Source organism: Ambystoma mexicanum, chromosome 3q, assembly GCF_040938575.1.
Source record: "Ambystoma mexicanum isolate Mex_15411 chromosome 3q, UKY_AmexF1_1, whole genome shotgun sequence".
Classification (NCBI taxonomy): Eukaryota; Metazoa; Chordata; class Amphibia; order Caudata; family Ambystomatidae; genus Ambystoma; species Ambystoma mexicanum.
The window spans coordinates 20222102-20366280 of record NC_090926.1 but is presented as its reverse complement, the minus strand read 5'-3'; the positions used below and the strand labels follow the sequence as shown (position 1 = coordinate 20366280).

The following is a 144179-nucleotide window of genomic DNA, read 5'->3' as shown; positions in this document are numbered from 1 at the left end:
CCAAAGTGACAGAATCCGAGCCGGAAATGTGAGTAATTCTCAAATTACTTCCTGGATTCTGTCAATGCAAGGCTTTCCTGTGGAGGTCAGATATGGCCAAAACAAGAAGAGTCCCCTCGCGCAAGGTCTGGCTGAAGTGCATGATTGTGTCAGAGAAAACTGTCTCGAGGACGAAAGTCTAAAAATCAAGGACAACATGGAAGCATACCTTAATTCCCCACACAAAGTCTTTGAAGAAGACAAGTGTGAGGGAATGCCCACTGTCTATGTGGATGGATGCTCGTACCATGTTGACAACAACGGGGAGAAAGAACTGGTGGCTGGCGTAGGGAATGCATGGGTGGAGTTTCCAGAACCCTCCGCTGGATACAAAATTGGTCCCCGAAGTAGTCAGGTGGCAGAGTTGATGGCTGTGCATAAGGCCATCCTCACTGCTGTCCAACATCAACTCCACGAACTGGTCATAATCACAGATTCGGATTATGTACGGAACGGGTTCGTGGAGCACCTGGGTAATTGGAAAACCAGAGGCATGTTATGTGCTAATAACAAACCCCTGAAACATGGGAAGCTAATCCAAAATATTGATGATCTGGTCACATCGAATGGGATGACCATCTACTGGAAAAGATCAAGGGTCATTCCAAAGTAGAGGGACCAGACAAAACTGGAAATGACTTAGCTGATCAGCTGGCCAAAACCGGGGCCATCCAAGGGGATCTAACAGAAATAGAGTCCCTGTTGGGGGAAATCCAGGTCACTGCTATCACTAGGTCCCAGACAAATGCTCACAATGATCTTTCAACTGCACAATGGAGTAAGGAGACCCCTGATGCTGATTTGATTACAGCTCAGAAGGGGGACCCAATAATTGGTAAGTTCTACCAACACATTGAGGACCCTGAGAACTTTCCCCTGACGGATACCGATTACATTGGGAAAGAGGACCTAAGAGTGTTGATGAAATGTCCAAAAATGTTCCGAATCCAAGAAGGTTTGTTGGTAAGGAAATCCCAAGCTGGCCATGATCATTGGGTGGTTCCTACCTCATTCCGAAGCCTGATGTTAAGTCACGTCCATGATGCGGCCACCACCTGTCATAGGGGGTTTCATACAACACTTGAAATCTTAAGAGAGGTTGCATACTGGCCACACATGGGGCAGGACCTCGACCAATACTTGAAGGGGTGTCTTGTGTGTGCACATTTTCAGCCATCATCCCTCACACACCGTGCGCCTCTCCAAAAAAGGGGGATGACACTGCCATGGTCAGATTTGCAAATCGACTTTGTAGGCCCTGTAATCCGCTCATCTAGAGGAAACAAGTACATGTTGACCGTTACATGCTTGTTTACCAAGTGGGTGGAATGTCTTCCAGCCCCAAACTGCAAGGCAGAAACAGCAGCTGCCCTGATGATTAACCACATCTTTTCCCGTTTTGGTCTACCTCAAAGGATTGAGTCAGACAGGGGTAGTCACTTCACCAGTGAAGTAATGACAAAGATGTGGGAGATACTGGGGGTCAAAAGGAAGCTCCATATTGCTTACAGGCCAACTTCTTCTGGAGCAGTGGAGAGATACAACCGAACCATTGTGAGCATCTTAAAAAAGTTTGTGGCAGATTCTGGGCCAAGTTGGGATATCCGATTACCTCTGGTCCTAATGGCCATCAGATCTACCCCCTTCATCTGCAACTAAAATGTCACCATTTGAGTTGATGACCGGACGCAAGATGGTGCTTCCCCAGCATTTGCTCTTCAGGACCCAAGAGCAGACACTGATAAATGCCTCCACAACTCATGAGTATGTGAGAATTTAAGGAAACACCTCCAACATGCTTTTGCCTATGCTCAGCGGAAACTAGAAAGATCAGCTGAAAGTATGAAAACGCACTATGATTTGAAAACCACCAGGAACGAATATGATGTGGGAGACCGGGTCTATCTATACAATTTCCAAAGGAACCAGGCCAAACAGCGAAAATGTTTGCCTACATGGAAGGGACCCTTTGAAATTATAGACAAGATCTCCCCTGTTGCCTACAAAATCCGCATCCCCAAAGGTAATTTGGCAGAAGGGGAAGATAAGTGGGTACATATAAATCAGCTAAAGTGTTGCCATCCCAGGCACACTCTGCAGCAACTGGAGGAGTCCTCTGCGATTACAGAGGGGACCGCTCCAGATTAATTCAGTTCCCATCCTAAAACATCCCACATATAGTCTCTAAAATATTATGATTGGAAAAAAAAATGTTTCATGTTATATATCGTTTTAAAACAAGATTGAAAAATGTAACCGGATGTATAAAATGTATGTGTTCGCCACACCATTAATAGTGGTGGAGAAATGTCTATGAATAGGTATTGCCGCTTTTGCTTTATCATCCTAGGAGAGATGAAACCATGGAGACTGACCACGGAAGGCGACCTGGGGACCGGGAGCGAAGATCCGAGGGGCCCGGGGTACCGCCCAATCCTCCCATCAGGACCAGCAAGGAGAACTGATTGATCGACTGGAGGGAGGAAAAGATGCTGAACTGTGCCATCTACGGAATTGGAAGAAGATGAGGCGAACATCCCAGATCTTGCGAGTTCCATCAGTGAAAGATCAGAATGGCCATTACAAGAGGGGGGCTTGTGGGATGTTTTTACCCATGCAGCCAAGCCCTACCATAAAACTGTGCAGTACTGGCATGGAAAACATCATGATGGCCATAACTCCCCAGAGAATGCACTGGGAAAACATGAAGAATAGGCTGCCACCCATTTTTGCCTATGTTGTGAGCACAGGAGGGGACTTCCTAAAACCACCATTGGGCTACACACACAGTAGCCTGAAACCATTGGGAATGGCAATGCTGATTGCCAAAAGCAACCCAGAACTGTGGGGAATTCATTTTCTTAATGTCAAAAATGGATGCAGTACTGGTGCTCACCAATATCAGAAAGCCGGCGTTTAAAACCACCAGACTTTTGTGTAAAACTGCCGAAACCAGGCCAAGGAAAGACTTGCTAAGAGGTAGAGACAATGTAAAACTATATTCTGAAATGACTTGAAGGAAGTAATTATTTAATGTATATATAAAAAAATAGCTGCATGTAAGTTGGATTTGAATGTAGAAAACTGGGAACTAAAGTGACATTTAGCTGAATTCTGCCTGACAACTACCCCCGACAGGAGAAACTCTTCCCAGGCCTGGCTGCATCCTGCTGCCCCCACCAAAAGAGGATCACACCTCTCTGATTGAATTAAGGGAGGGGTACCTGCAGACTGCAGGAGGTTGAACAAAGCCCTGTCCTGGGCTCAGGCAAATGTTATATTGGGGGGGGTCGTAAAATAGCTTCCTCTTGGGAGAAACTGGGAGGGGCAGTGCCTGTGAGAGCCAGCTGAGCTTGGGGGAAGTAGATAAACCAGTTATTCCACCATGTGATGTGGGAAGCCACACCCCTTTTTGACCAGGGCATAATTTTAAAAAGATAGATAACTCATAGTGCGGACTGGTCAAAATTATATAAATAATATAATTATTCTTGTGATTTTTCTGTGCACGTTCTAAGAGGTGTTAGGACCCTGTGGTGTATTCTGGGGGGGTTGCTAGCGGAAAATAGGGTCTTACTCCAAATGTCTGCATGTTAAAAATCTGACACTTCATCAATTAATGTCCATACTCCTTGCGCACATTTGTGTAATTTTTGGTAAATGTCCGATATTGGTAAACCGACCAAAAAGCGCAAAATGTTGTCATTTCTGAATCCCAGTTCGCAGGAACATGGGGCTTGAACAGAGACCTGTCTTAATTCATCTGTAATATGTACATGTAATGTCAACCACTTGTGTATCTGGGAAATATGTATTTGAATCAAATATAGATGTGTGGCCAAATTGACCAGGAGAGGATCCTCTGACCCATAAACAGACCTCATCATGATGACAATCCATTTCCTTCCCCCAATCATGGGAGAGGGGAGAATTGGGCCAATGACAAGTAGAGAGGGACAGGCTCAGTTATGCCACGCACACACCCACTTTCTAAACACATAAAAGCAGACAGTGCAGGACAGGTAGGGACATTCACTTTCCACTTTCTTGCGGGACGCCTTGCCGGGAGACTTCAGACTTCACATCCAGAGATTCAGACTTCAAATCCATCAATCTCCAGAACCTGTAGCAGAAGTTAACTCCATAATTTGTAGCAGAGAGGCCTGAATCCACAAGCTGAATCCTCTTCAGCAGGCCTCAAAACCAACCGAACTATTCAACAGCCGGGCGAGCTGTTTGAATTTTTGCCAATAACTTTTGCAAGAACCTGTAGCAGTATCCAGAAAGCAGTGCTGTATTCGGAACCAGAGAGAACCACAAACCAGACCATTGTGAGCAGAACCGGTGCTTGACAGACCCAGAGAGCAGAGCTGACCCAGATAGCCGGGACTTCAGAAACACCCGCCGGAAGTCCCGTCCAACCCGACCAGACCTTGGCGGCTTATTTCAAAAATATAGTGTGAGTACTCACTGTGCCAAAACCAATCTCTTAGTTTAAAATAATCTAATCCAAACTATTTTAGCCTATTAGAACTTCCTCCTAGAATCGTGTCATTCTGTCATCTTTAAAACTGAAAACTGTCATCTGTCATTCTGAGCTTTAAAATTTCAAATCCGAAAAACTACCTTGACTAAATCGGCCGTATCTCCGGAACCGTTTGTGCTAGGAGCGAAATTTATCTTAAAGGTAAGATTCTAGGCTTTCCAACGAACCTAGAACCGACTTGCTACTCCTTACAGGGCCTCCGTAATTACGCTCGACGCACGCCATTAAATTTGCCGCGATTTGACATTTTGCACAATTTCAGCCACGTGTAAAAATCAGCAGCTCCTTGCTTTCCTTTGCTAAAATTCGTTTTAACCTGCTAGTTACTCATAGAGCATTGCTGAAGTGAGCCTGAGCTAATATAAACTAGATATCACCCACCCTGAACCACTAGAGGGAATTAAAAGCATTTTTAGCACATTTCTCACTTCATTGTCATCACATTCAAAGCATTTTGGGCCTGTGTTTCAAACTTCTACCTGTTTTCCTCTAAGCTTGCTGGGCGGTTGGGGGGGGGGGGGCTGAATTTCGTATTGTATTTGATTGCATTCCTGAGAACTGTGTGCTCTCCTTTCCAACTCCTTATATTGCATAAAGGGGGGGGAGTGAATTGTCAAGGAAAAGTGATTACATTGTCTTTTGTTGAAGCCATATCCAGTTATTTTCTGTACTGCGTTTCATTCATCATTGCATTGTCCTTGAAGCCATAAGGGCATTCTCTACCACCTTATTTTTCTTTTCCTCTTCATAAGTAACCAAGAACTGTGCTACTGTAGGGTTACCTATTGCTGATTACTGCTCATATTCACAAGTGTGCTATCCATTATCAATTTATTTATAGAAGTGTGATATATATATTGTTTAATTTTTCAAATAAACCTTTTAAATTTGCAAAACAAATCTACTTCTTGGCTCAGTGGGATCAGGGGCATTATAAGAGAGGGGTATTATACAAGGGTTCATCATCCAGATGATAACTTGCCATAAAAATATATAAATAAGGGCTTCCCTTGGGCATCCCAGACAAGGCACTGACTTAGTGGGATTGCTTGATTGGAGTCACTTACAGCTTGCTCCTCGAATACCATCCATTATACAACGGTTCATTCTCTCAACCATTCCGTTCCCTTGTGGATAATACAATGCAGTCTTCTTGTGCCGAATTCCACATTTGAAAAGATATTCTTGGAACAACTTACCCGTGAATTGTGGACCATTGTCTGTGAGAAGGGTCCTTGGCAATCCCTCCCTCTCAAAAACACTCTCTAAAAACTCCACAATGGATTGACTTGTAACATCCCTCAATATTTTAAACTCTGCCCACCTTGAAAACATATCTATTAAGACAATAATAAACCTTTCTCGTCCTCTACCCATATCGACAGGGCCCAGAATATCAATGGCAAGATCTTGCCACACACCTTCCGGTACCAACAGCTTTCTTACTGGTTGGACCACAGCCGAAAGATTTTTTCCTGATTTAATGCACACTACACACTCACCAACGACTCTCTCAATTTCTCAATCGCAACATGGCCACCAATAATCAGCCTTTATAACATCCTTAGTCTTGGATACACCCACGTGACCGCAATGGGAAATTTCCACCAGCCTTTTTCTCAAACTCCCAGGAACAACCAACTTGTCCCACCGATATAATACGCCATCCCTCACCGACAATTCCAATCTTACTTCCCACAATGATCTCTCCTCTCCCGACAACAATCTCTTTTCCGGCCAACCTTCTCTGACGAAACCCATGATGCGTCTCCACATATCATCAGACTGCAGAGCTTCAATCCACTCTTCTCTCTGTATCACCCTTTCAGTGGTCACACATACCATATTACCAACATCACCACATTTTTCACTCTCTACATCATCACTACTATCCACCCTTAACCTCGAAGCATAATCGGCTTGTACATTGCTTTTCACAGGGACAACTTCCATATTGAATTTAAGGCATTGTAACCTGGTTACCCAGCATGAAACTCTTCTTGAGACTTTATCCAGGCCTTTACTTTCAAAGATTGCCTTTAATGGTTTATGGTCATTTCTCAAAGTGAATTCCTGACCGCACACAACATTTTTCCATTTTTCAATTCCCCAATGGCACGCTAGAGCCTCCTTTTCTATAACTGAGTAATTCAACTCAGCCCCTTTCAACATGCGTGAAGCATGTAAAACTACATCTTCCATACCATCCGCTCCTGCTTGAGACATAACCACACCAATCCCCATTTCGCTAGCATCCACCGATAAAATAGTCTTCTTCTTGGTGTCGTACATAGCCAATGGTTTCGCCATATCAATTTTCAATTTTATTTCTTCAAACTCCTTTTGACAAGTTCTATCCCAGTCAAACTCAACACCTTTCTTTAGCAGAGCTCTCAAGTTTATTACCCTATCCGCAAAATGTTCTACAAAGCGATGGTAAAATTCTATGGTACCTAAGAATGACCTCAATTCTGCCTTGTTTTTCGGAACTTGCATTCTTCTTATCCCATCAACCAAATCCTTCCTGGGTCTAAGACCTCCCTCAGATATTTCATGGCCCAAGTACTCCACCGTACGAGTTCAAAAGACACTTCTGACCACGTAACGTAATTCCACGCTCTTTGAATATCTTTAGAACCACCTCCACTTTTTCCCTCAATGCCTCTTCAGTTTTCCCACACACTAACATATCGTCCTGGAAGCACCAGACATCTTTCACTCCCTTTAGTAATTTGTGCATCATTTTTTGAAATACTGATGAAGCAGATATTAGCCCAAACGGCATGCGTCGGAATTGATAAACTCCTTTATACGTAATGAATCCAGTAAGTTTCCGCGACTCAGTATCTAAATCTATTTGATGGTATGCACTTGCTATGTCTAGCTTTGCAAAAAACTTAGCATTACCAATTCGACTCAGTAATTCACCCATATTGGGTAGTGGATGTTGATCAGCTATGACACACTTATTCAATTCTCTTAAATCTATACACACTCTTAATTCACCACTTGGCTTCCTTACCACCACAACCGGGGAAATCCACTCTACGGCCTTGGTTGGTTCAATGATACCCGCCTTTTCCAGTTTCATTAGTTCGTCCTTCACAGCATCACGCATCATCATAGGTAATGGTCTCAGTTTCGCACACACTGGCTTACTCCCATCTCTAAGCGTAATTTTGTGCACTATACCCTTCAGACAACCTACTCCATTACTGAAGACTTTGGGATATTTCGTTATCAAATCACTGTTAACATCCCCCACTCTACTAGGCCCTCTGACATTTCCAATGTTAAGGACTTGTTCTTCCCTATTGGGGTCCAGTTTGATGCCCAGACCTCTTTGTTCTCTCCACCCGAGTAATTTATTTTTAAGTGTTTTTATTGGCATTTATAGGTATACCAGAAACAGTTGCACAAAAGATGCGCGTCATATCAGCTGTAGCAGGTCTTATTTGCCAAGTAAACTGCAAAGAACAGAAAAAGAACACGCAGCAAAAAAAGAGAAAAAAAAAAAAACAAACAAACAGAAAAACAGTGGTAACTACTTTGACTGCCCTTCCTTCTGCCTTGCAGTTCTTCATTCTTCCTACTTCAAGCCCAGAGCCCAACACCTTCACTCTCCATTGCCTTCACATGGGGGGTGGCTCGAGGGAGTGACCGGGCCCGCCGTCCTGGTCAGTGCATCAAGCTTACAGTCTGTGCCAGAAGAGTCAACTCAGGAGGGTTTGTAACTTGTGGAGAAGATCATATCTCTCATGAGGGACTTCCAAGACTCCAGTGTGGTGCTCACTTCTTCTCTGCCCCAATTGTTCCCTTCCTCCCAGGCTCTTGTTTCAGCGGCGGACCATCTCTCCAGTTCCCTGATCCATGGTTCAAACCTGGGGCCAGCTGGCGACTTCCAGGCCATAGCGATCGTTCGCTTCACTAGTATACACGCCATGTCCATGAGTTTCACTAAGTGCCTGACTTTGCTCAGTCTCGGGTGAGTGCCCAACAGGCACTCTTTGGGTGTCCATTCGTATATTTCCATTCCCGCTTTCCTGCAGGTCTGCTCAGCTGTGTGCCAGAGTTTCTGTGATTTGGGGCAGGCCCAAAACATATGGATCATGTCAGCATGTTCTGAGGGGCACCATGGGCAAGTCGGGAGGACTTTATCATTAAAGGCGGCTATCCTGTGCGGGGTCATGTAAGTCCTGTAAAGGACATTCAGCTGAAGCAGCCTAAACCTGGCGTTCCGTGACACCTCCTTCGGATACAGCAGGGCTCTTGCCCATTCACCATCCGTGATTTCAGTCCCCAGATCAGTCTCCCACTTCTCTTTCAGGCGCGCACTTCTCGGGTTAGGCCTGTCGTTTATTCGTGTGTAGAGCCTCGATGTCGGTTTCCAGCCGTCGCCAAGGTTGTACATTTCCTGCACAAGAGGGTGTGTTCCTGGCTCCTCAGGCCAAGTGTTCCAATTTATCTTAGCTACGTGCTTCACCCTTTGGTACCATAGGAATTGTCCTGTGGCAAGCCCATCCTTCAATTGTAACGAATCAAAGTCTTTGAACAGCCCCTCGTCGAACATGTCTCCCCATGTATAGAGCCACAGTTTTCTCAGCTCCTCATCGTTGGTAAGTCAGTGGGGATTTTGCATACGTCTGCAAGCATGGGGATATCCGGTGCATATAAGTGTTGCAGTCCAAGCAGTGATCTGACCTTGTTCCAGATTTGTCTCCCCAGCTTTACAATCATGGGTGGGTCAGGGGGCCCTATTCGAGTGCTCCATAATACCTCTTTTGGGTGCATAGGTGTGATTAGATGTCGGAGGAGTCCTGTCTCAGCAGTCGGTTCATCCAGTAGCCACTTAGCGACATGCGATAGTTGTGCTGCTAAATAGTACCTCTGGAACTCAGGCAGTTGAATGCCACCCTCGGCATATGGGAGCGTAAGGGTGTTCAATGTAAGTTTGTGTCTGGCCCGGCTCCAAAGGAAGTCTCTGATTAGGGATTCCAATTTCCTGAAGACGGACGGGGGTATGTAGTATGTTATGTTGGTAAAGTAATAGAGGAATCTCGGTAGTATAATCATTTTGGAGATTGCAGCTCTGCCCATCACTGAGAGCGGTAACTTCGACCAGAATTTGATAGACCTGCGCACTCCGCGCATTGCTGCCTCCGTGTTACACTCATGAGTGGTGGCTGGGGTGTGCATGATGGTGAGACCAAGATAGCGGAAGGCTTCCGGCTGCCATTGGATCCCGATCTCGGGTAGTTCCTCTGCACCCTTCCCTTTAAGCCCAGCCAGGGGGGAAGGAGCAAGATTTTTGTCTGCTGAATTTTATCCCTGAATATTTCGCAAAATTATCAAGGATGTCTAGCGCAGTTGGTGCATTCAGTTGGGGGTCTCGCAGGTATAAAAGGACGTCATCTGTGTACAAGGAAATTATGTTATCTACCCCATTAATGTTGATGCCAGCGTCAAAGAGCTGCCTCCTGAAATAGATTGCCACTGGTTCCAGGCCAAGGATATACAGCATTGGCGACAGTGGGCACCCCTGTCTGGTTCCCCTTTGGATAGCCCAAGCCCCCGACACCATGCCTCCCGTCTTCACTCTCGCCACTGGGTTGTTGTAGAGCACTCTAACCCATCGGATGAAATGCTCACCAAGTCCAAACTCCCTCAGGGTCTCAATCAGCCATTCCCAAAATATTGAATCAAAAGCTTTTATGGCATCGAGCGAGAGTACTGCCAGGTCGTCGTTGCACTCAGCTGTTTGAGCCATTATGTGTTGGAGCCTTCTCAGGTTGGCCGTTGTGTTGCGTCCTGGGACAAAACCATTCTGGTCCTCGTGTATCAGGGATCCTATCACCCTAGAGAGCCTCTTAGCTAATATCGTTGTCAATATTTTACTATCATAGTTTAACATCGCTAGGGGGCGATATGAGTCACACTCGTCGGCTGGTTTGCCTGGTTTGAGTATTGGTACTATGAGGGTCTCTCTCATACTAATTGGTAGCGTCCCGGTCTCATATGCCTCCGCGTATACTCCGTGCAGCATGGGAGCAAGGACCTCCTCATAGGCCTTGTAAAATTCTGGAGTTAGGCCATCTGTCCCAGGGGTCTTGCTCGTGGAAAGGGATCTGATCGCCTCTGAAATGTCCTCAATAGTGATGGCCTCTCCCAGCATATTTCGTTGTTCCTGGCTCAGTTTAGGCAGTTCAACTTCGGCCAGGGTGTCTGATTCAGGGATTCGGTCTCTGTAGGAATATAGTTCGGCATAAAAGTCTGAGAAGACATTGTTTATTGCTTGCTGTGACCTGTGAGTTATACCATCTTTATCCTTGATCTCTTTGGGGGCCTGCCTCGGGTGCTCCCTCCTGCATAGCCAGGCAAGTATCCTGCCTGGTTTATCTGCCTCCTTGTGTGCCTTAAGGGTTCGCGCAGAGAAGTCGAATTTGGACAGCCTCTCCCATGCAATTCTGCACTCTTCTCTGATCTCCTTCAGTCTGGTTTCCTTCTCGTTGGTAGGGTGGAGATTGTTCTCTAGGTGTCTGATCTCCTCCTCCTTTGACTCAAGCTCCTTTCTCAGTTGTCTCCTGATCCCTCCTGCTTCAGCTATTATCTCGCCCCTAGTTACCACCTTCATGGCATCCCATAGTGTGCTCCATTTCTCAACTGATCCCTTGTTGATATTTATGTATTCTTCCAGCTTTTCACCCAGGGCATCCTTGAATGCGGGGTCTGTTAAAGTGTCTGTCGGCATGCGCCACATCGGAATAGGTGGTCTAGGGCCCCTAAGGCAGAGCTGTATTAGCAGCGGGGAGTGATCCGATATTGACCTGCCAAGGTAGCACGCAGATTCGACTTGCGAAGTTAGCCCACTGTCGATGAAAAAAAGATCTATCCTGGTATGCAGGTTGTGGGGGGCCGAGTAAAATGAGTAGGACCTATCGGTGGGGTGTAAATCTCTCCAGACGTCCACTAAGTGCAAGTCCTCGATCGCGCTGCAGAGTGCTCGGGGGGCAGGGGTGTTGAGGATACGTGGCGCAGTGGATCTGTCCATTTCTTCATTCAGCACGCAGTTGAAATCTCCCCCCCATAAGATGATGTCCTCCCTGTGGTATGTGCTTATGGCACATAGCTTCTTGAGATGAGAAGGGATACCGTGTTGGGGGAAGTATGAGTTCACTATGCACAGCCGAGAGTTCTCCAGCATGCCCCACATGATCACATATCTAGCTTCTTTATCCGCTTCCACACCCATCAGGTGAAATGGTGTACCCGGGCTCACCCATGTGTATAGACCACATGCGTACTTCGAGTAGGATGCACAGCCGCCCTGCCCCCCCCAGTAATCTACCAGTTTGTCCGTAGTGTCAGTTGAGAGGTGGGTTTCCTGCAGGAGGGCGATTGATACTTTCTTCCTCTTCAGGTACGAATGTATACGGTTTCTTCGTGGGTAGGATCCCATCCCCCTAACATTCCATGTGATTATCCTGGGTCGTGCGGCCATTTTATGAGATTGCTTTTAGTCGTGGTGGACTCCACGTCGTATCTGTGATTCGGCAATTCATTGTCTGGCGTCACATCGCACTCTGCTTGCTCAGGTTGGTAAGCTCCGAGGTCTGGTCCTGGGTCCTCTTCAATTTGGCTAATGGTCATCAGAAGTAGGGCAGTCTCAACCGTAACATGAAAACAGTAACTATAACTAGTGCACCCAGCCTCTGCCATAAGGGTGCAGTGCTCGGGCGCTGCCTTTCCCCATCTGGGTTTCTGGCGCAAGTTGGTGCATGTTGGCAACAGGCCTGCACTTGTCTTTGGTGGGTTCGTGGTTTGTGTGCATGTGGAGGAGGCAGCGCGGGCCCAGTAGTCATTTCGCTTTCTCTTGTAGTAGTGTTGCTTCAGTGGTGGTAGTGTATCCCCTCGTTCTAGTGCTCCAGACAAGGGTCAAGGGGGCCCATGCCGAGGCGTCCGTCTACCGCTCATTACTTTCTTCGCCGTGGCTCTCAAGGGAGGGTTCCCCGGGGACCTCAGCTAAGTTGTTGTGTTCCATCCACATGTTGGCCGCGGCCGGCGACTCCAGGAATATTGCTCGTCCCTTATAGATCACCTTTAATCTGGAAGGATACAGGAGCATATACTTTAAGTTCAATTTTCTCAGTCGGGCCTTGATTGGGACAAAAGAGTTCCTTGCTCTCTGTACCGACTGTGTGTAATCGGGGTAGATGGTAATTTTAGAGTTACCCCGTTCTATTACACCTCCCTCTCTTGAAAATTTCAGGATGACTTCCCTGTCTCGGAAGTTGAGGACCTTCGCTATGATGGGACGTGGGTAGGAGCCCGGAGGGGGGTCTCTTCTGGAGCGACCTGTGGGCCCTCTCTATGGCGAAGCCCTGTGAGAGCTTCTCCGCTCCTATTTCCTGCTGTATTAAGGATTCTACATAGGTTGTCGGGTCTGTGGTCTCTGTCCCTTCCGGAATGCCTAGTATTCTGATGTTGTTGCGCCTTGCGCGTCCTTCCGCCTCCTCCGACCTCGCCTTCAGGTAACACACCTTTCTCCTAAGGTCTGCCACCTCAGCCTTGAGGTCCGCTGTATCGTCCGACATATCCTTCTGGGAGGATTCTATGATGGTAACACGTTCCGTCAGATTGTGGGCATCCTGTTTTAGGAGCTGGATGTCAGCTTTGACCTCGCCTATTTTTGTGTCTATGAAAGTTCTTAGGGCTGCAATCGCCTCCAGCACCTGGTTGTCCTTGGTGTTTTCCTCTTGGCTAGCCTGTGTCGCTGCGCCTCTCAGCGCAGAGGGGGAGGCATGGCGAGGCTTCGATGTCACAAAGGGGTCCATCGTGGCGTTTTTAGCTTTACTCCTTGAGGTGGCCATTGCAGGGTCTCCAGGCCTCGTCAAGCGGTGCAGGCGTCCAGTGCGCCCCCTCGAACCAGGGAGCGGCGCGACCCTCTCCAGATTCTCGCTGTCCCCCTTGCAGGGGTTCAGCGCAGCAACTCTCCTCGGTGGCCCGGCCCTGGTGCTGGGTAGGTGGGCTCCCACCGCACCGTTGTCGCATATGGTGTCTGTCCCGGTCGCCACTGCAGGCCAGCCCACTGGGCGCAGTGCAGAGGGCAGGATCTACCTGCAAGGTTGTGGGGTTGATGTGCCACTGTGGGTGCACAATGGTGTTGTCGAATGCAGGTCATCTAGCCCTGCGCCCAGGGGGGCGGCGTATCCGGTTGCGCACTGCTAAGTGCGCCCAGCGAGTCGGCCCCACCGGGCTCTGTTCATCTCACGGGGCTCCAGCACGCTCCCCAGGGCAGGCTCCCTCGCCGCAGTCTGTGTTGTGCGCCTGGTGCGGGGAACATGCGGCACTCGCCTCCGTATCGCGTGGTTCCCCCAGCTCCTCACCTCACTGATCCTGGGTGCGGGGGCACAGCCTTCAATGAATGCCACGGGGGAGGCGCCGCGTCTGGTCGCGGCAGGCAGATTCCTCCTCAGGGAAGCCCCGATCCGCGGCAGCAGGGCCGAATGCCTCGGCCGTGCACCGATAGTGCACCGTCTCTCTCCCCAGCTGCAGGGGGAGCCCAGCCACAGTCGGTCGGCTCAACCGGAGTGTAGTTCGGGGGATCAATCGGGGCCGCCCCCCAGCTTCTCAAAACGGCTCTGATGGTCCGTTGGCTCCGATGGTCAGGCCGCACGCCCAGGCGTCGCTGGCCAGTGGCAGGTGCATGTGCCCAGCCTGCCACGGGCGTCGCTGCCCAGCAGGTCTTGTGCGCGGTCGGGGACCACTAGCGTGCTGCGGCCGCCATTTTGTGTGCGCTGTCCGGAGCAGAGGGGGAGCCGGCCCGGAGCGACGCACCAGGCTCCCTCACTCCGATTTTTTTCGGAATAGGCTGCAAGGCAAAAGGTCTTCGCCCCAGCTGCGGCTGGAGCAACGCGTGGAGGTGTAGTAGGGTTTGGAGCGCCAGTTCAGGATCGGACTACTGCGGCTCTGGCGGAGCTCGTGGATTCAGCGTCCTCACTCCATGGCTGCTTGGCCACGCCCCCCCTCTCCACCCGAGTAAAGTTACCCCCTTCCTTGTAAGATATATTTTGCCAAATGTCGTTCTCCCTTTGAAACTGAAATGAGCCATGCAGCACCCCAATAGCTCTATTTTCCCCGCCATTGTAGTCCCCAGGGTTTTTATCAGATGGTGTTAAATCTTCCATCCAACCATGTACTATGTTTTCATAAGTACCCCTTGACATCAGAGTAATCTTTGAACACAAGTCTGCTAACATTCTTACTTCTTGCCCATTCACCTTAACCCACGCCGCAGGATGTTCACACTTGTCATTCTCAGAACATTTCACCATATTAACAGTGACCACCTCACTCTCGGACTCTTCACCCTCTCCCGATGATACAACCTCACATTCCTCAACAAACATGGTTCCTTTAGCCCCAGCTATACGATAATTTTTACAGCAGTTTTCAAAATGCCCCCACATCTTGCATATACAGCAATTTGTTCGGCTGCCAGGACATATCGGTGAAGTTGATAAGTGACGCGCACTCCCACACCTAAAACATAAACGTTCCTCTCTCCTTGGACCTCTATAAGTAACCTCCTTCTGAGTATTTTTATTACTCAGTTACGCTTGCCCAGCCCCACTCTTGCTCTCATCTGAGTCATTCCCTCTTACAAGTTTATTTCTCGATTTCCTTTTCCCCTTAGTACCCCCCTTCTTAGGATCACTAATCTTTAAAACTTCCATAGGCTGAACAGGTTGTGTCTCTTTCGTACCCAATTTCCCCACGCACTTCAATGTGTGTTCTATCCTCTTAGCATTAGTTATAACTTAATCTAAATCAGGATCGTCCTTCAACCACACTTCCTCTCGAATTTTATCATTGGAACAATGTAACATGAACTGATCCCTTATATGTTCATCTAATGACCCACCAAATTTGCAATTCAATGACAAGTGTCTCAAAGCTGTAATGTATTCTTCTACTGACTCGCTGTCATGTTGGAATCTCATTCCGAAATGATAACGTTCCAACACCGTGCTGATCTTTGCCTCAAAATAGTTGTCTAATTTAAGCAAAGCATAGTCAAAGTCATTACCCCATCTTCCATGTCCAATTCTGCAATGTCAGGCAGTGTTTCATAAATTCTTTGCCCTTCATACCCCAAAAAGTGCATTAACATGGTTACTTTCCTTTCCGTAGACATACCATTGCCACGGGTCGCCTTAACATAATGCAAAAATCCCCTTTTCCATGGGCTCCACTTGATCCTAGGAGGGCCCGGGGTAGGCATGAACATTTGTGGCCCAGGGACACCAGACACAGCCATGTTAGGAGTAACTGTATCGGTATCTTCTATAGCAGTAGTGCTCTTCTTCACTCACGTGACCAAGGTTTTGTTAAATTTACCAATAAACAGCAAACCCTGCCACGTTGTTTCTCACCTGGACCAATAATAGTGTATGTTCGACCTTTTTCTTCAGCAGGTAGCACGTCGCCGTCTTCCCAAAAGGGCCCTGGGCGGTTGACGAATCTCGTTGCTGCTTCCTGGGGTCAAGGTGTTAGTTCCAACCAACGGAGATTGAAGGGAAAAGAAATTAAGATGCGGTCAAGTGACCAGGTACGCATTCGCCGTCTGTATATCAAATTCTGGGTCACATGAGCCGGCGTTACGACTACAGGAAGAAGGAATTCGGTGAAGCCACCCACTCTTCGCAGCACAACGAGATGGTAGACTAGATCCTGTACACGCTTCGTTGAGATCCGTATCACATCACGCACCGGTCTGCACTCGCCATGTTGCTCACACAGCACAACGCAACAGCCGTGTCCCGATACTTCTTCGACAAATTACCACTGGTTGTGTCGCAACCGGACAACACTCGGGTTTGGCAGCTGCCAACCTCTGTACTTGAAGGTACCAGGCAGCGTGTGCGAAGCTGGAGACGACGTACGACGAGCAAACGGTGATCCACTCTTCAAGGACCGCCGCAATCCAATCGTTGGGTAATCTACAAGGACTGCAGAGTAGGTCCGCCACGATTCACCGGGCTGGGGGTCTCCAAAAAAATAAACTCCTTCACCATCAAGGCTTGCCTGGGTTGTTCTCTGACTTCTTCAGCATCCCACCTTCGTCGCTAATGTAGTGAGGCAAGACACACCAGGTGAGGATAAAAGCAGATTTATTGGGACACGTATCAGACATATAGTTGAGACCCCCAACCAGGACAGCATCAGATCTTCAACTGCCGAAATACAATACATAACAAATCCTAAGTTCCATAGCAGTGCATTGTGACCTCTACCATGCACAGCCCAATGACTCCACATAAAGAATGCTCATCATCCCCATGGCAACACTTGGCATTCCCCTAGCACAGTAAACCCATATATAGAACAGGGATTCTGGCATTTATACACCGGGTTGGTTGTGGGAGCCTTCTTAGACCAGCATGTAGCTATGGGTGAAGAATTCGAATTAAGGCTCTGATTTAGGGGAGTGTACATGTACTTTGATGTTGACAGTGAAGTTAGGAACAGTGGCTGCATGGGTACCCTCTGGTTTGCACGCGATTTCTCTTTCTCTTCGCCCTGCGTCCTTATTGCAGAATGGTTGCACCAGCAAAGAACATTTGTTCCATATTAGCACCAGCACAAAACTGCCCAAGCTCAAAAAACATTGACTGTATTTTTGCTTCATGATAATGTGTGATCTAGTGAAAGAAGAAAGACCTAGGCAAACTTGCCTGTGGTGTGGGCCGAACACCCTTAAGTCCCAATTGGGTTTCAAAGAAAGTATGATGTTTTGTGGATTCACATAGTTATTTGAGCTTGGTGATTTATTTAAAGTAACTGAACAAAAGGGGGGGGAGAGGGGGGAGAAAAAAAAAAACACACTGATATTTACCATTAAGCATTACATTATTAAGCTTCTTGTTATTAGGCTATGTCTGAGCACTGCCCAACTTCCTGTGTGTTCTTCCATAATAAATGCACCTTAAATGTCAACTGCGATGTTAGCCAGTCATTGCTGTAGTGTCTGATATTAATAGTGCTCCAGCTAGGCAGATGCCGTGTGGGTTTTTACTTAAATTACTTAAAACAGGTTCAAAACCCCGTATTTAATTCCATGGTAAACCCGTGAGTACTAAAATGCTATTGTGTTAAAATTCAGAAAAGTGGCTGACCTTAGCCAGTAGATAAATGGCGTATTCAAACTTAAAGAGTTTGCCTTTCCACAAGCGGCTCAACCGCTAAGCGTGAATTCACAAGTTAACCTGTTGCGAAAAATGACATTAATTAAAGCGTGTTGTCAGCCCGCTTGCATTTGCCACCGTAATCATTACATCTATGAAAAGCGTCTGAGTGATGATCTATCATGAGACTCCTACCTTGTATGGAATGCTTTAGCACAGGATACGTGTCTCGCTGAGTCACAATTCTGTGTCAAACAACTTTGCTAAGTAGACGTGCAGTCATGCTCAAAGTGAGGCTGCGGTTACCACGGTAATGCCTCATGCAAGATGGTGGCCTGTCCGTGTGTTTTCCACCATCTTGGTTGGGGCGAATGTAAAGTGAAAGCATGGATATCGATGTTACTTGTTCACCAGCTAATGCAGCTATGTGTAGTATGACTGTGCTTGGTACAGAATGATTGTGTATACTTCAGTCGTTCACTTATTTGACAGTGTATGATTCTAGAAACGGTCTTCCCTAAAAATATACTTCAAGTGAAAACAAAGAGAGGGTTCACCGTGACAGTCAAAACAAGGACAATAAAAAAATGCATTACATAACTAAATGCAAAATCATAACAATCGTAAACAATAAATCTCAAATAAAAAAATAATAATACACTACTTTGACTTGGTCATTTGAGCAATGCTATGCAATGTGGCAAAACCTGCATAGGCAATGCACTGTTAGAATAAGAATAAAGATAGTAATAGTGATCAAAAACTGGAATAACAACCGTAGGATATCTTTCAACACAGTCATAATGCGCAACATGCGCTGGTGAGGTCAAACAAACCCCTTTTTTTTTAAATTGTGTATTGAACCAGTAAACTCATAAAAAAACAGTACATAGAGAACCGTTAGTTACTTTGATCAACTCATAGGGAACAGTTCATATAAAGCAATTCAAATCGAACTCTTCGTTCATTCCCCTGGGTGATAAGCTATCCAGCCGATCTATCCAGTACGCCTCTCTTTGTTGGCGTCTCTTTCGTGGGTCTATGCCTGGTAGTTGGTTACTCAGTACTTCCAAAACTTGGAACCTTAACTGAGCCGCTGTATGCTGTTTTTGATTGAAGTGTGTGATCTAGTGCCAATAGGAAACTATATGAACCATGTTCCGATACAAACATGCATTCAAACCATGTTTTTTGCCATAATGCGAACGACAAACAAAATTACATGTGAAAAGTATGTATAATACAGACCCGGGACTGTACTGGTTTGTTTGATGCCCCCAGACCTACTGGTTTGCAAGATCGGACGTCCAGATACCAGTTGTCTCATGAGGGTGTGATCATGTGCGGGATAGGGAGGTACAATAATCGGCTTAGGATCAGGGCATACTTACGCCTTGCTCCCTCTCCCCTCTTGCCCAGTCCTGGCGCATAGCCATTGGATAGCCCTATGGTGTATGAATGATTGTACGTGCAGACATCTGTTGGGTCATATGCCTGGTAGTTTTGTAAGAAACACAAGATTCCCCAGGTGGCCACACCTGTAAATATTGCTCCCAACAAGGCTGTGATGTGTGCAGCAGGGTGGAATGGACCACTGGCATACCTGGGTGGAAAGTTTAAATTGCTGTTATGGTTTAGGGAAGCCTGTGTGAATATCTGTTGGGTGTAGGGGTAGGGAAGGGATTTCTCGGGACACTACACATTTTTCCAATGTGTTAAAAGAAATGTGCATGTGGCTGCATAGGAGGGCTTTGGGGATGCTGCCTAAACGGTTTTGTTGCATTTTCGTGGTCATTCAGCTAAATGTAATCCAGGAACTCAAATGATCTCTGTTCAATGGGTAGCAATGCTGAACTAAGGTCGACGTGTCTTATGAAATCCAGTTAGGCTTTTGGGAAATGTTTGAACATTCTATGGTGCTGTTAGACTACTTTCTGTATTTGTATCCATAGACTGGTCAGCTGGTTACACGATATGTTCCAGTTGGCTTCCAAGATTGGGGTCATCTACCCATACTCCCAGGATATGGTCTGGTGGTTAGGCATGTAAGAACAAGCATTAGAAGCCAGATGGTTAGTACCTTTTAGTTATGAAGTGGGCGAAGTGCCGATTGCCCTGTTTTTGAAGGTTACCAAACATGGTAATAGCATCTTTATGAGTATATGTTGCGCATCTTGCTTGGGGTCCAACACTGCTAAATGGAATCTTATTTTAAAGGTTTAGAAAACATATTTTATTTACTTGCATGCATGTAGTAAGGCATTGTCCTGCCCCAAAGTAATATGGAGCATCATGTGCTTACGTGGTAAGGGCGTGTATGCTCCTCCTTATTTTCAATAAGGAATCTTTGTAGGCTATGCCCACTCCTGCATTTAGAGGATTACAAAACATGAATATATAAAAAATAAAATAGGTAACACCTCTAAACTCATTACAAAAACACAACCAAAAGCAACGATGGGGGAGGTGGGAGGAGTGACTTTCAAATCGCCTACGAAATTTAACAAGGGAAGGCAAATGTCACAGGCGAATCAGGGGGTACTGCAGAAATCTAAAAATAACCTGCAGAAACACTGATCCGGGATCAGGCATTTCTTGGCCTATGAAAATAAAGCAGAAGATATTTGTCTGGAATAACCCACAATCTTTCATTTAGATGTGAAGCAGGAGGATTGGTGTCAAACATAAGCCTTAAAGGCCAATCATCCCATTTTAAATTGAATTCTGGCTTCCAGTGGGAACTAGTGCAGGGTAGAGGGAACCAGTGAAATATGCTTTCGTTTTCTTGCACCCATTACCTGCAGCAAGGAAAGCAGCATTTAAAAATGCCCATCAAGATGGCAGTGCCCTCATCAATGTGGGACAGTGCATGTATGGCAGAACGAAAAAGGGCTGATGAAAATGGGGGGCAACTACCTGAGGGCAGTTCTTTCATACTGGGCTTTTTAAGGGGCAAATGACTAGGAAAGCAGGCTCATTTGTCCAACAGAAAACCAAGAGAAGGGGCAATAAACACAAGTGCAGGGGCCATGCAATCCTTGGCTAATAGTCCAATTTCGTCCAGGCAATCTTGACCATCTGCAGCAAACCCTAGTTTCTCTGAAGGTTACATTTCAAACTGGAAGCCTGCAATCCATGACAAAATAACCAAGCGTTACCTCCTCAGCAGGGAAACATCCTCTGATTGCACCCTCTGATATGTTATGTTATGTTATTGTGATTTGTACCGTGGCCAGGCACCCAGGCGGATCTGAAAGGAGGGGTTTTGGGATGGGTTAGTTAGTGGGATTGAGAGAGAGGGGGGGGGCGGGGCGGGGGAAGCACAAGAGAGTTTTGATGTGCTGTGGATAGCTTCCGTTCGGGAAAAAACTGTCACTTTGCTGGTTTGTTTTTAGTTGATCGACGTGTGGGTTTTGGTGTGTGGTTTTATATGGGTGGTTTATTTTCATCTTGGTTGTTGTGGAGAGTCAGTAGAGTGCTTGTAGATTTCAGTTTTTTTGTTTTGTGGCAGAGGTCTGTGTCTTGTTTCTTCAGTTTAGGAGGGTGGGTATGCAGAGTGTTAGAGAGTTTTTACTGTGGTTAGTCGACAGTCATACGAGTTTTTTTCTTATGGGTTGGGTTTATCCATTAGGTTAATATTATTCTATGGTGTTTGTGGTCGGGTGTTTTATTTCTCTGGGCGATACCATTTTGGAGTTTGTAATTGTGTTGCGTTAGCAGTTTTCGTTCGCTGGTGTTCCCTCGAAAGCTTGGTGAGTTAAAGAGCCATGTTTTTAACAGTTTCCTGAATTTTAGGTGATCTTCTGTAATTTGTATTGCCTTTGGGGGAAGAGTTCCAAAGTCTCACCATTATGTAGGGGAATGCTTATCACCTGAATTTGTGCTTTGCTTATTTTTTCAGTTCAAGGTTAATGTCTTTGCTGGACCTTAGTGTTTGTGTTGGTTTGTAGATGGAGGTTTCCCTGTATGAATTCCGCTCCTTGGTGCTCTGTGTGTTATGTAGATGTTTTTTGAAGATTCGTTTTTTGACTGGTAGCCAATGTTGTGCTCTTAGAGCTGGTGTGATGTGCCTTCTCTTAGTGTGAGGAATAGTCTTGCAGCCGCATTCATTGTCTCAAAGGGTATTATGGCATTCCGAGATAGATGCTGTTGGCATAGTGTATTTCTGACATTACTAGAGAGAGGACAGCGACTGTTCTGTGTGGGAAGGTGAAGACGGAGGTTCGGGGGTATCCTCTTGATTTTGTTTAAGTGGAAGAACCATTTCTTAACTACTGTGTTGACTTGTGGTTCTAGTGTAAGCTCATTGTACATTAGTATTCTGAGTTTTTTTAGTACTTTGGATGGTTCTGGTGGCTTCCCCAGTTCTGTACACCATGTAATGTGGTGGGTCATTGGGTACGATCAGGATTTCTGTTTTGTCCGGATTGAATATAAGGCTGTTGGTGGTCATCCATTGGTTTATTTCAGTGAGACAGTTGTTAAGGGCAACTGGGTATCATCAGCATACTGTCAAATGGGCATGCTGCACTTAACCTCCCAACCTCACCACGGCAGTGAACAATATCGACCTGTAGATTCTGCCACATTGCACAGGGATGGGGATTGTAGTGGAATCCACCTAAACAGATCAAACTCTGACAGAGGTAAGCTGTAAACCACACTACTACCACTACACAGAAGGGCATTTGTATAGATAGTATAGCAATGAGCGTCAGAAGGTCCACTGTATTGAAGGCCACCGAGACCCAGAATTGAGACTAAACAGGCCACCCCCCCCCCTCCAATCAGCAGTCATGCGGATACTATCCACCAAATGGAGAGTAGCAGTCGTGGTACTATGTCATGTGCAGAATCCACACCGATTAGAGCACAAAAGACCAGATTGTTCAATACTGGACAACTGCCTTTTTCATTACTTTCCATTTAAAGAGCCCATGCTTCCTTGGACTCTGGCGCGACCCCTCCCAACTTCCCCTCATACTCAGAATTTTCAATACTTAATCCGCTTACTGTTCCTACGCAAAAACTCAGGATGGTCACCTGGCTGAAAACGTGCAAATGAACATCTACCAAATACACATGCCAGCATCTCCTCTCACTCCAGACCACCTTGTGACAAGACAATGGAACACTAACCTGAACTGCGCCAATCCGCTCTTTGCCAGCATCTCAGCGTAATATCTGCATACACTGCAGAAAGTATACAGTTCTGCCAAACTTGCTTCTACAAAAGCAAATATTGCAGGCCTCTGGTCCCCATCAAATGCCATAGCCTCCAAAGAAATGGCCAGAACACTACTCTTTCTGCCCTACCTTTAGGATCTGCCTTGTAGTACTACACAGACAATAGCACCCAAAAACGTTTGCTTCGTTCTACTTGCTCTTCAGGCACATATACATAATGGAGACTGGGTTGCTGCAGTACTCATGCCAGACATCCTGCCTCTAATTTCCCTCAAAGAGGCTGTCCCAACCAGCCTACTCCCAAATCCAAGGTCGCAATAACTGCTTCCTTTACTCAAATTGTATACTCATGAATCCATCCATGCCACTCCAGAAAGGTTTAAAATTCATGCCCTACTATCGTACACGTTTCATATGCAATTAATTCGATGCTGCCCCGGTGTTGGGTGAGGGTGGCATGAAGCTTGCCCCTCCGTTTCCTTACTGCAGGACAAAACTTGCCCTAATGTGTTACCTGCCGTGTTAACTTCAGTGAGAGGGTGAGAGAAAGAGAAAAAGAGGGAGTCTGGGTGTGCGTGCGTGTAGTTTGCTTGCTGGCGCACTAGAGGAACGAAGCTTCCTTTGCTGCTGCACCGGTTCTGAACGTGGTGGAGTGCGTGGATGTTAGAGCTCACCTTTCCCACTGTTCGAGAAGCCCTCTGTAAAGGTGTGCTTTGAAGATCGCCCCTTATAGACATTTGTGTGGAGAACTTTCTCTGCTTGTACACTTGTGTTTTTTGCTGCTTTGAAATTGCCCTTGTCGCATTTGTTCGGTTTGTGTGACGACGCTTTCTCTGCCATTTCAACGTTTAGCTTTCAGGCCCTGTTGCGATGGAACCCGCCAGCAGCTCTAGCTCACACCGTTGCTGACAGGCCCCATTATTTCAGTTTATTCTCAAGCACATGCTGTTGTTTCCAATCTGCGTTCTGGGATCTGAGCCAACTCACAAAATGTTCGTGACAAATCGGAAGCAGCGCTTCCCGCCGAAAAACAAGATTTCAACGCATATTCAAGCCAAGCTCACAGCTGAGGCCAACCTGGGCTATGCTGCTTTGCCCAGCTCCCCCTCCGAGGCCTAAACATGTTTTTCCCTAGGGTTACAGGTTAGCGATCAGAGTCGTAATAAGCACAGGAGGGACAGGTAGTTTACTGCACAGGAGAATTCTTCGAATTCACCGCATTTTTTAAAAATCGAATTTCGCCACAAATATGTGAAGGGGGGGTGTGAGGGTAATAATTAAGGTGGGGACTGCAGGGGTCTGCACCCGCATATATTTGCGATGAAAATGATCACACACAAAACAACCGTTCTAATAGAATTCGATTCATTCTTCTTGATCAAATCACATAGAACCGACCCAGGCTCATCGGGCCTTGAAAACGCAACTTTTTCCCTGCCAATAAGAATCCACTTACCTGCAACAAGTGCAAAAGGGGAGGTTGTGGATGGGAGCATCCTTGGAGCTACACACATGTCCATTGATCCACTCACTATGTATCTTATGCTGCAGTCCTAGTTGTACTGAGATGTAAGCGGAGGCCAGCAGGAGCAGCTCTAGCCTGGACAGAAGATAGCACATGCATACATTCCTTGCCGTGGACTTGGGAAAGCCAGCTCTTGGAAAGTTGGAATCCCGGTAGTGCCAAATGAGATGGATTACAAGGAGTACAAATAACAGCTATCAGGTTAGCGATTAGAAGTGGGAGGACCAGCTATGAACACAGTTACATGAAAACTTTAGTGTGCTGCCTGGAGTGAAAAAAAAAGAATATACTTACAGCAACATGGCAATGCGTTTAAAACAGCTGTTACTGGTTGCAGACTATTTGGACAAACTACAACTCAGTTTTTGTGTAATTGTGTCTGTCAAAGGCGGCATAAGCACAATTCTGAAGGCAACAGCACCCAGGCATTCTGGTAGCGAGTGGCTTGTGCTAATAGCATCATCCAGAGTGTTTTCCTTTCCTAGGACCACGGCAGGCCAGTCCATTGTCTCCCATGCTCCTTCGGCCAACACCAGTTTTGCCAAGAACTGTCTGAACCCCGAGTAGAGCAGGCCAGAAGCGGTGGTACTTCTACAGAATGGCCATAGCGTGATCCAGAATACCCACCCGTTTCTATGTGCAAGAAGACTGAAGAGCAGTGTCGACTGCACATGGCCTACGATGTTGGCTCCCGATCCCCAATGAGCAAGCAAAGCACATCATTTTCGTGTATTTTAATACCAAAAAAGGACAACGGATTTTAAAAAGACACAACAACAGCCTCCAGTGGAAAAAGCACTTTCGATCAACAATAAAATGAAGAGCGTTGTGTCGGTTTCCTTAATAAGCAATGGTTCTTGCTCTTTGTAGGAGTTTTGCCTCTAGGTGGACAAAACATCGAGGAGGTCCTGGCAATGGATCATATGTGGGTGATGATGTGCAGAGGGAAAGGATGGGCTGAAAACAATGGTACGGAAGGAATGGGTAGTAAAAGAAAGGGGACAAGGAAATCAGGTAATGCACGTATGGTTAAGGATTTTGGGAGCAGTGAGGCCCAAGAGGACTCAAAGAGAGATGGAATGTATGTGGAAAAGGAATGAGGGACAGGAAAGGGACTACACAGTTGGTCTAGAATCGTAGGAAAACGGTGTAAGAGCGTCAATAAATGGATGGGATAAGATGGGTGAGTAATATCAGAGTGCGACGGATGTCAGAAAAAAGGAGGGGGGGGGAGGCAAAATAAAAAATACTGAACGACCAAATCGAGGAGAGAAAATGGAAGCAAGGAAAACAGTGTTGGGTGAGTGGAGAGATGCAGAGAAATTGTGCAAGGGAGAAAAGATAAGAAATACAGATAAATGAAGGAGTGAGGGAAGAGGAAAAAAAGTAACGGATGAAAAAGTATGCCAAAGAGAGGTGGGATGCAGAGGGAGGAGAGTTGGAAACAGGCAGGGAGAGAAACCCAGAATATATTGAACATGAGGAAAGCAGCTGTGAGTCATTCAATTCCACGGGGAAGGTGCAAAAAAAAAAAAAACAAACAAAAAAAATAAAAAAAAATAAAAGCCAGATATGTAGAGAACGTATCTGTGCTAACAGAGACCAAGCGGTATGCCATCTGCTTCTCAAGTTATGGTCCTTTCCCAGTATTGGTGCCTTTTCCTCCCCCACTTCCAAATAAACATAATTTTCACCTTGTGTGGCAAGAATTCATGGCACCCACTTCTAGCTAGCGGCAAGTTCTGAATGAGTATTACGGTGCCATTTAAGCTGGTGCTTTATCCTGGGTGTACAATAAGGTCTTCAACAAGGATGTACGGACAGTGGGCATCCATCAGGGGGGCATGTTTGGTCTCCGTGGTATATTATGGTCGGTAAAAGATGGGGCGGGGAATGCGTTCTTTGGTGAACACCTAAAGCGGGGAAGAGGGACTAGGAGGACCTCCCCCACCCCCAATTTGGCATTTCCAGCTCGTGCAGAAAGAGCCCCAGCCCAATCTCCTCCTGCGGGGAGTCCCAGAGCAACTCAGCTTGCCTCTTCTCCACGGCCAGTAGGAAAGACAGTTCAACACAAGGAGAAAGATCTAAAATGTCTCCTTAAAATGGGGACAGAACACCAGTAAAGAAGAGTCAAGAACATCCAACAAGAGGAATGTCACTCTACTGCTGCAGTGGTGCCACTGGGAAGAAAATCCTGGAGGCCCAAACTCAAGAACATTTCCAGACGCAGACAGCCAAGCTTCCCCCGAAAAACATGTATAGGAGGTTCTTCATCTCATGGGTGATCTCAAAGCCGAAGCCCTCCCCGATCACCACGTGCCAGGAGGACCCAAACTTCTTATCCATTGTCTCCTTGATCATCTTGGCTGCACTCTGAAGGTGAAGAAAAGAAACAGTGGGGTGAAAGGGTGCTCATACCAACTACATATCAAGCATGCATGGCCATGTTACTGGGTTACAGAATCCAGGGGAAGAGAAATACACACTAGATGGCACAGTGGAGACCACATGCAAGTCAGAAGAAAGTTCCACAAAAAGTCAAGCTAAAACAGAACACGGAACAAACGTCTACATTCGTTCGCAGAGAATGTGACAAATACCATATACCACACTGTTATTGGGCAGGTGAGTTGGGTAGTTGTTAAAGTTGTATTGTTACAAGGTTCCCTTAAACTACACTGCAGGCACTATATAAATAAACAATACCATACCAATATCATGTCTGAATAATAAATACATTGATATAACCTGACCCTATAGGGAGGACTTATTACAGGGGGAGGGTGGTTTGGCACACAGGGTTGTACCCTCAAGGTGTAAACAGTCATGTTGAATAGCTCAAAAGAAAATGATTAGAATTTGCCAAATTTCACCACACCCACAGCTTATGGTTTTAAGTACTTACAAACCAATCGATAAGGTGTGGGAATCGAATTTGCTGGGAGCTATTTAGCACCAGCTTGTAACCTGGCAGAGCCTTGTTGGCTTGATGTCAAACGCTACCAGGGACTACATTTGACTCCCCAGGCGCCAAGCAAACATACCTATGCAGCATTAAATCTGCTTGTTTGGGGAAATGTATTAAGGCGAATTAGGACACATCGATTAAACATTTAATAGCAAAATGGATTTCATTTTTAAAAAGTTTATTGGCATTTCTCTCAATTTTTACCATCACAAAATTCCCCCCACAGACTCCCTCCCTCAAAACCCCTCTCCTTCCAGGAATCGTGAAAGCTGATCTAAGGAACTCCGATAAACGAGCCACAGAGATTACAATTACATACATTATGTCATAATAAATGGGCCTTTGTGGGCACAATGGTCATCTGAAATCGTTCCGTAAGAATGTCCGGACTGGTGCCCAGTCTTGCGTGAACTTCGAGAATAAGCAACCATTCAAAAGCTGCGAAGTCCCAAACTTTCGCAATCCAAGTCTGTTCCGTCGGGGCCTCTTTAAGCTTCTAGTTTTTTGCCAGAGCCACCAGTAATAAATCATATAAGCTTTGTACTGCGGCTTCAGTTGTGGCCCCTGCCCGGGAATCCAAAGCCCCAATAAACATTCCTCGATTCCTTAAGCGAGCTTGAATATCTCTAATATACTTGCGATTATCGATGCTCACTATGGTTTGATCACTGGACAAATCCACGAAATATGGGCCCAATCCCCCCTCTCTCTATACAGCCCCTCCAACAAATAGAAGATACGCTAGGGAACATCTTCTGCAAGAATTTGATTGTACCATTACCATATTTCCTGCAGCTGTATGGCCCTGGTTAGTTTCTGTAGGTTTCCTCAGAGCAAATCCCAGCAATCCTGTTGCATCTCACAGCCTATTGTTCCCTCCCATCCCTCCCCCATGTATGACCACTGAATCTGCGGGGAATTGTCCGTGAAAAGTTTATACAGCGATGAGATTCTTGCCCCCAGACGGGGAATTTATGTATTTCTTGAAGGAGGCGAGTGGTCAGGAAGGCGCAGATCTATTCTGTGGGTTGGCTATACAATGTCTCTGCTGATAATATCTTAACCTTTCATATTGTTCCACCCCAAATTCTAAGGACTATACTTCCTTTCCATGCATTAAGTCTCTCAACTTTAAACACTTCGCCCCTCTCCATTGTTGGAAATCCTCCCCTTCTTTCCCGATCCAAACCGTGGATCCCCAAAGAGTAGCATGAATGGAGCGGGAAGCAAAGATTCCTTCCTGGTCCATCAATTTGTCTCAAGACTCCTTTAACAGCACAGTGATCTGACATGCGTGCAAGCTTCTAGGTCTATTGGCTTTGAAAAGCCACAGTACCGCAGATAGTGGTGCCACCACAGCCGCAGCCCTATCCATTTTGGCCCAGACTTCGCCAAATTCCCAGAGAACCATTCCCTTATGACCCTCATTTGCCAGGCTTCAAAGCACTACAAAATTCGGAAGCGTTAAACACTTCCACCTCCTCTCTTGCACCTAGGAGCAAAATGTTTGTAAGGCAACTCGCAATCTCTTCTTTTTCCAGATTAAAGTTATTACTGATTTAATCAATGCTGTAAATAAGGTCTTCTTGGAAGCCCCTCGAAAAGGTAAAGGATCCTGGGTAGGGATACCATTTTTATGGTGGCTATCCAACCCAGCCAAGAAATGTCAGGGGTTGGGGGATGGGGGAAGAGCACTTATAGGGGTCAATATTAGTTGTTTTTAGTAAAGTTGATAGTTTTCTTCATATATCGAATCTAGAGTCTGTCATCACCCCGAGGTAAGGGTTTAACAATCCCAGACACATCTCAATGGGGGGCAACTATGCGCATTCTCCAACAGGTCTCCTATTGAAAGGTTGAGAATTTGTTTGCCCCGCCATTCCCCCAAATGCCTCCTTCTTGTGAATACAGCTTTTAGAGAGCGAACTGGATCTGTCAGAGTGAGTAGCATGCCATCTGCAAATGCCATAATTTTATGCTCCTCCCCTCCGAAAGTAACTCATTTGATCTGTGCCATTCCCCTTGCAAGGAAGGGTTCCAAATAAAGAGCAACAAATATTGGGACAAACAACATCCTGTTTAGTTCCTTTTTTGATAATCGATCTGCTGGGATAATTGGCCATTGATTTATAGCTAGCTAGCTGTGTATCGGGAGTACAATAATTAGCTTGAACCAAACGTACTGCCCATTTATTCTAGTGTACGGATTAGGCACGACCATTCAACTCTGTCACTCGCCTTCGAGGGATAATTGAAGGGGTTTTTACCTGAGATATTTCTCCACTAGGTGGGAAACATTTTGGCATGGTCAAATACTTAATGAAAGCAGGTTGATTGGAGTCGGGTAAGGTTGGGAGAACCGATTCTAACCTATTCACCAATATTTTTGTATAGATTTTCACATCAATATTTATCAATGCTATAGGGTCATAAAGGTCCGATTTTTATTTGCTTTAGGGAACAATACGACCTTTGCTTGAGCCATAGACAATGGAACTCTGCTCAGCGTCTTGCAGGTGTTGTATAGTGTAGTTAACTTCGGAGCCAACACATTCCAAAACGTCATATAGAATAGTGTTGGGAAGCCATCCGGTCCTTTAGTCAGAGGAGGTTTCTTTATTACTCGGTTTACCTCCTCTGCAGTGATGTCAATTTCCAAATGTTCTTTCTCCATATTCGTAACTGAACACAAGAATGGGTTTCATTTAATGTACCAAAATGTATAGTTTGTATTTTACGTGGAAGTTAGATATGTGCTATGCCATGTACTAGCTCATTGTTGCCCACTTGCCTTTCCTGCTTACTGGGTGATGAATACCCAGGGGACGGTTGCATGTGGTTCCATCCATCAAGGTTTGCTCAAATCTTTATTTCGTTTTATTTTTTTTCAGGCCCTCCCCTATGAATGGATGAACGGGTTGGGCAGGGAAAGAAGCAAGTCTAATGGAATTTCAGAGCTACGACAGTCTTTCCAGAAACCCTGCCATAAATCCTTGACCAGAAAGTCCTAACGACAAGAAGACTGCGATGAACAATGGTTTTAACACAGGACTGGATGAAGCAAAAGAAGAATTCCTAACCTTGGAATCAACATTCAATCCCCAACAAGATAGTTGAACCGGTTCTATGTCATTTCATCAACAGTTCCTATTTCGATGGGTTTTTTAATTAATATTTTTTACTGAAAAAACTCAATTGATTCCCCCCCAGTCCCACATTGTTATATGCACTTTCTGACCTCCCTATATTTTCCGATGAGTTGTTTCTGCAAAAAAATATTCTTTAAAAACCCATTGAAAAATATCGATGAACGGACATTGAACCGTTGAGCCAACTCAATTGCACAGAAATTGTTGTTTGTTTGTGAGAGAGGCACAGTGTTTCCATTCACGCAGATTCCCCAAGACGAATGCAAAAAACAGAAGCACCAATGTGGCACGTCCTGTAGCACGATCGTGTCTCTAGAACACAACCAGAGAAACCCTGCAGATGATTCGGATGGTACAAGAGCCCCCGCCCCGCCCCCTCTTACAAATACAATGCACAGTCAAGTGTATGTAACAATGGGACCTGGCCAGCAAAGTTTAAACACAAAAAACAAAAAAGAGGAGTTAGTTAAGTGGGGGTGGGGGGGGATGAGGGGGGGGGGAAATTGGTGGGGGTACGGCAGAGTGGGCATACTGTTGTATTTTCACCCTTTAGGTTTAAGAGGAGTGGAATTTGTCTTTTTAAATTGCCAAGCAAAGGAATACGAATAAAGCAATTACATTTCACCTGCAAGGCGCTGAGCACACGAGTTTGGTTCAAAAACATAAAGCTGTGCCTTTTATATAATCAAAGTAGCGATTGTGATACAATAGCTATAGGGCAAGTCTCTGATCTATCCCCTAACCCTAGAAAGCGGCTCACCAGCGCTGTCTAGGGCTAGCAACCTCACTAGGGAATAGAGAGCATGGCTGGAGGGCAAGTAATGTCAAAGTTAAAGTTAAACAGAAGTTAACTCTAAAGAGGAAAAGGGAACTGAATCGCTTACCTGATCGTTTTTGTGTGATAAAATATTGGGGTGTATTGTCAAGTCCGATAGCCTTGATAGTCCCTTAGGTGTGTTTTTTTGTAATAGTACAATGCCATGCTTTCAGATGAGTAATTCACCTCCCTCAACGAGTTGCTACACTTTGTGGTGGAACTACATATAAAGTGGCGATTACGGCAGAGGAAATGCTGACTTACACATTTATATCACAGCCTACTCCAGCCTGAGAGAAGCGCAAACACATCTGGCTAAACGTTCCTTGATCTTAAAGCAGGAGGGCATTTAAAATGTCTTATATAAAAGTGGGGACAGGACTAAAAGGAGCTAAAACTGCATCTGCAGGAAGACAAAGACAAGAGTGAAACGAGCTTAAGTGGTCTGAAGAAAAACCTCAATCTGACACATCCCATCAATCCCTGCATACATGGAAATCTGCAGAGGCATAGAAAAGACTCTACCTCATTATTGGTGGCAAACTTCTCACAAGCCGTGACGCACAGCTCCATGGTCTCCACTCGCATCTCTTCTGGCATATCTGTGTGCTTGAATGGGAGAGGCAGAAGGTTAAGAGTACAGGGGGAAAGGAATGTCCCGACAGAAACATTCCCAACACAGACTCGAGTAACACAGCCTTCCACATCTCCCCCGCTATGTTAAAGTGGGGGCAGAGGAAAGGCGAAGAGCACAGGATTAGCCACCCGACGTGCCCAATCACCCAACCCAACAACCCCCCCCCCAAAACATTTGTACAGACACGACAACCAAACCAACCATTTCAGCTTCCACATACACGCAACACTACTGAAAACAATTTCAATGAGCTCTCACGTGCACAAGTCCAGCACATGCTGAATCAATTTAAGCCAAACATGCACATCACCCGGGAATTCAAAACACCGTCAAACATCAAAATGCAACGTCGTTGCATCCAGTGCGAGTTCAAATCGCCAACTGTCATTCAAATGATAGTAACCCCACCAGCTATGGGCGTAGGAACTGGGAGGCGGAGGGGCTAGGCAGACATATTCCACTCCACATTCCTGACAGAAGGGAGGGCATTAACATGTGCTCTCGCCACCCCAATATATATAGATATATATATATATATATATATATATATATATATATATATATGATACATTACTCACCGTAATCGTATTTCTGATGCTTGTATCTGCTTAGATTCACATGCTGTGCATAGGCCGACATCTAGTGGAAGCTGCGGAGTATTACAGTTTGTTTTTCGAAACTCGAAAATGGGCGTCGACACAGGGCGTGCCAGTAATACTATCCCTAGTGTGACGTCCACTGTACCCATGATCCCTCACCCCTCTAGGACCCTCAGATTGTATTTTTTCTGACATGAGGTAGCATGAGGAGTAGCGCGAGTACAGATAATCCAAGCAGATATACAGAAAGGTAAGACTACAAGCCATCATGCGCCTTCTCTCAGAGGGGAGGAAGGGTGGGTCGCATGTGAATCTAAGCAGATACAAGCATCAGAAATACGATTATGGTGAGTAATGTATCCCTTCTGAGGCTTGTGGAATCTGCTTAGATCACATGCTGTGCATAGATTAGCGAGCAGTACCTGAAGAAGGAGGTGGGATGTGAGAAGGGTCATGAGCAAATAAGTGTCTTAGAACCGCTTGTCCCACTTGTGTATCTGCCTTGGAATGGGTGTCAATGCAGTAATGCTGAGTAAAAGGTTGAATAGAGCTCCAAGTAGCTGCTTTGCAAATGGTGTCAAGGGGTACATTTGCAATGAAAGCCAGAGTGGCCCCAATGCCTCTAGTAGAGGGGGCCCTTGGCGTGAAAGGCAGAGTTCTTTCAGAAAGTGAGTAACACAGCTGGATACAGTTAATAATCCACTTCGAGATGGCACCTTTAGAGACGCGATCCCCCTCTCTGCCTGTAGCTACGGAGACAAACAGTTGATCTGTTTTTCTTAGCGGTCTGGTTTTATTTACATAGTAGAGGACCGCCCTACGCATATCTAGGGTGTGTAGTTTCACCTCAGCCCAGCTTTGCGGGTCCTGGAAGAAAGCCGGAAGCTCGATGGACTGGTTTACATGGAATTTAGATATAAATTTAGGTGAGAACCTAGGGTGTGTGCGTAAAACCAGTTTGTCTTTATGGACATAAAGACAGGATCCTGCACTGACAGAGCCTGAATTTCACTGACCCTTCTTATAGAAGTAATAGCTACTAAGAAGGCCGTTTTAGAAGTCAGGTGTTTGAGACTGCTTTTATGCATGGGTCCGAAAGGGGGGCCCATGAGCTTGGCTAGCACCACATTAAGGTCCCACCCTGGTGGTGGGTTTGAAATAGGAGGGTGAAGTCTCTTTACTCCTTCCATGAAGGCTTTAACTACTGGTACTTTCCACCACGAAACCTTGTTATGGGAAGTGGTGTAAGCCGACAGGGCTGCCAGGTGTACTTTCAGTGAGTTAAAAAACAATCCTGCATCCAGCAGGTGGAGCATGCATGTAACAATAGTGGAAGGAGTGCAATCAACGGGGTTGATTGAACTACTCTGGCACCAGATAACGAACCTCTTCAACAGTGCCTTGTATTTGGTTTCCTAGATTCCTTTAGGATGTCCATACACCTCTGTGGCAAATTGAGATGTCCAAACTCTATGACTTCAGGAGCCATGCTGCCAGGTTCATTGAGTTGGGTTGCTGGTGCACTGTTTGACATTGGTGCTGGGACAATAGGTTGTACCAGGCTGGAAGTTTGATGGGTTCGCACACCGCCATCCTGCGTAGGTGTGGGAACCACGGTTGTCTTGCCCACATGGGAGCAACTAGGACGAGCGTCATGGACTCTCTGTTCATCTTGTTCACCACTTTCCTGATGAGAGGAGTTGGTGGTAAAGCGTACGCAAACATCCCTGACCAGTTCATCCACAGGGCGTTCCCCTGGGAGTCTGGTTGGGGGAACCTGGATGCAAATCCTGGGCATTGTCTGTTTTCGCTTGTGGCGAATAAGTCTATAGTGGGGAAACCCCACTGAGAGAAGATATCTTCTACGACCTCTCTGTGTAGAACCCATTCGTGTTCCTCTAGGAGGGAGTCTCTGCTCAGAGCATCCGCTAGGGAATTGAGCTCCCCTGGAACATGTTGTGATGACAGATAGCTGTTCCGTCTGAGTGCCCATATCCAGATTTTCTGGGCAAGCTTGGACAGATTTGGCGAGCGAGTCCCTCCTTGCTTGTTCAGGTAGAACATGGCTGTTGTGCTGTCCGTCTGGATTTGCACTGACAGGTTTAGTAGGTGGGGCTTGAACGCCTGAAGCGCTCTGAATACTGCCAGAAGCTCTAGCAGGTTGATGTGGTTCTTGGCCACTGAGTGAGACCAGAGACCCTGAGCTGTGTGGTGGAGATGGTGAGCTCCCCAGCCCGTCAGACATGCATCTGTAGTGACTAAAGCCTGTACTTCGGGATCGTAAAAGGCATTCCCTTGTGCGAGATTCTCTCTTGTCCACCAGTGAAGGCTTTGTACCAGTGTTGGCGAAACGACCACTAGATCGTCCCACTGACCACTTGCCTGAGACCACTGTTTCGCCAACCATTCCTGCATGGGACGCATGCGCAGGCGCGCGTGGGGGACCAGGTAAATACATGACGCCATCATGCCCAGTAAACGCATTGCTTTGCGTACCGTTATTTGTTGACCGGACTGATGATGCGGAATTTGCAGTAGTATATTCCAAATTCTTTCTTCTGAAGGAAAGGTCAACCCCTCTTGGGTATCTAGGATTGCTCCTAGGAACTGTTTTGAGGTGGTTGGCACCAGGCTTGACTTTTTCTCGTTGATTGAGAAGCCTAACTCGTGGAGGAGGTCGATAGTCCTTTGAATGTTTGTCCTGCAAATTCCTGGGGTTTTCCCCGTTATGAGCCAGTCGTCCAGATAAGGGTACACTGGGATTGCCTCCCTGCGTAGGTGTGCAGCCGCCACCGCCAGTACCCTGGTGCTGAAGCTATCTCGAAGGGCAGTACCTTGAATTGGTAGTGTCGACTGTCCACCTTGAATCGCAAATACTTTGTGCGGTGGGAACATGGAAATATGAAAATAAGCATCTTTCATATCCAAGGTTGCCATGTAATCTCCTTTTTTAGGAGGGGGATTACCTCTTGTAGCGTGGTCATACAAAATTTTTGGAGCTTGACATACTTGTTGGCAGGCCGTAAGTCCAATACTGGGCGCATTGTCAAATCTTTCTTTGGCACAAGGAAGTAAGTTGAATAAATACCCTTGTTTACCTGGTGTCCCGGGACGAGTTCTATCGTGTCCTTTTCTAGCAGAATGGCGATCTCCTCGAGGAGAATCTTCTGATGTTCTAAAGAGTGTACTCTTTGTCGAGGAGGATGGTTCCGGGGACGCTGCAGTAGCTCTATACAATATCCTGTGGATACTGTTGACAGCACCCATCTGTCTGATGTGATCCCTTCCCAAGCCTGGGTGAAGTTGGCAATGCGTCCCCCTACTGGGGTTGCGTGAGAAGGGACCCTGAACTGAGCGTCACTGCTTTGGTGGAGGCGTGCCGTCTCCCTTGCTGGGGCTGCCTCTGCCTTTACCACGACCTCTCCTATTACCTCTGCCGTAACCCTGGGTAGGCTGTTGGTTGTTGTTCCACTGTGTACCCTGCCCCTGGGAATAGTTAGATCCTCTCTGGGAATTTTGGCCGCGTGGGCGACGAAAATTACTATTCCCTCTCTGGTTAGGGGGTTTATTGGTTAACTGGCCAAGGGACTTGAGTGTTTCGTATTCGTCCTTGGCATTTTTCAGTGCGTCTTCGACCGCCTTACCAAACAGATCGGTTTCCACCAGTTTGTCCAACAATGATGCCTGGGGTTCTGCCTTAAAACCAGACTGCCGTAACCACGCATGTCTTTTGCTAACAGTGCTCTCCGCTATCAATCCGACTGCGTTGACCGCGGCGTCGAAGGTTGCTTTCAAAATGCAACCAGACACGGCAATACCCTCTGCGGAAATCCGAGCTAACTGGCCCTTTAAAGGTTCAGGAGCAGAGGCTATGAGTGCCGCGACTTCTTCCCACTGATGGCAGTTGTAGCTGGCCAACAGGGTGGTGGAGTTAGCAATCCTTGCTTGATAGGCGGACGTTGAGGCTACTTTCCTGCCAAAACCGTATAGTTTTATGCTCTCCCACTAACTCTTCTGCGAAGTCCCTTTCCTCCTGGACACCGTGGGTGTCAATGTGGAGATGTTCTGCTGCGCGAGCGAGAACCTCATTTAGGAGGGGTTGGTTAGCGACCGGGGAGTCGGTAACCGGGGCTTTGTTCTCTACCGGGGAATCTACTCTGTATGTTTCCGGATCCTCTTCTTCTTCCTGGTCCTCATCATCCCCATAGTAGCCCGTCCCGGTTTGCTCTTCTATCATACCAAATTCTTGGTCCTCACCAAAGGAAGCTTCTCCTCGATACCGTGAGTATGGTCTTGTGTAAGGTTGTACCTCGAAGGGTTCTGACCTCATCGGAGTTTCAAACCGGGGCTTTTTACTCGGGGGGGATAGGATCAGTAGAGCCTGAGGGTGTGGCCCCTTGTGGATCATACGAGAGGAAATGTTCTGGATTTTTATCAGAAAAATCAGCCAAAGACGACATTCTTGACATGACCCTATCTATGTTTTCACTGGACCATTTCTTGGAACTGGGAATGACTCTCAGCAAGTCTATGGGATTTATCTTGAGTAGCTTTGCTGGTTGTAGACCTATCAGCAGAACTGGTTTTGTCTGTCTGTTTAGGGGGAGTGGAGTGTTTCACAGGTGTGGAAGAATGCACAGGTAGTTTCTTCTGCTGTTTCCCCCCCCCCTCCCCGTGCGTGGAAAAATGTTTTCCCTGTCCTTTAGTGGCTCCGGAGTTTTTCGACGCCTGGCGTCGAGGATGGTGTCCCTGTCCTTCGAGCGTGGGGCCTCGCTGGCTTTAACTGCGGGCTCTGACTCCTGGAGCGCGGCCTGGGGGTGGAAGTCGTCTTCGTCTCCCGACGATTGAACTTCTGTTAGCTTAGGGAGCGAGGCACTCTTGGCAAGAGTGGATGATTGCCTGGAGTCATGCGGCGATCTTGATCGAGAGCGCCCAGAGGACACCGAATCGGACCGTTCCGTTTGTGCCTCTTTCCGAGAACTCGACGTCGTTGAGTCTCGGTTGGACTTAGTGTGTGTAGTATGTGAAGCGCTTGTGTCGCCGGGGGTCTTCCCCATAGCCGCCCTGCCGGACGACCTTCCGAGGTCGGGACCTGCGCTCGGCTGTCTTTCGACGCCGTAATGCCCTCGCCGTCCGAAAGTACGGCGTCGCTGAAGGCGCCCTCCGCTGCCATGGCCGCCTGCCTGGCGTGGTGGGCCCAACGCTTTGTCGAACAGTCCTTAAGTGTCTTAGGTTTAAACCTACTACACGCTCTGCAGTTTGCTTCGGGGTGGTCCCTCGGCAAGCAGAGATTGCACGTGGCGTGCCTGTCGACCCCAGGGTATTTGTGATTGCACTTGGGGCAGAATTGAAAAGGGGTACCCTCCATACACACCTTGAGGCAGCGGGCTGTTAAGTGTAGGAAATGTATAAGGTGTACCTATATACCAAGAGTGTAGAGTATGTACCACCCCCCACTCTCCCTACTTGCAGGGCCGAGGCCAGCGGCCTTCCGAGGCCCAAATCCGTCGTGCAGCAGCCGACGGCTGATTTCTTCTCCAGCGGGCGTAGAGTGTCGAAGTTCGACGTTGGGGTGGGGAAGGATGACAATAGATTATAATTTTAAATTTTTAGCAAAAGTATGGCTAAGGCCAGGGGACTCCGCAAAATGCTTCCAACCAGTATGGCAAAAAAAAACAATCTGAGGATCCTAGACGCGTGAGGGATCTTGGGTACAGTGGACGTCACACTAGGGATAGTATTACTGGCATGCCCTGTGTCGACGCCCATTTTCGAGTTTCGAAAAACAAACTAATACTCCGCAGCTTCCACTAGATGTCGGCCTATGCACAGCATGTGATCTAAGCAGATTCCACAAGCCTCAGAAATAAATATATATATGTGCCTTGCATGCCGATTGCACAGGGAATAGACTAAATAGTTCATTTTTAAGTGAGTCTGCGTCACAAATTAAGTTAACGCTTTTTCCTCAGTCTGCAAAATGGGCAATCACCTGGCATCTGCATCCAACTATCCGAGTGAAGGACAAATGGCGGGGGGGGGGGCAAACACCGGAGCAGTTGAGGTATGAGAGCCTTCTTTGTAGTGAATTAACGTGTCTAAGTTGTATATGATAAGAAATGGTTCGAAACCTTTAGTGTACATTGCAGTGTTCAGCCAGATATATATATATGGTACCTCAGCTGTACATTTTTCGGCTAGCATCAAATATTTCCTTTAGGCACTTGACCTTTTAATGGGATGATCCTTTGGCATGTTCCTTTCAGGAGAACCTGCACTTTGCATGATTTTGTATGGTCCCCACCTTAAGTACAGATCTTTACTTGGAATGATTATTCATGTAGTATAAAACAAGCTACACCTGAAAATCTTTCTAACTTTTTAAGGAAAAAGAAAATGTTGAAATCACTTACCACAAAAGACTTTGGCCCATATTCTTGTAAATTCAAGTGGGATGACCCTTTTTCTACGTGTGCCATCCATTGTAAGAAATGCACAAGTCACCGTTCTCACTAGGTACCTGCACATTTCTTGGGGACTGTGCATCAGTGCTTAAGGGAAAGTTATAAAGTGTAAAAAATAAAATGGAAAGTATTCACTGTTCGGGGGCTGGACATGCAAGTGTGACAGCGTCTTTCACACCGTTGCCATCCCACAAAGAAGTGTGTGGTAAACTATGACTCCTCCTTCATAAGACCAAGACCAGAAGGTAAGTAGTTTACATGTAGGTTTATTCTCTTAGATATAAAGTAGAGAAAGCACAGGGACATCCATCCAGCCCAGCACATTAGGTCCAACTGACACCAGTAGAACACTGCACTCCAAATATCCATCAACACTCCACCTAGAGTCCCAGTGACACCACCACCATCACAACAGTCATAGCCATAATCAGGCACAGCACAGTTTATGACATATCTCCCGCTCTTCAACAACACAACACTAGACCCATGGTAGAGACCCATCACAAGTGCAATATTACCAGAAAGTTTACAGCTCAAAAACTATTTTATACATCCCCTGAGCCAAATCGCTACACCCAAACACCTAACCAAGAACTTAAATTGAAAACACAAAAACTAACTCAAACCACAGGCTCTCCCCAGAACCTGAACCCACTCAGCTACAAACCCGCTGAATGAACCACAACAATGGAAGAACCAACAATCATTCCTTCACCGTGGAGACCCCTTGCATCGCAACCAAAACTAACCCACTCACCATCTAATCCCCACACAGACATGTGGCCACCATGTCTATGTCCAACACCACAAACTCCAACCAACTTTGATCTTACCACTAAACTCACAACACACACTGTCCCCATGACTTACTCAAACAGCACCTCACTACCCTTAAAAACCCAGACAGCACCTCTCTGCCCGCTAGACAGCACCTCACTGCCCCCTTAAAATGACCCAGACAGCACCTCACTGCCCCCTAGACAGCACCTCACTGCCCCCTAGACAGCACCTCACTTCCCGCTAGACAGCACCTCACTGCCCCCATAAAGTGACCCAGACAGCACCTCACTTCCCGCTAGACAGCACCTCACTGCCCCCCTAAAATGACCCAGACAGCACCTCACTGCGCACTAAACAGCACCTCACTGCCCCCTAAAATACTGGCATCATCCACACATAACCAGGGGACATGCCCCTCCGAACACGACAAACAAATACACCGCTGGACAACATGTAAAACACCACAGTAAGCGATAACCAGATCAAGAACATGGCACTAAAGTCCCTGCGCCAAATCCCAACATGTCCTGGAAATGCAAAACAACAAAAATGCATGGCAAGTAATTGTAAATGCAAAATGGATGCAAGTGACATGGTGCTAAAGTCCCTGCGCCATACCCCCACCCACATGTCCACTTCAACCAACCTGCAGAGAAAACATTGTGTAAAACAAACATTCAATTTGCCCATGAACCCCAACCCACGAGTCCAATCATGTCCTAAACAGCAGGCCACCACATAAACACAACAGCAGTATATCAATTGACAGGCCTTAAACTGCTAACATTAACCCAAGACCATACCCATTTATTTACTAACCCTGGAGGCCACAAAGTAAATACAACAGCATAAACAGCGACATAGGCCTCCCCGAAACACCTACCGGGCTCAGTCCTCAAACCTGGAAACCTTCATGTGCATAAAGGTAACCCACAAATCAGGATCCAGCTCCATCACGCTAACCACCACACCGCGGCACTTGTTTGCACAAGTCATGCCGAAATGTCCATCCCTTGATGCGCATGAAACTCGAGGCATGCTCAACTCACACATTGGGACCAACTTCCCTCTTAGCCATGACGATTCCACCTTGCATCACCGACGACGTTCCATTTAGCCATGGGAACTGCCTCCCTGTCCGTACCGTTATCCAATTGTGATCCTGCGCACATTCGGCGCCGTCACTGCGTCCCTTCAAAGCACAGCGTTCCAGCCTCATCGGTTGGAACACTGGCTCAGCTTCTACCCGTTTGACACAATCCCACGTAGGAACCCTGCAGCAAGCCACGTGATCCGAACGCCGGCTATGTGTGAACGTTCGTGCAGCCGACATCATCATTAAGAACATTTCTACGATCCCGGCAACATCCCCAGAGCCGCACTGTGTAACCTCCTCGATGACTGGCTCTAGGTGTAGTGTGGACACGGCCGCATTCATCCTTACACCGGACCTCCGACGACAGCCTCCACCTTCCGATGCCTCCTGTCACACCCGCTCGGAAGGCAGGTACACCCCTCCGGAGCACCGGACCTAAGCTGCACTTCGGGCCAATTCGGAGTTGAGCCACTCAGTTGTGCAGCACTCACCATGCCCGCTCCAACTCACAGTGGGAACCTCTGCTCCGAGCAGAGCCAACGGACATCAAATACAAAGCTGCACAACAACATCTTCTGTGCCCCAAGAGGGCGCACTGGGGCCACCTTAGCCCCAGGCCGACTTCACGTCCATGCTGCAAAGACCAGTATGCTGATTCTCATAAATGGCACGCCGACCTCCTCAGCCCAGCACCACCTGGAATCCAACCTTCAGGATCCCTGACCTGGACCCTGCCCTGGACTTGCGCTGCTATGCCCGGCTAGCAGCTTCTTCCTGCAAGATGGATGTGACCCTGGAAGGCAGCTCTGCCTCAGAACTCACAAGGCCCCCGTTGTTAGGCTTTAGCACTGCCTCGGTCACCACTTGCAGTGGAGTCCAGAATCCCCGACCTGGATCCTGGCCTGGACCTTCACTGCACCGCCCGGCCTGCAGCTATTCCTGCTTGATGGATGTCACCCTGGAAGGCAGCACTTCTCTCCAGCTGCCCCTTCCCAGCAGCACAGGAACCATCCTCGTCGCCAGTGTGGTAAACTATGACTTCTCCTTCATAAGACCAAGACCAGAAGGTAAGTAGTTTACATGTAGGTTTATTCTCTTAGATATAAAGTAGAGAAAGCACTGGGACATCCATCTAGCCCAGCACATTAGGTCCAACTGACACCAGTAGAACCCTGCACTCCAAACATCCATCAAAACTCCACTTAGAGTCCCAGTGACATCACCACAACAACACTCAACCTGGAATGTCAGTGACAACATCACCACCATAACAACACTCATAGCCATAATCATGCCCAGCGCAGATTGACATATGTCCCTCTCTTCAACCAACACAGCACTCATAGCCATAATCAGGCACAGCACAGCTTATGACATAGTGCAAGACGTTTGATATAGGATATGTCATTTATAACGCGCTGTACATAAGTGTTTCTAGGCTCAACAAGACAAGGGAGGGAAGACAGAGGGAACGACAAGACAAACGATCTTACTAGGCCATGTGTCATTCAGACCATGCAAGTGCAACGACGTAAAGTGGGGAAGGGGCAAGTGCGAGGGAGAGGAGAGAAATCAGGGCAGCGTTGCTCTGAGTAAGTGCAGCCGGGGCAGAGCGCAAGGAGGCAGGGGGTACTGGGTAACAGTACATCCCCCCTAAGTGCGCAGTAGGCCCGGAGGCAGTGCAGGGGAGACCGGTCATGGAGGAACCTGGCACACAGTAGACCCTAAAGGTAGCCAAGCAACCAGTCGGCGCAGGAGACACGCAAGTCAGCAGGGGGATGGGGACGTGGAGGGATAAAACAGAGTAAAGGAAGGTCTGAAATGCATCTGGAACTTCAGGTGGTCCGGCTCAAGTTTGAGAGGGGCAGGGAGGCCATTCCAGAGGGAGTCACCTGCAGAGTGGAGTGGGGGAAAGAGAGAAGAGAGAAATCAACCCCCCCCACTCTCTGCCTCGAGAAGCGTCTGACCCTCAGAGAGTTTGAAGTAGCTGAGCAAAGGGCTCGAGAAGGAAGGTATTTAGAAGAGAAAGTTGGATGTAGTGTGGGCCCTATCCCCAAAAAGCCTCGTGGACAATACAGAGAGTCTTGAATTTGATCCTTGCAGCCACCGGGAGCCATTGGAGAGATATTAGGGCTGGAGAGACACGGTCCCTGGGCTTGAGGCCAAGGATAAGTCCCACAGTCTTGTTCTGGATTAGTTGCAGAGGGCGGAGAGTAGAGGAAGGCAGATTGAGAAAAAGGATGTTGCAGTAGTCAACCAGAAAACCAGGGATCTGGAGACAGTGAGCTTCTGGGGGAAGTGAGAAAAGGAAGAATACCTCCGAGGAGGTGCAGCTGGTAGTGGGCCTTCTTGAAATGTGCAAAGGGGATATGATGTGCACTTTCAAATGCCCTTTCTGAATAGAGCACATCTTCCTTGGGACAAGTAATGAGATGCACTAGGTTTGATAATCTGGGCCATTATGTATCTAAACTGCGGATAATTTTGCAAGCCGTGTATCAGTGGGGGGGGGAAGGTGTAGAGACAGGTGTTACAGAGTAATGCTGGTCTTTGTACTTTTTGTCCTGCTTCAGGACATTTTTCTTTGTTGTTTTGAGGGTCAGTAGGGGCAATAGTCGAAATCTTTCAGCCATCACATCTTTTGTTTTGCTATTGTGAATCCCCTCCACCCCCCACCCGAGTAGGACGGGTATGCCCAGACATGGGTAACGTGCCTGTTGGGCCTAGAGACCCAAGCTACTACTCACTGATGTCGTCCAACAAGGCTGAAACATGTCTGGGGATGCTTGTGGTCTCGTGCAGAAGGGATGTGACCTAGCAGTTCGGGCTGGACTACCTCTTGGTGGGGGGGTGGTACCAAGCCTGATTTGCATATGTCTTTCCCCTTTTGTAATGGCTTGGCAGGCAAAGAACGATGGTCTGGAGGGTTGCCGAGAGCAATGTCAGAGGTTAAGATTTATTCTAAACCTTCCAGCCATCACCTCTTTTGTTTTGCTAAGGGCAATGAACAGACCAGCTGCATCAAGCATCCATTCTTGCTCGGCCCCAATGAAAATATTTGTATGCAAGCTTTAAGCCAATTAATTCCTATGGAAGTTGCCCACGTTTTACACCTCGTAAAAGCAGGGAGATTCCATTAGACTCCATTGTAAACACCGCCCACAATCAGTTAATTGCAGGCGACATTACACATTTTGCAGCAGAGAGATGAAAAGAAAGGCAGTAATTCGAGATTTTGTCGGTTTCAATAACTAATGTATTCAAAACTCGTTTTTTCAGATTCTTTTAGTAGGGGTTTCATAATATACACTATCATTTCAAAAGTGCCCACTATGCTTGGCCTATGGCTGTGACCTGGATTTACTGAAGCCACCCATAGTGTCCTTTGGCCTGATAGCCAATGGAACGCCATTTGGCCATGCCACCGACCTCCCCAAGCCACCCAGATTTGACACTGGACTTCAGCACATGCTTCAGGCCCTCCTCCCACCAGATGCCTGCCCACAGCCATGTGTCCTCCTAAGCCACCTGGAACAGCCACTGGACATAGCCTGTGGGCAAGGGCATGGCCTAGTGCGCTTCACCGCTCTGCAGCCTGTGCCCCTCCCCACTCCCCGTGCACCTCTCGCTCCCCTCCTTGGAGGGCTTTCTGCCAAGCACTTGCTATGGCTAAGCCAATCATAATGGCCACTTGGCAAGGCTAGTGACCATAACCAGTGGTCACATTTGTCCCTGGCTCCCCAGAAAGTACCCGTAGTGGCCACTGGCCATGGATGGCAGTTATAGCCATTTCCCACTGTGCCTGTGCTTTGGGTCCCTTTAAGCCACCCAAAATGCATTTAAATTGTTAACAGATTTTGCATTTGTTGAACAAACTTAAAAGTGCGACTGTTGGCAAAACTGGCATTCTCTTTATTTTAAATCTCTATTAGATTTTCAGCAATTCATAACAACGTCACATAGATCCAATAAAATATTGCAATAAGCATAACCAAAGTTTCCGAACATCTCACATAGTATACTTCATTAACATAACCACTCTATGTGAAACATAAAATAATAAAGCATATTATTATTACTCAATAACCCACACTAAACATCACAAAAGACAACATGAACAAATAAGAAAAAAAAAAACGAAAAAAAATAAATAAAAAAAAGGGGGGGTGGGAGTAAACTTACATTTTTTCACCTCTATCTTACCCACCTCTCACAGTCTCACTCCTATATCAATCAACGATCCCCATAACCTTAAGTCGTCTTTCTCTGTACCCTTATTCTTCATTGAGACCTCATCATACTTTGATAGAACCTGTAATTCCACCAACCAATCTTCAATATTAGGTTTCTTCCTCATCTTCCAAATACTAAGGATTAGCTTAATCGCTACCATCACGGCCCTGTCAATCCAGAAATTGTGTTTTCTAGTGTTCACGCATCTATCCTTATGTAAAAGCAAGATTATGTTTGCCGCAGATCTTTGCAAACTGATTCCAAAAATTAAATACATTCTATCAACTACATCCTTCCAAAAGACTTGTACTCTCGGACAGTCCCATAATAGATGTATAAGAGTACCTCTATCAGTACCACAACTCCAGCATATCTCGTCTAATCTCAGTTTCAATTTTAGCATCTTAACTAGTATCCAGTATGTTCTTCCAATAATTTTCTGTCCGATTAGACGCAAGTTCATATCTTTCCCTAAATTCATACTCACCCTTAGTATATCTCTCCAATCATTTTCGGAAAGAACCATATAATTGACATCATTCGACAAAGCCTCCTTCAACCCATTCCAAGCTATAAGATCTCCAATTTCCATGGACATGAAACACATTTTTAAGAAACACATTATTACAATATACACATTTTTGAGCACTTAAAGAATGTGTCACTCAGACCTGTAGATTCTTTGGGTTTTGAGTGGATTGCTTCAGTAGTAATGTCCACAGGCTGTGCATTGTCCCCTTCCTCTAGTCTGAATCTTACTGTCTCCTATGCACCTGCCATCAGCTATAGTATGCCGAGGCCCCACTGTATCAACGACAAAGAACCCCCAGACCTCAGACAAACCATGCCCAGGTAGAGTTTTTGTAGACGGCCCAGTGTTTTAAGCTCCCATTTTGATTTGAATGTCTACTGGAATTGCACGAGATATGTTGACACTTCATGCAGTACATATTTTTTCAGGCTAGACTTCTTTGGAATGGTACATTGGAAAGAATCACAGCTTTAAAAATAAAAGCCCACCAACATTTCGTTTTTTATGCTTGCAGATTAGCTAATGTTTTGCAACTGTCATGAATCTTGAGATGCTTTACTTGAAGAAAGCTGTGCTTACGTAAATTGCCTAGCAAACCCAAGTGTGACAGTGGAATAGTTATTATTCTTTTCAACACGCTAGGACTACTGGTCTTTCATACACAAAAAGGGCTACTGTGGAGAATGCACTTCTGGAAACGGAAGGAGTGCTGCAAAAACACACCATCCCTATACAAAACACTGTTCACATTTAAAATCCTTGCAGTAAACATTACAGGGTTACAAGTGGAGGAATGGACACCAAAACTGGCCAAAGATACATTTAGGGATGAAAGACTATTGAAAGAAAAAAAAAAACCTGAAAAGCTAAATTGTCAGAATGGTCTAGAAAGTACCTTGGCATGTAATGAGGAAGACTGGATAAGGGGGCGAGCGGGAGGGTAGGGAGTGTCTTAGAAGTCTCAAAGAGGAGTGCGAGGAAAGTAATCGCTTAAGACAGAACATTTCAATTCTCTAGGAGCATCTTACTTTGCAGTGAGAAGGTGAGGGACCAAAGCAAGGGGATTTTGCTCATGTGGGTGTCAGGCAGACATTGAGAAATAAGAAAAGCCAGGGAGAACTTTTAACAAATGTCCACCAAAGCCAAAACATTCTTGCTAGGGTCATGAGGGAGGCAGCAACATCCGACACTACATACCATCAGCATTTCTGCTCAGTCTCGCATTTGTATCCACAAGCAAAAAGGAATACATACAGTTACGTGGTCCAGTACAACCAACCAAGAGAAAGTATAAACAGGGGTGCCAAACAATCTTTTTCTGAGGCCTCCCCCTCTATACACCAACTTTGGGCATTTATGCATTTACTAGACTGCACCAGGCACAAGATTCCCACCAATCACAACGATTTAACATGTTGTCAAGTGTGCACTATGTCCAGCACAGCATCCGCAGCTGGGGCCAAATCAAAGGTGTGGGTAGACCTACCCTGAGTAAGTTGTGCGTGTCCCAGGATTCAAAATATTCCCAAGCATAATATAGATGTGCTTCCAGAGAGGTCTTCAAAAGAGAGCCGGCAATGCTGGAGGGATCCAATCTCATTGTAACAGTGGAATGCTATGGGCAACAATCTCCCCCACCCACCCCATGGGATAAGATACCACATGCAAAGCCAACACCAATGTCAGCAGAGACGACAGAGGCAGTACACTAAAGTACACTAAAGACTAAGCGCGTTTGTGCACTATGTCCAGAGACGGATGCAAGCATGTTGGCAGACATGATGATCAGGGGTTATCTTTGTGACAAAGTACAAGTAGGATTGGGAAGAATATGGCCTTCAGATGTACATTCGATAGGACATCATGAAAAGCAGCTGTACAATGTACGGGTGTAGTGATACACAAAATTGCAACCTTGCCAATCAGGGCTTTAGATGACAGCATTAGCCGCTGAAAGCCAATAGTGTATTCAAAGTATGTGCTAAAAATGCTGACAGTAGTCTGTTGTAGCACTTCCATTATGCAGTAGTGAGCTACAAGGAATATGCAGGCCTAGTATGAGTTATAGGTCACATTATGCATTGTTGTTAGACAGGCAGGGAGAGGGCCCTAGCTCTGTAGCTAATAGACATTTTTGGAGTGTTTGGAACATTATGGCACCTATATAGCGCTTAGATAGTCAGTCTTAAGCGCTATGAACACTAAGCTATGAGTGCATGCCTTTTAGAGCTTGCAGATGGGGTTAATACATCCCTGCTTCCCTTAGAATATTCTGCCTCACTAACGGTAGCCCTGCATGGCCCCAAGCTAATCTCCTTTTCTCTGGGAAGGCACTGATAAGACATTCATTCCTGAGCTTTCGCGCAGATGGGCTCCAGGGAGCCAGGGAGGGGCTCAGAAGAAGCACAGTGGAAATTAACAGAGTTGGGTTTTTTCCATGAGCCAGCCTATATTTTGCACAGGGAAAGTTCTGGAACTGTGCGTCATGGACGGGCAGCACGAGATTATAAAATATGCATGCTCACATGACTCAGGTGGGAGATCGTCCTGTGGACTTGGTTCGAGCAAGATCAAGTGCCCGGAATTGGAGCTCTGACGGCACCCAGCAGCGCTGTCCTCTGAGCGGGGCTTGTTACAGCTAGCTTATGAGGGCCAGGGTCTCCCAGTGCTGGTTGAAGGGGCGTAAGACTGTGTTTCTCTATGTTTCTATATTTTGCATTTCTCTAAGTTTTGTGCTTTGTAATCTTCTCTAACTTGAATCCCAAAATGTATATTCACTCACTGTTTAGAAAAAATACTAAAACTTATTGAAGGTGTCATTTGTCACTAGCATGAGTTCACTGCTCAGCACAATAGAACCTGTATTTTGGGCTGAATTGGGTATTTTTTGCTCTCAAAGGGCTGGCCCCGAGGAAGATTTTGCCCATATCAAGACAACGGGGTTAGTGGCTTTATCACACATTGAGAGAATGATGAAAGCGTTGTTCAAAATGGACAACAACTTACCTGGTTTCATGGAACGTAGGACACTCTTTTTAGTGATGTGCTCTGAAAGCTAATGTGCACCAAGCTGAAACGTTGACTCCTGGCACGCCATACATCTCTAATAGTTGGTTTCAGCCACTATGACCCAATTTGCACAACATTGTTATCATGTTAGAACATTGTTCTAGTACCTGCAGACATGCGCCCATCTCCAATTGATCAAGAGAACATTATCGAGGAAATTGAATCACTTAAAATCCAGCTTCAAGGCTGTGGGTCAAGCAGGAAGAAGGGGTTGTCTGACTAACTTAACAATTAAATCAGCTACGGCATAGTCGACAACCTCTTTGAATACTGCTTTTACAAGAGATTGCCAGAGGTCATATCTCCCAGATCCCATGAAGGAAAGTGATCCAACACTAGAGCAAACAAAGAAAATGAAAGCCCAATTGCTCTATTGGCAAAACATTCTCATACAATTGAGGGAATGGGCAACAGGTAATGCATTGCCAATTTCCCAATGTGACTTTGCCCTTGCCTTTCTTTCCATCAAGATGTGGTGGGGCACAAGTACCCTTCTCAAGCTGAGGAAGTAGGCTCACCAGCTTGGGGACGAGGGGCGACTCCCTGAAACCCCCTCCCCCAATGTTCCACAAATGTTACCACTGTAACCCCTCTATTACCCAAAGCTTTCCAGTACATTTTATGGCCAGTGTTCTCTTATTTCAGAAATCACACACCCACAATGCATCTGGGAGCAACTGAGAAAACCAAGGGAAACAGAATCAAGATCAGCCAGGAAGCGTACTTGGAATTTCCCTGCCAACAGAAATGAGACATCAAACGCCCAACATCCCCAGATGGACCCCAGGAGAATGTGGGCCAGCAGAAAAGGAAGCAAGAGTTAGGAGGGACACAGAGATCCTCAACAAACTGAATAAGCAACAACCCCCGCCCCCCCACCCAACAACTGAGGGACGCCACAAAGAATAAGCAGCCTGAGCCACAAGCTGCTACCACACCAGATGCGGTTTCCAAAATGGTGCTGGAAAAGGGTTAGATGATTTCTTTTAAAGGCTCTCACCTGGGGGCAAGCCAGGCACAGACTGGAAACAGTGCTGCTGCCAATGGGAGGGGGAAAGGAGCCCGGTGGGGGGAGAGGGCGGCGAAGGACTACATCATTAAAGAGAGAGCTAGAGTGTGGGCTGCAGTGTTGAGTGCAGGAGGTGGTGTGCAAGTGGAGCAAACGATGTGTGTGCTTGTCTGTGTCACATTGGAGAAGAATTAGAGCAGGGACAACGGAGATAGCTCCCAGAGGGAGATCGAGAGAGGATGAGTTTTGTCTCTAGGCTACCACATGACCAGCCGACAGGACCCAAGACAGCGGGGGTTACTGATCCATAGCTACCATCCTGGGGTTGAAGGGCACCTGGGTTAGGGGAAGTAACAGCCCGTACGAGACAAGTGGCAATAGTACATCCCTTAGTGAGCCAACTGCCTTTTACAGAATGGTGGCATTCCAAGAACAGATCCACCTGTCCTAATACTTTACTTATAGGAGCTGAACATCAGCACTCAAGTTGCTTGGAGAAATGAAAACCTGTGAACCCTAGAATCATCATCTGTGACATTATGCATAATACAATAAGCAACCATAGTCAACTAAAGGTAGAGACCAGATTTATTTCCATCCAGCACTAGAGAAATTGACAGGAGAAATAAATGTAGCACTAGAGCACAGACTCCGAGTTTACACAAGGAGGCTTCAAGAGTATGACACGTTTAGTCAGCTAAATTAACAATGCACTTCCTAATGGACCATCCTCCAACCTTGGAGTGCATCGCATTACAGCATCATTCGAGGCTTGTAAAATTACGTGACTGGCCACCACCTGTAGCAGATCTTTTGAAATTACCCAATTTGATAGAAATCGAACGGTACATTTGATCGATTTCGGCCAGTACAATTCAATAAAAATACCAAACATGTGAAGCGGAGGTATGCGGGGGTGTGTCCCGCTCCCCATGTTTGGTATTTTTGGCCATGGGGGTTGCCCCCCCGCTTCCTCGACATTGGAGATGAGGGGCATGGGGAATATTTTTTTAAAATGTAACAAAAAAAATGCACTGTCCGGTCCAACCCACGTTAGAGGGACAGATCTAATGCCACAAGGGTGCAGGTGAAGTGGCGGCGAGCAAGCAGGTAAGTGGGGGTGGTGTAAGGCACATTTGGGTGTGCAAAGCAATTTGTGCCGAAATGGACTACAGTCAATTCAGTCGCACATTATTACACTTCGGTCAAACAACCCAAATCTGACCTTTTACTACACATAAGACCGGACCAGGCATCTACTGCCCACTTGATCCTCGTTACTGTTTTCAGCCATCTAAACATGATTTCATGCGAAGAGGGCATGTTGCTGGGTGTAATTGTGCCTCGGATAGAGTCTAACTTCATGCTCACATGGCCTTCGGGGATATTGTGCATGCCAACCAAACCACACATCACATCACCAGACCAAACATTCCCACAGTTGAGGTGCAAGTGTCTAATGTAGACAAAATAATGGGTGATCAAGAACGTTTCATGGATTTGTTCGGTATGAAGGAACCACTGACTCCTACTCGAGAGCAGAGCATATCAAGGCAAAGTACCTCAAAGGGGGTGGGATGTTGGCTAAGAAAAATATAGTGACGAAGGAACCAGACCCTAGGACCTTTGAGCTATATATGGAGCTCAGACCTAACAAATATAAACTTTAATCTGAATCTGTCTAACATCTTAAGAATGTTGAATGTGATGCCAGTTCTAAATAGAAGATATTAGGCCTTTCAGTTTTCCTTATGAGACAAGGGCAGATGTGGCAGAGATACAACTAAAATCCTCATTTGTACATCTATATTGGGGGAAAGAGGAACTTCTAGATCTTGGATGTATGGTATATTAAGGGAGAAAAGAAATTAAAGAGCTGCCTAAGAATATTGATCAAGGACAACATTCACAGAGACAGGTGGGGTTGTCCCACATGAGGTAAAATTACCAGGACAACCGGGCCATTCGCTTCAGTAAAAAAGTAGGAATCTCTATGCGTAAGGAGCAGGTAAAATGGGCCCTGCTGTAGATTCCATTAAAAGTGACTTTGCCAAGGCATTGTTTGGGTAAGGGGAGCTCTGACATGAGAATCACTCGGTAGTAGTGTGGAATACCAGAGGCTTCAATAGCTTTATGAAGTATGAAAACCAGAATAAGTACTTCTCAGTACTTCAATAGCTTTATGAAGTATGAAAACCAGAATAAGATATTTTCACACCAATTGGCCCATGAATCTATAAAGGGCTGTCCCTAAAATGGCCTCCTTAGCGCATTTAGAAATACCAAAATCCAGTCCATAGAGATTGTTTCTAATAATGTGCCTGGTATTTTAGTCACCACTGTGAAATATAAATCCCGAGTCAAACGGATGATAATGATTATTAATCTTTAGTGGAATGAAAAAGCTACTAATTGTGAAGAATTTGTTACTCATATTGAGGCGTGGCCTGGCTAGTTGGAGATTGAAAGGGGAAATGCATGCGACAATAGCGGGTAATCTCAACCTAACAATTTTTATGTAAACTGAGGATGAAAGAAGTCGTAAGCATAGGTGTAAGAGGAGATGGATGGACTTGTTGAAGACTGGGACCTCTTCATCACCCACTGTAATGTGGAAGGTGACTTGATAAAGAGACCAACATGGAAAAAACGACTCCAGTCTTTCCATATTGATTACATTATATTATCTCGCCCAATGTTTGCTAGATGTAGTCGATTTGAGATCTTATCAATAGGTTTGGGTCTATTTGACCCAATCACATTTGATAGAATTTATTTTACCTTTTTTCTGTCTAAAATGCAGGGACGGGTCAAAAAAATGCAATAAAATATTTTTGGTCACATGTTTTTAGGTCAATTATGCCAATACCCATCAATACACCTTAGTGACAATATTCTTGTGACATCATTCAACTATTTAGCAAACACCTGGGTGTCAGAAATCTTGTGGCGAGTAGTGGGAGAAATAAGATCAAAAGGTTTAATAGGAAGGGAGAATCGTATTAGAAAACTGGAGGCCTATTTAAAATCAGGGCCCAATAGATGATATCATGACAAAATGTACTAGCAGGGGTTTTTGTGACTTCATTTCGGAAAGAGACAAGCCAAACCAATGGTGGACATAGAACTACCACTCATGTCCAGTCATTTAACTTGCTGGTTTATGAGCCTAAGAAAGTGTATAAAGAAGAGCTCAAACTGCTACGACAGAGGTCATTAGATAAGATAACCTATGCCATAGGAAACAAAAGGAAGCATTGAGAGGGTATAAAACTGGTTGAGAAATCATAAAGCTCTAAAATTTCAACAAGGCAGTGAAAGAATGTTGAAAGAACTACGCCCGACCAATACTAAGAACTTTTGGACCTGGTAAACAATCAAGGAAACTGTCCAAATTCAACATCAGAGTATTGAATAGGTGAATCAGAGTGGTGGACATCTTTATGTGGGATGGGGTGGGTGGCCAAGAAAGATAGGACCTCTTACATCACAACCTTGTGGGACGTAGAATTTGAGTAGGATGACATTAGACATCTCATTATAAAATAGTCTATCAAATGCGGCCGGTCCTAATGGTCTCACCAATTCAATCCGGAATTGTGCTCCAGGATGCCAACCTTTCTTTTCCGTAACATCTTGAAATCAAGAACTATGTCTAAGTTCATGGAAATAATCCATAATCATTCCAATATTTAAGAAGGGAAATCGGTCTGATCCTTTGACAGATTGGGCTTCTGGACTGCAATAATAACATCTTTGCAGTCGTTAATCTTGAAAACTGAAGACTCGATCAAGGAAAACATCTTGCCAAGACATCAGTATGGTTTCAGAAAGGCAATGTCTACGACTCTAAATGGTTTGATCCTCTAGGATCAAAGGATGGCTCTAGGCATAAGGTGAAAGGAATCCCAAATCAGGTCTGTGTCTAATAGCCTTTTCGAAAGCTTCCGACCTTGTAAGCCGCAAAATTGAAAACATGAGGACTACCACCTTCCTTATTGCCCATCCTAAATACATACATGATGATACAACAGTACGGTTGAGCCTGAATGCAGGTGGGTCCATGTCAGATTTTTCCCCAGCGTTGAAAGGACTGTCAGGTTTGCATGTTTGCACCAGGTTTATATAATCTGTACCTGGCAGAATTGAATGATTTGGAAAAGGCTACTTTGATCAACCCCAAAATTGGGGGACTGGGAATTAGTTGGCTCTCCTACGCTGAGACACTTTAGGATGGCTCACGCACAGGTCTCCAGAGGTTGCTAACAACGCTTAGTATATACGCACTAAAGAACAATTTGATCATAAACCAGGAAAAAGAAATCCCACACTGCCACTTTTAGTAACGCAAAGAATGAAGACAGTAGAAATAAAGTGGGCCTTTGACGGTATTAGGATTGATACTAGGAAGGAAGTGCTGTACCTGGGATTTAATATCAACTGATTTTCCAGCAAACTGTATAACACTCTGAATTTGAAAAAAAAAACAAAAAGACCATCTGTCCTTCCATATGAGACAAATCGTGGGAAAGCTTAGTAAATTCTCTATCAAACAGTTGATACATTTCTATGTGGGGAAAGTAATCCCAAAGATTGGGATAGATTGGAGGGGAAGCTTTCGAAGAGTCATGGAATGCCCTCTTCTCTTCCCATGGGATCGCTGTGTTTGAATTGGGTCTACTGGCTTTGAGCTACTGGTTCAATTGGCGAGTACTATCAATTATTGCAAAAATTGTGTCTCCCTTGCCAAATACTTTGCTTGAAAATCTACAGGACTGTCTGAATCTTAAGGTCTCTCCATTTATGAATGTAATGTCAGCACATACTGATGATCTCTTGTACCAAATGAACAAAGATCGCAAATCCCCACTCTACAAGAAAAGTCATTGAAGCAGTGGGTCTGGATTGCCACTATGGACAAAACACGACTATATAAAATACATTCAACCTTCCAGTTTATCGATAAACTGCCAGGAAATCTGCCCAAAAGACCTATGTTGTTATTCCTGCCCTGTAACAAGACAAGCGTTCTTGAGATTCCGTTTGAATGATTTGCCAACTGGTGAATTTCGATATGCTCGATATGTGACACAAGAGGGAACAAATAATATTTGTACACATTGTAATGTTGCAGAAAGGTCAGAAACCCTTCTACATCTTCTGGTAGAATGCTCTGGTCTGGCTGATATTAGAACACAACACTTTGGTCACTTTTTCTGTAATGGCAGTGATCTTGTACTTTCAGAGGCTATGTGGAAACAACTGTCTGTTGGATCTGCGTTATTTTTAACTTATGCTGTGATTCAAATGGTCAAGGAGCTAAACTTATATAGCTATCGTGACTATTTTGATCAGCTATGGAACTATATGATTGAATCCCGGTATGTGTGTGTATTGAGGACATTGTTATTCTATTTCTCTTTTCTGCTCTTTTATAAATGTATTGATGTTTATCTTTTTTTAAAATGGTTTTAATTCGTAAAAGTCTGTGTATAAGATCACATTTCTTTTATCAAATTTCACAATAAAAATAAACAGTTACTGTGCCATCCTCTAGTAATGGCTGTGATTCTGCTCTGTCCATGGCACATGTACACCTGTGGCTCATCTGAAACAAAATACTGTTGGTTTGGCTAAAGGGGTGGTTTGCCGGACTCCAACCATCTATGGTAGTTTAATGCATTTTGCAACTGTATTTGATCATGTAAATGCCAAATACCATGGAACAAGCTTGTATTGTGGAGAACGGAATCCCAATTAATTTCTTTCTCAAATACTAGTGCTAGAGTGAGGGAAGCCAATTGGTTAAGATCAAGAATAACGCCACCTTAAACCAGCGTTACATCTTGGCCCCCCCTCTTAGCGAGTCTTTATATGGCTGCTCGCCCAAGTGTATTAGAGCATCAGAGCTATTCTGTCCAAGTTAGGATCTAGTCACATTCGTATTTTGGCCTACCAAGATGCTAGCCACACATTTAGAGCACATTTTGGAGGTGGTGCAGGAATACTGTTTCACAATCTGAATGACACCTGGCCTAGCAGGAGCGTTGTCTGTCCTCCCTTTGTTCCCCCTCCCTTGCCTCGACGTGCTTTGAAACACTTGTGTATAGGCGTGTTATAAATGCCATATCATGTATGGGTAATTAGTTGGGGTACTTTTTTCTTTTTTTTTTAAAGAACAGATCATGCATTTCAGAAAAGGGAAGTAGCGAGTTTGACAAGTGGGGACAAACGAGCTAAACATTATAAAAACGGGGTTAATCAGTGGCTGAATTTGATGATGGGTTTATCTAGATCTCACTTCGGCAATGCAAAAATATGACAAATGTAGGATCCACTAGGGGGAGTTCACACTAGCATGGGGATACCTAGAATCCTACTTGGGTGAACATTGTGAGACCAAGTGGGCTTGTTAACCTATATTCTGATATTCTGTGGGAAGACAATTATGTAAGCCATGTTTGGGGCAAAGGCAAAGTACAGCAATTCAAATTATTCTAATGAGCTGGGAATACAATTTGAGCTTCCCCAGGCAGAATTGAATTACGTTAATGTCTGTACTAAGGTTGCATTTGCGATGGAGTGGCCAATTTTGGACCTTATACATAGTGCACTGTGGGAAATCCACAACTTCACGTTTGACTCGTAGACAAAGTCCCAATTGGAAATACTACCCTGGGATTTCGAGTGAAGGGAGTCTCATTCTAAAACACAACCGAGCGAACACTGAAAGCAAGAGGATTTAATTGGATATTATAGGATTGCAAGTCTAAAGTACTTGCTAAGGCGTATGTTAATAATGTTGCACGACATACAACCGTACCTTATTGATATGTGACTTGATATTTGTATAGTGCTCACTGTTATGTCATTGAGGCGCTGTGGGACGGAAGGTCCTGCGGAAGACTAATCTATGTAAGCATGAAACAAAAAGTAGCATTACATTGTATATGAACTGTAATTAGGAGTTAGGTGAATATTCAATTACTAGCAGAGGGGCCAAGTTTAAAGAAATAAAAGCCATGCCAAGCAGTGTGTTCAGGCGCTGAGAGAACAGCTTCAGTGACAGCTAGACCAAATGTTTTCATGGGGCCCAGCTGTAGGGGCACAAAAGTGTTTGTTCCTTGCACTTAAGTCCTGTTAAAAACAAATATTACAAGGTTCTTGCTTTAACATGGGTATTATGTGATGTAATTTAAGTGGTCTTGAATAAGCGCCTAGTGGCTGCTACCATTGGTGGCCTCACTGCGCTTGGCTCTAAGGAAAAGAAGGGGGGAGCGGGGTGGGATTCAGTAGTGGGAAAGGCAGATGCAAAGCCTGTGGTGTTGATGGGCGCAGGTCGGGAATAGCTGGTTGCTGGAGGCCAATCAGCTTTCTATACCTACTAAACCATAAGACGAAAAATCACAGCATTTTGTTTTTACCAATGTAATGCATAGACGTCATGGTGGCCTGAGCCAGTCTTATTTGGACGAACCAAGGCTGTACATTATACCACTTACATGTACTGCGAAACCCAGTTATTAGATGGCACATGGTAGCTCAAGAGCCTTTAATGTTTTAATGGGTGTGCTCTTTTGGTGTTATGGGTAAGATAAGTAAGGTACTTTCAGACTTACGAAGCAAACATCTGTCCCAAGTGGTTGCACTAAATGTGGGAAATTGATGAGTAGCGCTTAAGGGATGGTGTGAAGGTAAAGCAACAGTAATGGACTATGCCATTCTGCAGCGTAGACTTCACCGATTTTATCAAATCTTATAATTATTTCAATGCAATGCCTACGGCATCAAGCAAAATGCTCACACTACCTCGGCCAAATCCACCATATATATATATATATATATATATATATATAAGATTATAATTTGCGTATTGCTAATGATCGTCAGATACCAGTGAACTTTTTAAAATCTTAAAGGAGTTACAAAATCCAGCTCCTCCAGAGGAGAAGTTGAACAAAGATAAATCCTAGTGTGTTTCCATCCAAGAAACCATGATCAAAAAAAGTTCAAAACATCACTGAGAATATTAAGGATAGACTTAAGGGGTTGCAGATTTACCAACTAATGATGGCCGAGAGAGAGGCATATGACATGCAGTACACCTTCTGCTGCACTATCTGGCAGGATGCCAGATCCCTTTGTGTTTAGGCCAGTGACAGAAGCTGAGGTTTTAAATATTGTCGCTCAAACCTACCACAGGCAAGGATGATAATTGCCCACCAATTTTGGATAAAGCGTGTGCTCAACCTTAATCCCCATTATCACCAAGTTTGTTAATACATCGTTTACAGAAAGATTTGTGCCGGACATTAAACAAGCGTCGAATACAACTCCTTTAAACAAGGCCACCTTTGATCCTGCAGTCGCAACAAATTATAGACCATTACAAATGTGCCGTTTTTGTTGAAACTCCTGGATCGAGTTGCGTATCTCCAAGTTCAGTTACATCTTAATCAAAACATTCTTGGCAAACGTCAATCAGGTTTTAGGCAGGTACATTGTACCAAAACCACCAGGTTGGATCTGAAAGCCAACAGTTTGCAGTTGATGGACAAAGGTGGTATTGTCCTCCCGAGGTTGCTGCATCTATCAGCATACATCTGCATCTATCGATCATACAATCCTGGTCAACAGACGGTCTCATTCTGCCAATCTTTCACCCTCCGTGGCCAAGTGTGTGAAATCCTTTTAGTCTGATCAGTTGGCTAGAGTTTAGGGTGGCAAAAGCCGCTGACGCCGGAAAAGTGCCTAGCGGGGTGCCAGGGGCTTGTGCTTTTCACCAACCCTTTATAACATTATTAGAAAACCCTGGTTTGAATTATCGGATGCAAAGGGCGTTACCTACACTAATTATGCTGATGACAATCAGTGCCATCTCCCCATTTCTGGTTATTATAAAGGACATAGACGTCATCAATGAGGTGTACTCCATCATATAACACTGGACGGCTCACAATGGTTTGGCACAATGACTCCAAGATGGAGTTAGTGCTAGCAGGTACTGCCACAAGTCAACAAACTAGGTCCTTAGTATAAAAACATATTGCACAATGTACTATTGCTACTCTAGACAAAGTTAAACCTGTAGGTGTCTATGTAGACCCTCAAATGTCCATATCAACAACATGGTCACAGCCTCAGCTTACTATGTTGAGTAAGTGAGAAAAATTAGACCCTTTCTCTCCAAGGACAGCTTTGCTATCATAGCAAGGGCCATCACTGGAACGAAAATTGATTATTGCGCCAGTCTGCTGTATAGGATTAGTAAGGGCAACGTTGCTAAATTGCAGCCAATACAAAAATAACACTGTGCGAGTTGTTGAAATATTGTGAAGAGATCAAGTCTCTCAGGCTAGGGGTATACTTCATTGGCTGCCTGTAGAAGCTCAGATAATTTTCTGGCTCATTCATAAATGCCTGGTTGGTGTTAGCCCTAGCTTATCTGAAAGAATTTCCTGTTTACCTGCTTGGAGAACCTTGAGGTCTAATTCTGCTAATCTCTTAGTCGTGCAGAGAATGAATTTGGTCTCTGTAAACTTGAAAACCATCTGCTCATGATAAACATAATTAGACATGTGAATCTGATTTTAAAAAAAAAAAAACCTAGCTGTTGCTGGAATGTTAACATAAATAAAATGTACTTTCTAATCAAACAATGCAATAATTGTTACAAACAAGTCACAGCATACTGTAGTGATCCTAAATGAATCAAAACACAGACAAATTCACTTAAAACTCACTGCACTTAACCTTTCTCCAAACAGTGACCTTTCTCCAAAGACAAAACAGCAGCAAACATGAACCCACATACCATGAATTATTCACAAACACTTAAAGTACAAAGCACCAAAAAGCTAACATCTTTAGGAAAGCCCTTTGAACTACACCTCGAGCTGCACTTCAGAGTCAGCCCGTACACCATAAGAACTTTGTTCTGTGTGTACTAAATTATCAATCTGTGTTATACCCAAGCAAGCTGATGCTTGCTTCTTCAACACAATGTAAATGGAGTTACAGAACTTCAAAAGCGGAAACTATCTTAAAAAGCGGTTGACAGCTCGCATTCCGGCTGACAAAACTGGCCACCCACTAAATAGACACAGCCTTCTTCAGGGCAAAATAAATGTTTTCTTGGAGATTGTAATGATACACCTATTAGGAAACAAACATGTTCAGCCTAAAAAAAGACCATATACAAAACAAAGTGCATGTTACCAAGAAAAGGGAAAAGAAACAAAGGCAATAAATTAAGAAAACGCATATCATCTTAAGAAGCATTATCATTTTTGAAGAATTTATTACAATCAAGACCGTAAGTGATGCATCAGTTGTCCCCTCAAATGGCAGAGCCCGTTAACAAAACAGGGCTCTTAATACATGGTCATAAAAACCACAAAGTTATCTACAACTTATATTATTTATGTTATACCCGAAGGGTGATCAAAACTAAACTCAAATCAACGCATCCATCATATGAAACGTGTGAGGAAGATCAATTTGGTTCGCCAACAGACACGGAACTGCAGAACCAGAAAAAACAATGTATCCATTTTATGTGGACATGCGAATACTGCAGAGCTGTCTGAATGTGTGCGTTCAGTATACCCCTGTGTCGCAGCACACATGGAAAAGCTGACAGCACTATCATCCAGCGTTCAAGGCCAGATTCAAACAGGAAGCCATTTTCACAATGCAGTAGATGGTCACATGACTGAAATAGACGTCTCAGAAATAAAGTCTGAAGAGCGAATACATAAGCAGCCATGTCTGCAGTGTATGCTGCATGCTATTGTTGAGTGCAATTCACCCATGTTTGTAAAACCTTGCAACGTGAACGCTTCAGGATGGATTAAGACCGCCGTAATGTCGCTTCAGGAAATTAGAGACACTGAGTGGATTTCATCATTGAGCCCCGAAACATGAGTTTTCAACCGAAACATCCAGAACTGTTTCCATCCCTACAGATAAGGGGTGTATTTTGCCACTTGCACTGCCCCAAATATAAACATAGGGGGTCAAAATACAACAACAAAAAGAAGAAAATAGGAAACAGGACACTTAGAACCTTGTGCCCATGCTTTCAGCCCCACAGCTCCATAGATACATTTGAACCAGTAATGCACAGAGTGCTACAGGAGGAAACTACTATTGCAACATCCTGACTAGAAAGAGTAAACCGGTATCTTTTAGTGGGCATAAATAAATATTACAAAAACATTTCAGTTTTCCAGCTAAAACATACTTGCCTATAAAATACTCGCAATGGGAATTGGACTACATTTTTATTCCTTAAAAAAAAAAAAATCATTTTACTTTCAAAAATAGGGAGTAAAATACTCCCACTACCAAATCGTATCTGGAGCACTGACTCTTCCAGTCTCAGTAAACAATCACAATTCGGATCAGGTTTAAAACCGATTCAACACCATCCATCGGATATCCCAAGCAGTGTGGTCGTTCTCAATGAAGTCAATCTTCATTTGGCAAGGTTCCACCCAGGAACTTGACTTATTCATGGCATGGGTTAATAGCCGCAATGTGAATTCAAAATTCACTCATGCTTTTGATGCACATGAGATTCCCTTTTTTTGGACATTAACATGAAAACACCACCAGCAAAGGATCTATACTAGCGTACACAGAAAGTCCTCGCACTCCATTCCTTAATACTGAACAACAGCCAGCATCCTTCAGCCCCTTTGGACAATCAGCCCTATGGGTAGTTCATAAGAATCAGAAGGAACTGCACATACAAAGACGATTATTAAACCGAGGCGAATGCATGGATTTCCCGACTTTCATAAAGAGGATAGGCACGTAAACCTTTGAAGAGATCAGCAAAAACGTGCATATTTCTCAGATAGGGAAACGCTACTAGCAGGTAACCCCAGATTGAAGGAAGCAGACAGACTGGTCTGTGTGACTACCTTTTCCAGTAAACCACTGCAAGTAAAAAACATGTTTTAAAGTGTAAAAAAACATTGGAGTCTAGTCACGAGTATGGGGTACACAGTATTTATTTAAAATGTATAAAGCGCAAACTAAGGCCTAAAGGCGTCTAGATGCTGGGGGAGGCAGTAAATCAAGAAAGAGAGCTACACATGAGAAAATAAATTGGCAGATCAGAACAAATACATTTCAGCGCCCTACGAAAATGAAAATAGTCCTCGATGGCTTGTAGCGAGGGGGAAGGGAGTTCCGTAATCTGGGGGCCAGAACAGTTTTAAAAGCAGTAGTGATGCACAGTGCAACTGTCTGATAGGACAGTATTGTTCGATCTTCTTCAGGTATTGTAGACCGGTATTATGCACAGCCCGGTGAGTGACACAAAGCGTCTTAAACTCTATCCTTGCCGCCACCGGGAGCTGGTGGAGATGCTGCAGGAGCTCTTTAGACGGAGTCATCCAGGAAGCCAATAATGCCAATCTGGCTGCTGAGTTCAGAAGAACCTGCATCCGCTGAATTTAATACCTGGTTGACCCAGGTAAATACCATTGCAATAGTCAAGTGACCCCATTATGGTGGAAGTAACCACCATACTACGGCATGAAGGGGGAGAATTCTCCTCAAAATGTTAAGCTTACCAAATCCTGCACTGCAAATTGCCAAGATCTGTGCTTCTCTGAAGCCATTAGGGAGTAGCTGTACCCCCAGGATTTTCACAGATGCACAGGTAACTGGACAGGAACCCAGAGAGTCAGGCCAGTATTCGGTGTTCCTCAGATTATCACCACTTTGTGGGCCGCACACCAAAATCTCTGTTTTGTTGCCGTTTGATTTTAACCAATTCGCTGCCATCCATTTACTGATTCTAACCAGACAGTCCCAAGGTTTTCCAGGAGGCTCAGTCTGAAGGGAGTGCAGCCGAAACACTAACTGTGCGTCATCAGCATAGGTTAAAATAAATAATATATATAAAAATATCTGCACTCAGTAAGAAGGCGGACATGCTGAATAAAAAGGAGAGGCGCACCGGGAGGTGGGAGGTTGGGAGTGGGGGGTAGAGGGGAGGCTTGGCAGGAGGCCGGGTCGGGGGAAGAGGGCCATCAGACCCAGAGTGGGTGCAAGGCAGCCCTGAAAAGAAATAGTCTGAGACTGCCCCTCAAGGAATGACTCGAACCAAGCAAACAGTGAACTGCCACTCCTGCTTGCTCCAGCCGGGTTAGCAGAGTATAGTGGTCCACTGTATTGAAAGCCGCAGAGTGATCAAGGAGAATAAGAACTCTGACTCTCTGTGCTCCTGGAGAAGAGCTAGATCATCCAGTAATGATATAACAGATTTGGTGCCCATAGTGGGACAAAAACCGGACTGAAATGGGTGAAGACAGTAGTTGTCTTCCAGAAATCTCGAAAACTAAGGGGTAATCACTGCCTCCATCAGTTTCATTATAGCAATAAGAAGGGAGATTAGGGAGTAATTAGCCGCCTTCTGGGGGTCTAGATTAACTTTTTTAAAAAGGGGAGCACCAAAAGTTGCTTCAGTGAAGCAGGGATAATCCCTGTGGCGAAAGAGTACCGAAGGGCGCTTGTGAAGTTAAAAAAAATAAAAATCGCCCTTTGCGGGAGAGCTTTTAAAATCTGGAGCGGAACTGAATTATGAGGTGAAGCCAATTTAAGGCCACCCAAAGCTCTCAGTACGACTTCATAATCCACAGGGTCAAGGCAAAATTTGCTTAACTGAGGGCGGGAGGGGGCAGAAGCCACGCCAGCCAGCCTGACCAGAGGCTGACTGCCCTCATCTGCAGATTGCCCAGTCATGATATCCTGGCGAATATCGCCAATTTTCTCTAAGAAAAAAGTGCCAATTGCATTACAGTGTAACTGAGTATTGGGCAATTTAGCCTCCGTCCTAGAGGAAGAAAAGACAATTCCATAGAAGAACAGGATGCGTCAGTTATCCAATTAGCATAATATTTAGTCTTAAGATAGCAGGACACTGCTTACTTATAAGAGACACAGCATTCCTCAGCAAAGTTAATACGTCACTATCTTTCCATACGACGGCAAACCTGTTTGTTACCACAGCTCTGAAGTAAACCAGGCAGACATAGGCTTAGATCTCTCAAATCAGGTTTTCAAGGGGGCCTGGTCATCGGTCTCTTTTAAAAGCACCTTCAGGAGAGAGGGACATGGATCACCACCCTCTCCTCCACATTCATCATTAGCTTCCTGTAACCGGTCAGTAAAAACAGATATGTCAACCTTATGCCAGGACCTATGGGACTGTAGGCCATGAGAAACTTTCAGACGACAGGATGAAGTTCTGACAGTAAATGGGACCAGAAAGTGGTCAGACCAAATGATCGGAACAGGAGTAAAGCTAACCACCAATGCGTCTTCAGGAGGGAGAAGAGGGAGCGAGAAGAAAAAAAATAAAAAGAAAAAAAAGAAAAAGAAAAGAAAATTAATCAGGGAGATTGCCGCTTTTGTGAGTGGGAAGATAGTTTCGGAGCCCTAAGGATAGATCTGATAGGCTAGTAATCATGTTACTGGCAACCCGATCAGTGGCGATAGTTAGGATGGAGATTAAAATCCCCTAATACAATTAGGTTGGAGTAAGTTAGACCTAGGTTAGCCACCAACTGTTCACAATTCACTGCAAACTCCACTCGGGCATGTGCAGGAGGCCTATTAACCAGTAAAAAGTGAATGGTCATTTTAGCACGGACCTTCACTCTAAGAACAATTCACAGGGCAGCGAGTGATCAAACATTACATGCTGGCACTGAAATGCGGAAAGCTAGATTAAGGCCAGGCCACCACCCCTACCTAGGGTAGGGGAGAAGTTTATCTAGGCACAAGACAGCATAGGCATCCGAGAGAAGTTGACACAAGTCAGGATCAGAGTACCACGTTTCTGTAGTACAGAGGAAGTCGGGAGGAGAGTCCACCCAAAAGGCAGTGAAGATCAAAGCGATGGGTGCCAGCTGATCTACATTGACCAACACACACCTAAGGGGACTCGGACCACACGACCACACACACAACCACACACACACACACACATCCCCCCCCCCCTTAAAATCTTGTGCAGGCTCATAATGTTTATGACATCCACCCGTCTCAGAAAACATAGTTCCCTCTGGAGCAAGATCAATCATTTCTTCACTTGTTTATCGAAGGATGGAGGGTGAGGGGGCTCACAGCCCTTCCAGCACCCAGGCGGGACTGCCTTTAGCGGGTCCACTCCAGGCTGCTGTATATGTACAGCCCTGGAGGTGGGAAAACGCAAGCAAAGAAAGAGAACTCCCAGCCCCCAGCTAAAGCCAGACGTGGAGTAGTACGGCAGGGCAGTAAGCCACACTGGCAGCCTAGAATATACAGCAAACAACTTAAAAGTAAATCCAAATGCCATTATTTGCCCTTAAACATGGCAGGAATATCCAAGACCATGTTGTCCAGTCTACGTTGCCATCCAGGAAAACTAGATCCAATACCATATCTACACATTGGAATTTACCATTAGATCCCATGGTAGGGCACTTTCCATGTGGGTCCTGCAGTGCATGTCCATTTTGCGTTACTAGCACTGTGGTAACACACAAAAGCCACTGAAATATAAAAACACACACCAACTGTAACACTGCATTGGTGGTGTATATGTATATGATACTATGTGTAAAATAACAGGTAGGTATGCCCCTATAGACAACCTCAAATACCAGGGCTAATCATCATACTAATTACACAAAGATGTATACATTCTTTTTATCCAAAGCCTAACTGGTTGGGCAATTCCCCCACACCAGAGGTGCATATGTGTGTAAATCAATACATACAAACAAACAAAATTGGTCCCAAATTAACAAAGACAGTATGTGAACGACATGTGCTTCTCCCTTATGTCATCACAAAGAAACCAACATACAACAAAGACCAACCACCAATACAAATCTGGTTCTTATTGTGTCCAGACTCACAGTGATAGATGCTTAAACGACCGGGTCATATAAACAGTTGTAAGTCCACTACATACATAAAAAAGGAAAATCTTATATTCATAGACTACTAGAAGACACAATAAACAATGGTTGTCTTCAATGCTGAGCTCCACCAGAGTCCTACAAATTAAGAACCCAGTGAGAGTTTCAACCTTGTCCCTTATGGGGACTGGTTTGCATCAGGACTAGAAATAAGACTTCAGTTTGGCCCACTCCTAGTGGCCCTAGAACAAAAATATGCAATAAAAATCTGTGCTAGGAAATGAATTAATATATTGGCATCAATCTAAACAATTCAAGGGATAATCACTGTTCCAAGGCTGTTCAAGAAGAATCGTGCCTTGTTAATGCTAGGATGTACCTGAAAATAAACCATGTAATAAGATAAGTATTGTGCGTTATAAAAACAGAAAATGACTTTAAGATGGCCGCTGTCACTCAGTAGACGTGCCGACGGCACTCCTAGCCCCCGAAGTGTGCAAACAGTGAATCCACCACCCGCCAGCGAGTCCACAACGGAGCAGAGAAGTGGCAAGACAGCATCATTACTAATGAGGAATTAGTAGCAGCAGGAAGTGTGAGAGTGCTGCAGAATCCACGGAAAGAAGCAGAGAGTGGAGAGCAACGTAGCAAGCGAAGGACGACGTGAACAGCACCCCAAAACGGGTACCTCAGCCGAGTGAAGAGCAACCGGTAGGGAGAAGGAGTGCGGAGCGGGCTATATGGTCCGACACCAAGCAGAACGGATCTGGAAGGGACCCGCAACCTGGATTCAGGAGCAGCAATGGCAGATAGGTTCCGGCAGCAGAGCGAGGCAGAAGGCGGAGTTCCTAGCGGTGCCTGTGAGCCAATAACAGCGGGAGCCGACGCGGACCTCGGCAAAGGAGCAAGGCGGCAGAATCTGTCCCAAGGAGCGCGGAGGGACCGAGCGGGACACCGGAGATCTCAGGAGTGCCGAGCAACATCAAAGCGGTCAGTCGGACAGCTTCCCCCCCGCAACGCCCTCCTCGGAAGACCAAGAGGCACAGAGCGGAGAAGAGCTCCCCGACCCTGCCTCTGCAGCATCACAGTCCCCCACGCACCCCCTTGTTGGAAACACACAAAGCAGAGCGGGGGAAGGGCCTGGTAACATCCACCATCCCCCGGCATTAGGGGAAACAGGCATGGCGACGGGGAGACAGTGCAGAACATAGCTAACGCAAAGGAGAAAAGTGACAGACGCCAGTGAATGCGTACAGAGCAAGGCAGGAAGTAAAAGCTCTTCTAAGCTTCAAAAGGAGGCGCAATAAGTAAGGGCTCTGCAAAGGAATCCCAACAAACCGGGGCACATGCTCCCCAGGGAACAATCCAATACAGGCAGAGACTATTATACCTAGCGAAGCACAACAGGAGGAGGAGGAGGAGGAAACTGCAGGCATACCCAGGCGGGGAGGGGGAGAAAGCACAGCAGAAGGCAAACCCAGGAACATCCAAATCAAGAGAAGATCACCGAACTGGAAAGAGTGGAGGGGGGGGGGGGGGATTTACAGAGGCTGATAGGACCCAACAGGAGCAAAGCACTAAAGAATCTCGAGGTTAGAAGGAGAGGGGGGGGGGGAGCACACCCAAGTAGTACCCCTGGAGAGAGGGACCAAAAGAGAAGAGGAACTTCACATCCCGTGGAGAATCAGTATAAATAGAACAAAAAGGTGAGGAAAACCTCAAGCCAGGGCTGAGGGAGATTAGTCTGAAGCAAAAATATTTTTATATATATATTTTTTTTAAGTGCAGCTACACAGACCGGGGCCTAAGGAGGGGATCACTGAACAAGCCCCAAAGGAAAACTTGGGAAACTCGACAGCCACCTGGACATCAAGAGCAGCATGTCAAAGGCAAAAAACAAGACCACAAAAACGGGACTTATGCAGGGCGACGCACCGGGAACCCTCCCAAACAATGTGACCGTCTCAGGAATCTAAGGAAGCACTGAAAGGCGGGCAAGAAGGGGCAACGGGATGCAGCACCCCCGAAGACATGGTGCTATTGACTCATATGTCAAGGCAGAACTTCCGAGGGGGAAATGCTTACCGTACAAGCGACCCTGGCCAAAACATTCCAGGACCAATTCCAGCTCATGAGGTCGGATCTTAACTCCACCCTGGTGGAAATACGACATGAAATGGGACAACTGGGGGAAGAACCGATATGCTGGAAAGGGGGTTGCAGGAAGTGGACAGGGAAGCAACTGAACAGCAAGGCCATAGAATGGCTAGACGTAGCTACACAGAATCTGGAGCTACAAATGGAAGATATGGAAAACAGATCCTGTAGGATCAACATCAGGCTGAAATTGCTGCCGGAGATTGATGGACAAAGAACTAAAAGGAGTGGCCCAAGGAATATTTGCAGAGCTCCTAGGAGAAACCGCCTCGAATAAAATAGAGCTAGATCGAATTCATAGAGTGGGACATATGAACAAGAGCCCAAATGCAAGACCAAGGGATGTCCTGGCAGGATTCACCAGGTATGCCCAAAAAGAAGCAGTCCTAAGAGCAGCAAGACAACAAGAACCGGTGATGTACAAGGGACAGAAGATATCAAGACCAGGCCAACAGCACATTGATTAAGAGATGCCAAATGGGCCCAATATTAAAGGTGCTCAACGACCTGGGTGTGGAGGGTGTGGAATTTGGAAATCAGGTGTAACTGGACCTTCCCCTTCGGACTCCTTTTTCAAATGGGAAAGAGTGCAAAAGCGCATAGTCTCACCGCAGGAAGGAGCAGATATCCTACACGTGGACCTGGGCCTGGATCAGCAAGATGACAGGTCACCGGCTGCAGGAAACAGATGGAGGCCCAGACCATGGGAGTGGACCACGGTGGGGGAAAGATGGTGAAAGGGAATGACACTACGAGACCCGCCACGCAAGGAGAGAGAATTGATACAGGGGGCAGGGACAATGAAAGCCCAAGTCGCTACGATCGATAATACGGGTGGTGGACTCAAAAGGGGAAGAATAGGTGACAGGGAGATAGTGAGGGGTAATCATCTTGGAGTTAGAAAGGGCGGATAGGCCCGAGAGGGGTACCCAGATGTTAAGGGAGGGAGAGAGGAACCCTAAGGAAGGGTGGGATGGGGGAGGAGCACTGGAGAGGTAAGGGGAGGAAAGGCGCACCAGGAGAGGCACTGGAGAGGGGGGCAGGGGACACCAGGGCGGGGGGACATGGATAGGCAAGGATGAAGTGGGTAGGGGTAACATTCAAGAGAGGGGAACAACGGGCAACCTGGGAGAGAATAGAAGGGACGGCAGAGGGCAGGGAGGAGTGCCACTAAGCAAGGACCATACCGGTGGCATATTCAAATGGCAGACCCATAATGTAAGGGGGCTTAACACACCCCTTAAAAAGGAAAAAGTTAGAGCGCTTCATTAGGCAGGAGGGCTTGAATGTTCTGGCCCTTCAAGAGACAAATCCCCTAAAAAAGGATCAGGGGCGATTAAAGATATGAGGTTTCGATCAGATATTACACGCCTCGGGCGTGACAAAGACAGGGGGAGTGGCCCTAGTGATTAGAAACACACTCGACTTTAGGGTGGTTGATTGCATGAGAGACAAGGGAGGCCGGTACATAGCACAAGGGGGAAATATGGAGGCATCCTATACTATAGCATTAATATATGCACCCAACTCTGGGCAAGAAACGTTCCTGAGGGGATTCTTAGGAGTTCTGTAGGAATTCGCAAGAGGGCATATAATAATAATGGGTGACCTGAACATGGCATGGTATAGTATAGTATAGTATAGTGGGGGGGAAGACAGATCAAATGGGAGGGGAGCGACACGGGAACTGGAGCGGTGGAATCAGAGGAGTTAAGATACAGAATGGACAAGGTGGGACTGAGGGATGTGTGGAGGGGGCTGAATGGAGAAGAGGGTTATACCTTCATCTCAAGTGTGCATGGCACGCAATAAAGAAATCAATTATATTTGGGTATCTGCTCATCTACTGGGCTCGGTGACGGGAGTAGAGGTGGGCCCCATCGGGATAGCGGACCACAAAGTAGTCTCCATGAAGATGGACTTGACTAGACAGAGGCAGGGGTATGGGTATGGGGGTAGAAATATCCCGGAAATCTGATGAGGGACCCAGTCATAAGGGAAGAATGGGAGAGGAAGATAAAGGCCTTCTTTGAGAACAAAAGCACAGATACGGGGGAAGAGTATTAGGTGGGACGTGTTCAAAGCTACACTGAGATGGGAGCTTAAAGCAGCAAAAGCCTAAAGGGAGAAGCAAATGAAAGCTCTGGAGGCACAACTTGAAGCAGAGGTCGAGGCCGCAAGGAAAGCAGTGGCCGAAACCCCCAATAGGTCAGCCCTTAAGACGTATAGGCCCGCACAGGGGCAACTTGGAATCCTAAGGACAAAGAAGGCAGAAGGGGCGTTACTTTGTTAGGCAATGATTCCATGCAAAAGCCAACAAGGCAGATACCTTGTTAGCACAGCTGCTGAGGGGGGCAGGGGCACGTAATGTGATTACAGCGCTAAGAGATGGGAAGGGTGGGCGCCATACCCACACTGGGAATATACAAGAATGCCTAGCCAAGTTCGACAAGTTATTATACACATCACAAAACCCCCAGACCGAACAACAAAGTGACTTCCTCGAGACCATAAATCTTCCTAAGATAACTAGAAACGCCTAGGACACAATGAACGGGATAGTAACGGAGGATGAGGTGAGGAGGGTCATAGGGATACCTGCGAATAAGGCACCGGGAACAGATGGCTATACGGCAACATTCTATAAGAAATTTGCGACACTGCTCATCCTGTACATGACACAGCTATAAAACACATTCAAAACCACAGGACGCATTACCCCATCCATGGAGGAGGCTAAAGTGACCCTAATCCCCAAACCCAATAAAGACCCTACGGAATGCACCTCTTTTAGGCCCATTGCACTTATAAACAGACGCAAACATGTACACTAAAATACTAGAAAATAGGCTGGAGGGACTCCTACCGGAGCTGATCCACCCAGATCAGGCAGGATTTGTAAAGGGAAGGCAAACGGCAGACATCAGGAGGGTGGCACATCTAGTGGAAAAGGCACAGAAAACTGGCACTCCAGCGGTACTACCATCATTGGATGCTGAAAAGGCGTTTGATCGGGAGGAGTTGTCCTTTCTGCACCAGGTTATGGAGAAAATGGGAATAGGAGAGGGATTTCTTAAAATGGTCCAAACAAATTACCAAAACCTGTCAATGCGCCTAGCGACCAATGGGACTATGTCGTGCCCCATCCTCCTGGGAAGGGGAGAGGGGAACAAGGCAAGGGTGCCCGCTCTCCCCGTTGCTTTACACAATTTACCTGGAACCACTACTTCAAGCAATACGGGAGTAGTAGGGGATACAGGGAATAACCTTTGGGGGCCAACAGCACAAAGTCGCATCCTTTGCTGATGACATGTTACGAGCGCTGACCAGGCCTCAGGAATCCATCCGTGCATGGAGGGAATTATTAGAACAGTTTGGGGAGGTATCAGGCCTCTGAATCAACATTAGCAAATCTGAACTGATGTGTCTCACATTGGGAAAAAGCGACTGGGACGCACCGAGGGCCTCAATGCCTTTAATATGGAGCCTGAGAGTGATAAAGTACATAGGAGTCCAGATTACGCCGTCCCTGGCAGGGTGGTACGCTGCTAACTACATACCATGGTTGAAGGGTATCTAAAAGGATTTCCAAAGGTGGAGGGACCTTAGAATATCTTGGACAGCAAGGATAGCAGCGGTGAAAATGGTGGCACTACCTAGCGTTCTGTACCTCTTGCAGGTATCCCAAAGGCACTCCCAGCAAAGTTTCTTTCGGGAGGTGAGGAGGCTAACTAATGAATTCATATGGAAAGACAAGAAGGCTAGAATCAACAGATATCTGCTCATGACACCTAGGAAGATGGGGTTGGGGGGGATGGCTCTTTCGAACTTTCAAATATACTATGAAGCGACAATTAAGAGTGATCAAGGAATGATTCCAAGAAGCGGAAGGGAAGCAGTTGGTCGCTATGGACCGGGCAGTGGTGCAAAACAACTTGAAGGAAGTGCTTTGGTTTGCCGAAGCAACTTATACCAAAGCATATGTATCTGAGCACCATTACGAAACAGGTAGCGGATACCTGGGATAAACTGGTGAGGGCGCAGGGGAATCATACATTCCCTTCCCGCTTTACGTCTATCTTTCAGAATGGGGATTTCTTGCCGGGGACAGAAAGGAGCATTTAAACCGTGGCAAGAGGGTGGATGCAGAATATTAAAGGGATATGCTTCGGGGCAGGGACATCCTCTCCTTCATAGAATGCAAACAGGGTTTTACTCTGGGAGGAGGGGAGACACTTAGGTATGCCCAATTGAGACATTGGTTACTAAACCCCGGCAATCAAAGAGGTGGCCACTAGGAAGGTAACGGCATTGCAATCAAAGCAGTGGCCACTAGGAAGGAAACGGCATTTGAGAAGTTTCTGTTGATGAATGATGGGTCGAAGGTCCGATATCCAATATATCGGAAATATTGTGAGGCAACACCATCGGAACTGGATGGCCGTACATGCAGTGGTGGGAGCGGATACTAGGGCAGGACATCGGGAGGGAGGAATGGGAGAAACTGTGGAATAATATTCTCAGATTAGTAAGAGCATCCCAGTTACAGGAAGCCTGGTACAAAATCCTATAGAGTGGCATTATACCCCAGTTCGCCTTCACAACTTGTACTAGAGGTGCCCGGGAACTGTTGGAGGGGGATGTGGGCGAGAGGGAACAGCAGAAAACATATGGTGGAAATGCCCCAAAATAGAATACTTTTGGCGGGAAATACAGCAGGCGCAGAACCAAGCATTTGGGGTAGGAGGAGGTAGACACCCGGAACGCATCTTATTCGGCCTTAAAGCGGGGGCATATGGGGGTGGGGGAGACACCAAACCCAAAAGGCCAGAGAAGGCAAGAGTAGTTCTGACACTGGCAGCAATGACTAATATTGCACAGAGATGGAAAAGCCCAATTATACCAACGGTACAGGACTGGTTGCGCAAAGTGTGGGAAAGTTGGCCTAGAATGCGCCACATACGCAATGAATAGTAACCTACAAAACGTTTGGAAAGATTGGGGTGAAATCTTAGCCTTCAAGGATGATGTTCAGGTACAATGGTGCCCCCCAATGCCTCAGACTGTTGGATCTGCAGTGAATCATACAACCCTGGCAAAGCTAATAGGGAGGAAACCCTTGCTCGAATCCCGGGGAAGGGGGGATTGTTATATTTGTTGTAAAATCAATAAAGAGATGTAAAAAAAAAAAAAAAAGAATAGTATTAAAAATCAGTGTGCGGGGAGGGCTGCACTTACCGTGTACAGGGTAAAAGAACCTTCGTCCAGGAAGTGTAGGGCAAAGGGCATGCCTGCGGGGACTATTATGTGGCACCAGATTACTGGTCTGTGGAGACATACTGGAACAGGGTATTTCAGTATTGTGGGGAACGCGCTAACTGCTTGAGTTCAAGAGAAATCCTAATGTCCTTGCTCACCCATAGGCCTAAGGGCGCACAAGATACTATGTCCATGTGACAAGGCATAGATTGGGATGACCACAACTGGAGCACAGGACTAGAAGCCGTAAATCCTACGGCTGCAGCACCTTTGGTGCAACAATTCATTAAGAACAACCACACAGATTGGGATATCCGATGGATGGTGGTGAATCAGATTAAACCGGATTCAAGTGATTTCAGTACTGCAAATTGTTTACTGAGACTAGAACAGTTATGAATATTTCGATAGAAAACTCACGTGTCAGTACTGTGCGTCTCCGCTTTAAACTACGCGACATTGCAGCAGTCTTTTTTTTTTTTTAAATATATTTTTATTGTTTTTTTCAAGAAACATACAACCAGTATCATCAACACGACAATCAATTAAATATCCGCAATAATTCCCATTCCCTCCCTCCCCAAGTGAACCCGGACCGGGGTTACGCAGTCTGCTGCTGGCATTAGGGTGAGCCCGGGCTGTCCGGGTCCTCACCTGAGGTGCTGGCTTCCTTAGGACTGAACAGGGCCGTCGTGAGGGCAATCCACTGCAGGAGGTCCTCCGAGTCATTTATTTTTTGCTGTCTTTGCGCCAGCTCCCAGGCCCCGGTTTCAGCCACAGTCCATCTGCGAAGGTCCTCCCACCATGTTACAAGTTTAGGGGCTCTGGGACACTTCCAGGCCATTGCGATGCGCCTTTTAGCGAGGATGTACATCAAATCTTTGAGCCTGTTGAGAGATTTGTTTTTTTTCCCTCGTGGGTACGAGCCCAATAGACATGCCTTGGGGGATTGCACGTCTAGCGTTATGTCCTCCTCTGCTACCTTGGTCTGAATTTGCGACCAGAAGGTTCGTATGTTCGGGCAGGCCCAAAACATGTGGGTCAGGGAGGCCGCAGGTTCTTGGCACTTGGGGCACCGCACCACACCAGCGCCATTGAATCTCGAGATGACAGCTGGGGTAAGGTAGGCCCTATGGATGATGTAAAATTGGATAAGTTGAAATCGGGCATTCCTAGAGACCTTTTTGTGATAGTGTGTTATTGTTTCCCACTCCGTGTCGCCAAATAGTGTGTTCAGCTCGGCCTCCCATTTGCTCTTGCATGTGAGTTCGCTATGTGTGGTGTTGTCAATTAGGATCTCATAAAGCCTAGAGGTTTCGTGTCCCCCTTCTGCCACACCTATCAGGTTCTCTATGGCCTCGTGTCCGGCGCATTGGGATTCTGCATCCGGCCATCGCCTCCTAAGTCTGTCCAGCACCGCCCCGTATAGAAGGAACTGACCCAGTGGGACCCCAGTCAATTCGTGCAGCTCGGGAAATGTGTGGATGCTCTGGTCATCCACCAGATCGCCCAGAGTGGCGACGCCAGAGGGCTCCCATATATTCCGGATAGCCCTCCGGTCTTCCGGCCTAGTGAACATGATGGCGGCTATAGGGATCTGTGGGGAGTAAGGGTCGGACAGCTTGACCAACTTGCAGGCCCGACTCCAAATTTGAGTGCCTAGGCGGATGAGGTGCGCGTCCAGCGTTTTGGGCATTGGTCCGATCCAGAGGAGGTCCCTGAGCAGCCATGGTGCGTCTGGGGGCTGCAATAGGCGTGTGTCCGTCATGGCATCATCAGCCATCCACTGGATCACGTGCTTAAGCTGGGCCGCTATGTAGTAGAGCTCGAAGTTAGGTGTGTTCAGGCCTCCCCTCTCGTACGGTCTTTGAGTAATGTCTAGGGCAACTCTGTGCCTCCCCTCCCGCCATAAGAGTTTCCTACATAGCATGGCCAGGTCTTTGAAAAAACGCTGGGGGATGTTGTAGGGGACGTTGGTGAAGAAGTGTAGGAGACGGGGGAGTGCTACCATTTTAAGGAGTCCCGCCCTACCAGCCATCGAAAGGGGCAGTTTGCACCATAGGTCGATTGATTTAGCCAGTCCCTCCTTAGCCCTGCCCGTGTTCAGAACATGTTCGGTCTCAGGGTCCCGGTGGATCACGACGCCCAGATATTTGAACGTAGTGGGTTCCCATTTAAGGGCCAAAGGGGGGAGGTGTTCTTCCTTGGTTCCACTAAGTGCAGCCAGGGGGAATAAGCAAGACTTGCTGTGGTTAATCTGGACCCCTGTACATCTGTGGAACCCGTCTAGGGTTTCCAGGATGTAGGGGAGAAGGTGTTCGGGATCCCTCAGGTAGAGGAGCATGTCATCCGCATACATGGAGACAAGGTGGTTCACACCATTTATCGTTATTCCCCCGTCACCGTATTCCTGCCTAAGGTATGCTGCCACTGGTTCAATCGCTAAGATGTAAAGTAGAGGGGATAGGGGGCACCCTTGTCGAGTGCCCCTGGCCAGGCTCCATTTTTCAGAAAAAGTGTTGTTGGTACGCACTCTGGCGGTGGGGTTGGTGTAAATGAGTTTTACCCAGTTCAAAAAAGCCGTTCCGATCCCCATCTTTGCTAAGGTGGCATAAAGCCATGTCCATCGGACCGAATCAAAGGCTTTAGAGGCGTCGAGGGACACAACTGCATATTTACCGGGCATGCCGTTTGTGCTGTGTATCACGTGGTGCAGCCTTCGCAGGTTCTCGGACATAGAGCGACCCTGCATGTAGCCCGTCTGATCCTGGTGTATGAGGTATGGGACGGCTGCACGAAGCCTTCTGGCCAGTAATGCGGTGAGGATTTTGTTGTCTACATTCAACATGGATAGTGGGCGGTATGAGCCGCAGTCAGAGCTGTCCTTGTCGGGCTTAAGTAGGGGGATGATGGTGGCTTCAATCATGGTGTCGGGGAGGTGGCCTATGTCATACGCCTCGTTATATACTTTGGACAACAGGGGGGCCAGTATATCCTCATAGGCCTTATAAAATTCGCTCGGGAGACCGTCCGGTCCCGGCGTTTTACCCGAGGGCAATGACCTAATGGTGGCTGTGACCTCGTCGGGGGTGACGGGGGCTCCGAGGGGATCTGCCAAGTGGTCCTCCAGGCATGGGAGCCAGATGGCGTCTAGGGCGTCCTCGATCGCGTGGTCAGGGGGCGGGGCTGGATCGGAGTAAAGGGTTTGGTAATATTGTTTGAACGCTGCATTGATACCCACTTGCGTGTGGAGGGTCAGGCCGTCTGTATTACGAATGGAGCAAATGGGGTATCTGGGGGTTTCTCGTTTATAAAGCCATGCAAGAAGCTTCCCGGGTTTATCGCCCAGGGCATGATTCCTCTCCGTGAATTTAGTATAGCTCAACTTCCCCAGCGTCTCCCAGTGTGTTAGGCATGTTTGTTTAAGATCAATCATCTTTTGCAAGTGGGCGGGATCAGGGGACGGGGTGGCTTCGAGATCTTGGAGTTCAGTCTCAGCGTGCGCTAGCAGGGACGTGACGGATTTTAGGGCCCCTCCAGCCGCGGCTATCATTTCCCCCCTAGTTACCACCTTGTAGGCTTCCCAGGCTGTGCCTAAGTATCTGACGCTATCAATGTTGGTCTGCCAGTAATGTGTGGCACCCTCCCTGATTTGTTCGCTGAAGGCTTTGTCCAGCAGCGCTTCGCTTCTCAATTTCCACGTGGGGATGGGGGGCCTGGGCGTCGTGGTCACCCACGAGGTCATCAAAGGGGAATGGTCTGAAAGTACCCTGGCTAGGTACTGCGTGTCCTCAAATCCCGCCACATGCTCTTCGCTAATGAACAGGCAGTCTATCCTGGTATGGACCTTATGTGGGGGGGAGTAAAAGGAGTAGCCTCTGGTTTCGGGGTTTTGCACTCTCCACAGGTCTTTCAGGGCATATTGCTGCGTGAGGGCGTTCAATATCTTGGCGGGTGGGGAGGGGTCCCCGTGTTTACCATCCGACCTGTCTATGCAAGGGTTCAGGGTACAGTTATTGTCACCTCCCCATATCGTTATGCATTCATCACTCGGGGTCAGCCGAGCGTACAGCGAGCGAAAGAAAACAGTGGCATCATGATTCGGGGCATAGGTGCAAATCAGGCGGACGTCCCTCCCCTCTATGGTGCCCTGAACCAGGGCCATCCTACCTTCATTGTCCGTTTTGGTGTGGGTCAGCTTGACTGGGACAGAGGGGGCGATCCATATCAAGACGCCTCTGGCGTAGGTGGAGTAGGGGGAGCCCACTAGGGTGCCCCGCCAGACCTTGGCCAACGCTGCAAGCTTAGGGCCACATAAGTGGGTCTCCTGAAGGAGGGCGATTCCGACCCTGTGGCGTTTCATGTAGGCGTGGATGCGTCGCTGTTTGATATAGCTGTTTAGCCCCCTGACGTTCCAGGACATGACTCTGATCCTCTCAGCCATGGTCTGTGTGTGGTCGTGCGGCTGTGGGAAGCGTGAGGTTGAGGGGTTTGACGAACCTGGTCGTCCTGGTTGCAATTCTGCTGCGCTTGGTCCCGGTCCGGTTTGTGTCCAATTCAAACTGCAATCCCAACTTGGGGTTCGAACCCCCACAAACAACAACGTCTAACTTAACAAAAAACACAACTTCAAACATAACACGTCTAGCGAGGTTGCCCTTGCTCTGACATCCCCGTTTCTGCCCCATCAGACCAGGGTCTTCCGGTGCCCTACGGGCGGGTGAACTCACCCAAAGTATCCTGGGGTTAGGAAGGGGGCTGCCTCCGAAGGTGTTGTCAGGAGGTGCGCCACGACCGGCGCGGCTCCGGTTCCATCAGTGTCGCCACGACTATTGTCATATGAATGTACAATCGGCGACTGCAGTCAATGAGTGGAGAAGTTCCTATGTTGCGGGCGGCTAGGGCCCGCGCTGCTTCCGTTCGATGTCCGGGATCTGTTCTCTGTCCATCCATTCGCAGGCCTCTGCTGGGTTATCAAACAAGTGGGCCTTGTTGTTGCGCAGGACCTTGAGTCTAGCCGGGTAGAGGAGTAGATAGCGCAGGCCTGCTTCCTTGAGTCTCGCCTTGGTGTGGTGGAACTGGGCCCTGCTCCTTTGAACCTGCAGGGTGTAGTCAGGGTAGATTGCTATCTTTGCGGCGTCCCTCTGTATGGATCCGCCCATCCTGGTGAAGGCCAAAATGGATTCCCTGTCCCTATAGTTGAGGACTTTGGCTATTATGGGTCTTGGTGGGGTCCCCGGTGGGGGCCTCCTGGCTAAGGAGCGATGGGCTCTTTCAATAGTGAAGCCCTGCGACAGTTTCCCGGCCCCAATTTCCTGTATGAGCAGGTTCTCGACGTAGTTGGTAGGGTCGTTGCCCTCGATGCCCTCGGGCAGGCCGATAATTCTGATATTGTTTCTGCGGGCCCTTCCTTCGGCCTCCTCAGCCCTGTCCTCTAGGTTCTTCACTTTCTGCGCCAAAATGTCTACATCCTTTAAAAGTTGAGTTTTGGCATCGGTATTGTCTCGGACTTGGATCTCGAGAGCGTCCGTTCTGCCGGTGATAGAGCGCACATCCTGCCTCAGTAAATTCAGGTCGATCGCAACCGCATCAATCTTGTCCTCCATAGTTTTCTGGAGTGTCTTGATGGCCTCTAGCAGTTGGGAGTTAGCTGGCTCGGGTCTCGCGGCGCCCGGCACCTCCACAGGGGCAGAAGCCTCCGCGGGTCCGGTCGCTCCAGCGGCCGCGAAGGACTCCATGGTAGTTTGGCGGTGTCTGCTTCGGGCGCCCTTAGTGGTCATGTCCTATCTTCGTGGTCCGTCAGGCCTCGGCAGGCACTACACAGTCTGTGTCCGATGGCGCCGTGCTGGGGATGCTTCGTGGGGGGGGTTGTGCGTCGGCCGCCCGCCGGGCTGCGCCAGTGGGCCGCTCAGCAGGGCCCGGTGAGGGTGTAGTTAAGGCCGCATCAGGCGCTCCCCCCTCCGTCTCCTCGCTGCTCTTCTTCGGGACACAGGAGCACAGGTCTCAGCTTAGGCAATCTCTGCCACTTCAGATCGAGTTCCATAAAGGCTGGCCCCTTGCGGGTTCCTCCCGGTCGGTCACAGGGCTCTGCTACAGCGTCAGGCTGGGCATCGTCATGGCCGCCATTTTCTGTCCTCGTACGACGTTCCGTTTTTTTTTGATGGTGCGGGCCCTCAGAGGGTCGTGAGGCTCCCAAACTTCGTCAACAGGCGGAACACTCCTTCACACGACCTATATTCTGTTTTCAAGTGGCTGCAGTCAAGTTTAAGCGGTAGTTGGTGGCGGATCCATAATCGTATCGAGCGGAGCTGCGCCGAACACGTCCTTCCTACATGGCGGTTAGCCACGCCCCCCGACATTGCAGCAGTCTTAATCCATCCTGAAGGGTTCACGTTGCAAGATTTTACAAACATTGGTGAATTGCACTCAACATTAGCATGTTGCATACACTACAGTCCAACATGGCTCTTCGGACTCTTTGAGACGTGGTCTGTATTTCAGTCATGTGACCATCTACTGCGTTTTGAAAATGGCTTCTTGTTTGAATACGGTCTTAAACGCTAGTGGCTTCTCCCCATGTTTGCAGCGACCCAATGGTATACCTAGGTGAGTATGCCCATTTAATAGGAGTGTACACATTAAGACGACTCTGCAGTTTTCACATGTCCACATAAGATGAATATGTTCTTATTTCTGATGCCGTAGTTCCTTGGCTGTCTGCGAACCGGATTGATGATCTTCACAAGTTTCCCCCATGATGGATGCGTTGATTTGAGGTCAGTTTGATCAGCCTTCAGGTACAATATAAGTTGTAGATAACTTGGTGGAATTTGGGATGCTGTATTAAGAGCCCCGTTTTTGTTCACATACTCTGCTGTGCGAGGGGACACCTGATGCATCGTTGGACGTGGTGGTCTTGATTGTAATAAATGCTTCCAAAATGGTTGAAAGTGGCCAAAATAGATATTACTTCCTAAAATGGTATGCATTTTCTTAATGTACTTCCTCTGTTTCTTTTTATTTGGTAACAAACAGTTTGTGTTGTATATGGCCTTTTTAAGGCTGATCATGTTTGTTGTTTCCTCATAAGTGTATCATTACAATCGTAATCTCCAAGACAACAGATTTCTTTTTCCCCTGAAGAAGGCTGTGGCCATTTGTAAGTGGGAGGCCAGTTTTGACAGTCGAAACGCGAACATGGTTTCCGCTGTTTTGAAGTTCTGTAGGTCCATTTGCGTTGTGTTGATGAATCAAGCATTAACTTGCTTGGGTATAACAGAACACAAATTGATAATTTAGTACACATACACAGCAAAGTTCTTATGTGTACAGGCTGACACGATAGTGGAGCTGGAGGTGTATTTTAAAGGGTTTTGCTAAAGACGTTAGCTTTTTGGCACTTTGTATTTTAAAGGTTTGTGAATAATTGTTGGTATGTGTTTCATTTTTGGGTGCTGTGATGGTTTGTCTTTGGAGAAAGGTCACTGGTGGATGTATCACCTAAGTGCAGTGAGGTGTTTTTTTTATGTATTTGTCTCAGTTTTGGTTCCTTTAGAATCACAGTATCCTTGCATTGTTATTTGATGAGAAAGTAAAGTCTATTTATGTACACAAACTTTAATGTTTGCTAGAATGTTTTCCTTCATCGAATTGTGTCTATTAGGAGTAGATAGTTTTCAGGTTGATAGAGACCCTTCCTTGTGTTTTGATGATGGTTGTAGAGTCCCACCTTGGGGTCTTTTCAGTTTAAATAATCGTGGTGAGAATGAATGTGGTGTCGGGTGACAGTGTGCCTTTGACTATGCTTCTCCTAGGCTTTGGAAGGAATGTCATGCCACCCAAGTTAATGGGCTGAGTCTTGGAAACCTTTTAAAATGATAATTGAAGACTCATCTTTTTAAATGATTAGTTCATTTTAGCTCTGCTCTCCGGTGTCCTTTCCCTGCCATGATGGTTTTGTTACCATTTCTGTTTTGTGTGCATTTTTTGTTTTTTGCAAGCCCACTGATGCCTATGGGCTTGTTTTTAGACGCAATATAAATACATGGCAAAGTGAACCTACAAGAACCGATTATTCTCTTGTGTATTTTAGTGTTGTACAGTACAGGAAAGTAAGATACACGAGTACTGGGGAAACCTCAGGAACATAAAGCCATTCTTGAGCTGGCTAGTGCTCCGTTAGGTATTTGTTGGAGAGTTAGGATGCCTGTGAGGTACCTCTGTTAAAATCTTAAAAACACACATTAAATTTTGACCCGAATGGATAGGCTCCAATGGTAGTAAAAATGTCTATGAAGTGTGACTTGTTGTATAGGGATTACGAACGTGTTGCTTTCCGGATGCTGTTAATGTGTACAAAATCCTGTTGAATAATTCCTAAACCCTGTTAATTGTGTACCCTATGGCAGGGCAATACTGGATACTGGCAGACGGGTAGCACATTTGGGTCTTTAGTAGGGGGAGGGGGGCATGGATGTGGACTGAGCAGCTACTTTGCCATTACGCTTTGTCTCACCCAGTCAGGCCCTTCATGAAATGACTGTTGGGGTTACTTTTTACCCATAGCAGTCACACCTGTTCTGTGTAGCCATATCGTTGCAGGTGTTTCGCAATGCAGTGGGTGCCCAATAGACGGGCTGTGGGTGCTGATGGTACAGCTGCCCTTTCTGAGCTCCAGTTACTTAAGACAATGGTTATCAAGAGAGATGAGACAGACAACAGCACTCAAGTTTCAAAGAAATGTATTAAAATGTCAGGATGGTGAAAGGCCTAACTTACCCTATACAGTATGGATTTCTCCTGCCTAAACAAAACGAAGGTAAGTCTGTGTTTGCAAGTCCAAATCAAAGTTTTGACCCTGTCAAAACACCATGTTTGCCCTCACATCTAGAAATAAACAAAGTGTGGGGTTCTTCTTAACCAAAATAGTGTTGAAAAGTAAAGTCTCAGCTGCAATCCTCCTTGGGCTTTCTATTTCTGGCTCCATACAGTTCCAACAGATTTTTGTTTCACCGATGTTGAACCAGGCCTTGCGATCTTCAGTTCCTTTGCTTCTAGGGGTTCCCTTCCCCGAAATGTTAATGTAGTGCTTATTCTAAAGTCACTCATTCAATGCAAGAAAACAACAGGTTCACTTGATCTGCCTTGCATTATCAATTAGTTCACAGTTTTCAGTGGTTTACTCACAATGTTCTTTGCAGGTCATTATTTAGGGTTCACTGGTGAGGCGCAGTTATCGGACCACAAAGTCTAGCATCACAGGTCAAGCAACCAGGCACCCCATGCTTCTGCTTGGCTTGTTCCAACAGGCTTGATCTTCACAGAAGAGAGCTCCTTGGTTGCAGTTGTAAGACTGCAGGGTCCACCCATCACTGGTCGTGCAACCATAAATCTCGCCTTCAGGTTTGTTTGGCCCTCCCTCAGGCTCTTCTGCCTTGGGCTTTGGGATTTCCCAACTTGGGCTTCCTTTTTGGCTAGTGCAACCCTTTATTGCACCAGTCTTTACTTTGCCACAAGTTCATAAATCTTCCTCACATTGATTTTTCGAATACTTAAGTATTTGAACAATTTGCCACTTGCTTTAGTTCGGTTCACAATGTTGCGGATAAACTTGACATTCACTAGGTCGATGTTAACTTCCAAATGTTCGTTTGGTATTTAATATGCTTTGAATGTGTAACTACTGCAACTATGTCTCCTACAATTAACAGCACTACAATGCCCCCGGGCTGTCTGTGCGCTATATAAATGTAAAAAATAAAATAAATATCACTTGTTCTTAATCAAAAAGCAGCTTCCATTCAGTTCAATATCGCTGGTATTCACTTGTGCTTATCGACCATAACTTGCCTGCGGTCCCATTGGGCCGCTCCGGTCTTCCCATGTCCTCTGACACCCACCGGCTCGTTGAGTCTCCCCAGCAGGGGTCCCAGCTGCTCCTGCACACCTCTTCCCTGGTCGGGAAGCAGACTAAGTTTGCACTGCTCACTTGCCGGGCACGCCCTCGCACATGCCGGCTTCCATGTTCTTGGTAATGAACGCGGAACGTGATCGCTCTGCTCCCAGCTCCTTTCTGCAGCAGGTCAGCTGTTTGGCAGCTCCGCCTTCCACGTTGAAGGCTCTCGGTCCAACGAACGCCTCGCGACCCATTCTCCCAGGGTCCTGCAAGTCTTCTGGGATCTTTGCTAGTCACCAGACCGCCAAGTCTTGCTCCAACCCAGCAATTCTCCTTCTCCATTCACGTGGTTGCCTCGCCTTCCTTTATGCACCGGAGCCCTTCCTTCCTTTATGGACTAGAGCCCTATTAAGGGTCTTCAGGTGTGTGTTAACCTGAATTACCTGGCTACAATGAGTCCAATAATGGGGCATATCTGACCTTCAGTACTGCAAGCTCTTACACCGCTCTGCTTCCTCTTTACTAGACTAGTGCTGTAATAGGAAGCATGTATTGTTCCTAGTTGCCTCTTTCTCTCCTCGGTTCTTGGTGGGCATTTACAAGGAGATGTAGGGCATGAGTAGACCGTGAAAAACCCAAGGAATCTTCACTATACAGAACCTCAGGGAGCAGGGTAAGCGCATCAAATGATGAAATAAGATATCCCCTTCCCTTTGAAATCTCTTTCGCATCCTATTATATAGGAGTTACGGATTTCCCAACTGCCACCCCTCCTCCCCTTTTCTGTCAAACACAGACGACGAGGAGCGAGAGAGTGGGAGGATGAAGATTATCAACATAGAACCACAGACACAGAAAACAGACTCCTCTTTTCACAGTAGAATGTCCCACTAACGTGGCTAGGCAAAGTCAGGCCTCCCTTTACAACCATGCACACCTGAACATGATCACTACTTCCAGGAAGTATAAAAGGTGGGGAAGGAAAGCACATTTTGAGTGAGTCGGCATGCTGAAAGGTGCCGAAGAAAAGGAGAAAGCCATAGTGAGCTGCAGAAGTCCTGGAAGAGGAGAAAGACACCAAAACACTGGCCTTGCTATTTAAAATGAGACTGCACTGCAGAGGATGGAGCTGTACTTCCAGAAGGCAAGACCAGGGGCAGCTGGGGTTGCCTGGCAGTACCCATAGCAGAACCCCTCTCCTGGGGCCACACAGGCGAACCCAGGTACATGAGGGGCAGGAGGTAAGACCCTGACCTCATTGAAACATACCCCTTGTGGCTCCTACAGCTCCCAAAACATGGAAGGCAGTTTTGGGGAACTGAACTATCAACGTGCATTCTGGGAGTCCAAAAACATACTTTTGAAGATTGTGAACTTTGTGAGGGGTCCGAGCCTGGAAGAGGGAGACCCCTGTGAACCTTGTGGGAGGAGTCTGAGCCCGGTAGAGGGAGACATTGTGAACTTTTGTGAGAGAACTGGGGTCAGAGATAGAGTGGTCCATAGCCATGTGGGTGCTCATTGGAAGGTCACTGGTTGGTGACTGACCCCACCCCCGAACCAGGAGAAACAACAAGTACCAAGAGGCCATAGGGGAGGCCGGCGTGAGGTGTCAAGGCGGTCTTTTACGAGGATCAAACCAAACCCCTTCTACAGTCAAAAGTCTGATACGTTGTGGAGGCAAACATGAACCAGACTGAGGGATGCCCGCGAATTCGGGCGAACCCTAACACACTCTAGAACATTGTGATGAATGACCTGTGTGAAGCCTGACTGGCAGCTTTTGAGAGAGCCTGACTGGGGGCTGAGACCCGGATTTAGGTAAAGGGAAGAACCTAGTGGGTCTAGAAAGACTGAAATGTGAACTGTGGCATATGTGAACCCAACAGAAGGATGCCAAGAGAAAGCTAGGGGAAGGGAACATCCGCTTTCTGATATTTTCTTTTTTTCTATTGTATTGTACAGTTAAATAAATAACTTGACACATTACATCTTAATCAAATAGTAAAACACAATATGCCTATCAAAGAAGACATAACTCATAGGCAACATGGCGTTGAAACATCAAGAGAATAATATGTTAGTACAGTCAATTTTCCTGAATTTGTATTATACTATATACCACCCTCCACAATTTGTTGAGGAAAACAATGAGTCCCTCACGGCTGCCAAACATAAATAGGCCCCATAGAACAACCGAGGGAAGGAGTGGTTCCATTTTGGATTACCTGAGGGCCGTACTACGTAGCTCAGCAAGTGCATCACAATTTGACAGAAGATGCTGTACTGTCTCCACCACATCATTACCACAGAACTGACAGAATCTATTCTGCCCCTGGGGATTTTGGACCACCGACCTACAATCAAGCGTTTTATCTGCATTAAAATTGAGGCGAAGGTAGTCCAACACAATAGAATTCTCCAGGAACTTACAAATGTACACAGGGGTCCACTCTCTTTCAAATATATACAGGAAGAAGCCATCAGCCGTAGATTTAGCGGCCAAAGTGACAATCATTTGCTCACGTTTAAGTGAGACTAGTTTCCTCCTCATGGCATTCTTAAATTCATTAGCACCACGCATCAATAAAACCTCCTGAGCACTCCCAACCAACTGGTCAAGCAGGCTCAGCATCCTTCCCAAGACTGAACACTCCATAAAGACAACCATGGTGGTGATGGCATTAGACAGGATCTCCATCATGGTATTGCTTTCAGCATGTTTGAGTCTCCAGTATAGCATCACACTACTCAATAGGATATGCTCCTGAATCATAGTGAGATCAAATTCCAAGGCAATCATCACTGCCGGAACAGAAGAGGAGACGCGTCGTAGGAGCTCGATTTCAATCTTGGTGATTTCCCCCAATATGCCCAAACCCCAGACCTCTGCGACATGGGGATAGGCCCAACCTTTGCAGTGAAAAAGTTTAATCAAGGTCCCCACCGAATAGCCTCCACCCCAAAGAGCAAAAGAGCAGAATTCTCCAACAATATGGGCCAGGTGTGACGTACCTCATGGACCTGCTTCAAGGATAATACCCAGATAGACATACTGGCTCACTACCTCAATAGTAAACCTCCCCTCAGATTCCAACCCACTCTGGCTGCATGTCTACGACGGGTTTCAAAGTCCATGATCTTGGTTTTATCAATAATCACCTTCAGGGAGTTCAGAGTAGGAGCCAAGGTTATTCAAAGAGGGTTGAAGTCCCTGCATAGCCCAGGTTTAAATGAATGGGTAATCCCTATTTTTTGTTCACGGGGGAGGGGGGTGTGGGGGGGGGGTCAAATCTGTTGTAAGGGACAATCTATAAGGAAAATACGTGAAATGCAGATTGACTACCCCTCTCTTTTAGTCCTGTATGAATCATAGGCAAGGGTAAAGGTGAACCTATACTCTTTGTTTGTAAGGTCTACGCCCTGTTGGGAAAAATTGCACAGGGGCTGCAACGTTTTACGAAATCTCTTTAATAATCATAAAAATACCTTAAAAACTTTACAAACATAATTGATTGTCAGTCATACCATTCAATCCTCAATTCTAACAGGGGAATACTAAAGCTTACAAAAAACTTGTTGCATAACAATTAATCTGAATATGCATTCAGGACATAGGAAAAAGACATTAGATTTTCCCCTCTAGCAGTCGACATATGTTTCGGCCCGTTGTCGTGTACCACTTATGTCAACTGTGGTCACGGAAATTAATGTGGGGCCATCTTCAGGATAACGATTATTTTTAGAAGATCAATCTTGTTCCCCATTGATACTCAAGCACATCTATAATCCATAAACTGTGGTTTAGACTATTGAGCTTGGTCAGACATTCGGGTATGGCATGTAATGAACATCCCTTGTCTTTGTTCAGGTAAGTAACTTCTGTTTGTATATCTTTGAAACCAGCATCAAATTGACTGAAATCGGCCGGGGGCCTATCAATGGCATCACATGGACATATGTTCCAATGACTGATTTTATGCCTTAATCTGTGCCGTTCGTGCACAGAGATAACGCCGTGTGATTTCAAGCCGGCGAGCCCATCCATGGAACCAATTTATCACCCAGCTTCGAAGAAGGGCATTTAGGTCCGCCAGAGCTAATCCCATGTCAGAAAGATATAGGTTGAAGAGGGCTGGAGCCAGGAGACAACCCTGCTTCAAACCTACCTCCGTTGAAATCCAAGCTGATTGTTTCCCCCTACACCCACTCCCTCCCCCCCCCCCACCCCCCCCATCTCCCTCCAACCTTATTTTGACACGGGTCTTAGCATGAAAAAGCATAATCATCTTTAATAGGACAGAAGGAATTCCCCAACCATCTAGTTTCCCTCAAAACCTGGCATAGTCCACCATGTGTAAGGCAGCACTATAATTCACAAAAGCAGCGAGATGAGATGTTGAAATTGTGAACTGTGGAAAGTGTGAACTCAACTGAGGGAATTGTGAAACTGGCATTTGCACTCAGCTGAGGGGAACGCTGTGTAACTGCGATATTGTGAAGCACAGTGACCCAGCGGGACATGGAAGCCTCGGTTTAAATTGGCAAGTGCTTTGAGAGGCTAACGCTGAAAGAAGGATCGGAGCCCGGCTGAGGGGGATCCTAGGGTGAAAAGTAATCGTGGTGTGCTGCAAATGACCACTGCCTCAATGCTAGTAAAACAGATTGTCCTCATCGGGACCCCTGCTCCCACCTTCCCCCTTTCTCTCTGGCCGACCTCTTGGCCCTGCGTCTCCACCTACCAACAAGGTAAAAAAATATGGGGGTCATCTTCAACTCCACGTTATCCTTCTCGTATCACATCGCGGACACCTCTAAAAAGTCCCACTACCAACTGCGCCTTCTAAGAGGTATTCTACCTTTTCACCTTCCCACGGGACCGCATCTCTCCAGCGCTGAAATCCCTTTACTGGCTCTCTGTGGTCGGAACCCTTTGCATGGTCCACAAAGCTCCCCTTCTCCGCAGCACTACTGCACTTCAGTTACGCCCCATGAGAGTGGTATCTCGGCACTTTTATATCTCCAATATACCTTCAGCTATCCCTCCACAAATACCTCTGCTCTTCGCTCCTCTAACTCCCTCAGAGTCGGTCGTTTTTTAAAGAAATGAGCTGGGGGTAGATTTCCATCTTCGGCTGGGGCCTTACTCTGGAACAGCCTCCCTGCCACTCTGAAACTTGAGGAGAACCATCTTCGGTTCATGAAGAACCATAAGACATTCCCCTTTGCTTCTGCCTTCGCCCTTCCTCTCCCCTGCTGATCTGTTTTCCCCGGCACCATGCACCTGCTCACCCTGCCACCCTCCTGCACTGCCTCCAGGCCACCCCTTGCACTGGGATCTGTATCTATACCCATACCAACCTGCCCTGCACACTTCTCTTCCTGCACTTACCAAACATACCCTGTCTGCTGCCCATAACCCAGCACTTGCCGCCTCCTCCCCCCCTCGTCCCACCTCCCCCACACACACACACACACACACACTTCCCTTCTGTTCGCCTGCATAAACTGGATGTACCATGCCTAGTAAGATTGTTTGTCTCGTCTTCCCCTCCTTGCATGGTTGCGCTATGCATGATAAATAAACAATCACCCGACGTGAAGGTTACCAGAAGGAACGGTTTGTTTTTTGGCATATCAGGCCCTCTGAAGCAAGAGACTTTGCATGAGAAGAAACTTGGGAACAGAAGGCCCCGATACAGAGAAAAGGAACTGTAGGCTTGTACCGGAGAAGCCCAGGAGTGTGCTGTGCTCAAGAGTCTCACCTTGTCCCGTGCTAAAAACGTGGGGAAGGGAGACCCCGGCAAGAACATCCCAATTTATCATTTTGTGAACACTTCTTTCCTTTCTTGTGAACAATATCCTACACTCTGGTAGCATAGCGGTAAGGATTGGCAATACATTTTTTTCAGTACAGGCCCAGTTTAATTGACTTAGACTCCACTGGGACTGTATTATTATTAGATGGTCATAGCTAGCTTGCATCTTAGATTTAGGTTTAAATTAGGCGTTTATCTCACCCATTTTTACAGTTTAATAAACACCCTTGAACTGTGATCACTTGTCTCCGTCGTTCCTAGATAACATGCCTTCCTTACAGGACGTAGCCCATGAAGGTGGAGGAAAGTGTGTGGGTGGGGGGAGGTTTAGTCTGAGTTAGGGAAGGGGGGAATACCCTGTCTCACCCCTAGAGGTTTTCTTTTCTTCTCCTTCTTAGGTTTCTGTGGGAACATATGGGAATTGGTGGCTTGGGACCTATAATAGAAGTATGCATCCCTTGTGATGGTTCTCTTTTTCCCCACTCCCAGAATGTTTTCTGGGATAGGGAGTAGATATTGCTCACCACTGTTCTGTTCTGGCCCTGACATTTGATCTACCTAAAGGAGGGAAGATGGTACAGGGTTGACAACAACCCATTAACTTAGAGCGAAGGTGAGGAAAGTCATCACTCTGACTAAGGGAATATTGTGCATCGCCTTAAAGGTATTCTTCCCAATCCCTAGGGAACTCCACTTAGGTCATCCTCCCTCGCTGGTGAACCCCCAAGGTTGGGATCCAAAAGCGATGGCCCTTCCCTTGCCACCTGAGCAAAGGGTCCCCAGGGAGAAAAGGTGAGAACATCCTCAGGTTTCGCACATTACATAGACATTGTCAGATGCTTAAGACCCTTTTGGAGAAACTCGGCATCACCTGCGGACAGCACACCACCAGAAGCCAGGAACCGTGCAGACTTCAAATCTGCTGCTGCAAAAGGAAAGGACCAGAAATCAACCCTTCCCCGCCTACGCCCCAAGACTGGAACCTCCTCCCCATCAGCAACAGACTCACCCACACAATTCAGAAAACAACTCAAGACCCACCTCTTCAAGGAGTCTCCTCCTCAACACCTAGGACAGCACGTCGCCCCTCGAGTCACCTGCCCATCCACAACCCAGTACAGCTATACCTTGCCTCTGTGCCCCTTCTGTATCCTACCCCCACCTTTAATCGGTTCCATTGCATTGCTTGCAGCCCTCCTCTGTCCCTGTGGAGTTAGGTCAATTTACTGTAAAAAGAAATAATTTTTAAATGTCTCTGAGCGACGTCAAGAGAACACAATGTTTTTGTGCCAACGTCAGGATAGGAAGATTCCATCGCTGGATCTTCCATCGTGGGAGAATCCACTGAATTTAGTCCTTCCCTTTTTGCCGCAAAAATGTATTTGTGAGGGGTGGAAGGGGGTGTGGGGGAGGGGGTATGGGGAAGAGGGGTTAGGGTAATGATAAAGGTAGGGTGACTTCGGATGAGGGTGCAGGGGGATCCTCCCCCCAGCAAACATTGCAGTAAAATTTCCATTTAAAAAACTAACAGATTTTGAGGATTTCGCCCACAGTGAAAAATTTGCGATGGAATGACATAGAACCCGAATGGCTAGGCCTGTGACGGCAGTCTGTGGAGGTTGGTGTATGTGTGCAGTTGTGCAGTGTAATCTGGTAGATCTTAGCGGAGAGTCTGTCAGTTAGGTGGAGTAGGCCTTACAAGGTAAAATAACTGGCCTCTTGCAGACCGGTCTCATGTCACTAGCACATAATATATATCCATCCATCCATCCATCCATCTAGACCCCCCACCCCCAACCCACTTCCCATACCTGCTCCCCCTCCCTTGCCAATGGCCTTGCAAGGTTTGGTGCCACAGCTAAATGATAGTTAAACTTACTCCCTTGAGAACACACATCTTTTTGTCCTTGCGGTACGTTACACCAGGTTGGTTTGCATCAAGGGGCACTTACTCCACATGTAAATGTTCCTTTACCTTCCTAAGGTGATATGGAGGCCTGCCCTATCAAATCCAGTAGTGACACATTCAAATGTTACCAAGTTAAAAACACTGCTCAAATGCATGCAATAGTATACACTCACTTGGGGCTATACTCACTCAGGGTGTGAGGGAAGAAAATCCACTCTCCAACTTGCCAGACATTTTACACAATCTATTACCCATGACATCCCCGTCACTTGGATCACCCCAACTTCTAAAGAAAAGTAGCCTAGGCCCATTACTGACTAAAATCTACCAGCCCATCACAAATGTTCTGTACCCTCTCAGAGTTTTTGATCGGGCTGCATACCTGCAGCTCCAGGAAACCAATAACATCTTGGTACTCGACAATCAGGATTTAGATCCAAACATGGTACAGAGACATCCCTATTGGCTCTTAAGTCTTACATCACCAGTATTGTGGAAAAGGGCCACACGGCTTTGCTAATTAATGCTATTGGACCCCTCATTGGCCTTCGATCTGGTGGTCCACAAACTCCTGATAAATAGGCTCACGTGCATTGCACACAGTGCTCGTAGATGGCGGGTCAGTGGATTGAATCCTTCCTAGGCCCCAGAACTTCCAGAGTGACGATTGGGGGCAATTGGGCATTCTCAATTGTCATCTGGAGTACTGCAAGGCTGATGTATATATTAAAAAGGGTTGTCGATAAGCATCAGGTCTAGTCTCGACTTTTTGGATAATCTGGTTGTACAGTACACCCAATTATACTGAGGAAACCCATATCCTCCTTGAATTGTCAATCACTCACAAGACACTGAGGCCTGATTAGTGTCTATACAACCATTCAAGCCTGGATGCCTGAACACTCTCACAATCAACGATGAGGGGACAGACCTGCTCATCATTGCCTCAGGCCCCCGCTTGACGAAACTGAACACGTCACCACCCCCACCTCAATAAGCATTTTCCAATCATGGGTGGCACGATAGCTGTAGTTAAGCAGGTCAAGACACTGGGAGTCTACCTGGATGCCAAGCTGTCAATGAAAACCCACATCTCATCGCTTTACCTTCTGTGGACACATCACCAAGCTGTTTCACCAAATAAGACCCTACTTATCCGTGGGAAACAGATCTCTTTTTGCCTCTGCACTGGTTAACACCAGATTGGACTACTGCAACAGTCTCCTAATTGAAACATCCCAAGCTAATATACACTCCCTGCTGACTGTAGAAAACTGAGCAGTCGGAGCCATCCATGGTTCATTAAAATGAGAACACATCACACCATCTAGGTGGGCCATGCATTGGCTCCCCATCAAGCATAGGATTACCCAAAAATTGCTGTCACTAACATAAATGTCAGACACCCCTGGCCCATCCCTACCGTACCAACTGCCTAGCAGCTGACCAGCCCAGGTGTAACCTATGCTCCAGTAAGGTCCTGCAACCAGGCTTTAAACTGGTGAAATTTGGGGGCACATTTCAATGTACAAGCACCTAAAGAGGAACACCCTTCCTCTTTCCTTGAGGAGGTCTTGCTCCCTGCTCATGTTCAAAAGAGCCATCAAAAAGCGCTCGTTCGATTTGAAACCATGTGGAAGAGAGGCGACACCTTTACCTTCTTCTGTGTCCATTATCCAATGGTCTAGCAGTCTGTTTAACTTGTTAACTGTGGGCCCCCGAGACCCATGGGCATGTGGCGCGTAATAAATAAAAACATAGGGCAAAAAATTCAAGCTACTAGCCAGCCATAAATGTTACTCGCCACCACAATGCTCTGCATACACACAGCACACCATTTCTTACTTGCCAATCATCAAATATCACTAGCCAGTGACTGGGGCAAATGGTCTACCCTGATAATAAAATAGGCTAGATTAGTTGTTGATGTACTGATTGGTTACAATTTTATAATTGGCAGGTATGTATACAACACTGTTAATGTATTACTTATTTCTGTTTCATGCGCCTGCAAGCTTTACATAAAAGCGAAGACACTCCATAAAATAACAAAAAGGTCTATTAGAAGCAATTTTTAAGGATTGTGTGCAAATTAACAAAACATATCTGGCTTTTTAAAATCATTTTTCTCAAGTTACGAATTCTGTTGTTAAAGAGGAAGGTTGTAACAGGGCGATTGCTCGCTGGATAAGGGAAAAAGGGCAAGAATTGAACCAGAGGGAACAAAGCAGGATATAGGAGGGAAGACGACCATTCGGATATGCTGGTCAGTGAGTTGCTCTAAGCTGCAGATCTTATTCCACCTAGAAAATTATCTTCTTAAGAGCACGTTTAAATCTCCTACACACTAGAGAGATTCTGGGGATAAGAAGTTTAACTAGCGAGACAACATGTAGACTGTGTCATATCGAGGACTCTAAAGAAACAGTTCGCCATCTTTTGTTAAATTGCCCTACTCTTAACTCTGAATGCACAGCCATATTGTCCCCTCTGTGGGTGAACTCTGTGTTGCTGGAAGAAGATACATGGTGGTGCCACCTCATCTCGGGGGAAAAAGCTCGCTGGGCAGTGGCTACATGTAAACTAATGGAAGCCGCCTTTGTGAAAATAAACGCAAAAGATTCCAATGGTCAATCACAAACCAACCAAAGCAAGACCAACAACAACAACAATAACAATATAACATAAACAAGTGGTTTGGTTTATGCTCGAATTCTATCTTTAACGGTTGGCCGGGAGTTAATGGAACTTAATAGCTGTATTTCCTTGCAGCCGTCGATTGACTGTCTGTTAGGCGGGGAAAAATTCTGCTAAACTAATAATCTACTGTTAGCTTCACAGGGAAATTTTTACCTATTCTTCCTTGTAAAAATCATCTCCTTTTGATTATATACAAGTAAATAAAAAAAATTTAAAAAAATAAAAATTATATGTGAAAAAGCATTAGCCACCAACTGTTTTTAAGTAATGGACACATGAAGAGCAAGCAAATGGAACTGAAGATTGAAACACAAGACACAGTGGCCAATAGGAATCATTTGAATGTGTTGCTTTCTGCTGTGGCTGATGCCAGGAACAATAAATGAATAGAATGTGCCATAAGTGCATGTGAGCATTTATGGTTTCTAACAAATGTTTTTAGCACAAATCAATGCACATACAAAAAAAATTGAACACGAATTACATTGAGTTCTTCCATTTTGCTTATAATATATGCATCTGTAATCCTTGTTCTACTTCATAAAACGACTAATAAAAAAAACATAACCAACCGACACACAGTTGTTTAGACAAGGCACCTACCCTATACCCACCTAGTCTAACAAAACAGCCACGTTATAGTCATGTACACAGTGTGCTCTGTAGGACCTCCTCAGTGCTCCCTTTTCCCACTACCTTTTCAGTCCTCGGATCCAGTACCACTCACACATCCCAGAGTTCAATCAGTCCCTCTCCTCAGTCATCAGTCACCCTCCTCTCCTCGTTTCTGCACAACCCTTCACTCAGATTGCTTCAATCTGACCAATAAACACTTTGCTTTCTTTTCCAAACATTTTAGGGAAGTGTTTAGCTGGCCCCTGCCTTTGGTGGAGCATGGGAGGAGGGAGTTGGAGGGGTTAATAACACCTGCCATGGAGGTGGGAAAACACCAGTAGATTGAAATTGCCAGTCCATGGAAGGAGTGGGTTTACTCAACGATACTGGCCATTTCTCAGCCCCACATATACTCAAAGGAACTACAGTCAAACTCTGTAGAACTGAGCGATATTGATCATTTGAAACATGACTGAATACAAGGCTACTTGGGCTGGGGCGGAGTCAGTCGGCAGTCTCTAGACACGCGACTTCGCCACCCCTTCTCCCAAATAGCAGGGTACAAAATGTTCATTTGTCCAAGCCATTGACTCTGCGAATAAGAAATGGGGTGTATATATAGAAATGAGGAGTACTTTTAAAAAAAAAAAAAAAAAAAAGGCTGGCTGGCAGCTTGCAACTTTAATTTGTGCCCCCGGCATATAGCCATGGGGTCTGCTCCCTTAAACTAAGTGAACATGAGTGGTGCTGATAAATCAAACACATTGCTTTGTCTAATGCCAGGCGAGTTGGGCTTGGGTTGGTCAGGGAATTGGCAGGCTCCCAAAATGTGATGACCATTCCTCAGCGCATATATGCATGGTTAGAAAAACGGAACTATGGTGATAATCTGACTTTATTTTGAAGAGGCCAAATGCCAGGCAACTTGATCTGGAGAGGAGTCAGTCAATCGGGAGGCTCCGGAGAGAATTTATTTTCACAAGACCAACAGGAAAGGTGGGCTTACTGAGATATACATGACCATTTGCAAAGCACAGATATCCAAGGGGCGTGGTTTCTCAGACTCATTAAGGCTAGGCTACGGACATAAGGGAACATTTATTTTTCCAAGAGGACAATGTCAGCGTTGTTGGGCTGAGAGTCAATAAAAAAGTGGTTTCTAAGCTGTGATGTATTCAGCCCCAATCCCACATACGTTATCCGATTGAACCTCAATAACACTGTGCGATAGCATGAATGGAAGAACTTTTAAAAGGACAATACAAGGAACTTTGAGCTGGGCCAGGGCAATCCCTTGGCAGTGCTGTAATAGGTGCCATTATCAAATGTAAGGATTCATTTATAGACCTTCACAGGACAAAGGGTCGAGTAGGTCTTAAAGAGTGCCTAATGCACGGAGTTAACTTACCGGCACGTTTTGTCACTCAGAGTGCAGTGCACATTTCAGCATTAAGTATCCAAATGTAAGTAGTTTTGAAAGGAAACCAATTACATTTTGTAGGGAGGGTGAAGGGGGAGTCCTGTGTATGGAAGTTTCTCAGTCCCCAAATGTGTTCACCTACTGAAACACAATATCTTTGAAGAAAGCACCTTCAAAAGGTAACACCACCTCTGAGCACAGACCATGCTTCTTAGATGTATGGCCCTCATTTTGTCCAACGCCTCTCTGGCACTCTTCACTTTGTAGGCACAAGCACCATCCTGTAAACCTCCCAAGAAGTGCCTCACGGTAAGTCCCCACCTCCAGGAAAAGCACTTCTTACTGCTCCTCTGCTGATACCAAGCATGGGAAACTGGTTATGGAAAGTGACCTTTAGCTGCCAGCTCCAGGACCTCAAGGCTTTCAAAACCTTAACTGATTTTCCAAAGGTTCTTAGCAAGGGGGTGCCTAGAGAATACATCTATAGGAAGAGAGGCGTCAAAATGCAAAGGGCACCGAACAGTACTGTTTAATTTCTTTTTCAGTGATTGGGTAAACCCAACCCCTGAGCCGAGATCACCTCTAGAGATAAGCAGAGTGCACCTTTCAAGCAAAAAAAGGCTATATAAATAAATTAAAAATTTAAATAAATAAATAAATTTTAAAAAAAGACTGCTCAGTCAGGTGATCTAGCATCACATCTTTACACACCCAACATTCTTAAATTGCTTGCACAGCTTATTTTTACATTATGTGAAGAAAGAAAGCGATGGCACATACTTATAACGGATATGGGGAAAACTTGACTGTTATGTATGAGCAGCAGACCCTCCAAGGGATTTCAGTCAATGTAAAACATCAAAGCCAGCGACTAGGAACCCAGCAATTTCAATGTATTAGCGCTTCCTGTCTGTATGGCATGCCTAATTTTAACTCCTCCTCCTTCCCATCCCTACCCCACTTCTGACAGACATTAGCTAAAAACGTAACTTCTAAATTGTGTGCTGCAAGCTCTACTCTACTCACAAGCATTTTCCACCAATGTGCAGAAAAGAAAACAATGTGCATATTGGTCGCTTAAACCAATAAGAGGGTTAAAACTAAAAATCAGAAGGGGGGGGGGGCAAAGAGGAAGGCCGAAGGACTGCTGACTGGACTAGGGCCGCAGAGAAGGACTGATGACTAGAACCGATAGAGGACTAGGAATGATGGGGGATGGGTGGGAAGGGGGAAAAAAAAAAGAAAAGGTAGGACTGAGCACTAGGCAGAGGACTGATGACTATGGAGCAGAACTGAGACATTGGCATGAAGACTCAGGATCTATGACCAAAGATACCCTAAAATCGACACTGTCCATGTTTGCCCACGGCCACATTTGACCAAGCACAATCAACAAAACATTTTCCAGATCCAGAACTAACTACATGCACACATGCTCCAAAAATCCAACACCTAGTGCCAGCAGCAAGAAGACCAGAATTTCCTTCACCCTCACACTGCTCCAATCATACCCGGATTAGAGGAAAGCTGTGTACACGTTTGTAGTCTGCTTCAGTCTTGCCTTCTCCGGGATCTGCCATGGTCTGCCGGAATTGTGATCTTCAAATCGATTGAAGCATCAGTAATCTCTGAAATGGGACAGAGAACATAATTATAAAGTGAGACGAAAACCTACAAGAATGGACACAGAGAAGAGTGTCTGTCAAAGCCTCAGACTAAGAGGGTGTATGGTGCTTTTAGTACTAAGAGGGAATTTGTGTAAGAACTGCTTAGAATAAGATGGTCTCAGGGTCTGGAACTCTTACAGTACTAAGGTCTCAGAATCCGAACCCCCTTGAATAGAATCGTATTCAAGTGTCGTAGTAGAAACTCATTACCACACCCCTGTAAATGAACAGTATCGCACATTGTTGGCATTTATTTTTAGCACACCTATAGTTTCAACAATGAAGATGTTCAAAATGAGAAGTATGAGAAACTAAAAGGATAATTTCTAATAATTCCTTTTCCTTTTTTTGTTTGTGTGATCCGGTATGTGACCCAAGGATTCAAAATGGCACCAATTGAAAATGTGCACCAAAAACGTATATACCATTTTCCACCACCTTGGTGTCGGTGAACCCCTCTCTGGGCTTCCGCCAAATGAACAATGAGGTTTATATTGCCTGGCAGGTCCTAGCCAACGGACAATCTTTTGCCCTCAGCTCACTTAGGACAAATTGGGAAACTATCTAGGTGTTGGGTGCTACTTTAAAGTGGTTCCCGATGGCCATCGAAAGTGCACCTATGTAGTGCTGTTACTGAGTGTGGGTACATGCAGTGACCGCAAAGGTTTCCTGGAGGCTTAGGACAACCATGCATCATTAATTTAGGGTGTTACATGAGTCAGGGGTCAGAAAAGTAAGGTGGCCAACTTTGTGAAAGTTTTTTTTTTCAAAAGATGCCATTTTCTTTTTTTATTAACTCAAAAGGCTGGATAAACACCTCACTAGCCCTACCCCGATGAGGATTTCCCTGCCTAAAATAAACTAAAGGAAAACACTAACAAAAAGTATTCGGTCCCTCACTCTACCGTACCTGGCTCTCTTAGGTGACCTCTGCCCTGCCTTCTTTCCCGCACCCCACCCCTTTCCACAATTTTGGTCCACCGCAAAGGGAGGTGCTTCTTAACAGTGTCCGCCAGGGCAGCCCCAGCCCAGGCAGCCAGTCGGCTAAGAGCCCCAAGGGAAAGGCCAGCTCCAGTCCGTGTTCACCTGGGAAGTCAGTACCCAGCTGCCAACCAGCAGTGACTGACAAGGTAAATGCGGTCTGGGTGGGAAGTACAGCAATCACTGTATTCCAAAAAGCCCTGACACTCTTCTTTCCTACATAGCATAGCATAGCAAAATTAGCCAGCTAGTAAATATTATTTCTGTCACTGCTATGTTCCAACCTTTAGCTGGTTTTATTTTACTGTTGTGTCCCATACATAGGTATTCCCCCTACATCCAGATATCTCACATCTCAGTGTTTTGCATTTACTGTTGTGCCTCCAATTTAGGAGTTCACCCTCTGGTCAGGTGAAGATTAGTCATGCGTCACACTTTGTGTGAAATGTGAAGATTAACCATGTGCCACACTTGAATAGAATTACAGAGATTAGTCATGTGTCACAACAGATAGGACAGTGTAGATTAGCCACATAGTAGAATTTAGTAGCCAAAGCACTAACTACCCTCCTCTACATCCTCAAACACACCACCCAAACACTATACATGGTAGCCAACCTATACCCGAACACAGACCCAACACAAGCAACACACACTTACAAACAAACCCAGACACTGGACCATACATGCACGGACACAACAAGCCAGTGCGCACAACCCTAAATACCAGCAATCTACACATAAAACACACACGCATCCCAACATAACAAACAGTCACATAGAAACATCCCAGGCATTGGACCTTAGCTGTACGGATACAAGCCAGTGCATGCAATCTACCATCTGCAACAAACCAATACACACAGATGCCGTGTCTCCCGGTTCTGGACCTATCCCATCATTCTTGCCTCACTAACCAACCATGCCCCCTTTCTTGTAGGGCCATGTGAGCACCTGGAGACTTCCCGTCGGTGGTACAGAACATAACTTATATATACAATAAATCAATAAGGAAATATATGGCAGATTAACAACAAATATAACAGTATAAGTCACACCACAAAAGCTGCTTCCACAGATTCAAGCAGGTCTTTCTTTAAATGTTCCAAAATGATAAGGAAATCCTGTGTCATAACACAACGTTCAATTTCAGTTCTAATCCAGCTCGACAACACGACGTTCCAACTTGGGTTCCAATGATGGTTCACAATTGTTTAACAAAGTTTTCCTCTTTTCACTTGTAGTCAAGGTCTTGAGACAGCTTCTTGTCATCAACAATGAATATTTCAGAACTTAATTGGCTTCAAAACAAATGCCTTTGTCAGGATAGTTTGGCACAACTTCGTCATAAACTTTACCCCACCATAGTGAGTTTCCACCTGATTTACTCTCATGCTAGTTTACTACTTCTACAACACTTTTCTCCGGTGTACTCTTGCCAGAACAGAACCTATGGTTACAAATGCCATTAGTCTGGTATACTATCCTGCCAGTCGAGATGAACAACTGCAGTTCTCTGTACGGGTATACTCTCCTGACGGAAGAGAACCAATTGGCACAACGTTCTAGGACCTGGTATACTCCCTTGCCAAGCCCAACTACTTCCTCAAAGTATTTCTGTGGTAAGGGTCAAAAGGTTTTACCAATGTCTTCTGCTTCACACAATTAGGTTTAGGATCTTAAAGGGATACAAGAATCACAGTGGTGTCATTTATTACACCTGAGTGTTTGCCACACGCCAGACAGGCAAAGCTTCCTTCCTCTTTAAGGGCAGCCCTCCTGCCAATCTTGTTCCAACTTTGTAGTATTAACCAAATACTCATAATAACTCGCTCTTCTTCACACTTTATTTGGCAATGTGGGTATAAGACATTCTGTACAGCTGGGCAATATCACACACACAAGCACACACACAAGCACACACACAGTTAACTTATTTTGGCTCAGAGAATTCTGATTGTTTACCAATTGCTTTAACGTGTGTCACTTCACTCTGGCAACAGTGGTTTGTGCTCCCTTCGAGATACTGCTCCTTTGTGCATCCTGTTAAATGACCCACTATATCACAATCACCTCCTTCGAGTGGGATCTTTAAAGTCTTTTTATGCCATCTGCCTTGTTTTACATCAGTTCGGTATTCAAAAGGGAGTCTGGTTTCATGCAACGGCTAATCACGAAGCACTCTGGGGTCACAATATAATGGAGAACTCACCGGATTTGGCATGCACGTCCATGTACCTTGCTGCTCCCAGCTCATCTGCTTCAGGTCTCCTACGTGGCACAGCAACCTCTCATGCGCGGCTTTCTGCATCGCACGTCTGCTACATCCAGAGTCTTTGTGGCTCCCCCAGCTATCCGCTGCTCGTCTGCCACTGCTGAATGCTTCACCATGGGGAAAGTTCTGCTGCACAACCTGTGCAGCTAAAATCTCAAGCCGATCAGACCGGTATCAATTTCCCTTGCCACTCTGGTCCCAGGGTCCTGGCTCTTCCATGATTTCTTCCTCTGCTGCTTCGTAGGGATTCCAAAACCCCTCCACAAACCACCACTACTACTACTACTACGGCTGCCTCACCTTCTCCCACCTTGGTCTCATGGTCTTTATGCCACTCAGCCATCCTCTGGTGTGGGTCATTAACCCTAATGGGCTGCACTATGCAGCCCTCTTCTTCGCCCCTGCACTCTGGGATTTCTGGCACTTGAAGTCCCTAACACCACTCGGTTTTCACAATAATATTTTCCCCTCCAACCTCCTTTTTCTCCTCAAGCATAGTCAAAGGATTATCAAATGGATAAAAAGATGAAATTGGTTTTACACAGGGTTGAGGTTTTTCTAGTTCAGATTAGTCGTTTGAGACCTTTCTGCATGCTTTTCCTGGGACTCATGTTGTTTCCCCATTTCTGGGAATGTTATTAGTTTTGTAAGAGCTTTTCATACCTTTAATACATGAGCGGTTATAATGGTCTTCACTCACACAGTGACATTAAAACTTTAGGGAGTACCCGCTCTCTTTGACAACATGCCATTACATGAACTGGCATTAATGATATTCCCTTCCTGGAGGTAGACTAGTACCATGTCTCATGCCATGAAGTCCTCTGGTTTGCCTGGGGCCCTTCTCCTCCCAGGTGATAAACTCGGCTAACACCGTCCCCAGGGTCAGGAAGAGTCTGCCTTTCCCTGGCCACCGGAGAGGAGACTTTAGGTAGGGTTTTCGTGAGGACTCCATAAGAATCAGACGCGTTTGTAGACTACATGGATTTGTGTTCACAGTGCCACTTCAGGAGGTAATATGTGCCCAGTTGATTTATGTTATATATGGCTGTGCATGGTACTGAATGCCTGGTGGCTCAGGTGCATGGTTGGGCGCATATTTATCGTGAGACACACAACATGTGCCGAGTTTGCTGCATGTGGGGCATATGGCCGTTGGTGGCACTGTTGCAGGTGCCTGGTGATGCTGAATGCTTTGTAACATGTTATGCGTAAACCAAGTGTGCAGCGGTGCCAAAGTAATTTTCCAAAAGGGGCGTTTGTGTAGGTAGTTTGTACTTAAGTGGAAGGCTGCCTATACTGTACCCTTAAGGCAAGTGCATCCAGTTCCATGGATTAAGTCTGTAACTTACTTGGTCTCCAGACGTGTGACACCTATGCGCCTGGTGTGTCAGCTGTAGTGTTGGCGACTGTTTGCGGCATTCAGTTTAAGTTATGGACGTTTCACATAGATTTGCAGTCTGTGGCAGTCCTCCCTTGTTCTCGGTCTATTCTGTTTACTGTGGAAGGAGGAGTCTCTGCTCAAAAACCTCACCTTAACGCAGATCGTAGAGGTTTGCAATCCGTGACGGGATGTGATGAGCGGAGGAGCTGATAAAAGCCGTAGACCACGTAATGTGTGAACCCTGGCAAGAGTTATTTTCCAGCGTTCCCCTCCCGATCAAAGCTCCTTTGTTATCAGACCCTCTTGGAGACCAGCTTCACCCAAGTAATGGGGCGAGTGGAGTGTGAGCCTATAAGCAACTGGGGAACTGGAACTGATCGCTATGCAGGTGTGGTCAGGATCCTCAGCCCTTGCAAAGAATCCCGCAACCTGACACGTCTCCCTTCAATTTAGAAGTGGAAATCATGGCAAGTACAGCAGTGGCGGTGGACACAGTGGAGGCGGGCGGTGGGGCGCCTTTTCTAGTGGTCGGTACTAACATCAGTCCAATTAATAACATCGCCATCACTAATGACAGTCAAGGAAATGACACGGGAAATGTTTAAGGTGGATTTTGAAGAGCACTCCAACGTTAACACCATACCTGCCCCGAGATACGCTTTGAAAACAAATCCTGTAATGAATCCTGAAATCATGTGTGAAACGATTTTGGAAGTACATAATGTACTTAACCACCACCATCAGAATCAACATAGATTAAAGGGACGCTTTTCCAGTCTTTTCGCCCCTGCGAGCAGACTTTCCAATGCAAACTCCAACAGACGAGGTAAATAAAACGAATACTTCAGCCCCAACCGGAGTATTGAATAGTGATAACCCGACTTTAAAGTTGCAGGTGGAGGCATATCTCAGCAGGGGATTTTACGCCCACGACTAAACATCGGGCTTTAAAATGAGCGAAAAACAAACCTTATATACACACCACACTCCAAGTCTATTTGGTACCCGAAGGAACTAACGTCAAGTAATTAGTTTTCAAATCAAAGATTTTTCTATCAGGAACCCACCATTGATAAGTTCCAAGACTGCCCAGTTCAGACAAACCAACAAAGGGAGGAAATAGATGAGGTTTCCAACTGTGTACTTTTCAAAAGTATGAAAATAATTGAGTCATGATCTGTAGTTCAGGAATATACCCCCTTAGACACCTTTACAACCCTTGGAAATGATAAGGGCTCTGGTCCAGGCCTGAGGTCAGACGCTCATGAAGGCCTTAACAATATCAGAGGGAGCATACAAGAGGAGCAGCCACAAGTTTGTTACGGCCGGGGCAGCTCTCACTGGGGACAAAACTGGTGCTCAAAAAGGTCAGGAAACTCTAAAAAAGTGAGCCCTGGACATGGAAGTACAGATGAAAAGGGGACCTATTGATCACCATGGCATATACGAGAACCTTAATGATCAATTGAAAGATCAAAGACAGTTATAGCAATGATGCATTCAAAGATATTGTTTGTGGAAGGCTTTATAACAGCCATACAGGACAACCTGGACAGGAAACTGTTCAGGTCACCCACATATTACATTTGATCTTGGACCCCGTCATTAAGGAAAAAAATGAAAGATTTCAAAAATCTTTATCAATATCGGATCTCCCAAAAGATTAAAACCCAGCAAAGATCCTGAACCAACCTAGCGTGCTGGGTAGGGAGCTGACGAAAAGGGAGTCACCTCACTTGGATATAGAGGACGGAAAAAATATATATATATATATCAAAACCCTGTGGTCGGGGTCACCCCCCTACAAATGAAAGCATGCAGAGATTCGGCTAGATAGTTTAATAACTAATGTAGATAGGGAGGAAAAGCAAACCAGGGGGAAAAGGTAATCAACAAACCTGGCAAAGTTGGTGGTTTTGTTGCTATCGACATTGTGGAGGAAGTGGGAGAGACCAGTATGCCGAATAATGACCTTGAAGTAATAATAACTGGTGTCCTAACAAAGGGCTCATTGAATGAACACGATCTAGAAGCTCAGGTGACTACGTAACAGACGAAATAATGGCATATTCATAAAGAAACTGGAAATTTGAAAGAAAGCTCTAGAGTGCTCACTTAAGTTCAACCTAACGTTCGTGAAGGGATAAAAAATAAAATAAGAAATTTGAAAACAAAAGAGGTTGTTGTGAAAAAAATACACATCACAAAAGTCCAGATCCAATGAGAAATGTTCGTTTATAAGAAACCCAACACTCCCCAGGAACGTTAAAACCTTAACGTTAGAAAGGGGAACGAATTCGGAAAAATTTTACAAATGGACAAGAACAAACTCCAAGACAAAGATTGCACGGTGAGCTGCGAGGCAAGTTAATTTCAAGTATGGATGTTGCTGATGATCGACATTTACGTGTCTCTTTAGATGTCACATGTATGAAGAGAAATACGAGGAGCAAGACTTAGCCCAGGACAAAGTAGAGACTGAGAGAGGCATGGTGTTTAGCCCAACAGATGGAGACAAACCAAAAGTAACTAAGTACCGTGAGAAACCTGAGGGTATTCTCCCAAAGCAGACCTCGAGAATCCCATATTCAGGTGACCAGGGAACGGCTGGTGCTCTCAAATCCCAACCCTGGGGGCGGATGAGAGAGAGGGGATCACTTGGTTAGGGGAACCTGGGGAAAAGCCCCAGGTGAGACGTGGTATTACACTAGGGAGGACAAAGTCCTTAAGACCTTTATAGGTTATTCCAAATTAAACCCCCTTCCCTACCCTACAGTCATTCTCCCTGATCAAAATCCAAAACCCCTCCTTGTCTGTGAAACCAATTAGAAACCTGAACAACGTTACTGTGGGTAACTACATCTCCCAGAGTCCCTATTTTCCTGTTACCTACCCAGAGTACTCCCAGTCATTCTTCTCCACGTCCCTCCGAATATTATTTTCTGAACTCCCAGTCGACTGTGACAAAACACTATAGTTCCCACAATCCCCCCTACTCAGACCCATGACCCTACAAAACCCACCTTTCCAAGCTCACCACAACCCCAACCCTTAGGACGAGGGATATCATTTATTATGATACTCTTTCCCAGTCCTGCCCAGCATGATATTTAGAAACTCTAACTCTGCCCTTTACCGTCACAAACACTTCCTCATACAGTGAAAGACAACGGACTAACAACAAAGCCGTTTACTTGACATGTCCCAATACAAGGGTTAGGCAGAGTCAGGAAATTGACAATAACCACACACACCCGATGGCCCTTTACCTTCCACACAGAGATAAAAGACAGAGCCCCCTATGAGCAGGGCCATCCGCACGAGGAAGCAGCTATTCCAGGACGGCAGTTCAAATGGAGAAGAAAGGCGGCGAAAGCTGAAAGAACGACAAGGAAGGAAGTGCCATTGCTCTTTTCAACCCAGGCCCACGAAGCCTCCGAAAAAGGAAACTTAAGACCAGGATTTAAAGCCGACACATGGAGTAACAGATGTCAACGGTGCATGGGGGCCTCCCGCATTGATAGTACAGGCGGAGAGGCACACTGGCTACTGTGATACCGTCCTTGACTCCGGAAGCAAGACAAGCCAACCAGTTCAGCACAGCCGATGAGTCGGAGAAAGCTGATTGCAACCTTTGCAATCGGCAACATTATATGAACGCAAAAAAACGTGTAAACAAAGCAACGTGTGTGTTTGAACTTTTGGGAAAGCCTAAAGAAGGACGAGCTGCAGCGTGCTTAGGCACTGCAGTAGTGCTCATTCGAAGGACTCTGGGTGGCCCCCTTTCCTTTTATTGTACAACTACCAAGAGGCCTTGGGGGGTGGGGGGGGGGGGGAGGAAGGCCGGCGTGAGGTGGCAGAGTGGGCCTACAAGGGTCACGTAAAATCCTTTGTACAATCTAAAGTCTCTAACCCGTTACCAAGAGAAAGCTAGGGGAGAGGAACCCACCCTTTCCAGTAATGTTGTGACATTGTGAACAAAGGCAAGTGTGAACCCGACGGAGGGATGCCTGCGAATAGGGGTTAAGCATAATACACCCGAGAACATTGTGTTGACAAGAGTGAACCCGAATGAGGGAAGTCCACAGTGAATGATTGTTGAGAAGGACATTTAGACTCTTGAATGTTACTTTGTGAACAAAAGGTCGTAGTTAACCCAACACAGGGAGGCCAACACAGAGAAGGATTGGAGCATCCTAAGGCGAAGGGTAAATCACCCAGTGAAGATTTATTGAAGGAGCTTTTATTTATTATTTTTGGCACATCAGGTCTTCTGAGGCAAGAAACTGTGAAAGAGACTTGGCCACAGTAGGCCCTGCTATTTTGGAAACAAATTGTACCTTGTGATGGCCTTGTTATTTTGAGAACACTTTCTTTTTTGATGAACATTATCCCACACTATATATTTTTTTTTTTTTAGTATATGCCCTTTTTATTTGACAATACGCCACTAGGACTGCCTTATTATTTGATGGTTATAGCTTGCTCCCATCTTAGCCTTAGGTTTAGAGTAGGTGCTTTTCTCACCCTTTCATGCAGTTTACTAAACACCCTTGAACTGTGATCACTTGTGTCTGTCTTTATTGTTGCCATCACGTGTTCCTTAGAGTACACCTCCCTGTGAGAATTAGATGCCCAAACACAGGGACATTAGATAATGGGGAGCAGGTTCCAAGTGAAACCTCCCCTTTTTGAAATCTGGAAAAAGAAAAAAATAAATAAATAAAAGGAGGCCTTGCATCAGCAGGTGGGTAGGATGTCCACGCAGCACATTAATCATATCTCTCATGTTACTGCTAGATTGAGGAACCAGGAGTTCCATTTAAAACTAAATGAAAATGGAGGGAGTCGATCAGAAAAATAGTGGCAGCAACAAAAAAAAACAGTGAACACACCCACCAAGAGGTTTGCCGTGAAGACCCAGGTTAGAACCGCCATGCACCATCAAGCTGAAAGTTTTGAAAAAAAAAGAGAACAGGAAATGCTGCACCGAATCAGTTCAATTTCAATCGAACACTAATAAAACAATTTCAATCGAACAATAATAAAACTCTTGGTATTAAGAAGTTGGTGACTCCAGCTCCTGAAAAAGTGAAGGTGTCCAGTGAAATGACTACGAAGACGTCCAAGTGGTCTCCCTTTAGAACTCTAGAACAAAGCAAGCTGGACTTTTTTCCTAAAGGAAGATCTTCTAGAGTTGACAATTGCAATAAACGTTATGAGCCTGAAATATCAAAAAACATGAGAAACAAAGGGAAGCAGCTGATGAAAGGCCTAGTCTATTTCTGGATCGAATATTAAATATATGGAGCGAATCTTAAATGTAGATGATGGACTAGTCTTGAATCGAGCAAGTGTCTTAAGATTATTACACCACGTAGCAAAATTAAGATTGATAACGACAAAGGACTTGAAAATAATGAAATTTCCGGAAAAAGAAAGGCTTGATATGGTAATAATTTACTTGACCACCAACATCGTTAAACAGCTCATAATTCTTACTGTAGGGTTTCAACCCAGTTGACTTTGCTGCGAAGGCAACACCTGGGGAAGAGGGCACTAAAATATGAAAATATGTAATAACTCGGTCGGTAGAAGTGAAGAAAGCAGGGACTTGCCTACACACGCTGCGAGATATCATGAAGAGGAGAACCAACAGAAGCAAAAGTCTATAAAAAGAGAACCGTCATTTAGGAGTACTGTGGAAGATAACTACTAAGGAGGGTCATGGTCGCGCGCCCAGAAAGGAGGACAATACATCTCATTCTGGAAGAAGACAACTGGCTGGTAGAGGCGTTGGCCACCAAAAGCCACAGATCATAACTGATTGAGCAGGGACAATTTTAAGATCTAGTTGTGGGCAGTTGGAATACAATAGGTTTCAAGCACCTATTCGGAAATGGTGATATAATATAGACGATTCCTATGACATCATTTGCCTACAAGAAACGTGGCTGAGGCGAGCGCCAATCTTAGAGGGCCACACCATTTAACTAAACCTGGCAGTGAAACGATCGAAAGGCAGACCAATGCCTGCCCTACTAACGGCAGTAAAACATAAGGCCAATGTAATAACTGGAAGGACGCTCGTCAGAGGTTACGGTACGTTTATTCGATGGTGTAACCCTGAGCCCAGCAGAACTCCCAGGCGGCAACCTTAACTGACAACCACAGAATATGGAATGTTAACCACAGGTAAACAGAAACCACGGAAGCCGGAATCCTAAGGTAAACGTTCCAGCTGACATCATAACACTTCTTTCCCCCTAGAATTCCCACCCCCCACACACATGCATACACTACGCGCCCGCCTCTCACACACAGACACACCCAGGGTTAGTTTGAATTTACAATACAACCAAGTAAATAATCCTTGAACTTGGCTGGCATTTTCCTTTCTCGTACGGGGTGGGCACTACCTCTTCTAAGTCCTTCTCCCACGCACGTGGGCTCAGGTGCCCGTGTTCCCTGCATACAGACGCAGACGTCCCGCGGACACTCATCAAAATTCCCTTCTCCGCCACAGATCAACATATTGGAAACAACATTCTCACTAGCCCTGTCACGCATACTCTTGGCACTCCCCTTTTCAATCACAACAGCTAGCTTCTTACTCCATCTGGACCCATCATCCAATTTTACGTACCCTTGTCCCACCTTAACTACAATGTGGGGTTGCATGTAAACGCTGGTACCCTTGACTACATGCCGGGGATTCTTTATCTGCACCCAGCCTCCTACCGACAAGGACAAGGGCTTCCTGATGTCACAACGCTTACGAAGTATCATGCAGACTTGCTCCAACACCACTTGCATGTCTACGCCAGAATGTGCACCGCCGCCAAAGGCAGGCACCCTACGTTTGATACCAGGCTTCCTCCTGTGCATCAACTCAAATTGTGAACATCCCGTTAACACAGAAGGAGTGCACCTGTACGCCATGAGAGCCTCTGACAAAACGCTCCTCCAACACAGACCATTGGCCACAGCCAGTTGAATAGCACCCTTGACAAACCTATTCATTCTTTTGACCAATCTATTCGCCGCAGGGTTGTACAAGGAGGTTTTATAATGCCATATCCCCATGCGCTTCAAGAAATCCTGCATATGACCAGACACAAATTGGACACCATTATCCGAGACGATGCTCACAGGCACGCCTTCTCTGTCAAACAGTTTCCCCGAGGAATGCCACCACCTTCTCTGCTGTCACGGTTTCCCGAACAGTTGCCTCTACCCACCTCGAGGTATAGTCCACGAGGACCACAATAAATCTAAAATGGCCATGGGACCCATGTCGTCAATTGCAACTTCACCCACACATCACCCGGTATCTCCACCGGATACACTGGTTGGGGTTTGGGTGTCCCTGATGGCACACGCCACACACTCTTTCACCTCAGCCTCCACGTCGCTGTCCATCCTGGGCCACCGATAGCAGTCCATCAACCTCTGTTTCGTCATGGATCTTCCTAGATGCCCTTCGTGGGTCAGAATGACCAGCCTACTCTTAAGGGACTCTGGAGGCACCAGCCTTTGACCTCTGCTGATGTCCCATGGCCCTTCTGACAATTTGTCCCACACATGACCATAGTTAGAACTCAACTCTTTGTCCAACCCACCATGCCTAAGCGCATCTCTAATTTTTGTCAAAGTCAAGTCAGCGGCGCATTCTCTATGCCACTCTTCCTCATCAATTCCAGGAATCACGCTGGCGATCATGATGCACTCCTCCACATTCACTTGGTCGCTCTCGACCCCACTCACTGCGCTAGTAAGGCGAGATAAACAGTCAGCCACTGCATTTTTCACTCCAGGAATGTACTCCACTTTGAAGTTGAACTCACTCATATCCGTCATCCACCTGGAGATTCTAGAAGAGGCAAGGGACAAACCCTTGGTCGTTAAGACGTGCACGAGGGGTTTGTGGTCAGTCTGCAAGGTGTAAGGACACCCCACAAAAAGGTCCTAAAATGTTTAGAGGCCCAAACAGCAGCTAGAGCTTCCCTTTCAATTACGGCATATCTCTGCTCAGCATCCCTCAGTACTCTAGAGGCAAACGCTATAGGTCGGTAACCCCATCGTCCCACTGCTCGAGCACTGCACCAATGCCCACTTCGCTGACATCAACTATCAATATTGTCTTTTTTTGGAGAAAATGAACCCAACGAGGGGGCACAGTCAACCTCCTCCAAATTCAACCCGACAACTCTCAGACCATTCAAACCGGACACCCTTCTTTAAACAATGCTCTCATGTTTACGGTCTTCTCCGCATATGAGGCGATAAAACGACTGCAATATTCTGCTAAACTCATGAATGATCTCAGTTGTTCCTTATTTACCGGGGCAGGTGCCTCCTTCAGCACCCTCACAAGACTCTCCTTAGGATGAATACCACTCTCATCCAAGTTATGCCCCAGGTAGGTTACACTAGGTACCCCCATGTGGAATTTGCTCCATTTCACAGTAAGGCCGCTTCTCTTCAGTACCTCCATCACCTTTAGTACCCTTTCATTGTGCTCACTACGACTCCTCCCCCAAACTAGGATATCGTCTTGAAAGTACTCGACCCCCAACATTGTACCAAAAAGCTTTTGCATAATTCTTTGAAAAACCGCTGATGCCGACGCCAAACCAAACGGCATTCGACAAAAACGAAAAGCTCCAAAAGGGATCACAAACGATGTCAAAGGACAGGACTCCACATGGAGGTCTATTTGGTGGTAGGCCGAAGACAGCTCAAACGTGGAAAAACATGTAGCCTTATCCACCGATAAGAGCAACTTATTTATGTTGGGCAGAGGATGCCTATCCACCCATATACTGGCATTGAGGTCCCTTAAATCCACACACATCCTCATTCCACCGTCAGCTTTGTGGGCTAGTACTACGGGAACCAACCACTCAGAACGTTCCACTTCCTCTATTACTCCAGCCTCACCAACTCACTTTTGAGTCCATCTCGAGCCAACATGGGCACCCGTCTCACTTTATGTACACATGGCATTGTACTTCTCTTAAGTACAATCTTGTGGACAAATCCCTTTAACTTTCCTAAGCGTGGGGAGAACACACTATTGGAAAAGCCTCTTTCAAATACTCAGCGGTTATCACAACTTGGCCTGACACGCTTCCACTTCCATCAGCACTAACACTCAGAAAGGGAACTGGCTTCCCGGGTCGGATCTCAATCTCCACGGCGGCTTGCTTGTCCCACCCTACTATAGAGTCTCCCTTGTGGGCCACTTACAATTTCTTTCGGCCATAGCGCCACTCAAATTCGATGGTGGCCCATTCATATCCCAACACCTTGATAGGAACATGCCCACACACAGGGATTTATGTCTGGAGGCAACAAGTCGGCCACCTCCTTGTGGAAGCTCGCCACGTACAGCTCGGGAGATATCATGGTGTAGGGCGATCCGGTATCAATCATCATTTGCATTCGGACATCATTTGCAGCCAAGTGGCCCATGGGCCCCTCTTCCTGTGGCCCGCATCCACAATTAACAACACTCCCGCACGAACCCCATCATTCCACAAATCGGGCGTGGTGTCGCCCACATAACCCACCACAGTCGCATCGTCTTCTTCAGGATCCACCATCCTGACAGTCTGCCTGTTTTGGATGGTGCTCCGGCACATTGGGGCGTAATGCCCTTTCGCTTTACACTTCCTGCATTCTACGTTGGTGGCGGGGCACTCTTTCGAGCCAGGAGCGTGGCTGTGCCAACCACATCTCTTGCAACCTTCTCTGAGTAAACGTCCCTTTGTTGTCCCTGGCTCTTCCTCTTTGATTTTCGAAACTCTTTCTGGACATTATGGCACGCACACCCTCATTTTTGTCAGTCATCACTTGGACGCTCCTCTTTGATTTTACTATAGCTCTCCCTATTTTTATGAACTTGTCCAGGGGAGGATCCCTTTCGATCCACAGCTTCACTCTTACTCTGGCGTCGCTTGTTCGCATCATCACTTGGTCGCGAATGTACTCATCTGGTGCTCCGGTGAGCTTGCAGAACGTGATGAGGGAGCGCAGGGCTGTAATGTACGTGTCGATGCCTCTCCTGCGGCTTGGGCCCTTGAAAATAAACGGTATCTCTCCAATACCACGTTTGTCCTCTTACCGAATCGTGATTCTAGCCTTCCTAAGGCAGTCTCATATGCCAGTACAATGCCCGCGCCTGCTGCATCACCATCGCCCTCATGTGGAGCCCGTACCTCCTGGCCAGGTAAATACCTAAATACTCTCAGGCCCTCAGTTCCCAGACAGTACAAAAGGGCTGCTTCCTTGTAGTCATCGCTTAATTTGGCTCCTCCTGCAGCTCTTAGGTATAAAAAGGTGTCTACCCACAAATTCCAGCCAATGGGAGGTTCCCCGGGGTTGGGGAGGAATGCTGGAGGAGGGCGTGCATTGCTTTGCTGCATGCTGTAACATTCTTCACTGGTGGTTGCACTGTGATTGCACTGGTGGTTGCACTGGTGGTCTCCTTCACTGGTAGGGCAGATTTCCCTCTTTGTATGCGCAAGATCTTTCGGCCACACTTGTGGCCTCTTTCACTAGAGGGTGGCTTTCCCTTTTTTTGTCCTTTATTCAAAGGCGGAGCTTAGTCTCCTGCTACTTTCCCTGGTTCGTGTAGGCTCCGGATGCGTTGCTAGGTGACAGTGTGCGTGGGCGGGCACATGACACCTTGTAAGTTGCCTGTAAGATGGGTTGCCACTCAATGTGGATGACGGCGGCTGAGGCCCCGCACACAGGCCCAGTCCTCTGATTGGTTGCGGGAGGGGAAGGAGAGGGTACCTTATCTTACCTTGTCGCTTCCAGCGTGGTCTCCTCCCGGGTTGCTCTGCGGAGAGCCGCCGAAGTCCTCTGCAGCTGGGCGACAACGCTCGACCCGGCCTTCCTGGGGGGGGGGGGGGAGCGACGACACGGCTGGTTGCGGCCCGTAGTCACTGCCCGTGCTCAACCCTATCAGTTTGAAGGGGAGCGCAGGCAGCTGTGGCAGTCACCCCTTCTGTGCAGGCCTCGGCGGCAGTGCTGGGCAGCTCTAACACGTCGCTGCGGTGACCCGCCGCGGTTCTGCTGGGCTGTTCCTTAACTATGTGTGTGGGTTCACACAGGGCACACCAAATGGTAGAACTCATCACCACTGTAATAACTGGAAGGACGCTCGTCAGAGGTTAAGGTACATTTATTCGACAGTGTAACCTTGAGCCCAGCAGGACTCCCAGGCTGGCAACCTTAACTGACAACCACAGAATATGGAATGTTAACCACAGGTAAACAGAAACCATGTAAGCCGGAATTCTAAAAAGGTAAACATTCCAGCTGGCAATTCCAGCTAACATCATACCAGCCAACTTAAAAGTAGTGTCAACTGAAGAGCCCAGCCCTTATATTGAGACTTTAACAATGAAGGTGGGAGAGGATGAATCCGTAAGTCAAAGAGTGTTGATGGGTTTAATCTTTACTGGAATACTGTAGTCCCAGAGGCTGCACAATTTTCAAGCACAATAATGGACCTTATAGATAGGTACAGGGTAATGGCCTGCCCCTTTCATAATACTATACAGTGATTTAAATATCCATTGCTTTAACCAAAGTAACACCTTAATAAAGAACATTAACATATCAGCAAATCATGCGGAAAAAGGGGCCAGGCTTGGCGATTTATCTTTAAGAAATATCAACATTATAAAATGGGCATATCAAGGGCGATATTCCAGCGAAGAGGGGAAGTGAAAGCAAGATTCTTGACTACTTTTTTAAATCACGTAACATGCACAGTCAAGTCAAGACCTTAGAAGTCTTGAACACCAGGCTGAGTGATCATAACTTATTTAAATCAACCTGTATTGCCCCGAATCCGGGGGCCTATGGAGCTTTAAACCATTATGTTGGGGGTGACTCCTGGGAGAAACAGGTTGATCATTTACCCAGAGAGAATAAAACACCTACACGTATAACCAATTAATATATAAAATTATCATAAATAAAACAGAAGTAGTGAAAGTGAAAGAAAGTCAAACTTTCTCTATGTGTTTTAGTCGTTAGTGTCTAACTCCATCGATGTCAAGACAGATCCAGTTGCTCCCTTAGCTGTTACATCAATTCTCTCAAATATAAATCGAGACAAGTTCCAGTAAAGCAAATGTCACAGAAATCCTAGTCCCTTGCATCAGCTGGAACCAAATGTCTCTCTCTGTTTGTGTATAATAATCTAGAAAGAATGTTCTCATCAGGTTGAATCGAAGAGAGTGTATTTGCTGTGTGATATGCAGACATTTGCCTTAGTGATTGTCACAAATAACATCACGAACAGAGAACACTGTCACCTTAGGATGGGGGGCAGGATTTCAGACGGGGGGGGGGGCACGGCGACACCACAGCCCATACCACATGTCCTCCAACCAGGAACCCCCAAACCTAGAATAACAAATATAATTGCCAAGCGGGCCCAACAGCACGCGTTAGGACCAAGAATGCCTTTTCAGTGATGATCATTTTTAGTCTCAACTGAAGTTAAAGGCAATATGGCATATACAAACATTTCGTTTTTTTATTTTGTGTATGGTTTATGTTGTATAATTTTGTGTACGGTGTATGTTGTATAAACCAACGGCACAATAAATAAACAAACATAGATATACAATGATGTTGAACATACAGTAGTTCTTTGTATGACTAATTGACAGATACAGCTCCGGGAACTCGCCCAGCGAAGAGCGTTCTAATCCATGTTCACCCCCAATCCAGCCATCACGCAGCCTCTCTCCAGAGCTCCCATGCCATATTGTACTTGATTTATTCCTTCCGACTTAAACCCCGACACAATTTACAGTTATATTTTTAAGAAAACTCCATTACTCCCAAAGCTCTTTTTTTCACATTATCGAGAAAAAACCCGTCCCTTCTCCAACAGCCCGATAACTCACCTCCAATGACCCACAACAAAATCACCCCTCTCAGATTCCCACAGGACTCACCGCAACACACACGAAAACCCCACAATCAAAAGCGTCCGCACATATAGACCCCTTACCGCCCGTGAACTCCCAGATGCTGCCCATTGGGACCCCCTCTACCAGCATCCCTTTAGCCCCACTCCAATGAAATTCCAACAAAGGACTTGCCATCGCATTTCTTTACGCAAGTTCTCCTACCTCCACTTACTCCCGTCCTCCTCGCGTCCGGTTTCCAAGGCGCCACCACGACGCTCTCTCTTGGCAACGGTCACTTCCTGTGCACCCTGGAAGTCCCTCCCAGAAACGTTCCGTTCCCTTTTGATCACGTGGAGTACACGTCCGGGCGTGTCTGGTAAGTCACGTGCCTCTGGTTGCGCACTCAAACATGTCCTCGCAGGGCATTGCACGAGCGGTAAGGCAGGCGGAGCCTCGTGCCCGAGAGGAAAGGCTGAAGCTAGCATGTGGCCGAGAACTCACAAACAAAACACCCGCATTCCTCCGTTACCAAGCGAATTTGCTTTACAGTAAGTCTTGAAGTCAGGCCCTGCTAGATGTATAGGGGCCCATTTCAACATGATGGCTGGGGTCCCGTTTGTAGGTGCAGGGAATAGCGCTCTGTCCCCCAGACCCAGGGGCCAGCACATGCTTCACCCAGGTCTGACTGCCTCAACAAGCAGGGGCCCTGACTAATTTTCTGAAAGCAGCATGTCTGTTACATTGCACACCAGGTTTTTCAAGTGCACTTTCAGAAGACTCGGCACACTCCAGGGAGAAACTGCTAAATCCTCACGTGCAGTGTTGCAGCTGTCCAAACTAGTATATATGTCCTGCAATATACAGACATCTCTTTAGTAGGATGAATATTGTTACCAATCAAAACAGAAGAGTCCATTATTCACTTAAAAGGGCTTCTTACTGAAACACTATAAGACATGCTTAACATTTAAAATTGTGGACATTATGATGTTCCCATAATGCTCTTTGCTTTTACGCAAATCTCTAGGATTGGGTTCTATGAAGGGATACTGTGATGTGCACCCTGGCCGGGGGCCACACCCCCTCTTTCCCACAGCCCCGCCCCTCCAGAGAGGTGACAGTTGTCCCAATACATACCATTTTCCATCAAGCAGGTGTGTTGCGGGTCAAACCTTATAGCAAAGCGACAGACCGCAATGCGCTTTTACATTTTTCTAGCCATCATGCACAACACATCAGACGCAACTTACCTTTTGGTCAGTTCTTGAGACTGAAACGTAATAGCAGTTTGAAGCAACATTACGTGGAAAGTGCCAACATTCTCCACAATAAATTGATTGCACGAGGGTACCCGGAGAGTCTTGTTAAACAATCAGCCAAGCGGGCGTACAATAATAACCGTGAAGCCTTGCTGGAACAGACTCCAAAGGAAAACAAGAGAGAAAATAATTTGGTGTTTGTCAACACTTTTTCTGACCTGTCATACAAGATCAAAGGTGTGTTCTACAAGAACTGGAAGAAAGTGTATAGTAAGGAGAATGGTGCCCCCCTTGTGGCTTTCAAAAGAAGTCAAAATTTGAGAAACATTCTCATCAGGAATGACATTTCGGCCAAAAAACAACCAATAGTCAAACAAACAACTTTGTGGGGTTTTCCTCTGGTAGCTGGTAATTACCCATGTGGTAACTGTGTAATGTGTAACCTTACGTTTTCCACGAAGGAGGTAGACATAGGGCTGGCAAATAGATGGAACATTACTGAATTTTGTAATTGCAACAGCACAAATGTGGTTTACATGATAACTTGTCCATGCGGTTTGCATTACATTGGGAAGACAAACCGTAAATGTAAAACTCGCATGATAGAGCACAGGATCTGTATCAGGGCCAAGACTTTACAGGCACCCATGGTCAAACATTTCATTGCTAATGGCCATTCACACAAAGATTTGAGATGGGTGATCCTTAAACAGGTCAATGGACCCAGCAAAGAAGTTATAGATCAGAGACTAGTCACCTTAGAACAAAAACTCATCTTTAAAACCCGCAGCCATTTGGTTGGATTAAATGAAGATGTCGAGTGGCATAATGTTAGGGCTATGTAATGATGAGGGCCCATGCTTTGGGTGCCCTAGTCCTCCCTGTGCAGCTTGCTGTGCTCTTCTTATCATGCGAGTTATAATGGACATTTTTGGCTGTATCCATTGTACACATCTGTCATGCTCTGTTGTTTCTCATGTCGATGACTGCATATTTATATACAGTTCTTTGCCTTATACTAATCTGGGTTAAGATGATTAATTATGTTGTTCCCTGTTCCATGCCTGTTTGGAGCTCTAGTCTTACTGTTCTCATTGGTGCAGAGAGGCCAAGGAGTTGTCTTTCTGAATTACCCGAAAAAAAAAAAAACATTTTTTGATTATCCCCCCCCCCTGTTTTTTTAGACTAAGTGTGGTATTTCCTCCATGCCCTTTGTTGTGGGTGATTGCCTTGACAGAGTATTTTCCATTAGTGGTTGTTTTCTTCCCTGTCCAAGTTATTTTCTTTTTTAGTCAGTTTTTAGGCGGGCATGAATTTTCAAAATGTAGAAGTGCTAAGTGCCTTTTTCACTGTTCGTTTTCTACTTCATGAGTCCCTTTTTAGTGTTGTTTTACCTTGCCATTTGCATTATGGGTAAAAGCTACTTGTAGACAGCTCTTCCTGGCGATGAGTCCCTTTTTAGTGTTGTTTTACCTTGCCATATGCATTATGGGTAAAAGCTACTTGTAGACAGTCTTTCCTGGCGTTTTTTTGTGTGTTTACAACAATGGCGTTGAGAGGATTGTATGGTGGCACCTGAACCACGGCAATCGGCGGTTGAAAAAGAACTTTGGGCTTTTGTTGGTCCATTACGGGTAAGTTTACCGTTATGAGGTGTTGTAACTTGTGCTTTGTTTTGGGGATGCATGCAGGAGTTCTTAGGTAACGTGGTTACATGCATGCAGGCTCTTTTTTGAAACTGAGTAGAAACTGCTCAGTGGATGCAGCACTGATTTTAAGAATTCTTGCGATGCAGTATGGAGATGAGTCTTTGAGTTAAACAGTTTTCAGAGGCTCACGAGTGTGGAGCATAACGTGCATGTGTTGTTTTCAAACGGAGTGATATTGCACTTTGGAGACGGCAATATCACTCCGTTTGAAAACAACACGTGCACTTTGGAGACGGCAATAAGACTCCAGTCTTTAACAAATGTTGTTAAAGACTGGAGTCTTTAACAACATTTGACAGGCGGCATGTAAACTCTTTTTTTGGGATAAACACTATACGGAGGCTCAGCAGTGTGTAGCATTTTATTATGCTAGGCTAAATGGAGATGCGTTTTTGTTGGGCTAAATAACATGTTGAGCGCTGGCTTAGGATGTGTATATTGAGGCTCACTATTGGCGTATATGCCTTTATTTGGGGACGCACTTTGTAGATCATTTATGTGCCTTTTTTCGTGGCCTTGGAACTGCAGGAAAATTGTTTGTTTAAATAATACCCTAGTGAACACTAGTGAACACAGCGGTTGATTACTTCTTATTGTTTTTTATCTCCACAGATTGTGTTTGAAGAGTTACAACTTGACACAGTAGCCGTTTCACGTTAAAGACTGATCATTCTCCTCAAAGGTTTATTCTCTTTTGGGAACACATTTGGCTACCGCATTTTGCAAGGTATGTGCAAGCATGTTCCTTAGGGGGTGTTTTGACTTTTTATACTCCGGTATGATTATAGTGTGACACAGTGTGTCGTTATGTTTTCTTCTCTAGTGTGTTCTTATTCAAATCCATTGAAAAGGATTACTAATATAAGCGGCTGATATCCGGCTGGATGTGACTGTATTATTAGCGACATTGGATCCTTGGAATACACAGATCCCACGGTATACGTGTTTACAGCAGATTTTTGGTGCTAAGGGTTCCCGAATGGGGACTAGGTACGGGTGGCTTTATTAATTCAGGCTTCCGTGTTTGTGTAATGTTGACATATGACATTAAAAGTAGGTAAATCTTGGCACACACAATTTTTTAATATGGTTGTATGTTTTTATAGATTGCATTAAGGATCAAGTTCAGATCCATGCCCACCAGGACTGGAGGGGACGATCACTGTAGAATTTTAAGAAGAGCTACCCCTGATGAATGTCAGACATCTAAGAGTCAACAGACAGAAACATGTTGGGTTATATATAGATTGCAACAAATGAATTTTTCACTGATATTTGTATGGTAAATGTTGTTTTTTTAGTTAATGTGGTAATGTTGTTTTTTTTATTTTTACATTGATGTTGTGTGTGTAATCGTCCTGTTTTTTGATAACCTGGTTTTAGGGTTGTTCCTTAATCTGTGTATTATTTAAAACAGTTTTAATGAGAATTATGTCTTTTTTCTATAATAAAATATGTTTCTTAATGATATAGCTTTTGTGTGTTACATCTTTCCTTCCCATTAAAATGTGAATTTGAACTGTTTTCTTCTATACTATAAAATATTGTCTTGGGGTCCCCAGACAGTGAAAACAGTAGGTCTATGTAACGGACCTTGCTGTGGGGATTGTTTTTGTTTTGATTTCACCTCATTTGTACTGCCCAATACATTAGTTCCATTTCCAGCACTGCTTACAGCGGAGAACAGTCTGAGGGTCCCGTGCATGGATGGGGGGAGGCATACATATTATAATGGAGATAAAGATAAGGTTAATACCTCCAATTATCATTAACCAGCTAGCCAACAGGGAGCTGAAACACAGAATGTCAGCTGATAGCAATTAATCCTGCTTTGTTAGCAAATGGCTGATGTGGAGGACCAGTGCTGAAGCCAAACAAGTTGATACTTCTGTTTTCCCCAATGGAAGTGACACCCGGATGGGCTCCAGCAAACGCAGCTTGTAAGGCAAGAGCTGGAAAGCAAACACTATCAGCCCTAGACCGTAATATATAAAAGAATATATTGCTGTGTTATTAAACTGCTGACTTGCAATATAAGGGCAGTTGCTGCCCCACCCCTTGGGGTTCGAGGCCCCTTTAATTTTTTTTAAATTTTTTAAATTTTTTTATTTATTTTATATTGTTATTGGTTTAAAAACAAACCTTTAAAAAAGTTTGTTACAAACATCAATTCCTACACAAAATTCAATGAATAAGCCCAATCCTGCCAAAGCCCAAATTGTCGATTACGTCTTTCTCACAACCAGACATTAAGATTGAGGTAAGTCCGGTTTCAACAAATTCTCAATCACAGTTAGGAAAGAGGTGAGTGGAAGTATCAACTTCATGTCGATCCCGTTTAACATTTTCTCCCACCATTCATCAGCACATAGTGAAGGATGGTCCTTGGCCCATGAGCCTAGATGTATTGATCGCACGTCCCTCAGTTCACTACAAAACAATACCAAATGTTTAAGGGTCTCCACCTCACATGCGCATAGCCTGCATGCTGTATCTAGGGATGCGTTACGATCCCATACTTTGAGCCGCTCTTTAGTTTTGAAAGCGTTCAATCTAAATAGCATGAACATTCTCCTCGCTTTTGCACTCGGGAACAGGCTTATGTACCTTTGTAGGGCGTTAAATGTCCTTACTTCAGTCGGTACATCAGCCATCAAGGTCTTGTCAGATCTTTGAGCGCATGTCTCCGCCCAGTCAGCATGCCAGATTTTTAAATTTGCAGCGTCCGGATTGTCGTGCAATGTTTCAATGGTAATGTCGAATTCCACAAGTAGGTGTTCACAGCCTTTGGCCCACATTGCTACCATGCTATGACCCTCGGAAGCTATATCATGTAGGATCTGAAACTGCGGAATGTTCTCGCGTTTCTGTGTTTTACGAAATAAAGACAAGAGGTTCCAACAAATTCTACCATGCAGTGAGGTTAGTGCCAATTCATATCTTATACATGCCGTGGACAGCCCCCTTGGCAAACTCAATGCTTTGGTCCAAAACATGTTCTCTAATGTAGCCCATAAGGTGTCGGGACATCCCAGCGCATGTTCAGCTCGGTACGTGAGAATTGGAGAAAACTTTTGTTGATAAAAGTTGCGAACTGGAATGAGCGAAAACCTTCCAAATTTTCTGTTTATAATCAATGCTTGGTTGGCAAGTTGCTGACATTTCCTCCTAATTTCAATGATACATGGGCCATCATTTATATTAGAGCTTATCCGCATGCCCAGATATTTCACACTGCTTGATAAGCCTATCAAATCGTGACCCAGCTTCCATTTGGATTTACTTTTGATTTTATTTCGAACAGACTTCAAGTTGTTAAGTACCAGGATTTCACATTTAGAGGTATTGATCTCTAATTGGTTCGTGGTCACGTATTTGTGTACTGCATCCAGCTTTCTTTGTAGGCCGATCGCTGTTATATCTAGTATGATCAAATCGTCTGCGTATAACAGCCAGCTAATGTGCGACATATGGCGTTTGGGAGGAAAAGATCGAACAGAATTTATGGCGTTTCCAATGTCAGATATGAAGAGGCTAAAAATAGCGGCGGCCAATGGGCAGCCCTGCTTCACTCCCTTAAACGTCTTAATCTCGTTGGAGAGCATTCCTGCTTGGTCTAGTCGTATACAAATAGATGTGTCTGTGCGTAGATCTTTGATTGCATTTACCAAGCAAGGTGGACAACCCCATAGACGCAACTTGTTCCACAGCATTTCGCGGTTGATGGTGTCAAATGCGTGGGAAAAATCGATGAAGGCAAGGTAAACTTTGGTGTTAGTACGTATGTCCTCCATCTTCAACAAGTTCAGAATAAGTAAGTTCAACGAACATCCAACGTATTTGACGAACCCAGCTTGTCTTATTTCCACCCTATTTGCCTTTATCGACCATTCAATCAATTTTCTTTGTAGCACTGTAGCGTAGATTTTACCAAGAACGTCTAACAGTGCCACCGGACGGTAGTTTTTAGGGCAAGCTCCGTTTCCCTTCTTAAAGATGGGCACAATTATAGCCGATTTCCAGGACCTCGGAGTCTGCTGTTGTATTCTTATCCTGTCAAACAACTCCAGACACACCTCTGCCCAGATCTCAGGGTGTTGTTTGATTGTGAAGTTTGTTAGACCGTCTGGTCCAGGGGCCCTGGAGTTGTTTGCTTTTTTTATAATGGCCATAATATCTTCTTTAGAAGAGTATGTGTTCCACGATGCTTCCATTAGGGTAGGTAGAATTGGAGTGACGTCGGTATACTGTAGAGAGTCTCATAATGTGACTGCCACTCAGCTTCTGTCACCATGCAGGCTTGGAGTGCCATTTGAGGTGCTTCGAGATTGTTAATAATACGCCAGAAGTCTCCACTATTTTTGTTTTTCAAGCACGTCAGCATCTTCTCTGCGTCCTGTTGTACCAATAGGTGCCTGTGACTTTTTAACCAGTTTTTATAGTTTTGTTTCGCCAGCTTGTTTTTCGCTATTCTTACATTAATCGGAAGCATTTTGTTTTTACGGATTGTCGAGCGCATTAGACGCTTCCTCTTTAGCACGTCTAAATCGAAACAATGGCTATTTTTGAATGACAAATTTTTGAGCCCTATGTTCTTTGATTTGAACACAGATAACAGCGGTGTATATTCCACTGTTATACCATCGCTGTGAAATTGCTCTAATAAGTTTACCACTTCGTTTGTGTTCAATCGCAATCTTATTCTACTAGATTCCACCTCAACCTGTGGTTTCCACTCTAAACCAGGCTTATTATTAGCAATTGCGAACTCCATTTTTAACATGTCATGTTCGCTATTAAGCATGTGGACCACCTTTAAAGATTTGACTCGGGAATGAAGGGCATCCGATGCAAACATATAGTCAATGGGGGATGATAAGTCACCTCGATGCGACGTTGCACTATGTGGAATGCCTTCACGAGTACATCCATTTAGCAACGATAAGTCCCGAGCTCTTAATTCTTCTAGCAATTCCTTTGCAATGTTTGTTTTTTGTGGTTCTAATGGTTTAAAGAAGTCTAGGTTAATGTCACCACAGATTATTAAGTTTATTGGTCATGTAGCTTCCATCAAGTCGTCAATAATTGTTGAAATTTGATCTATAAAGGAAGACGAGCCCGCCCTCTCATGATTCCAATATATGTTTATAATATGAATGCGATCCAAGCAAGCCTTTAAGTCATGGTGTTTCCCAATCTCAGACACCTGGATGTAAGAGGAGTAGTTTGTCGAATTCAAAAAGTGGTAGCCCGATGATCTCCTAATAAGCGTAACCAACCCAGCCATAAAACAACCCTTTTCTAGTATAATGGCTGGATTGATGACGCCATCAAATTCAGAGACCACAGGTAGGGTACTCATCCATGTCTCTTGCAAGCAAGCTACATGGATTCCTTGCAGCCAGTTTGAATTAAGCAGATGTACAAATCCTCTCGTGTTCCATGATATAAACGTGCAGGATGGATTGGATTCCTCACTCTGGCATTAACTTAATCTGTTTTTGTTTAAGGATTTTGCCAGCCAGTTCCAATTATCCATTTGATCCTTAATCATCGGGCTGCTTGATGGAGTGTTCGCGGTGGTCTTACAATTGATTCCTCCGTTTATGGTGATTCTAATAGTGTTCATCTTACTACTCAAAGCATCCAGTTGAGTTTCAGAAAACGAAACCTTCGGCAACCCAAATTTTAAGATGCCATGTGGTTTCTGAGAATCAAGATTTTGCTTGTCGGCTACCTTCTTGATGTTATGTGGGTCATCAAAGTGCTCCTTCTGAGTAATTGAGTCAGGTGTTCCTTCTCTCGTGTGAGAGAGTCCGTCGAATGACGTTGATTCCGTAACATATTTCAGCGTTGAGTCGTTGAACCTGTAAGCTTCAAAACCCAATGAGAATAAGGCGTCTGCAGTCTCTAAGATCGCTCCTGCAATGATGTTTGATGCTAGATGCAAGATCATCTTGTCGTTCCGTTTTTCATCAGGGAACTCTACAATTTTTACGTCCTGAGAGCTCAATGCTCGTAATTGGGGAATATGGTGTAACAGCTTTAGAACATTTGTGCGATTCAAGATCAGACTATCGCAAGAGTCAATTCTCTCAATCAAGATCTTTGATACAGGGATATTGATTTCATGAGTTTTGTTTTTCTGAGATTTTGTTGTAGCAGTAGACTTGACAAATCTCTCCGTAGTTTGTTTGACCTTAGGCCCGTGTGGTGGGCGTTTTATTGGTGGCATTGAATCATTACCGTCCGGCATCTCATGACCAACACTTGCCCCAGCGGATGGCAGTTGGTCAGGCTTCATAATAGATACGGTGGTTCCCTCTAGATTGGCCCTAGATGGAGCCCTTTTTTCTTGTAGGGTATGGAACACGGGACTTAACGGCAATGTGTTGTTTGCCACGTCAGTAGAGTTTTCAACAATAATTGAGCATCTTCTTTCTGTTAATCACAACTCTGGCGTTAGTCATCCCGTCAGAGGAAGTGACTGCAGTTTTCTTAGGTAGCGCAGCCCCATTATCAACTGCCAAAGTAAGTGTAACCTTTCTCAGTGGTTCATGTAGTTTTGGACTATCTGATGCAGCCATCCCTACAGACCGGGACAGCGGCTGCTCGCGGTTCTCGCAATCTGAATCGTTATAGACAGATAGATCCAACAGTTCCTCCGAGCTTTCATGCAAGGCATCCTCGATCTGGATAACTTCCTTCTCTGTTGATGTAGGTGGTGGAACAATCGTTGGAGTGTTATTTACAGGCACCTTCACAGGAAGACCAATAGTAGGTGCTTTTACTTTCTCTACAAGTTGTACCACTTTAATGTTCCGTAAACATTTTCGGGCTCCACAAGCTCGATTCATCTTCCTCCCTGGAAGGTTTTTAGATTTCTTTGTTTGTTGTTTTTGAGGCTGTATCGATTTTGTTGTTAACGAAGTAGGGTGAGAGCCACCATTAAAGATGGAAAACAAATCGGCTGTCTTAGGATGAGTTGTCTCAACAGCCATTTCTTTAGTGGTAGATGTTATTACAACATTCAGATCTGTTGAAGATGATGCAACTTGCACGCTAAATTGGGCCAGGTTAGCTGTGCTTCCTGCCTGCAGAAAGGCACTGTTGAAGGAAGTGTCAGCCGCAAATCCAGTCGGGACAGTGGTGACTACATCGTCTAGGTTAATGATTTCGCTGTTCGTAGGCGACTCACAGTTGACTGATGATTTCGTCTTGCCAGTTATAGTTTCTGCACTTTCTTCCTTCCTTTGATTTTCACGCCCTTCCAATAGAATCATTTGAGGCCGTTCCCGCAATCGGCAGAGCAGGATTACGTTTTGAGGCATCGAAGACCTCTTCTTGATCGGTGCAAGTTGACTGAGTGTCCTTTGCCAGTGCTAAAATCAGAATGTGGGAATCAGGAACTAGGACCATTGCACCTGGAGTTTGAGTTTTCGGAGATGCGGCCCGATGGTTGTGGCGAAACAGCGCCAAAGCCTCTTTAGCAACCTCTGCCTGTAGTTTTTTGTCAAGGGCATCATTTCTTCTATGGTCGTTCACAGATGAGAGTATTGTCATCATTTTGTGAATTACTTTTTCTTGCGTGTTACTTTGTCTTGACTGCAATTCCTCCAGGTGTATCCATTTAGAGTTCATTAAAGCTACCAGGGTTGTTAAATCTTTAGTGCTGTCATTAATGGACTCATATAGCTTTGTGAATGGCACCATTGAGATGGCCATTGAAGAGTTTAACAGAGCTTGTAATTCATTAAATGGCACGTGGTCACATCTTGGCTTTTGAGCCCGCAGGCTATGAGATAAGTCTTTTGTAAATTGTTTTTGTTGAGGCATGGCCATATTAGACCTCCTTACTTTTGGGAAAGGACGTTCCACAAATGAAGAGTCAGATGTTGAAGAATCATCTGAGACTGAAGCACTACTCAGTCTCAAGTCAGATGTATTTAATGCATTGTGTTGATTTAAGACATGCGTGCTCCGATTACTAGAAAGTCTCTTTTGAGAGTCAAGCACTGTCAACAGAGAAGTCTGATTCGGATCATGAATAGAATACCCTTCACTTAGCCTCGGGCGTTTGTATGTGACCCGTGGCCAGATATCCTCATTAGAATTCAAGAGATTATGATTATGTCTCTTTAAGGATATTCTCGTGCCACCTTCATTTTCTAAAATAGGTTCAGGTAGGTGTTTTGGAGAACGTGCTTTGTTTATTTGGAGCAGGTTCTCTAGCACCCTATTTACCACCTCCAAAGAATTTCTCCGCTCAGAACTGCCTACTGCAGTCGATCCAGGGTTCTGCATCATGGCAGAGCTAAGGACTGAAGAGCCAGCATTTGAGAAAGCGTGTGCGTCTTTACACGCAGGAATACGGTCATCCGATGAAGGTGCAGTACCAAGCACCTCCACCGGAGTAGACTGAACGCCGAGAACAGCAGGGATCAATGGATCTGGCACAAGCGGCAATGGCGGCACCACAGCTGCCCCGCTCGAGCCTCCGGAGTCCCCGGGGACGTTCACCGCATCGGCAGCTGCAAGCACAGCCTCAACGCCATACAGTCGCATCGCCTCAAGGCAGCGGACCCGTGGCGGAACACAGACAGCAGCTGCATCGAAGAGCTGCCGCACCGCATCAAGCCCCAGAGGCCCCCCAGTATCCTCACGGCCCAAACCCAGAAGAACAACCAGCGGTGGAACTGCGTTAGCCACCTCACCCTTTCTCCCCGGCCCAGGTACACCGCACTCACCAACGAGCTCGACAGCCCGCGCGGCCATGGCACACAAGGATGCCGGCACAGCTCCACTCATCAAGGAGTCACCCCGCCCCTCCTGGCTGCCAGAGTCAGGCATCGACAGCCGCGGCGAGGCACTCGGACCAAGCACAGCATCAATCCGTGGTGTGAGTACAATGTTATTGTTATCTGTGCATGATGCATCAATGTTTGTCTCATCAAAGACTTGTATCTCAGTAGCAGTTTCGTGATCAGTAGTGTGATTTGCGCCACCAGCAGTAGTAATATGGACATTTAAATCAAATACCTGAATAGATCTTTCATCTTGATCCGAGGCGCAGGAGTAGTATCGACTAGCCTGTGATTGTCTCGATCTTTGTGTCATAGCATCTTCGTTCCTGGCACAACGCTTGATTTGTGCTCGAGTCCGTGGTGATGGGAGGGTTGAAATCCCGGCAATCATGTCAGGTACTTTAAGAGTTTGTAGTTTTGAAGAAAAGCTTCTCTTGCCACGGCCACTCGCCAAACAGGAATCACCTCGCCCTTTCGCCTCAGGCTTACGCCACAAGGGCGTCCAAGGCGGCCTTAAGTAGTCAGTCACCTGACAAATCTTAAAGGCACACGCACCTTGAGGGGGTGAACAGGTAATATGGTGGATAGCAGGGAGGCTTCTCCTTCTCTGTCTCTTTCTCCTCAACTGCAGGTCCACTTGCCACAGCCAAACAGGAATCACCTTGCCCTTTCGCCTCAGGGCTTACGCCACAAGGGCGTCCAAGGCAGCCTTAAGTAGTCAGTCACCTGACAAATCTTAAAGGCACACGCACCTTGAGGGGGTGAACAGGTAATATGGTTGATAGCAGGGAGGCTTCTCCTTCTCTGCCTCTTTCTCCTCAACTGCAGGTCCACTCGCCACAGCCAAACAGGAATCATCTCGCACTTTCGCCTCAGGGCCCCTTTAATTGGAATGATTGAAAGGTCCTGACGCCATCTCCAGTGCTCCAGGTACAAGTTTGAAGTGGGAGTATTTTACTTCCTATTTTTGAAAGTTAGGAGTAAAATGTTGTTTAGCGAGTAAAAAACACAAGTCCCGTTCCCAATGGCAGTATTTTGTAAACAAGTAAAAATGTGTTCAACTGTAAAACAGAAATGTTTTTGTGAGAAATACTTATTTGCAAGTTATTCATGCACATTAAAAGATACATTAACACTTCCGTAATTATAGTCATTTCTTATTGTGGTACTAAATGAATACTGTTCCAAACTCATCCGTGGATCAGTTTGGGTGAAAGCAGGGGCACACGCTCCTATGTGTACATTTCCCATTTTTATTGGGAACATTTGTACTCCCTATTTTTATTTTTGAGGAGTATTCGCCTATTTTTAGGGCGTAAAAGTGGCCGATACATCCCTTATCTGTAGGACTGGCTGTCCTTTCTTAAAGCTATTGCATACTTGGTTGTTATTTTAGTGGAGTGGGGTGATTTAGCCTGCTCGGAGCAGGGTTTTTTTTTCGGTGTATTTGGTTATTCGTTATGTGCAAGAGGGTGTTTTTTTGTGCAATGGGGCTGAGCACAGGCATTCCTCCCTTCCCAGGTGAATTTCCAGTATACCAGTTTTCATTAGCAGATAGTTATTATTTTTTTGTTTTCTCTTGGAGTGTCTTTTTTTGTCCTGTCCGCTGGAGAGTGTCTTTTGGGGATTTGTTATGTGCAACAGAGAGGGAAGATGTGTTTTGTGTTGTGGGACATACTTGATTGACTATTTTAGTGCAGAGGGACACATTTGGGTATGAATTTCCTTTTTTTGGATTGTTTTCTCGTGCTGAGGGTAGGGTGGCAAGATTTTCAAAATAAAAAACCGGGACAGCCACAAACATAAAAGCACTACCAAGGCCAGGGGAAAGTGTCTCTGTCGGTCTCAGCTGAGGAAACTGGCATGCTTGCAGACCAGTGTCATCCTCGCCAGCCAGCCAACCTTCCAAAGGTAAGCCCTTGCTCTCGCCCTCTGCTTGTGCATCGGCTACGTTCCGCAGTGTGCTGCATCTTTACCCGCTGAATCTATCTTGTGCTACATATGCTGGCCTATACATGCCATCCATATTCCTCCCTCCACTCTGCCCATCACATATACCCAACCCCTGGCAACCCAACTCGGTTAACCTCTCCAGCGCGGTAAACAAACCTAACCCCCATTCTTCTTCCTACCTCCACTTCACTTCCTGCTACCTGTAACCCCCAGACCTCTCATCTCGCCATCTACAACCTCCGTTCTGCCCATCTTCGCCTCTGCAACTACTTAAACACCCAGCCTGGCACCTGCAACCTCTAGACTGCTTAGTCTGGCCCCTGCCACCACTAGACTGCCTAACCTGGCCCCCGCCACCTCTAGACTACCTAGTCTGGCTCCTGCCACCACTCGGCTGCCCATCTTGGCCCCCACCACCACTAGGCTACCTAACCTGTCCCCCGCCGCCACTACACTGCCTAACCCGGACCCCGCCACCACTAGACTGCCTAACCTGGTCCCCGCCACCACTAAGTCACATAACCTGGCTACCACCACTACCAGATTACCCAATTTAGCCCCAGCCACCCCTCGGCTGCCTAACTCAACAACCGCCAAGTCCAGACTGCCCGACTCAGCATCATGTTACCCAACCTGGCGCCCACTACCGCTTGGATGCCTAACTCTGCCCCAGCCACCTCCAGGCTGCCTACCTGGCTGGCAATCATGGTCCTGCCAATCTTGCCGTCTGCCATCCTGAGTTCTCCCTTCCAACAGCCGGAGGTGTGGAGTACCCACTCTCACATCCTACTCACCCCCTTCCCTTTCCCCTCACCAAAGACACATGCAACAAGTGACCTCCATGCAACTTATGACCCCCAGGGTCAGCACAGGCCCGCACCCTGCCTCGACCTCTGGCAGATGGCTCCCACCACCTGGTATCTCGCACTGTTACCCTTACCACACTTTCCGATTCCTTCCTACCCAGGATAGGGACACGCAACTCCCACCTCAGGACTCGCACATCCTCCCCAGCTCTCCTCCGTTGCCTGTCCTAACCCTCTCTCACTCAGCAAGCTCACCTGACTCCATCCCGTCCACCCCACTGCAACACATATAACTCACCTCTGGTGCTTCTTGATCAATGCCAGATCACTGACTGCCACGCCACTGACATCCTGGATCTTATCACCCAGAACAACATTGGCATCCTAGCAGTCAAGGGAACTTGACTAACTCCTGCCACTAGTCCTGCTCTATCCATCGCTATCCCTACAGGATATGCCATATTCTGTTGTGATAGAATGCACAAAAGGTGGTGGTGTCGCCCTTATATACAAGGACACTTTCTTACTCCGCCCCATCACTTCTTCCAAACTCTCCCACTGCGAGTCCATCTCAGCCAAACTTAACTGCTCGCTCAATTCCACCATTACTCTTCATCTAATTTATCGACCACTAGGCCCTGTTACCTCATTTGAGGATGAACTCTTCCAACTCCTCTCAACTAACCTCAAATACTCCATCAAACTCATTACTATGTGTGACTTTTACCTTGGCTTTGCTGACCCATCCGACACAAAGTCTATTACCGCATTTGGATGCACTAAATGAATCCTCAACCACACACATTCACAAGATCGTACCCTAGATTGGCTCTTGGACCATGAGAGCAATATTTCTATTTTGTCAAACCTTCCCTTACCTTGGTCAGACCACCACCTAATCACCTTCACCATCCCCATACCAAATAGAAGCCCCAATATCTGCACCAAAATGTGCTCCATCCAACCACCCACACAGGCCTGCTGCTCTCGCAACCTCACCAGTGACCACCTCCTCCCCTTAACCAGCTGGTGCATCCCACCCTCTGGAAAGTCCTGATGAGTATGTAGATTACTACATCTTGCTGCTAGGCAAGGCAGGTGACTCTGTAGCCCCACTCAAAGTTCACAAAACTAAAAACATCAAACACCACAATACTTGGTTCCCCTCGGACCTTCGTGCACTACGTGCAAAAAAGAGGGCAACCTAGACGGCCTGGCAGAAAGACCCCAGTACAGCAAACAAAATCATCTATTCAAATCTCTCTCTGACCTACAAGCATGCCATTCACACCTCCAAAGCCCCTGTTTACAATGAAAGAATTGCTAACGCATCTCCAGTTCTCATGAGCTATTCACAATCCTTCCTGAGCTATCTCACCCCCTTTCTCAGTCTTGAAAGCCAGCCATTGGTGCAGCAATGTCCAAGATGCCATCACTGGTAAAATACACAATTACAAGCCAAAATCACTTCCAAGCGCTCCCACCCCCTCGGAGGCCTTGCCTTCCTACTGTCAGCCTAGCACCTTAGTTGACCTCCCCCTCTTCAATTTTCATCCCATCATGGAATCCAATTTGCCCGCTACCATCAGAGGGCTTAAACCCTCCAGATGTAAAGGTGACATATGCCTTCCTTGTAAAAGAATGCGCACAGCCACTGCTACCCCTCATCACTTCATTGTTAATTCCCTTTTTGCATCTTGCTCCATCCCATCTACCGTAAAAGAATCCTGGATCACCCCTATTTACAAAAAGTCCTCCTTAGACCCAACGACTCCCACCAACTACTGGCGTATCACCACCGTCCCATTCCTCCTGAAAATAATCGACAGTCGCATACCTTCAAATTCAAGATTTCCTAGAAACCCATAACATTCTGAGCCACAAGCAATCCAGCTTCCGCCCGAGACATGGAACAGAAACAGCCCTACTGGACCTCAAGAACCCACTCGATGATGCAATTGATTCTGGAAATGTCTCTCTCCTGCCGCCAAATGGATATCATCCTTCTTGTCCAACAGAATCTCCAGAGTCTTTGCCGGAGATGCTGCTCCCCCACCCCGATCTCCTGCGGCTTCCCTCAAGGCTCCTACGTCTCACCCACCCTCTAAAGCGTCTACAAAAAACCCTTATTCAATCACCTAGACTCCATCAGCATCTCCTACACCAGTTATGCCGACAACGCACAAATCCTCCTCCCCCTCTCCGGTGACTACTCCTGGGACTCCCTCGAAGTGAACACCACCTTCAAAACGATCCAAGCTTGGATGCCCTTGCATTGCCTCTGCCTAGATGACGAGAATACTGAACTACATTTGATCGGCTCGCAAGCACTCCTTGTCAAACGCCACAACACCTTCAATCACTTTCTCATTGATGACCACAGACTCCCTGTCGCCTCCACTGTAAAAACTATGGGTGTATACCTAGACTCCACACTCAATATGTCACAGTAAGTCAATCACATCGTCTCTACTTCAGCATGTGCCACAAAGCTCATCCATGCAAGTAAACCCTTCCTGCCCACTGAAAATCGCTTAGCCATGGCTCGATCTCTCATCAGATCGAAACTAGATTACTGCAACGCACTACTTTTAGGCACTAAAAACTTACACTTCAGGTAACTCAAAACAATGCCCCCCATGAGGCCCTGGACTTAGGTAAATGTGACCATATCTCTGACGCGAGAAGATCTGCGCACTGGATCCCCATCAGAGAACAAATCAAGTTCAAAACTGTCTCAATCACTCACGGATGCCTGTCAATGCACCACCATATCTGACACGCAGGGCCTCATTACGAGGCTTGCGCTCCCGTAATGAAGGGGGCCGGCACGGGACCGGCCCCCTTCATTACGGGAGCGCATATTACGAGGTTCCCTTTGCGGGACCCGGATGAGACGTCTGGTAAAACCAGACGTCTTTTCCGGGTCACGCGAGGGGAAGAGGGAGGTAACAACGGGACACTTGTGATGTGCCCGTTGTTACCTCCCTCCCCATTCCCATTGAGCCCTATGGGGGCTCAAATGGGAATGGGGAATGGTTCCTGCAAGGAGGACTTACAGGGTCCTTGTATGTCCGAATGACCCGGTAAGTCCCCATTGCAGGAACCCGGTAATGGAGCCCGGTTTGGAGGCAGCCATGGAGCTCAGAGCTCCATGGCTACCACCAAACTCGTAATGCGTTACAGAGAGTCTGTAGTCACGCACTGGCACAGAACCTTCGATCTGCTCAAAGCCAGCGCTTCAACATCCTGAGATTTAACTGCAAAAGAGCTGGTGGCTCCAGTTTTCCAGTTAATGCCACCTCCCTTTGCAACAATCTCTCTCTCCCCCTGCGGGCTGGACCCTCCTTCCACCTTGCAGGAAAAAACTGAAGACTCACCTGTTCAACTGATATTCAAATACTTCTATCACCCATGCTCTCTGTAACTAGCGTATAGATACCCACAGGTATTCCACGCTGTTATAAATGTTATAAATAAATAAATAATGGCGGACACTCAAAACACTCCATTGCACAGTATTTCTAGGACTGCTATCTTCGATATAAAATGTGCAGATTTATAATGTAAGTATGTTATTTATAAAGGTGCTTTTGCGTGATTGCTCCAATAAATATTACAGGACTTCCTATGTATTCGTTCAGGCAATGTGTGTGATAGGTACCTGGGTACCTGAAAGTTTGGGGGTTTGACCCAACCCTACGATGTCGGAGATCTGGTTAATAATGTGATATAGGAAAATATGTAAAGTATTCCGATGCTTTTGTTGCCCACTATTAATATTCAATCATTTAGTGATGGAATTGTTAGTGGTCACCCTCCCCTTCCCTAAAACCGGGCATGGTTTTGAATTTAAAAAAACTCTCGGGACAAGGGGGAGAGATGTCCCAATTCTGGGACAGTCCTGGTAAAATCGGGATGTCTGGTCACCCTAGCAGAGGGGCGATTTGGGCTGCCTGGGGGGAGGGGGTTAGCTTGTGGATCTCTTACGTGCAGCAGAGGGGGGAGATGTGTTTTGAGCAGTGGAGCATACTTGAACATTGCAGCGCTCTTCAGTTTAGCACCTTGTCATCATTGCACAAGCGGGAAGGCAGTACATTGGGACAGTATTGTGGTTGACAGCTGATGATCGCGGGCATACTTTCACATTTATCCTGTGCAGAGGGATACATTTGGGTTGTAAAGAACGCGGGACTACTTGTGCTCCAGTATAAAGAAGCAGTGTGTCCTGTACAAAGGATGTATTTGGCCATTTGCATTGATAAATGTATATATTTGTCCTATACAGAGAGCCGGTGAAGTATTGGGATTTGTTGTCTTGCACAGCACAGGATATTTGGGTATTTTACCGGGGGACAGGTGTACTTTACAAAGGTACAGCATTGGGTACTCGCTCTATGCAGAGTGGGATGAGATTTCCCTACCCAGAGGGGTATTTAGAGTTGTGTCCTGTGCAGCAGAAGTGTGGGATGGATGTTATTTATCCAGTGCAGTGGGAGGGGCATGTTTTGGCATAGAATTATTCTGGTCCTGTGCAGAATGGTGATTTTCCTTGTACAGAAGGGCGGATTTCTTATGGTTTGTGCAGAGATGTGAATTGCAGTAAACCATGTTACATTTTGGGTTTGGGTTCTGTGAAGAGCAGTCTCCACGGGACTAGGAACAGGCTTGTAAATTGCCGGACCTTCGAGCGCTTGTTCTGACATCTGTGTGCAGCCTGCTGATGCCGGTTCGAATCCTGGCAGGGCCAATTCAACCTTTTAGGGGGAGTAGCTCAGGGGCAACGCGTTTGTCTTGGAAGCAAGACAGTGCAGCGCAACACAGGTTAGAATACTGATCACGCGCTTAGAAACCAATCTATGGTATTAAGTGCATTATAAAATAACTATGATAATTTCATCCTTCCGTGTTCGATAAATTGAGTACCACGCTGTGGAATAATAATGTCAACTGTTATTTCAGTACTTAAATACCTGTGGGTTTGTAGCGCTATAGTACTTGTAGAGGAGAATTCTAACTACCTCCAACAAAGGTGCATGTGGCTTTGTAGAGTGTGAGAAACCTGAAGGTGTCTCACTCGCTAGTCCCTGGGGATCAGTCATCCAGGTGGCCAGGACACATCGCTATTGGATCCAGTTCCTGGGGGTGGACCAGTGCGGGAGAATCACCTGGGTGAGGGGTCTCCGGGGAGTGGAAGTTGGACACAGATGGGTGAGACGTGGTACCCCCTTCCTTATGACACCTTTTTTTCCCATCCTACTGCGTAGGATATCTAGAAACTCAACCCCCCACCCCTTACTTGACACAAACACTTTCTCACAGACTCATTACCATGAAAGACGACAAACTAACACCAGAGCTGTATAACTGACATTGTCCCAACATGAGGGTCAGGCAGAGGCAGGCATTTGCCGAGAATTATACACACCTGACTTCCCTTCCCTTTCCCCATACAGAGAAAATGCAGAGCACGAAAGTACACTCTGAGCAAGGCCAAAGGCACGAGGAAGCAGCTATTTCAGGATGGCAGTTCAAACAGAGGAGGACGGCGGCAAGACCTCCAAAGGACGACGAGGAGGGAATTGCCTTGCCCTTTTCAACCCAGACCCGCTGAGTTTCAGAGAAGAGAAACGTAAGACCTGGAATTGAAGCTGGTGAATGGTGCGAAGGATGTCAGCGGTACATGGAACGCTCACACACTGATAGCCAAGGCAGAGGAAAGTGGTTGCCATTGTGGTACAGTCCCTGACTCCAGAGTCAGGAGATGCCAACAGAGTTCGGCACAGCCGGTGAGTCGGAAAGAACTGATAATAGATCACACTGTGTTGGGCTCAAGTTTGTGAAGAGCAACATTGTATGAAGAAAGAAGACTAAAACACAAAGGTCTATTGTAAGCAAAATAGGTATCAAAGTGATCCGGCGCCACACGGGCACTCAGTCGAAGGACTCTGACTGATGCCCCACTCCTGAACAAGGAGAATGTGTTCAACTAAGAAATCGAAGTGGTCATACGAGGGCCAAGCCAAACCCCTTGTACAGTCGAAAGACTGGTTGTTGTAGAAACTACCAGTAACAAGAGGCCCTAGGGGAGGCCGGCATGAGGTGTTAAAGTGGTCATACAAGGGTCAAGCCAAGCCCCTTGTACAGTCGAAAGTGTTTGGCACATTGTGGAGGCAAAATGTGGACCTGGCAGAGGAATGTCCACAGTGAGTGGTTGGTCTGAGCCCGACTGAGGGAGGCTATTGTTGAGAGAAGGATAGTAGCCCGGCTGACGAGGACCCAAGGGTGAAGAGTAATCGCCTGACGTGAAGATAAATAGAAGGAACTTTTGTTTTGTTGTTTATGATATATCAGGCCCTCTAACGCAAGAGACTTTGCATAAAAGAGACTTGGAGATAGAAGGTCCTAATATTGAGAAAAGGAACTAACCTTGTGCTGGAGAAGTCCATGAGTGTGCTGTGCTCAAGAGTCACGTTTTGTCTCGTTCAAAAAACATGGGGAAGGGAGAACTTGGCTATAACATCCTGATTTATCATTTTGTGAACACTTCTTTCTTTTCTTGTGAACATTATCTCACACTCTTTTGTAGCATAGCAGTAAGGATTGGCAAACGTTTGTTTTAGTATTGGCCTTGTTCTTTTGACTATACTCCACTAGGACTGTATTAGTATGTGTTGGTCGTAGCTTGCTCCCATCTTAGATTTAGGTTTAGATTAGGCGTTTATCTCACCCATTGTACAGTTTAATAACCACCCTTGAACTGGGATAACTTGTGTCTGTCTTACTTTGATACCATGCCTTCCTTACGGGGGTGGTGGCAGGGTGTAGTGGTCTGTTTCGAGGAAGGGTAGCTGAATATATCTTTATAGCAGAGGGGTCTACATGACTCCTTGTTAGAGATGTTATGGAAGATTCAATGTAAGGGAGGGGCAGAATTGGATCTTGTCATTGCTTTTCGGTGGCGCTTTGCAGACAATATATCAGGATTGTACTTTGTTACAGGTGATTTGGATGCAGCTTAAAAAGAAGGCATCACTTTTGGATCTTTTCAGAACCGTTTTAGATTGTGCTTTGTAGACGGGGCTCCTATATTGGACCTCGTCATAGTGCTTTTGGATGGGACTTTGCATAGAGGGCATTTGTATAGGTGTTCTGGGTAGGGCTTTGTAGAAGACACCGGGATTAGACCCTTTCAGAGGCTTTTTGTGTGGGGCTTTGTAGAGGAGCCTTAGGATAGAACTATGCCGGATAGGTTTTGTATGGAGTTTTAAAAGTTGGACAGGTCTGGACCTTGACAGAGGGGTTTTGGATAGCACTTTGGAGAGGAGTAAAGTGATCATGCAAAGCAAATGGCTCAGGCATTTTAGAATCAGGGAGCTGGATGTGCCCTTCTCAAGTGGGCCTAGATTCGAGTTTGTAAAAAGGGCATGAAAAGGACCTTCTAGAGGGTTCAGTTCTTTTGTTGAGGTGGCATGGGTGGGCCTCTTTTGTAGTGGCACCTTTGTGTACCTTTTTAATAGAGCGTTGGATAGTGAATTTATTGATGGATGTGTGGATGGTGTTATGAGAAAGGTATAGATAGGGCAAGGAAAACAGGTATATAGAGTGGGTTTGTGCAGAGTGGGGTCTAGACTGGAGTTGTGCATAGATATGTCTGGATCAGGCTGTAAACAAGGGGTCCAGGTGAGGATGCGCAGAGGTATCTATTGTGAGACAAGCATGGTATCACGAGAGACACAGACCCAAAAGTAACAGTTTGAAAACCTTTATTATGAAACTTTGTGGGGTTTGGTATAATGCCTACCTGGCCCTCACTCATAAGGTGAGTGTTCCCTCAACTGATGCTTCTAAGGGCCATCAGTGTCCCTAAGTACAAAACCAAAGTTCGTCTGTGTTCAAACCTATGCTTGCCCTCACTCTTAAGCCAAATGTGCTAGGGGATTTTCTTAAAGGAAAAATGGTGACTCAAAAAAAGAAAATATGAACCACAGCTGGTTTCAGGTAGTCTTACCAATAGGTGTAATTCTGCCAGTTCAAAATAGTTAAACTCAAAAGGGTTACCCTTGGAACCTTCGACGTAGGGCTCTTGCCATAAGTTAATAGAGTTCACAATGTCTCTGGGTCTCTTGGGCCCCCCCTGTCCCTCTCAAGCTTCGATTTTTCCAGTTTCAAACTAAAGGACACAGTTCCTGTTAGGCTTCTCAGGGTTCCCTTCCCTAAGTCTAGGTCTCTCTTCACAAAGTTAAACAATGGGCCTCATTACACGGTAGGTGGTAAGGGTTTACCGGTACCGGTATTTTACCGGTACCGGTAAATCCTTACCACCTTACTACGAGGTCACTTTGCGGGTTGGGGAATTTAACGCCTGCTTTTTGCAGGCGTTAAAAACCAACCCGCAAATGGACCAGTGGAGCTAATTACGGTACCACAATTTGCGGTGCTGTAATTAGCGCCTTCCCCATTCCCATAGAGCCCTATGGGGCAAAAATGGGAATGGGGAAGGGCAAATGTGGAAGGGGGAATTACCGCCCCGCCAACCTTGGAATGGGGCTGTAATTCCCCTTTCCACCAAGGCGGTGCCGGTATTTTACCGGCATGAACCATGGCGCTAATCTCTGCCTACCGTGTAATGAGGCCCAACGTCTTTAGTGGGCCTCTTGGGGTTCCCTTCCCCAAGCCTAGGCCCCTCTTTACAAAGTTCAACAAAAAGCAAAAATGTCATCTTGATGTACTTTACAATGTACAGTTCTTTCATGGGAGTAGTTTCAGAGGCATTTGAGAACGCTGGGATCTTTGCTCCTCCTAGGCGCGACCACTCTGATCTCGCAACCCCTCTCCTTCTTTTCTGTACTTAGCTCCTCCTTACAGGTGCCTCTTGCACCCCTTTTTACTTCATCTGTATTTATTTACACTCTTCCTGTTTTATTGTGCACACTTTCACCACCTTCTTGCTGTGCTTTCTTCTAGTTGCGCCTCTTCCACACTTCTCACTTTGTTGTGCACACTTGCACCTTTCCCTTTTTGCTTTCGGGTTGCTTGCACCCTTTCCTTGCTTTCGGGTCGCCTGCACCCTTTCCTTGCTTTCGAGTCGCTTGCACCCTTTCCTTTTCCTTCTATCCTTTAAAGTTCGCTTTCCTCTTATCTCTCTTTACTTCTGCGCTGCTAGCGCATCTTTCTTTAGGATTTCTCTCTTGCTTTCTGCTCTCTTTACTTTCTCTCTTGCTTTCTGCTTTCTTTTCCTTCATGCCGCTTGTAAATCTTGTCTGTTTCAACTCCCGCTCCAGCCACCCGCACGCTGCCGAGTTTCTCTCTTCACTTTCACGAAACTCATAGGGTAGCGCAGTGCTGGCAAGCGGTCTCCTAGGGATACACTGTGTTGAGGTCAGTATTTCACCACATGCCCCTCAGACACCCTTGGGACCGGCACACGTCCCAAGGGAACTAGCATCTCTCTGGATTCAGCCAGCAGGTCGCAGTCTGCCTCACTCTGGCTCTTTGGAGACACGGCTTCTTAGCCACGCTGCAGCCCCTCAAACACACCAGGCCAGTGTCTTGGCACGCCACTCCCCTCTGGACTCTCCAGGTTTCTCCTACTGCAGCTCCCTGCTCCTTGGCTCTCCTGGTCCTGTCAGCAACTGCAGCTCGCTCATTCACCTGTGCTGGACCCCACCTTTTATAGTCCTCAGTGGAGTCAAGTGGAGTCGGTGTAAATGATTATAGTAGAGTGCCTGACTCTGCCTGACTCTATTAATGGGACAATTCAGTGGTAGTTGGTTGTAGTCTTTCCCCTGTTTCGCAATGGCTTTTCCATAGGTAATCCTCATTACTCTCGGTTGCCTCTTCTTCATCCCAGTATTAGTTGAAAATGGGCAGGGGCAGATGGAATGAGATTGGCGGGTGTGTCTATGTACTGAAACATTACTGTATGATTGACAGAGGGGAGAAGGGAATCCCCTAGCCTTGTGTTTACTCAATGGAGTGGCTTCCTTTTGTGGTAGATTACTCCTTACCCCTGACATCCAGTTCTGCCAGCACAAGTCTGGGTTAATGGGATATAAAGGGATATTAAAGTTAACACCATGTCTCTGTCTCTTTTCATCTTCCTTCTTATCCAGTTTCATGTACTTGTACATCTTGCATCTCCCATTTGGATCATGGACAACAGAACCGGCATATCCCATAAAGGCATCTGGAACTTCCTCCTCCTCTCCTACTGTCCCTTGGATATACCGTGCCTCGTCCTTTAGCATTCTCCTTCCAATCCCCTGAGATCCTCCACTAAGGTGATTCTCCCTCGCCTGTCCACCTCCATGGTCGGGATCCACAAGCAATGGCCCTTCTCTGGCTACCTGAATAGAGGATCCCTGGGGAATAAGTGTGAGAATGCCATCAGGTTTCACACACTATATATGTTTGTGGATGCCTCTGTATAGGGCTTTGGCTTGTGTTAAGGTGCAGCATTGCACAGTGGTCAGGTTGGGGATTTTCACAGGAACCAGAAGGGTGACTATTTGTTATGTTACTTGAACTTATAGTATTATATTTATATAGCGCAGACCTAGCTAAGAAGCAGTTGAGTGCTGTACAGCAGAATTACTGTAATATTAACAGTCAAGAGTGTTGAGGGGCAGACAATGGAGGTCATTCCGAGGTTGGAGGTAAGTATTGGTTTTTACCGGCATAGCGGAAAGAGCGAGTCCGATCTGGTACCACACCGCTATTTACAGGCTATTCCGACCTCGCGGGCACAAGCTTTCCGCCATGCTGGTAAATCCCCTAGCGGCATACTGCTAAAGGGCCCGTTAAACCCCTTACCGACATGAAGCGAGACGTTCTTAACAACACCGCCATCGAAGCTTTGCCGTCCGTAATTAGCGGTGACTGTAATTTACGGATACCGTAAATTACGGTCACCGCTAATTAACGGATACGAAAATTACATCATCGCACAGGAACGGGAAGGAGCACGGGGGCCATCTTTAAAAACACAATCCATTGCCATCCTCTCCAGGCAGCACCCTTGGGACTAACCTGAACCTCGGAAAAGGCCTACACAACCGCCAGCTATGCCCAAAGCACCGAAAAAGTCAGCGGACCGCCTCCGCAAGCAGCGCTTCAGCCCTGAGGAGCTGCAGGCCATGGTGGGCCACCTGGAGGAGCACGCAGATGTAGTGTTCAGCAGCGACATGTGCAGAGAGGCAGTGGTCCAGAAAAAAACATATGGGCAGAACTTGCTCAAAGGGTGAGCGCAGTAGGCACCACCCCCCGCACCCCAAGGGACTGCCGCAAGCGGTGGGACGACTTGCGGTTGAGGGTGCGGAGCATCCTCGCAGCCAACCGCAGCCAGGCACTGCAGACTGGAGGTGGACCAAGTTCACTAATGAAACTAGCGCCATGGGAGGAGACATGCGCTGCATTGATTGGCACAGAATCAATCGAGGGCATTGGTGAAATGGAGTGTGGGGCTCTGTCGTCTGCTGATGGAGGTGAGTGTCCAAAGTCAACACCGCCAATGGCAAATACATGCTGAATACACTTCCAAGCCCCGCCCAATGCACCTTGTCATACTGCCCTCCACCCATTCTGATAATGGCAAGACAACTGCCACCAAGGGACAAGTGCTACCACATAATGCCCACCAACCACAGTGCAGTAACTAGCACATCCCAATAAGCACACTGTGCAGCAGGCTTGGCAGTGAGCGAGTCATACTGCACATGACCAGGCCAGGATTAGTGACTCCCACACCTGCGTACATATCCTACACATCCGTAGAAACCAGTGATGTAGTAACGGCCAAAATGCCACCAATCCAAAATGACTGAAATGTGAATGCTGCCATTAATGACATTAGCGTCTCACACAACCACTAATGTTGTACCTTTGTTCTACACCCACAGGCAGTGAGCATGAGGGCGATGAGCCTGATAGAAGCCGTCCCACCACATCCAGTGCCAAAGGCAGGGACCACCGCGTACCGGCCAGGAAGGACAAAACCACCACAGCTCCTCCAAGGCCCATTGAGGTTGCACCACCCTCATCCCTCACTGCATCAGCGCCTGCAACAATAACCACACCAAGGTCAGAGGAGTCCAGCATCTCTGGGGAGGTGGCAGCCACGGCCCCTCTGCAAATCGTGGACAGCCCCTTGTCCATCTGTGGGGCGTCAGAGGAGGACTCCTACCCCACTGCATACACCCCCGAGCCCTGCAATGTCCCCCAGGTGTCGTGCAGGGACTCTGGGGAGGGTGACACACCAGTCCGAAGTGCACGTGGCGATGCAGCGGGAGACGCAGATCCCGTTCCCAGTACCCCATTCGAGGCCCTGTCAGGGCATGTCGACCCAATCCCCTGCAGGGATGATACGCCATCCCAGGAAGCACTACGTGCAGGACAGCTCACTCCCCTCATCACTGACTTCAATGAGGACAACCGCCAGGGCAGGTTGGAGTTACTCGAGAAGCTCAGGCAAATGCGTCAGGTGTTCACGGAAAGCACCAACCGTGTGTGTGAGGCACTTGGACGCACTGCAGACGCCCTTGTGGCAGCACGTCCCATTCATGCGACTAAGCAGGAGGACACCCCCTCAACCAGTCCCCCCACCCCGGCAAGCCCAGCGCGCCGCTTGCTGCGTTCTCAGCGGCGCAGGAACATGCCCCCCCCGGGCACCGGGAGCATGGATCAATAGACAATGCTGCCACATGTGGCCTCAATGTGCCACACGGGACTACTGTTGCGGAGTTGGGGGGAAGGGGGGTGATGGTGTGTATGGGAGTTGGGGGAGGGGGGTGAGGGTGTGTATGGGAGTTGGGGGGAAGGGGGTGAGGGTGGAGGTTTTGTTGTTCACGTGTGAACCTACTAATACAATACACCGGATGTGCATAAAAAATATCAGAGTGGACATTGATCAATGTGCATGTGTCTTTTAATGACTCACAGTGCATGGTGTACATGTATCCCCACAACCATTGCCCGATGCCCTGTCATCCTGACACCCTCAGCTGACTTGAGTGTCAGAAATATTGTCCAATCAATGATTGCCACACGGCACATCCCTCCTGTGCATCTTCACTGTGATGCTGTCCTGCCAATTCTTAATCCACCCCCTCATCATCATCTGGTGGTAGCAGTCCCTGGTCAGAGGGCAGTGGCACGTTCCAACGGATGCACATATTGTGCAGCTTTACACATGCCATGGTGATCCTGGCCACCTTCTCGTGGCTGTTGATGATTGCTCCACCCGAACGGCTGTGGCAACAAAATGGTGCCTTCAACAGGCCAAATGTCTGCTCTATGGCCACCCGTGTACGGGTATGGGCTCGATTGTAGTCCTCCTCATGCCTGTTCTGTGGGTTGCGGATAGGGGCCATGAGCCACGGCTTCGAAGGGTTGCCACCGTCACCTGCATGGAAGGGGAATGAAGGTACGTGTTTGTACATTGATGGTGGCGAACTGTAGCAGTCCTGCATGGCAGCTGGTGATTCCTGGCCATACACACATGTCCCTGGTTGCATCAACCCCATTACTGGCCCGGCTATGTGTCCTGTGCCATGGAATGATGGAGGGGTAGCTTCTTCAAGATGGCTTATGGTGTGCACTCACATCTTGTTGCACGTGCACCGTATATGCGTGCAGCAGTGTTGGCCTGAATTCATTGATGTGTTGGGTTCTGTGAGATTTGGTGGCAGGGGGTATTGACTGTAGTCAGTAGCATACTTGTCTTACTGCACTGATCAGTACCATGTTGACTTGCACCACTACTATGGGTGTGCGGAACCAGTGACACGCTGCTGTATCCCTGTTGGGCTCACTTCTATGCACTCACAGGGACGTCTGTCTTGTGTGGTGGCATGCAGGAGGCTGCGAGATAGTGCATATGCAGTGCATGGTGCAGGATGCCCTTACGGTGTGTGAGGTCTGCCGATGAGTGGTGCTTGTGTTGTGGTATTGGGCCAGGTTACCTGTCGGACGAGTAGTGTTGTATTTTCTACATTCTAGCATCGCTGTGAGGTTAGGCAGTCATGTGCCATATCGATTGCCTTGGGCACTGTGTTCTGTGGGGTGCACATCGTGCACCGGCATCAACATTCCCACACAGGTGTAGTATGCACCCCCCCTTTCCCACCAAGTTGGGGTATGCATCCACCCTACTCATGGCCACAATGCGCTGCCATGGCCCAATCAGGTGACTCACCAAGCAGCCAGGCACCTTGTCCAGCATGTTGCTCCATATAGTGTGGTAGCGTGGAGTTCCGCAGGACCAGGGGGTCATGTGTTGATCGGGGTATCGGGCACAGCAATGTGTGATGGCTTTACTGGCATTTCATACCATCTGGACGTCAATGGAGTGGTATTGCTTGCGGTTGCGATACGCCACCTCCATTGCATGTGGAAAGAACAATTCCACGTGGGTGCAGTCGAGGACACCTATGTAATTTGGCATGCCTGCCAGTGCATGGTAGGCAACTTATGTATCCAATATCTCCTGGGGTGTCCGGGGTAGGGATATGTAGTCCCTTGTGTGTTTGATGAGGGCATCCAGCACTTGGTTGAGTATCTGTGAAAATATGGCCTGTGGTATGCCATGCATGTGCCCCACTGTATGCTGCTACGTGCGTGTGGCAAGGAAGTGGAGAACAGACACTACCCCAAGTAGAGGGATTTCTATGAGGCTCACTATGTCGTCATGTGTCAGGTCCACTATGGTGGTGATGGTGTCCCGGTCAAGGCGGTACAGGGTGTGGATCTGCTCTGGTGTGAGGTTGAAGGGGGAGGCTCTGATGCGAGGGATTTGGGGCTGCCGGTGTGGTAATGGTGGCTGCACCGGTAGGGCATGCTGGGCCTGTCTCACCCTCCTTCTCCTCCT

General features: G+C 46.3%; 1 protein-coding gene and 1 long non-coding RNA gene across 2 annotated transcripts; one reads left to right on the top strand and one right to left on the bottom strand.

The window, feature by feature from the left end:
- Window positions 1-25200: 25200 nt before the first annotated feature.
- On the bottom strand, window positions 25201-115119 carry DNAL4 (dynein axonemal light chain 4). The gene is made up of 4 exons (XM_069652958.1): window positions 115005-115119; window positions 97043-97159; window positions 31941-32024; window positions 25201-26854 (listed from the first exon to the last, which is right to left on the bottom strand). The coding sequence occupies exons 2-4, from the start codon at window positions 97109-97111 to the stop codon at window positions 26690-26692; spliced, it is 318 nt and encodes a 105-aa protein (XP_069509059.1). The 5' UTR covers window positions 97112-97159; window positions 115005-115119; the 3' UTR covers window positions 25201-26689.
- A 45-nt stretch (window positions 115120-115164) lies between these two features.
- On the top strand, window positions 115165-119207 carry LOC138581786 (uncharacterized). The gene is made up of 4 exons (XR_011304783.1): window positions 115165-115330; window positions 118363-118477; window positions 118574-118740; window positions 118857-119207. It is a non-coding gene; the product is annotated as an uncharacterized lncRNA (long non-coding RNA).
- Window positions 119208-144179: the final 24972 nt, after the last annotated feature.

Bases quoted from the DNA above. Each gene is read 5' to 3' on its own strand.
- DNAL4 (XM_069652958.1), bottom strand. From the start codon at position 97,111: ATGGCAGATCCCGGAGAAGGCAAGACTGAAGCAGACTACAAACGTGTA. The intron at 32,025-97,042 runs GTATGATTGGAG...CTCCCATTCAAG, and splicing joins ACAGCTTTCCTCTAATCCGG to CACACAGATATGCCAGAAGA. The intron at 26,855-31,940 runs GTAGAGTCTTTT...CTTCACCTTCAG, and splicing joins AGTTTGCCACCAATAATGAG to AGTGCAGCCAAGATGATCAA.